Source organism: Falco biarmicus, chromosome 3 (genome assembly GCF_023638135.1).
Source record: "Falco biarmicus isolate bFalBia1 chromosome 3, bFalBia1.pri, whole genome shotgun sequence".
Taxonomy (NCBI): Eukaryota; Metazoa; Chordata; class Aves; order Falconiformes; family Falconidae; genus Falco; species Falco biarmicus.
This window is the reverse complement of record NC_079290.1, coordinates 45,750,922-45,895,100: the sequence shown is the minus strand read 5'-3', so window position 1 is coordinate 45,895,100 and position 144,179 is coordinate 45,750,922. Positions and strand designations below refer to the sequence as shown.

Genomic DNA, 144,179 nt, shown 5'->3' with positions numbered 1-144,179 from the left:
GTTGAAAGTGGAGAGGGAAGAAACCCCACTCTTGCCCATCAGGCAGCATTCTGCTATGCTAAAGCCTTTTGCAGAGGTTCACAGAGCGCTCGGGCATGGCAGCAGCATCCTGCTGTTTCAGTAACTTCTGTGTTTCTAAGGGGAAAGGTGAATAGAGCTAGTGGCCTTTGGTCTTGTGTAACAAAGCACAACTCGTGTTGGAGAGAGCTGCTAATGTTTTTGAGCTGCCCCTGCTTCCTGCCCCACCTCTCATTAGTTTTCCATCATCTAACATTCTTTGTAATACACTGAGATCATACTTAAACTACAATCCAGCACAGTGCTGGGATCCAAATCCTAGTACCAGAATGAGCTATTTCCAATACTGGAAAAAGTATAGCAGCAGCACCATGACAGAAAGGTTAGGCTAAATGGAACCTTTAATAGGACAGACTAAGTGCCTCGCTGTGATGCTATGGTACCTTACATGCATACTGTGGTTCAGCAGTACCCTTTTACTTCCCCAGCTATCCAGGCCATATTACACTGTGCTTCCCATGGTATTACAGAGACCTGATCCCTCTTCCTAGCCAAATGGGAGAGTCTGGGCTTCACCACCTCACCCTACAGCGACAGAGCATCCGAAGCAGGAGCCTCACATGGGAAGCAGGCTTTCAGCCAGAATCACTTTGGCTTCAGTGGCCTGCGCTTCCAGCTGTCTGTAGGATGTTTGCAGCAATATTTATGCTTGCTCTGAAAAGGTTCCCCTAAGTTATTTTGGTTTACCTTCCAACCTGGAGACAATTGGTGCAGTCTCATTTGGCCCTTGAAAAAAACTCAGTGCATCTTTGGTTTTCCTCCTGAGCTGTTTTTTTACAATGTTTGCTCAGGAATTGCCTTTCACGTGTTTTATCGTATGTTTTATCCTGAGATAAGAGATCACAAACTTCATTTAGAGAACTCATGTATGATACGATATACGTTTGTTGCCAGCATCCCCAGCAATGAAAAACTGCAGTGGGGGTGCAAAGTTAAATACACCATAGGAGCATTACCTGGTTCCTCTGTAGATTTCCTGTTAAAAAATATGTTTCTTGGAAATAAAGATCATTACATTCTTTTCCAGTATGAGCTCTCAGGCTAACAGAAGTGTCCTTTCCAAAAATAAGCATACCCAAGTACGGTTCAACAGTTGGATAGCCCAGACCATAGCTTGATGCTGTGATGGTTTAGAGAGGCAAATTTCTGCTGACTGTCTGAGGATCACTCAACTCTTTTTATTCCTCTTTAAAATTTTCTGCTGCACCCAGCCAGCTGTACCACACATACCTTTCCTCTTAATTTTCTCGGTCTACTGTACTTTCGTTTCCTAGATTTTGCCCTGAAAAATTTTCTGACAGAGTACTTCTACCTAATCAGTTTCCACTAGAGGTAACCTATGGGCCAGTCCGCAGAAAAAGGCTGCTGCATGCCCAGCGTCATGGTACCCGCTCTCAGGATCACTGCTGTAACCCAGGCTGTGGCTGGAAAAGCAAGGTATTGACATTGCTGCTGGAACTGGCATCAGGATAAAAAAAATGCCTTTGGGGAGTACTGCTATTTTACTGCTTTACTGCGCCTTTTCCAGTGCAGAGGGAAAGGGCAAATTTTGTAGTGGCAAAGTGAATGAAATTCATAATTTCTGTCTTGCAAACAATACATAATATCAGTCCAGCACTGCAGCAGAGGTAACAGAAAAACCATACCTGTCTGCTACGCTGAAAGAATCACTCTAAGTGCTTTTGCTTCCTATATTGCTTTCACCAAACATGCTCTTTGCTCTGATTTGGGGCTGCAGGCAGGCACATCGTCAAACAAACAAATTAATAAACTCTTCCTCATGAGGACAGATGGACTTCAAGTGTGACTTCAAGTGGCTACACTGAAGCAATTTTAAATGATGCATACTTATCTGAATAAAAAGTAAATAAAAATAGGGCAGCATGAGACAGTAGTGGAATTATCCCAGTACTAAGTCAAAATAAAATTGCAAACTAAAGGTGTAATGCTGCAATGAAACAGAGAGAAGGAAAAAAAAAACAAAAAAAAAACAAAAAAAAACCCAACTCACCTCAGGATTAAACACTGAAGTCAGAAATTGAAATGGCAACACTCAAACAAGGTGGGAAAAGTGAAACAAAAGGCAAAAATCTCTTTGAGCTCATAGGGCCATAACAAAATGGAGAGTTGGAAATTTGTCTATTTTTAATCATGCCAAAGACTTTTTAGCCAAAGGTTTTCCAAGTGTATCCTTTTCAGATACATTTCTGAAGTTTTTTTCAAACACAAATTGAAAAGGCCAATTTAATGGTAATTGGGAAACAGACTGCAGAATAGGACATGAGAAAGCAAAAAGTTAAAGATGGGATGAAGGAACAAGAGAGGAATCTTTAAAAGGAAACTGTAAGAAATGTGGACATTTCAAGGGATGTAGATAACACAGTGGCAGGCAGATATTTGGACTGTGTTGAAAGAGCTGTTGCGGAGACCAGATTCAGCATGGAAACAGCCCTACATCTAAAGTAAAAGCCCTTACTTCTGTTATTTGGACATAATGACCGGGACACAATGTGGCTATGTGATGCAGGGCACTGCCTGGCTATGATGCCTGAGTCAAGAGTAGCTAAGAAAAGGTTTTTTCTGCGTGACTAGTAATACACACAGGTGGTTATAAAGCCTGAAATACAGCAAACTGTGTTATAGGCAAGGCAGAATGGAGAAGCTTCTAGTATTCAAAGATTTTAGCAACAGTCATGGTAAAGGAAATAAAGGTATTAGAAATGTTATACAAACAACCATGGCTTTGTTGTAGCATATTATGCTGCCTGCAATCCATCACTTTAATACAGACATTTGCTTTTCACTCTAGAAACAGAGAGCCATTAGTATTTGTTATATGCATTCAGTATCCTGAAGAAATAATTTTTTTTGTGTGTGATACAGCACTCATTCTCTTTGCTATTAAAGTATATGTGCATGGGTGAAAAGAGAGGAGTCAAATATGACACTGGTTTCACAGGAGGTATGGTAGCTTTGTCTCTGCTTGTGGAGAGGTAGACAGATTTTATTCTACACTTTTCACACAGATTAGCAAACAGTTTGTGACAATACTTATAAAACAACCATTTAAAATAATTGTATATCAAGTCTACCAGAGTTATACTCTGAATTATGTTACAGTTTTGAGCTGTTGTTGTATATTAAAATCTCAGTGAAGATTTAAATAACTCTTTAAAATCTTTTCAGAGCCCCAGTTTTTGTTTGTCATAGATTTAGATATTATAATGTAGATGGAAAACTTTTATCTTTAAAATGTGCTTATGCAAATCCCGCTGAATCGGGAAATGAGTACACAGAGATATGGAGTATAAGCACAGGGATGTGGCGGAGGGTGGACATGAAAATGTTGTAAATGCCACATCTAAAAACCTGGAACAACCATCTGCTGGTTTCAGACGCAGGGAAAAACCTTGCTTCATATCTCTAATTCAGTGTATTATTTCTGCCCTATTAAAAAATGGCTGACTCTAATCGTGAGTATGGTTAGTAGCAGCAAGCTGTTCTTTTTTTTTTTTCTTCTTCCCCTCTTTCCTTTCATTCATTGCTTCAAGCAAACCTGAAATGCATTTCATGGTAGGTCTTCCTCAGTATAAAAAACCTGTCCATATAGCTTTCCAAATATAGTGCACCCTGGCACAATTGTTTGTAACAAAACTACACACCATTTATATAGAAACCGGGGCTGGCTGGAGGAAGGGTTCAATGAAAGAGAGAAGGAGAAGTCGGGTACCCATGATGTTTGCTGGAGATGTTATTACCCGCCACAGGCACATGCTGATGGGCCTGCCTTCACGATTTCTGACTCCAGTGCTCTGCCAGCCGAGGGAGTGCAGGGCATGGGGCAGGCAGTGATGGCATCACTACTCGCTGTGGGAAAACCCTCTGTGCTACAGCAACTGGAAGGTATAGGGGTAGCTCTGCCCCAGGGCAACCCAGCCCTCCCCTTTGCCTCAGCCTCTCCCCCTGCATTTCCTCCTGCTTTATTATTTTCCAGTTATGACTACACACATGACACAGGATCTTTAAGGCAGTTGAGACATTTAATTCTCCAACTGTTTTATTTTCTTTTTAATCTTTTAATTTCCTTCATGTCTCTCTTCATCTCTCCATTGCTTTGGTGCTACAGCACTGCTGAACTTTAATAAAGCAATGCTGGATCTAAGTCTAGACAGTTATATTCAGATTATGAACACCCAGTCAAAATTTTTGCTAGGAATTGATAGGTTGGTTAACCCAAAAATTGAGATAATCTTTAGTACCTCTAAAAGCAGATATTTGAACTCTGTTTCTACCCAATCTACTGCATAATGGAATGGGCTGAACTGGTACCTTTTTCTTTCTGTACCTATTCTCATTGCAATTGTTCTCTCAGAAAGTGATTTGTTTTGTGCTGCTTTCCATTCACATCACGACCCAATCAAACCGCAGAATATAGGAAAGATCAAAGTAGTACAGCATACTCGCCTACAGTAATTCACAGAATATATGAGGCATTAAAATTTTCATTCCTCATTCTCATAAGAAAGACTATAAAGGTAACAGAAAATGATGCAGAATATGAATCTGTTCTTGAGACAATGATTGTATCAAGAATGGGAAACAGTATAAACCAACAGACCCTTTCTTGTTACTACCTTTATCACACAGAATGCAGCCCTTGCTTGTGTCGTTCACACTTTTATTTCCTTTTCATATTCTCCTGGTATATTTTTCTTAAACAGAAAGCACAATTGAAGAAAAAATCTAACACCTTTGCAGAGGGTAATAATTTCCCCTCTTGAAATGTCTGGTTTTACTTAGAAAAATTCTGCCTAGTACATTATAGAAAAGAGGTGGACAGGAAGGATAAAACTTGTAATGAAAATGGTTTAACACACAATCCTGATCCAAAATACATCTACAGACCTAATCTTAAAATGCAAAAGGAGTCTGGAATTGGAAATAAATGGAAATAATCAACAAAAATTAAAGTCTGGTAACACTACACAAAGATGTGTTCTGCAAGATCTAAATGGCATGTTGGAACATATGTACAAATATGAAGGCAAACCTAAGAAAGTGTTTACAAAATTGTTTCATAATTGATTTTTTAATTGTGTCATTTCTTCTCCCCACTCCTCCCCCCACATCTGAATGTGAAAAGCAGGTGTCATCTTCCAGGGATTTGTTCCAAGGCCCGTTTGAGTTCCTGGAAGTTTTTCATCATTGTAGGGGATTCTGGTTTACAGAGGAATTATACAGAACTGTGGCAAAACAACAGCAGACCACTGGATCATGAGCTGGCTATGAGATTTCAGCTCCATGTCACTAGCACTTGAAGTGCAACACCACACATTAAGACTGTACTTTAGAGATTGCTCTTGTAAAGCACGGAACAATTTGGCTCTCATTATATCAAATCAATTTAACACATTATTTTATCTGCAAGGTCCCATTCAGTCATGACTGACGTTTTAAAATCATTCATATGATTGACGTTCATGTCAACCTCCACTGTGAGATCTGGTCACCAGTGTTGTGGTCTATCTGTCCCTGAGAGTGCTCAGGTATGTCACACTTTTAACACCCTATTGACTCATTTTTATTTGGCTACTACAATTCATCATCATTCATATCATCTCTGACTTTAGAAGCTGTACTTCAAAATAAAATTATCTCACTCTGGAGTTTTGTAACTGTTAGTACAGATTCAGTTCAGGTACATGGGTATTTGGGGCACTTAAAGTGCACTTAATATTATTTTTATTTCATATTTTATAACTATTACCTGGTCACAATCAAGCAAGCATTTATTCCACTATGTAATTTAGCGCACTCTGCATTAAATTGAAGACTCATATTTATTTGGTGAGCAGTATTACCATTCCCCTCTTTCTCATATTACACATTTGCTAATTTAAAAATACCATCTTTAGCAGAAAGAAAAGTTCATGGCATACATTCATCTTTGCAGGGCAATAGACTCGCTTGCTCAAATAAGTCTGTAATCAGATGTCCTACAAAGACATAATATAACTTATTATGGATGCTAAATCTTAAAAATTATTTTATCAGAGGTTAAATAGGTGAATCTTTTTTAATAATCAAAGAAAGACAGCTATATTTGAATGTCCATAATATGTCCACCATGCTTAAATGTCTCATATGGTTAGGTATCACGCCACCAAAAATTTATTTTGTTAGACTTGACTGAGAAGGCAGTCTCGACTGATTGTGAAAGGAACATCTGCTTACCTTGAGAATCTACATATACACCAAAAGTATAAAAAATCAATAGGAAATATTAATATTGTCTGCATAGTTTTCCAGTGCTCATTTTCTGGATATCAGTCCTACAGAAAGTGTGTTGATAGAGATATTAACCCACCTATCTACATGGGCTTTTATCTTCTAATCATCATCTTAAGATACAGAAGAGAATCTTGATGATGGTGTTGCAGGTATTTTCCATCTACTTTGGATCTGGTCTTAAGGTTTAGGATATTTGCTTCCCTTATGAGTGCTCAGGCACAGAAACATGTAAAAGAGGACTCCATGATCACCAGCTGAACTTACACATGTAGTGCAGACATCTAATTTGCTTTGGTTTATCATGAGGATTCAGGCAGAGTTCAGGTTTCTGTCAACCTTGTCTGGGCTGCAACAGAGATTTAGGAGAGAGATAACGTCTGTCTCTTCAGAACACGGACTCTGTGAGTAAAGCTAGTGGTATAGCAAGAGTAAAATGCAGAGGAATTCAACTAGTAGCCAAGTACCTTATGGAGATAGGTGACAAGCAAGTTAGTTGTTCCTGGGAAGGAAAGAGATTTCATTGGTTAGAAATTCAAGCAAGTAACTCATCCCCGTTGTAATAGATGTTCATGTCAGATAGGGACTAATTAGCAAAAAATACTTGCTAGTATCTAACAACTAATAGATAATATGTAACTTATTACACACTTGTTAAACATCAACAGAGTAGTTTAAATAATGTATTGGCATTTCATTCACATAAAGCTGTCTTACTAAACCTAAACTAAATTCTTGTTTGAGAAAATTTAAAGTGTGACTGTTTTATCTAATGAACTACCAATTTGTTTCTCCACATTTCACGTTCTAATTTGTGCTTATGATGATGTCTAAAAACATATGGGCACCAAATGCGGTTATGCCTGTCTTCTTTGAGGCACCCTAAAGGTCCCTTAAGCCTTTGCAGTTTTCCTCTCTAGAGATGTTAGTTTACATCACATGACCCAAACCCCCAACACTTTCTCAGATTAATTTATTGTGATGAGCACAGTGGATAGCTCTAGTTAATCTGTCTGGAGACACTCTACTCTTCAGATAAGATCAACCCCTGTTCTCATAACTTACAAATTGTTCCCAGATATCAGACATCATCAGCCTTGTTATTTTCATACCGCAGTAAATACTAAAGGAGAAGGAGACATAAAAGGTAAAAGGCTTTTTGCAACATAAAAGAGAATGCAAGGTTGATGTATCCTTTGCTCATGGTATTTTTTTGGCAAAAGATACAATAATGCAAGTATCTTTCTGATTGATTAAAGTATTGAAGCGTATTCTTTGCTTCATAAATAATGCTCTATTACTTTTCTTCAAAGACAAGTAAACCTTGACAGACTGACCTTTTTCAGGGCAGAGAGTTGTTTCAGTGCCATAAATTATACTGTAAAACGAGTGGAAATGCTACTGAGAAGTGTGTGACAAAATAAGATTAAAGATTACTACACACAAAATATTGTTGTTTTATTAATGGAGTCCTGTCAGTAGGATGAAAAATTCTCAGCTTTTTACTGGATGCTGAGATCACGTCAAACAGAAAATTATGAATGCATTTTCTAAAAGGCAACCGAATGTGTCAAAATAACAATATACTGATTAGTTGCCCTCCCCCTACTTTTATGTATTCACTTAAAACAATTTCAGTGTTTTTCGAATAAAGTTTAAGTGCTGTGGTTCAGCTTGTAATTCTAAAGGATCATACAGCCTGTTGGCCTGTGATGTTACAGGCAGGTATATGAACATTGCAGGAAGGCACTTTCCTAGAACAGAAGCCTAGACATCTCCTTTGTCAGGATATATTATACCAAGAGGAAAAGTATATAGTATTTTTGTGTCTATTACTGTAACCAATAAGCACTCAGTCTGAGAAAGATAGCAAGAATTTGGGAAAGCAAGACAGCTATCCATGGAAAAATGATCCTAGCTTAAATAAGTAACATTAGGCCTTTTTTAAATATTATTTGATAACTTGACAAATGACTTTGTCATTCCAACATGTAAAACCTTGTTAACATGAAAAGAAGCAGCACAGAAGCTCATTTAAAGTGGAGGAGTTTGATGTGTTTATTTATAGGAAGTCTGTGGATTTGTTTTGCTTTATGGTTTTTTCTCCCTCTCAATCAATTTACCTGAATGTTCTGATCAATGGCTTTTGGATCAGTGACATTTATTGAAATGATAAATAATGTTGGGAAGTCAAGGAAAATGCAATACAGCACGGAGCTTCAATGAACAGTATAGAAATCAAAGGTTTTCTTGATGTCTGAATCAGTACAGTTCACTCAAATAATAAAAATAATTTAAAAAATAGTAATAGTGCCATGGAATAAGTCCCTGTTACACAAGGCCATTATAAATCACTACCCAGTACAGACCATCATCTAGATGACTGGATAAGATGGTGTCCTGGTTTCAGCTGGGATAGAGTTAATTTTCTTCTCAGTAGCTGATACAATGCTATGTTTTAGATTTGGTATGAGAATAATGTTGATAACACACTGATGGTTTAGTTTTTGCTAAGTAGTGCTTGCCCTCAATCAAGGATTTTTCAAGTTTCCCATGCTCTGCCAGGGAGCACAGCCAGGACAGCTGGCCCAAAGTGGCCAAAGGGATATTCCATACCATAGAACATCATACTCAGCATATTATGCCAGGGGAAGAAGAAGGAAGGGGAGATGTTCATAGTTACAGTGTGAGTTTTCCCAAGTAACCACTACTGTGATGGAGCCTTGCCTTCCTGAAGATGGCTGAGCACCTGCCTGCTGATGGGAAGTGGTGAATGAGTTCCTTGTTTTGTTTTGCTTGCGTGCTCAGCTTTTGCTTTACTCATTAAGCCGTCTTTATCTCAACCCGTGAATTTTCTCACTTTTACTCTTTCAGTTCTCTCCGCCATCCCACTGTGGGGGGAGTGACTGAGCAGCTGTGTGGGTCTTAGTTGCTGGCCAGGGTTAAACCACAACAGATACCCACGTATTGGCTTTCATCATCATTAGCAACAAAGGCCTGGAACAGAATTGTCCCTATTACTGTAAGCCCTACAACAACGACAGGATGTGTCAGAAGCTGTAAACATTTTTCAAAAGACATGACAGTTCCTGACTACAAGAGCCAAAGGCTAAAATAATGATGGGTTTGCTCACAACTCACCATCTAATGCAAATGCTGCTTTGTACCTGGGGCCAGCCTTGGGCAGCGCACTGCCCTGAGCAAACTGCAGGAGATGGCCCCTGTCCTCTAAGCCCACTAGTCTTTCTCCTCACATTTCTTTTTCTTCTCTTTTTGCCTCCAGATTTCTTATTTAGCTTAACATACTGAGATCAAGTGACTTCTAAGAAATATTTATATAAAGCTTGCTATTGTACATGACCTTTCTGTTGAATCTTCTTTCTCTTTATATTTCCTACAGTCCTTTTCCTTTCTGATGATACCATATCTTTTCGTACATTTTCCATCCTGCTTCTCAGTATTTCCCTTCAGGTTTATTCTTATGAAGAATAAAATATGTCCATCTTTCTGAATTTCACAAGCTATCTCCACCTTCTGACTCTCTCTGTTCGGTGCCCTCCACACAAAAATCCCCACAGTCTTGGCTCTCCTGTTGTTGGCTGTCCTTCCGTATTCCTCTTTGCAGATCTGCATGTGAGCACAAACCTGGTGTTTTCCAGCTCTGCCATCTCTATAACTCACAGTCTTCATTTTCTGAGCAACACGCAAACACAGCTACTGCTCCCTTCATTCCATTGCTCATCATGTCTGTTCATTCTCCTCCCTAGGAAACTCCTAGATAAATTAATAAAGAATTGCATCTGAGTTTGGGAAACCTACAGACTGGTTTATATATATATTAAAAGATCTCATTTTTTATTGTAAGATTTTACTGGTTCTGCAGATTTCCATATGGCTCTGTTGAATGTTAAATAATTTATCAGGCACCCATACTTGATGGGATACTTATTTTATATGCATAAATCCCAGGTATGCCGCCACACTATGTCTTCATTCACAAGCACCCCGCATGACAGGTGATCCTCACAGACAGCCATGATCTCACTCACAGATCACCTGCACTCCCACGGACTGTATACTCTACAAGGAAGGCTTTCCCATGTGCCAGGGCATTACTTGGAGGAAATACTATCCTTCATCCTCCACCAAATGAAGAGTGTTAATCTGGCCTTCCTAAATGTCATGGCTTGAATGAATCCCGACTGATTTGCTGGATAATTTAAATGAGCAGATATGAATTTTAGATCCCAGGCCTCTTGCCTTAGTACACGAAGCCACTGAGGACTGGGTGGTTAATCAGATGATTTCTGAGGGTAAAAGAATGAGGACAAGAGGACAGTGGGATGGGAGGAGGTCTCATGTTCTAGTACAGAGCTGGAGAAGGTGTGTTTTAGGTGTAATTGACTTAACAGTGTAACTTTGAAAACGCCTTCGGGGAGAAGGCAAGCTCATAGTCTTTCAGCTGGTTTGAAAACGCCTTCGGGGAGAATGCAAGCTCATAGTCTTTCAGCTGGTTTATAAATTGGATAAATAGTGTGTGTTTATTTGAAATCAGATACGAATTTTGCAACATTTGGAATAACACATTGTGGAGTGCTTTTTTTCAGTGTTCAACTGGCTCTGGTTTATTTTACTTGGCCATGTGGTTTATTTTCCCTCATCTTCTCTGTTCTGCAGCCACATGGTCTGTCTGTAGGATGGAGTCAGCTCTCTTTACTCCAGATGTTTAGAAAAAGACACAGACGACTAAGACGTTTCAAAATAAAGGAAGCTTAAAAAGGCTGGTGGTGCAGGATCTTCACCATTGCTATTTCAAAGCTTCTGTCATTCCCTACAGTTACACATAATTCCAGCAGCTATTTGAAAACCATGAGTTCTCCTACAAGGAAAGACTCCTTTCTATGCCAATCAGAAGCAATGTGTTCATCCACATTAACTATGAGCTATTCGGATATTCAATTATAACTTTTAAATTCTTACCATTTTGCAGTATTTATGACTCAGGAATTTGAAGTACGTCTTTGATGATAAGTTTTGTTAAATTCATAGCCACAGCAATGACTCAAAGTGAAGCTGGAAAAAGAACATTGCAGTAACTAGGTATACAAAATGTGGTTGAATGAAAAATATGAGATGTTACTTTTATAATGTCAAACATTGGAACTCTGTTCATTCTGGTTTTGCATGCAATAAACATCAGCATCTTCCAGAATCATACATATATATATTTTGAATGGTTTTGAATTCATAATCATTTTAATGGCATTTTAATTCACAGACACATGCTGTCTTTCTCCTAACATTTCTCAGATTTTACAAAGTTGTCATTTTTTCTCTAAACTTAATTGCAGATACGTAATTAATGTACAGAAATCTTTTATGTGTGCACTTAATAGTCACTTGTACTCCTTAAATTTATAAACTCTTCACATGCTTGACTCTAGTACATTAAAGGCATAGAAACAAATGTCCTTTCATGCTGTGTCTTTCCTTAGTCAATGCTGACCTACTTCAACAGAAGGAATGATATATGCATAAAAGCCATTCTGCTCCCTATAACCTATACAGAGAATGCAAGAAAATTTCCATACCACCATATACTTAGTCATACAGAAAAATCACAGCTGTTCTGTTTACACAGTAGATGAACAATATTCAGCTAAATTGATCCCAGCCACAGTGGAGAGAAAGCACAAATGAATTTGCCCCACTGAATTTTAAAATCAGTGTGTTAAGTTATTTCTAAGTTACATAGTATTTATGATTCCAAGAATTACATTCTGACTTGGATTTGTTTTGAAATATTATGCTAGACATCAGAGCCAAAACGTTTTAAAAAGAGATGGGGATGCAGTAAAACTCAACTTCATTTTATTATTCTATCAGCTTAGCTTGACCTACAGCAACCATGCAAAGGGTTTCTATTAGACAGTTCCTCACTTGCTAAATAAATTGGACCAAAGATGATTTTCTTGACTGAGAAAATTCTTTAACGTTGACTAAAGAATTTCAGCTCTTTCTATAAATATTAATGTAGTTAGTAATAAATTACACACATGAATGGCACTTTATTACTTGAAACTAAACTATTAAAAGCCTTATTTAGATTGCACAGGGGGGGGAAAATGTAGTTGAGGTCAGCTAAGCAAGGCCAGCCCCACACATACTGACGGTCCTGAGCAAAATCTGGACTTGACCCATGTTTCTCTAATCACAACCAAGTGTTTTTCCCACACCAAACTGCCTCAGCTATCAACCTAGTATTCCAGCTGTGTCTTTTCCTCTTGTAAAGCATTTATTTCTGCTCACTCACCTGGACCTTTCATTTTTGCTTCTGATTTACAGTTTGTGAAAGGACTGTAGGAGGTAGTGCTGAAATAAGTGTGCTGAAGAGGATTCTGGGATCTGTGTGAAATCCAGAGATATCCACACTCAGTGGCAGAGAACAACCCCTGAGAATCTCTGTTCAGAAGAATGGAAGAGCTGGAGGACTGACAGAGAGAAATCTTAAAAAAACTCTGAAAATATAAGTTCAGTGCTGAGTTTACTCTGAACAGGGAAAGCATTTTCAGCATCATTTCAATGCCTGCATGGAAATGTGGCACCCTAAAATCTACCAGCGCAGACAGTTCTTAAAGGTCTTTCTTCAAGTAATTAACAGAGAGGAAATGCATCTTATAAAAAAGATTTACATTGCTTTAAGCAAACATCCTTACTTTTCACTATTAAAGTATGTTTCAGAGTAATAGTTACTAAGTCAACATGTCACCATCTGAATAGACTTGTGCTCCTGTGTTCTTTTCTGGTTTTACCCGGGTGAACATCACAGATGAAACATGATTTGGATTCTCTTATTTCTTAAGCAGCATTGTAAAAAGCGTTCTCTCTGTTCCAAAACTAGGCCCAAGGGCATTGCTGGGCTTGTAAAAACTGTATTGTTAGTAATGGACAGAAAGAAAAAATCCAAACTCACTCTCAGACATGCAGCTGAATTTCAAAGGGTAAAACAGAGACTTAGAAGAAGAAAATGTGTTTTCACTGAGCAAAATTTGCTCGAAAGTAATGAAGAACAAGAGATACAGTGCAGGCAGATGCCTAGCTGAGTTTAAAAAAAGACTCTTAACCATTTCAGCTAGCAGGAACCCAGTCATTTCTTTAAATACTGTTAAGTACCTAAGTGCATCTTTGAACGTCAAGGCACCTAACAATGCTGTCCCCAAGACTATTACCATGAAGCACATTCCTTCAGGCTGTCTTCATTTACCATCCTTCAGGCCATAAAACCCCCTTAGTGTGAACTGGACTTTCAAGGAATGGCTGAAATGAGAGTGTTAAAAAAAGTTATCTTATGCTTCAGCACAAAACAATTACCAATGGCCAAATACTCTGTAAATACTTATTTTGATTGGTGACAAATTATGAAGATTAGCTGTTATAAATCCCTAAAATAATGAATCCACTCGAGAAAATAGTAAGTAATGCACAGATTTACATAATTTTGAGAATAACAACAACTTCTTACTTTTCTGTACTATAACATCTAATTTCATTTTAGTAAGAATATAAGATTTCTTGTGTGTCAAGAAATGTGTATATACCAGGCAACAACCTTTTACATAAAGTGTTTCAATAAAGGGCAGTACAATATATCATTACTGAAAATAGAACATCACTGGGGCTTACTTGCCGTTCATTGGAAATACTGCATTTTCATTTGTTCCTAAATTTTCACTTTTAAAGTTTCTAGAACTTCTTGAAACTGCAATTAGATAGTACAAATGTGGCCATTGAAATACAATAAATAGTTATACTTAAGATGATGTTATATCTGTCAATATTCAGAAACTGGAATACTCGCTGAGCCTGATAGTCTTAGATCACTGACTCAGCTTCCCTGTAGTAGATAAACTGTGAAATGCAAAAGAAATCGCATATTTTCTTCCTTCTTTCTGGCAGTTACTTCTGTTGAATAGGTGACTTCATCTTTCCCTTACTCTGTTTGTAATTCTAGGACAATTGCCAGTGACACGTTTTCACAACTATTCAAAGGTATCATTCAAGACTTGTTTACACAAAAATTGCCAGAAAAAATATTCACCTGAAATACAGTTCCCCTTTCTCTGTGGTCAGTGCTACCCATCAGAAGTGCTAGGACCTTTTTTTTTTTCCTGTAGCAATTAATAGGAAATTGCCACCATCCATCATTTTTTTATACAACTGATATTCATATCCACTAGGGAAATATATGAAAGACAAATACCCGAATTGCTTAAGGTTGATCTCAAGGTCAGTCAAAATGATCCACAGGAAACATTTACAGGCAGCTGAAATTGCTTATAATTTGTCAGTAATCTTTTGGAGCAGTCTATTGTAGATAAGTTGTGTCTTGATAATTTGGAGTGGCCAACATGAGTTTTGATTCAAAGAGACAGGCTTTGAGTAGGTTAAATGAAAGAGAACGCGTTTATGTAATCTTAAGCCTTCCAAGGCAGGGAGATCAGTGGTAGACATCTCCCAGTGGTGCTCTCTTACGCTGTGTGGGTTGATGCACTAGTTTGATTTAATACCAGATTATAGAGCCATAACCTTGTACTTCGTTTTTGTTTACCGAAAAAAAAAAAGCACAGTGATTTGAAAAGATGTCATTTGTGTGTGTTTATAGAAGACCTGTCAATAGAGCATGTTTGAAACAAATCTCAGAATCACTGCAAATCTGTAAATTGGATGTTCAACTGTTTTTAATATACATTTTGCAAATGTCTCTATTTTCCCCATATGAAAGGATGACCCACCACTGTAGAAGTTTTTCATGCAAGAAATAAGGCACTAAGTAAAACAGAACCATTGTATCACTATAGCAGGAAAACACATTGAAAATTCAGGAACATAAACTCCTGGCAGAAAAATAAATATGTAATTTTGTTGGGCTCCAGAGAGGAGCGATTTATGGATCAAATCACCAAGGGAGTCAAAAGAACAGTCAGAGCAAGTATTAATGTAGTGGAGCAGTCATCCAGTGTTAAGATTAAGGGAAGAGAACTAGAGGGCATTTTCATTTTTTTAATGTTAACATTTGTCAGCTATAAAGAAGGATAATATCAGATACAGTCAAAAAGATTCTATGATTTTGGACACTACACCCTCAGCACTCAGAATTAACCTTTCAAAATTCAGTCCTTTGGGGATTTTTTTTCTCCCACATGCTTTCTTTCACCTTTATATTTAAATGAAAACACCATGCCTAAATATTAGAGTACCGGGCACATCCAAAAAGCTGAAGATGGGTACATAGGGGCAGTTATGAATTAACAGCTGTTTTTTTAAAGTCAGGAGAAATCTCTGAAAAAATACTAGAATTCATTCAGGTACTTCTGCATGAGAGAGGCTGCATATGTTGAAGGAAGTCATCCCTGTGCAGTTTTCCTATAGACACTTCGCAGTCTGTATCTGAGTGAATTCAATCTGGAGATGAAAGAATGTGCTAAACTGCTCCATTTTCTCAATACTTTAATTTTTTGTTCATCTTGCTTAAAATTCCAGATTCTTTCTTCATATGATTTTTAAAGAATTACAGCCTCCTAGGAAAAACCTATACAGTTCACTTCTGAGGAGAAACGTCTGTTCCTCTCATTGCCCTGGTAGCTGTCCTCTGCACCTCTTCTAGCTCTTACTGCCTTTTCTGGGAAATGGAAAATAAAAATTATATACTAGATCTGGGGCCACCAGTGTCTTGTACAGCATCATTCACAGATTTTTGTTTCTACTGGAAATACCTCCAGTACTACATGTTACAATTGCATCTGTTCTATTTATGTGAATTGTTGGTTTGTATTACACGATTTTGGCAACTGAGAAGCAGCCTATGGTAAAGTAATTCATTCAGTCCTTCCCTCAGCCATTTCCACATGCTGACTCCCAGTTCTTAGTGCCTGAAGTCTGTAAGTCCATAAACTTCCACTTCATATTAATGAGTTTTATGTCATTGCTATTACTCAAATACTGGGGATCCTCTGATTCTTTCTAACCATTCTTACCTTTGCCAGCAGATTTCATCAGCCACCTCCTAGTATTTGTGCCAAAATCATTCATGAAATTTTATATAACATTGCTCCCAGCACTGAGCTGGTGAGGTTCCCATTGCTAGTTTCCCTTCGGCCAGTGTTTCTTTTCACCAGCAGACTGTTGTCATCCTTCCTTTAGATAGCTGCTTAGCCATCCTAGGATTTTTCCACTCTCACTGCTGCAATGTAATTTTCCATATTGTACCACATCAAATACTTTGCTGCATTGATACCACTAAGATCTCTCTGTTGGAAAAATCTGCTATCTAAATAAGGGAAAGATGCCAGTTTAGTCTGACAGAATATATCTTTGGCAAATTTGTGTTTCATTATAAACAGATGTCTACTTACTACCACGGTACTAAATGAGTCTCTTCTTCAAAACTTATTTCCACAGCTGGAATAAAGTAAATGTTGAGCTGAGAAATGTATGGTAAGTCTGGTCATTTTCCTTTCACTTTTAAGTACAGAATGTGTGTTTTCTGTTTTCCAATCATAGGAAGCATGATATACACATAAGGATAAAGACTGTAATAAAAAAATGAAGTTTGGGGTTTTTTTTACTTTTGAAATTAAGTTTGTAAAGACTGAGTTGGCTATTGTCTCACAAGTATAAGTGAAATTTCACCTTGGTGGGAGGCAGCAAATTTAATAGATACTCATACACTTCAATGGGAAAGCAAGTAGTACTTAAATGACATCTAGGCCTTCCCTCATTAATGGTATGATTAATTTTTTTTTTTTTTTTTTTGCTACTGAAGTGTTGGAAATCTGGCGTGAAGATTAACAGATGTCCCCTAAACCTGGTTACTCAACGTATGGAACATCATTTTTTTTCTTGTATTGCTACTGATTTAATTTTTTAATTTCATTATTATTTCGATGCTGAATTGCACTTTATGATTACGCTTATTCTTCATTAGTATTAGATATTTCTTGATCAATTGTTTCAAAGTATGTTATCTTGTGTCAAACCAGTAATGACAAAAATTCCCTTTCCCTCTGAAAGCTACAACAAAGCCTACACATAATTTATGTACTGCTTGTTAGTACATAACAGAGGTGAGGCTGCCACAGCTCCATCCCCCCAGGTCTAACCAGCAGCGAGGCTGAGCATGTGTTCCCCGCAGGTACATGTGCATGTATCACACATATATACCACATATATCTATATATACATGACCAGCCACACAGACCAACACCAAAAGATACACAGAACACACACATGAACACAGACAGACAGCACCAGTGGCCTTATCCTGCACCCTTCTCTGGCTGAGTGCCATGGAGGTTTATTAGTGGCAAATATGTTTGTGGGTGTGTATTGCTAGCGACCATGCCCTAACCTATGACTGCTCATGGACACAGGGGCCCCCTGAGCCTTGGTCTGACTCCATTTGCTGGCACTCACATACCCATACACACACACACACACTGAGTAGGAAGTCCCTCGCCCAGGCAAATGCTTAGACCTGGAGCTTAATAAGAAGACAGGATGGAAGTGCTGATCAAGTGCAGGGCATGGCCAGGCAAGCGTACTGACCAGGAGCCTGCCCACACAGGTTCCTTATGCCTGTATTTTCCCATGCTTATTTCTGCCCAAACCACCTAGATCCCTCCCTTTCCCTGCCTTTGTTTCCTTCCCTAATCAACCTACAGCATATCTTGTGCTATCCCAAAGTGCCCTTTCCCTGCTTCCCCTAGTGAGCCCCATACCCCTAGGTGTCACCCCCTCATTCAGTAAGGTGCTCCAGAGAGCTGCTCACCTTGACTGACCATGATGGGTGCCATCCCTGGGCCATGGGGTGACACTTTCCATGATAGTTCTGTTAAGTGCTGTCCCCACCATAGAGTAGAATTTTCACCTGAGCTTCTGCAGCAATATTCATCTTTTTTGCTTACAGACATAGTGTTGGGAACAAAAAAACCCCACTATTCCTAAGGCTGTGGTAGTTTTAGAAGTAAGCAAAGGTTTCACCTTACTTCTTCATGTGCCAAGAATGAACATAGTCATGAGGGACTGATCCCTGGGCCTGTAAAAGAGCAGCCCAAACTGGAAATGTCAGAGTAAATCAGAAACCAGTCTGAGGATTTTCTCCATTCCAGGTATAGAAGAGCCCCGATAACCTGTTTTGATAACCTGTGCCCTTGCTTGCTGTGTCCCCCTTCAGTAGCCTTCCTTTGTCAGCTTACCACATGTCTTCTCTTTTACAAGGCGTTATTTCCATTATGAAGATCAGCAGATCTGACTTACTAGCTTAAAGAAAGTAATGTCCTCTGAACAGACCATCTCTGCAGCTTCAAACAGCATCTTAGTAGTAGTAGTTCAATATCTAGGGCAAAGCCATGTGAGCCCAATTTACATACTAACTTGTAGAATTTCCAGCTGACTTCTGTGCCTATTCCCATGATAAGTTTGCACTGAGTTACATGCAGTTGGTCTCACACATTTTTGCAGAGACTGAGTCAAATTATTAGTTATGGCAGGACCAGGGCTGAGTAAAAGGCTGAACAATGGGTGAACAGATCAGGAGGGAGTGAGAGGGATTCAAAAGACTTTTAAAAAGCTCAGAAAATCTGTCGAGAAAGGTATCAGCCACTTTTTTTTAACCTACTTTTACATTTTATTTCAATCCATTTTAACTAGGAATTCTATTTCTTGGCAGAACAATCGGACAAAAGTAGGTCTTAGCGTAAGTCTCCAGTGGTGTTATAGTGAGTTATTGCACATCTGATTCTAACTTGGATAAAACTCAATGAAGTGCTAAATAAATCAATGGTTTCTACTTCTTCCTAATAATATTGTCATGAAATCATTTTATAATTATGATAAGGCTTCAGCAGTGCCTGTCAATGATCAAATGGCAATTTTTTCTGGTGAATGCAGCCAGCCATCAATGTTCAGCCTGATCCACAGCAACACAGAAAAGGAGCAAGAATACTTTAGCAAATCTCACCTTGTAAGGTTTTACCATCTGCGTGAAGTACCTTCAGGTACTTAATTTCTGAATTCAAACCAGGAAAACAAAGAAAAGAAAGGTGGAGATTTGGCCCAGCAATTTTCAGATGAGATTTCTAAGATGAGAGATAGTGTACTTCTGGCATTTACCTTTAGCAAGCATCTAAACTTAAGATTGTGCATGAGCATCTCTTTCCACCACTGCCACAGTTGCCAAGTATTCAAAACCACACAGAAACTCCTGGGTAATTTTGAAGGCAGAAGGTACATTTCAGTAATGAGAGAGAACAGGATAAGGGGTGTCTCCTGAAGATATTTCACGGTTTCATCTTGACTGTCATCTCTAACGTGAAGTCTATGCAACTGCAGGCACAGGATGAGAGAACATTCACATGAGACACTGAGCTTGAAATTCATAATTAATATCCACAATGAAGTTTAGCATTTATCTAAGAATGATCACCTGTAACACCAAATAATCCAACAATTTTGGTAGAGCAGACAGCTCCTGAAAAATTCTTAACACAATTAAGAAAATTTTGTAATAAATAAAAGCTATACCAGCCATGACATATGAAAACATCAGGACTGTGTAAAGCTTACAAAATTAAAATAAAATTAAAATATTACCATACTTTTTTCCATTTTTAAGAAGTTCTTCAGTTAAATGCAGGTACTATATTATTGTTCATGAGCTACAGAAAAATAATAATGTTTCCTAAAAACCCACAACTGTTTGATATCAGCAAAATAGAAGTTGCACATGTAGGGCATGAGTACAGTCTGAATGGAGTGCTAGTAGAGATAAGTAATTAAATCACTAAATTTAGGTCATTGTTTACCCTTGGATGAAAAGCCCAAAACCCCAGATATCTGCAGGAAGATTGTCAAATTGTACTGAGAAAAAGAGAATCCAAATTAGTTTCGTCAGCCTGACACTTATTACACTCAAATTATTTGTTCCTATAAAATACTGTCTTCTTGCCTGGCCTTCTGGATGTGACTTCTGGATGTTTGCTGTAGGTCTGAGACATCCCTTCAGATCCCAAAAACTCTTTTTCACCACTAAAAAATTAAGATCACTAGGGAAATAAGCTAAACATAGGAGATCGATCCATTGCCTTTTAGACATAAATGCTGTTGTGCCTTGTGATTCTAAAGGACTCCATAAAAGGATTACTGAAGATATGTCGTAAAGTGCAAGGAGAAAGTATAGTTAAACAGAATTATTCAAAAAAGAAAGAAAATACTCTGACTACAGTGTGAATTTGGGTATTTGTATGTAGTGCAGTGAAATCCAGTTTCAAAGCTTCAACCTTTGCAAAGGTGAAACTATCAGATACAAAATATTCAAGAAGACATATTGAAGATATTCAAGGCCTGAGGGCCAGGGCTGGTTCTCATGCACCTTTACAATGCTGCCTTCCTGGCCCGCTTCCCACCTGTTAAATCTAGTCCTCTCATCATCACGTCGGCAGCTCTGTATCCCAGTTTGAAGAAAAAATTAAAAGAAAACACTTTCACAACCCGGTAAGCAGAATTATTAGGTGAGATATACTTAAGGTTCACTTCTAACACATTCACTTGGAACTATCTTTGGTCAAAAATATGGGGTTTTTTAAACTTCCATGACAAAACTTTGCATGGTGGCATGGTAACCAGACACAACCATCCATTCCTGAAAGACCTAAAGGGTATTCATATCTTCCTGGTGATCAGTCCTTAGGATTTCGATCTGACGATGATTTCAGTGTTAGTGTACTTGAGCATACTTTTACATATTGTGCTAGATATGGTCCTTTCTGTGTAACCTCGGGCAAGTATCTCAGCCTCTCTATGAATCGGGATTTTGAGGTAAAATGAGATTAAGAATGACTTTCCATCTTTCAAAAGGCTTGCAAAAGTAGTCTCTCAACATATTAGAAAGTTAAGTAGTATTAATATTCATTACAACGGTTAAAATGAAACGCTGACACAAAAGAAAATTAAGGTAAAATTTCCCTTCTTTACTTATCTAATGCTGTTTTGCTGAATATTGAATATATTGTTGGAATTAAAGTATATAACATTGGAAAGTTGAGAAAGAGACTGCACCATGAATTAGGATTATAAATTTTACCGTGATATTTTTATCTTTTCCCCTGTGACCACAAAATACTTATGATTCGTCGTTAAACTACATCTCACATTTCTCTGCTGCTGTCACAAAAATAAAATTATTCTAAATGCTTCAGTTCCAGTTCAGATGAGGTTAAAAAGAACAGAATTATGTAAAAGAATCTTTTTTGGGGGGAACAAAAATTAGAAGGCATACCATGTCAATAAAATTGTCCTGGTACTCTCTTTTGCTATACAAATGACAACCCTGTCCGTTTAATCTCTTCCGACTCACTATTGTCAATTATTTTGTATATATCAATCTTGACAAAACATGGCAGACTTTAACATTTTATTTCTTATGTGCTATCTGTATTTTGAGTTTTAATTGTTGCTGCATTAGCCAGCATTTCTTCATGTATTCGAGTTAAGGCATTAATATTTCAAATCATGAAATGACAGGGCTCTGTTTCTGTCTATTATAATTGGTACAGTGTTATTTCCAAACAGTATCTTTTATATGAAGCACTCTTTCATACAAACTGACAACTTGATCACTGTGATGCTGCAATATTAACTTATATTTTGGCAGGATGACATTTCTTGTAACATCCATACATTTTATTTATTTTGATTTTATTCCTTATCCAAGAGAAGTGCAGTGCTGTTCTCGTACCGAAGGAACAAATAAGGCATTTATTGGAAGTATTCTTCCTAAAGATGCTATTTCAGAAATAATACACTAGAAGGGCTCATTAACTCAGAGCATAAAGATTGGGCTTAGGAAAATAATTTATAAAATGGCTAGAACTCTTGCCTTCAAGAAAAAAAATGCTTATTACAATAATTATATAATACCATTATTTAAATGCAAACAAAATAAAATTTACTGCTGCCTATAATTACAGACAACATTGGTTCTTTTAGCTAAACCTTACTAGAGGTAAGGTGATCATACAGCTCAATATTGATGCTATTTTCTTTGCTGCAGGTGAATACGTTTCTTAGCTGGCACTTGTGCAAAATTCTCCTATGCTGTTAATTCTGACAATCATATCTGGAGATCTGATTGCCCTTGATTGTAGATACATTAAAACCCCACAGAGTAATTGTAACTATTGCAGTCTACCTTTCCAAAATCAATGCAATCATCTCCTTGAGTCTTTCTGTTGAGTACCTTCTGAGATGAGTATTAATAGAGGACTGTAAAGTAAGGCAAAACCCCATAGATTTTAGCTTTCTAAAGAAAATGCCTTTGCCTTAAATGAAGAGATTACTATAAAAGTTTCACATGGACCTTACACAAAGCTACACAGGATATAGATTTTATGTTGTCTTGAGGGTCTTAGTAGCAAGCAAAAAAATTAACTTGACTAAGGTAAATGTGACTCCAGAGTAATTTTGTAGGCTAACAAGCCACAATCCTGACAGCACACAACTTCCAGTACTGCCGCCCAAACCAGGACAATATTGGAAACCAGGCTACTCAATTGGATGAATAGATGGGACTATATAAGAAAAAGCAGTTTCTGCCCTTTTAGCTTACAATTTGGGTAATAACATTCACAATTAACCATGAAGCTCTCCTGGGCTGACTGAAAAAAAATGGAGATACACTTCCCAGCTCTTAACACCAAACCCTTATCAACTGTGGCTCAGTAAATGAGAAAAATCTCCACTTTCCTCTGATGCTTTGACCATTCATAAAAAAAGAACATGTTTGAATTACTAAGATGAACCCTGAAACTCTCGGTATTCGCTATTAGCTGTTTTGTAAATCTTGTACAATTCCATCATCATTACTTTCCCTTGTCTTTAAAAGAGTAGAGAAATAATTTTCTGATACAATATTTAACTTAAAAAAATCTTATGAAACACAGCCAATGCTTAGTTCCTCCAAAAGGTGCGTGGCTTGTCTGTATCTGCTGAGACAGAAAGCGAGGTCCCCCTTGTGCCGCAGCTTGCTTCCAGCCACCTACAACTGCAAATTCCCTAAAAAAAAGATGCAAACACTCTAGTCCCACTGAGTGTTATGCTGTCTAATAGCAGGTGCAGACAAAATAGGTTCCACTTAAACACTGCAGTGGATTACACTCCCCATCTCTTCATGAAAATCTGTTGGAAAATATGCCTCAGACCCTAATAATTGTTCATTAAGCTGTCAGCTACTCCTCCTATGTAGCTATCAATTTTGTCTCCCTGCAGAAGAATTGAGAATGGAAAAAAAGGAGGCAGTGTTAAAGGTAACAACAACAGGAAAAAGTGAAGCTGTATTATTGCTGTGCAAATAATTTACAATGAATTATTTAACTAACCTGCTTAACCTCAGATGCTGTTTGTGCAGTATCTGTAAGCAAACAAAAGGGTTTTTCTCAGTCAACTACATTTGTTGCTCAGAATTAACCAACCACATTTCTGGCTACATTTTGTTTAACTGCAGATCAAACAGAAAATCTTCTGTAATTATTCTCTGTTTAATAACCTCTATTTGGTCAATGTTAGCCAGTCATCACTTATTAAATAAATCACATGTCATTGTCTGTTTCCCTATTACCCACAACCATATTTGGTGCAAATATTTGCATATGGAAATTTCAAAATTTTTTCTATTATTACATTTTGTCAATGTTTTCTCATTAGCAACAGAGCTAATGGAAAATCAATGCAGAAGAGGTTCAAGCATGGCCAGAGCAAATCCCATTTAAAATGTGAAGGAAAAATTGTGAGCAAAGGTAGTAGTCTACTTCCACCTTCTATATTAGCCTGGCTGAATTTTTAAAAAATGTAACAGCAAAACAGTCAGCAAGCACCTATAATTTAATGGACAATATGTTTTAGACACACAGCAGCAAATGCCAGTCCATACTATGTTCATGATCCTTCATGAAGAAAGCAAAAATAATGAACTTCATCCATCCATGGAGGTACACCAAGGGAGTTAAAAAATCTGAGTATGATGGGGAAAACTCATGGGAGGGGACTCCCTACCTAAGGAACATGGTAAAACAAGACTCCATTTATGTTATAAGAACTCAGGCTTAGGAAATTCTTTCTGGTTTGGGGCACAATACATATGTAGTTCAAATCCATGAAACCAGTGTGCTAACAGAACCAGACTACAGGCTGGAAGCCATGGCTGGATACAGTAAGAGAGAAAGTTCTTCCATCAGCAGCAAGCAGAAACCAGGAGGATCTTAAGAGACATTAAAAGGCATGTGAAATCAAGGCACAACACAGCAACAATGAAAAGTCTGTAACACAGACAGATGGCAGAATGCCACAAGGCCTTGTGAAGGTCAGCACTGACAGGCAGATGAGCTGGTGAGGTACCACATGCAGGAACACAGCCAGATGGGCTTGAATCAGGAGAGAGCCAAAACCAGGACAGTGGTGACCCAACATTGCTTTCTAATTCTGGTTCCTTTGGAAAAGTATTTCACACACAACACGTACACTCAAAATTATTGCCAACCTGTTAGGGGACTTGTCTACTGCATGGTGTACATTATTTATTAGGAATGATTTATCTCTCTTTAGTAATTATTTAAAACCCAACATTTGCTACCAGAGGCTATACATTTGTCATATTTATATTTATTCATGCTTTATAGGGGAAGTGTAATATCTTACATAGCATTTGAGTCTTTAATGGCAATGGTTATCATACAATTATTAACATTTCCAAAGTATCTAAAAAAGACAAGTCAAGCTGTCTCATTCTTTAAAAAAAAAAAAAGCCAAACAAACAAACAAAAAAAAACCCCACACACAAAACAATCAATCAAACAAACAAACAAAACACACACCATAGTTAAAATACATCGTAGGTGAATTTCTGTGGAATACCAAAAGCAAAATGTGTATAAGTCTTACAAGAGACAGAATTTGCCTAGAAATCAAACTAATGGCATGAATATGCCTGTATGAAGAGGAGCAACTTACTTTGTTTTTTTGCAGTATTGCACATAGATCTGAGCCATCCTACTTAGAATGGTTGCAAAATGTATTACCTAAAGATATTCAAGGGGTTGGAGATACTTGAGATGCCGAATCCCAGTGTAAGAAAAGGCTTTCATGGAAAAATCAGTCTGGGTGACATGGAGTGACCTCATCTGACACAGACACTGCATTTTCCATTCTGCTGAGAACTGATCATAAAGCCAGGCTAACTGAAATAGTGAAAATATTAGCAGAGCTGAATATCATACCAGTCTTGCTGATGCCTTCCACAGGTCAGCTCAAAACAAAAGCAAGTCATGCAACCACAAGCATTTATTCTAAAGGTTCAGCCAAGCCGCAGATGATTTTCTGTGGATGATCCTATGAAATACCCTTTTATATTTCCTTAGAACTTCATTTCACTCAACACAGTCTACCTGATTGTCTTGCACAGAACATAAATTGACCTTTCTGCAATACAAGAAGAACTCAAGGAAAAGAAAAGCACGTGGAAATGTTGTATAATTCACCCAACAAAGCACCTGGAGTAGCTGAAAGCTGTATATTGTGCTGAAGAACAGGTATGACATAGACAAGGTGGATGCTGTCATCAATTCCTTTCACTGAAGTGCTGCTGCCTCCGTTGCCCTCCTTCATCTCTCCCACACAAGGTTTATGCAATGATTACTCAGCATCGCAACTCAACCTGACCAATGGTTAGTGAGAATATGCATACTGTGTGAGTGCTGTGATGCTTACATTTACAGAGCCTGGTGAGTCAGCTGGCCCTCAGCTGGAGTTGCTGTTGGTTTAACATTATTTAGATGTATGCTTAGCAGCTTCTCCTAATGTTTCTCATAATGTATGTTTTAGCAGTTTCTAATCTGTTTCTCATAATGTGAACTAATGTGTCTGACTAAACTAATAAGGGAATGTGGAGGATGCTGAACACAATCTGCCAGCCTCAAGTCTCCTCCCACACATCGCCATCCTTTCATTCAGCTTCCTTTTAAGTGGTTGGGGGGGGGCGAATTATGGGAATATTAAAAAAGCAATTAAGAACATAAATTAAAACATTAGAATGAATGAGTGTGATCCTGTGTTCTCTAACAACCTTGCATATGTCTGATACCTGGTTATACACTTACTTGGACTCACCACCTTATGAATTTGCTACATTTTGTGACACACATCCACTATATTTTCCATTTACAGTTTGTCTTCTCTATGTCATATGCTGAAATCAAATATCTGTGCTCAGTAGGGAGCACAGCTGGCACCAGGAGACTCTGCATGGCTTAGAGACTTCCTCAAACAGCTCTAATCACACAAGTGGTCTGCAGATTCCAAATCCTTTGGTTCATGTAGTTTCTCCCCTGTCTGCCTGACATACACCATGCACATTTACTTTCCCACATCAGTAAACCACTTCATGGAAAGAAAAGATTAAACAATGGATTATAACACCTTCATTTTGATTTTTTTCTACTCAGATGCGTGTCAATGGTGGAGACTTGGAACTAGCACTTCATCTTTTTCTTAAAGAGATACAGCCTGAACACAACAGTTTTTACAACACTGTGCTTTAAGCATTCTGGTTTCAGTCACTTGTGTTGCCTGTTCTTTCAACTTGTAAGGTGGTCAAATGGTATATGATGGGGAGTTGTTCAGTTGTGCAATTTTACCCAGTCTTCAGAGACCTCTTCCACTGGCTGACCAAGAGCAGGAGACTGCCAAACCAACAGATGGGCTGAGTAAGATTGCCTAAGTCCAAATGTGATTGTACATGGTGAGTATGAAACAACCTCATGCTTTGTAGCATTCACTTTCTGCTTAAAATTGGGGGAAAAAAATGGAAAGTCAAAGTGATAGAAAAGGGAAAACAACAGGAAAAAATGGGAATGGGACAAAACAAAATTTGGATGCTATAAGAAAGAAAAGCAGAGAAAGGAAAGAACAAACCTTCTAACAGGAATAAACATAATGATACCTGCTCTCAGAGCAGCTAAGCCTTTTGGTGAGTGACCCATACCTAATACATAATATAAACATCCCTTTAGCTAAAAAATAATATAAATATGTTAGTATTTCCCTTTTAGAAATTGAATCACCCCTGGGTTACAATTAAAAGGAGAAAAAAATTAGTGAACCCACACCACACAGAAACCTGCCTCAAGCAGCAGCATGAGCTGCTGGCAAACCTGTTTACACAAAGCTCCTCCAGCAGCTGTACTGCGCATCTCTAGAATAGCTGCCACTGACTCCAGAGGACTTTGGATCAAGACTTTCCAAAATTTACAAAAGACCAAGTGTCTCTTATGCAAACTCTACTCGCTGGTCAGGTACACACATGCCTAACCCTGCTTGCCATATGACAGCTAACAGCTTATTTATGTGGATTAAGACTCACTTAATGTCAGAAAGTACCGTGGGAAAGGTTTGTCCAGACGTTGCTGCTGCAGCCACAGGACCATCAACATCACCTTACTGAGTATTTGCTCAGAGTCCATGGTCTGGGCCAGTAGTGACACGAATGCATTTCCAGTGATGTGTTGTCTGTACCTAGGCTAGTTTAGAGTTATGTCTGCCTTGGTCAAAAGCTGCAGTCATCTCTCTGGTCAAGGAAAAGCCTCAGAGGACCTGGAAACCAGGGTATGACCAGGCAGAGGGTCATACCTTAGGGATGGAGCTTCCTGACTCTCAAACTGCTGCTCGAAACACCAAAACATTATTCCCTGAGTGGGTGAGGGGTTTAGGACTTTCTATATCCACATTTGCTGTTCACAGTTGGGTAAATAAAGACTATGAAGCTTTCTCACATTTATTAGTAAACAAACATTTTTATCAAATTTTGGGGGTTTTTATGAGTATTTCTTGGTCTTTTCTTTTCATCAGCTGTGAGCTTTATTACTCTGGATCTGCTGATAAATTTTGATCAGTTTCACAGGACATATGGTTTGTTTCCTGATGGGCTCATAGTAGCTGTTTGGATAGTTAAAATTATAAAACTCATGCAGTGTTCTGAAATATATCCTTTGTTCTAAACAGAATAAAAGTGTAGAAATTCAGGGCAAGAGGCTAGTTTGCAGTAATTTCAGCTGGAAAGAGAAGCACCTTAAATCTCATCAGAAAGCATGCTCTTGTATTATTTCCAGCTCAGTTTCGCAGACTTGAGGATTGGATAAGCTTTGGATAAGCTTATCTGAATAAAACCAGAACTCTGAACCTTTTGAAGACTGCCCATCACTAATTCAGGACAGATTTGTTTTTCAATGACCACAACTTCAAGCAATGCCAACAGCTGTTTGACTAGGCAAAGGTAGTGATATAAACTAGTATTGACTTTTATTTTTTTCACCTGTTAGAGGAGTTGCCAGGTATATGGTTGTAAGCATTCATGTTAAAGGCACATCTTCCTTGTGGTAGTGTGATTATAGTGCAGTAGAGTCTTACATTTTTACCTTTATTCCTCTAGCCTTTTGTACATCTCTGTAGAAATCTCCACAGAGATTTTAAGGACCGTTTGGTAGGGAAGAACCCTAACTCTAGTATCCACCTAAACTTGTGTAAAAATGCCTGAACTGCTGTGTAATGTGTGATTTGCCAAGTTTAAAACCCAGTGGGAACCATTGTTCTCTCTCTAAAGAAAAGTGTTAATACTCAAGATAAGTCTATAGTTAACATAGCCTTATTGTTAATACTCAAGCTAAGGCACCTGCCAACCGGAATGTTAGTCACGGTCACCACTGTCATCATCATTACCAAAGGCAAATACATTTGTAGTTCCTAAAGTCTGAAAGGCGATGTGCAAAACTAAATTTGGTTCTATATCAATGTCATTATTATTATCATTAAGGAGTTTTTTAAATGACCTGCTGGGGAAATGGCATACATTTAGTGTAAGGTTAAAAATTATTTTCTGGCTGATTAAATATGATGCAGGGTTAGAATCTGGTAATGCAAATACAAAGATGAGTCTCATCAATTGAAGTAATCAAGTCCTAAATTTCTATAAAGACTGACAGAGTTAGCGTCATGAACAGAAACTATAAAAAGTAGATCAAAATAATAGTTACAGTAGGAAAAAAAAAAAGTTTTCTCTTCCTGCATTGGCTCATCCCTACTGTGACTTCCTCACTTTATATAACATAGATTTTTATAGCTAAGTAATCAAATGCCATTATAGTGGTAGTAGCATACTATGGGCCCACAAAGTATTATAATGTTGTGGCAATATCAAAGCACACTTTTACCTTGTCAAAGGAAACATTTTGACTTTTCAAAACAGAATTTCTATTTTCAGAATGACTTTCTACTGAGACATTTTAAATTTCCACAGTCTATCACAATTTGAATTGAAGTCAAGTTCTGAAATGATGCTCTTCTGGTGGAAAGGAATTCTTTTTTTTCTGTGAAAGGGAAAATCCTTAATCACCACAAGCCACCAAGCAGCTGCTGTTGCTCTGCTTAGCTTATCTTAGTTCAACAGCTCAAAAAACCATCTGCAGTCCAACTCTTTCTTACACCAAGGAGTGAGCTGTGAAAGATCACCATAATGATGAATTTCCTGACCTGATACTTATCCTGCCTCTGTCACTGACTCCCATGTGGTACCCTAGCCCTTCACCTTACACTTAAAAGGACTGTAGTACTACAGCAGGAAGTCTGTCAAGGACTGTAGTAAGTGACAATTTGGTGCGTATTTCGTATTAGCTACCCTAGTAGTCAAATAGACCTTGTCTGTGCAATCACATTCGCAGTCTTGCATAATACAGTTTCCCTTGTAATTGTCAGGTTATTAGCACAGTGTTTTAATTTTGCTTTCTCCCAATTATTTCCATGTTTCTTAATTGGAAGTCATTAGCATATGTAAATACTCCATTTCCAGGGCGTTTTGCAGCATGAGCTCATTGTGTTGAATTAATTTGTTAGCTAAATAACCCTAAGTGTTAAAAGAAAATCAGTGTGTACATACAGTGTATGAATATATAGCTAAATATACAGGAAAATTGTATACAATATCTTTTGTGCATAGTTTAAAATGAGTTAAATCAAGCCTGTCTGTTTTCAGTAGTTTCTAAATATATTTACTTTATCACATAATTGATTATAAGAATCCTGATCACACATACAGAAAATAGTATCTAAATTGCTTGCTTTTTGAGAGAATTAAATTACTTTCATATCGTAACATAAATTATTGTTTGGCAGCTGAGGAAGATACTTAACAAGTCAACATGAGGAAATGAGTGGAAAGCTACTGTAAAAGTATCAATATTTCATGGAAATTGGAATTTCTAAAGGAAACCACAACAGACAAGTTTAGCCAATGCCTCTTAGAGCTGATAGGTTAGGTTTATATCCTTTTACAAGAATGTGTTACTCACTTTGACAATTCAAAGTGAAGAAAAACTGGCTAAAATAACCAGGTGTTTTAGCTAGACTTGTTGCTCATCATTAGCACTACATGCAGGCACTTTACACTGACACACTGTTGGAGAAGCTGGGATACAGAGTGCTCTGCTGGTGCATGAGCTTGACATGTGGCACTAGAATGCAGCACTGGATTGACCTGTAGAATGGGCATGAAAATGTTAACTGGAATGCTCAAGAAATTCACTGGTTGATCTTTGCATGAGGAAGCGCTTTAAGATCTGTAGTTGAAGAGCGTTCTGTAAATGCAAAGGATTAAGACTTGCCAGCAAAGTGTAGCTCCTGGACATCTGCACATACAAATACTACAGTAGATCAAGGGGTGTGAGATAGCGTTCTTACTGAAGTAAAACAGTTTTCCATGAGATTCAACAAAAAGAAAAGCAAATTGACTCTGTTAGTATTTATCAATTTGCCTTTGTGAAAAATACTGCTTTCTGAGGAGGCTTTCCTCTAATCCTGCCCTCTGAGATTGCTTAGCTGTTAACAGTACCAGTGATCTAGAAGTAGTCTCTCTGTAATTTGTATACTCTGATGGAAGTTAACTGCTCTTGGTTGAGGTTTTCATCCATCTAAATTTGTTTAGCTAGAATAGAAACTGACCACATCATTTTTTTCATGTAATACAGCAGTACTATGATTGCATTTACAGCTCATCCAGCTCTCCACGTATGTGTTGAGGAGAGCAAGACAAGCTATTAGTTCCTGCCACACGTATCTCTAATGTGCTGGGGAATGTTACTCAACAGTTTAATACATGATTTTTTTTTTCATTATATGCTTGCTGTAGGAAGTATTCCTATGCCATAACTGTATAAAGAGCAATGGTATTTAAAAGGTCTAGCTCATAAAGCTTCTACATATATTTTGCATTAACCTTTAAAGATTTCCCCCTCCCCGCCTCAGTTATTCATCCTTGCTGTATTTGCCATGCAGCCCAGCTGTTTGTCAGATCTAGTCAGACGAAAGCATTGCACAATCTAATAGACTCTAAGAAACATAAAGCAATTCAAAAAGGAAAGAAAAAAAAAATTTTTTTATGATTGCCTAACAAAACTATCCAGCATCAGGATAGTGCTGGTCTGAGCTAGAAGTTTCACAGCAATTGTTTTGTAACAAATAGCACTGGAAATTTGCCATACCGTGATATTTCAAGGTACCAGAACCATCTACTCCCTACTTGCCAGCTTTACAACCATAAGGCATGGGGGGAAAGAATCATTTATTTATTTATTTTTAAGCAGGTAAATAGCGCATTTTTCTTTTTATTCTTGAGAAGGGGAAAGAAAAATTTCCACAGGGTTTATTATTATTATTATTGTTGTTGTTGTTGTTATTATTATTATTTCCTTCTTTTGCTACTTCACAAGGCTACTTTTTAGGTTTTACGTTTCTTAACTTAAGCATTTCCCTCTCATACATTCGACTGTCTTCATTTAGAGAAGATCAGATTTTCAGAGCTTCTTCAAAGCTCTTTATAGTTGGCCTTCTCTGTAGTGCCCCTTTCTAACCTGACCAGTAACAAGGCTTGACTACCAGTTCTGTAGTTCTCTGCTGATGAATTACCACGTTATTTGTCTGTGCCACATCAGATCTCTAGTCACTCACTTGAGCCTGTTTGGCTATCTCCCCAGGCTTTCCACCTGGATATCCCAACATTATCTCAAACAGACCATAGTAAAATGAAATTCCTTTCCTTGCTTCACCAAAACCCAGCCTGCCCTTTCCTCCTACTTCAAATATGTATATGATCTTGCTACTCATCCTGCTTCATAGTTTTATGCTTGATATTTCTTTCATGCTTGGTTTCAAACCTCACTTCTTCTTCTACCCAATATCTCAAAAATCTCTTTTCTCTCTCTTTGCCTGGATGTAGAGTTGAAGTCATTGTCCAAAACTTGTGTTAATCAACATAAGAAATTATTAATCTCTTTTTTCTTTGGCATGTACTCTACATTCTGCATAAGAAAGGTTTTTCTTACATTTCTTCAGGTAAGGAAAGACTTTTTAAGGTATCCTTACCACAGGAGAGCTTCTCCCACTTCCCTTTTCTGCATGTTTGGGCCCTGCAATGGCCTGTCTATCTCATCAACCTTTCTCCTTTGCATTTGTCCAGAGAAACCCACTCCATCACTCCACATTAACTTCTTGTCTTTTCATTTTCGACACATCCTGATAATATCCATTCCTGCACAGGTTTAGTCTCACTTCTCTCTTTTCATACCTATTTTAAAAGTGTTCCAAAGTAGGGACACATGCAATCTTATCTCAGCTCTTAGGAGGGGCCTGATTTGCACTTTCCAGTTTATATTGAATGTTTTTGGAAAGAGTTGAGATACTGTATGTCTTTTAAAACATTTAAGACATTGCTATATCTTGACAAGCAATTTGTTATTTTTCATCTTTCATTTTGGAAGCATATAAATAGCATAATATAGTTTAAACTGATGATATAGTATCACATATGTAGTAGTAATATTTTAAAATTAGAAGATAAATTAGAGACTTTGTTTTTTAGATAAGCCACAAAGCAGTAAAGTAATAACGCTATGACATAGCTGTTTTTTAGGGGGAAAAAAAGGTTAATTCTTAGTCGTTATCAGCACCGTCTTTCACTTAAACAACGCCCTTCAAAATCTGTAAAACTACCTTCATTTCTAAGGAGAGTTTTCTTTTTATTCCTGGATATAGTTGCATTTTGAAGATGATTTTTCTTGCATCTGCTAGTCAACTTTCTTTTGATCATTGCAAAAGTGTGACCTTGATCAAAATCTGGAGATTGGGCAATTGTTCCAGGAATGCGTATTTTGAACAGTTAATAATATATTCATCTCTGTAAAAAATCCCAAATCTTTCACACAAGTGAGGTTGCATAAGCCAAGAAATACATATCCCACTACTTTCACTTTTATGATTTTGGAAACCATTAAATAGCAAAAAAAAAAAAAAGGGGGGAAAAAAGAACATTTGAAATGCAGCCAAGTAGTCAAGAAAAGAGGACTCTGTGTCTTTAAGCTGGGGAGAAAAATAAAACCCAATCATTCCAAATGTATTGCTTTAGTCATCTGGTTTCATTCTATTAATGACCTTTAACATCTGCAAAAATATTGTGAGAAGCTAATTTTGTTTGTACTGAGGTGGTGCAGAACAGTTTCTGGCTGTCAGTCTAGGATGTGCTATAAAATAAAATTGTCTTTCTGGGAGTCTGACAAAAACCTACTGTACAGATTCAGTTTATTTACAACAGCATGAAATGAAAAGAAAACAGAATTTTACAACACGCCGACATTCAAAAAATGAATAGTACTTACACATTTATATATATTTTAGTAATAAGTTTTCAAGATAGCTACTGAGATTAAGGGATCTATTTTGTATTATGTGGTATTCCACAAAAATTTTAACCAGGGCAAAATATTCCTCTGCAAATTTTCTTCTGTGTAATTGTAATAACCCATTACCCTGATTTTAAACAGAGCCCTCTTTAAAAAACAGAGTTAGCTCAGGCACAATAGGCCTTTAATTAAACAGAAAGCCTTGCAGAGAAGAAATGTCTGTCTCCTGTCTTTGTATCATGGTCATAAAAATAGTGCAGCCTTGTAGAAGGGGAATGGTGCGAAGCTGTTCCAGCAGACGGAGAGCATTTACCACTCCTACCTCCTTACAGTCCAGGTAAGACTCAGGGAGGAGGCAGAGGAGGGGATGGAGATAAATCAAAAGTATCTTAATACCTGTACTGTATGCAAAGAGAGCAAATTGTGACAGGGACCACTGCAGATGGAAGGCTGTAGCTTTGCTGGTGCCTGGTCCCCCGTAAGCCAGCTGCAGTACCCAGTCCATGGTACTGCCTTGTCCCCCCCTCCACCCGCCATGCGGTGAGGACTGGGGGTTCCCAGGCAGGCTGGGCTCCTGGGCCATGGGGCCTGCTGAAAGAGAAGTGTGAACACTCTGTTGAGTGCAGAAAACTACACTTTAGCTGGCCTGGAAGTGAAACAAATTCACCCTAGAGTGAAACTCCTTCTATCTGTCCTAAAAAAGTTAAAACTTGGGCCGGTGTCTTCAAGGTGAAAAGCATTGCATCCCATTAATAGTCTCTAGGTCTACCCCACAACAAGCATTTTATCTGAGCTAATATGCTAAAACTATTTCTCTTTGTTAGGGGAAGGAAGTTCATTAAGAAAGACACTTGGATGACTATAGAAATCTTTTTTCTTACTGTTTAAAGTTGACCATGAGGTGACATCTTGATCCATTACTTACTGCAGGGTTGACTGCGGTCTCAGGACATTTATGAACAACATATACCTGCTTTGTCTCTAGACTGACCCAGTTCTATTCATATATCCTAGAGTTATCCAGAAGTAACAAATTTTCTTCTGGATTCAGAGACTGACCAGAATATTAAATACTAATAAAGACAAACAGGCATAGTAAATTGCATTGCTTGGTAAATTACAATGACTTGGAGTGTGGTACAGCCAGAAACAGCACTATGCAAGGTCTCTGTTTATCAGCTGAATTATATTCATCATTTGAATTCCATGCAAAATGTGAAGTTAAGAACAAGTTACTGTATTTCTCAGTGCATAATCTGGGGATGCATGCCTAGGACTGTGGAGATGCTTCCTCTACACGTGTTTTGGTAAAACTTATACCGGAATAGGCCTGTGTTGTCCATAAGTTTTAAAGAATACTGAAAAACTTGGTGAGGAAGCAGAAAATAACTATAAAAATAATTTGAAGCCTAGAGAAATTGTCTTCTAGTCAATTTTTTAAAAAGTCTGATTAAAAAAAACAGTAATGATGTTGCAGTGGCCTTATTATGGTATGTTACATGTTTTCTGGAGAAGAAAGCAATAAGCATGAACTTCTTAATACAGAGATAAAGGATTAACAAGAACTAACCATTAAAATTTCCTGACAAAGAAATTCATATTGCAATTTTTTTTAAAAATTGTTGTGTATAGATGCCCGCAACAAGAGAAATGGTAACTTCACCATTTTTTATGTCATCTACTCATTATCACAGCACTCTGAGAATGCTATTTTTTAACTATTCTTGTAAATAACTTCACCAAAAGCATTTGCATGTGGATTATCTCTTTATGACTATATTCTGCAGATTCATATGGCCTGTATATGATATAAATCTTTGGGGCGAAGTAAATATGGTGTCTTATACTTTGTAAAGTAAAAAGGCCAGATTCTATGGAATACTAGTTGAGGCATCTTATTTTTGACCTTCATAGATCAAAATGTCACTACTCTTTGGTGTAGCAAAATACTTTGACACATTAACACTTTGAATAAAAATGGAAGATAAGCCCCTTGTCTACTAATTAGTGAAGCAGATGCTTTCAATATCCTTGTGTTAGCCTGGCATCATTTTTCTAGGATATTGAAAATAGCAGCATCTCTAATTAGTACACAGAGCTGATTATGTAAATTGCATGCATCCCATCTTGTTCAGAACAAGTTGTATGGACACATATAATCAACAGCTTCAGGGAAAATCATGCTGATCCAAAAGGATAAATGGCTAGCATGTAGAATCTAACATACACTTTTACTATCCAAAGCAACAAAAGCACAAAAACCTGTTACATAAAAGTGTTTACAAAAATCATCAGAAGTTAAAGACAGAAACATGGAGTTAAACAAAGCAAACAGGAATGTTCCTGGTGCAGTCTAAGGACTGCACTGAAATTATATATGGTAAACAAAAGAGCCTAATATGGGGAAGTTATGGACCAAAATTGTTGTGGTGGTTTAACCCCGGCTGGCACCCAAGCCCCACGCAGCCGCTCACTCACTTCCCCTCACCCAGAGGGATGGGGAGGAGAATCAAAAGGGAATCTAAAACTTGAGGGTTGAGATAAGAACGATTTAATAGATAAAGCAAAAGCTGCACATGCAATCAAAGCAAAACAAGGAATTCATCACCCATGGGCAGGCAGGTGTTCAGCCATCCCCCAGGTAAGCCGGGCTCCATCATGCTTAACCATTACCCCGGAAGACAAACGCCATAATGCCAGATGTCCCCCCCTTCCTCCTTCTTCCCCCAGCTTATATACTCAGCATGACACTCTATGGTATGGAATACCTCTTTGGCCAGTTTGGGTCACCTGTCCTGGCTGTGTCCCCTCCCAGTTTCCCGTGCCCCTCCAGCCCTCTGGCTGGCAGGGCCCAAGGAACCTAAAAGTCCTTGATTTAGTATAAACATCACCCAGCAACAACTGAAAACATCCGTGTGTTACCAACAATGTTCTCACACCAAATCCAGAACACAGCACTGTAACAGCCACTCAGAGGAAAATTAACCCTATCCCAGCTGAAACCAGGGCAATAGTTATTCAGAAATTAAGCATAATTAGTGGACAAAATAAGAGAGAGAGAGTGTAGCATATTATATTAATTGCCTTTTTGCAGAGTCCTTGGTTTGTCAGTAATATCTAGGGAATGGGTGAAGTAACAAGTGAAGTCTAGCATCCTTCTTATAGATGTTAAACTCCATTATGACTTTCTCAGGCCTCCATCATACTGTTTTAACATAATTAAGTCTGTCCATACTGAGCTACAGAGAACAATTCAGACAACATCAGCTTCAGTATCTTCAGTCTTGAAAGGCCTCTACAACTTGGAACTGGGTTCTTAGTATTTTTTTTTTCTTTTGGCTATGGTTTTGTGTAAATCTGACTTAGCCAGCTAGTACATGTTGGCAGTATACGTAAATCTATGAATAAAAAGACACAGTAATAATGAATTCTTTAAATAGCCCCATGTCGGTACGGATTGTGCCAGGTATAAGAGCAGTTATCAAAAATCTATGCTATTCCAATTATATTTTCAGGAAGTCAGACTGAAAAGTTAAACTGTGAACCAGAAACAAATGTTTTAGCTACATTATAAGTTATTCTTGTCTACCCATTTTGCATTTGTTGTTCTCACTCTGCCTTCAGGACTCTAACATCAATAAAGTAGAAAACTGTGGATTACATTTCTTTTTTCCATAAACCATCTGAAATGCTGTCAATTAAAGGATTTTCCTTCAAAAATTCTCTGCTGTTGAAGTGAATGAGAATAAGTAATGCTATAAAAAAAAAAAATTCTAGATTACCTAACTATATTACAAATGCTTTGTCTCTTGTTCCTTCTTTCGTATATTTAACTTTGCCTAAGATACTTATAATGGTAATTGTATACCATGGAACTAAACAGGTGAAGTCCTCTATAATTAACATTTTAACCTTATTTGATTATTTAGTGTTGGTCCTGTTAACATCTTTGAAGCCTATTTAATCCATCAAAATCAGTACAACAAAACACTGTAAGTACAATACAGAAATCTCATCTGCTTCCTATACATTTCAAAGCTTGGTCTTTTCTCTTTCCATCTTGCCTTAGCATGGTAGATGTTCCTCCCTTTGTGAAACTTTCATGGCTGCCAACTCTTTTTTTCCCCAGAAATTATTTTCCAGTTCAAAAGCATGCTTTTTATTTTATAGCATTCTAGTCCAGTATTGTTTCTTGAATTGTGTATTTTATATGCAACCTTAGCAATTAGTAAGAAACTGTTCTACAGTTTCTGCCAGTCTGCCAAATACGTCCTTGCTTTGCACATTTTCTCAGTGGTTATCTCCAGTAATTTCCTTTTTGAAGATTCCTTCACACACTTCTTGACAGAGCTCCCAGGACTTCAAAAAGCATGTTAATGAGTCAGCGTGTAGGCTGAGGAAGCCTGCACGACTATCCATTCTTCATGTAACCTTGCTGGTGGTTTAGGCAGCTGAGATCCATCCAGTTTCAGACAGTCATACTGAAACACTATATGATGGGAGAGAACTGGCTACAAAAGAGACAAAGGTCAGTGAGTTTGTCTTTTAGTCATTTCCTTTGCATTAGAAGTGACATACCTATGGTAGCCTGTTTAATGCACAGATGCTGTTTGCACGCTTATCAAAAAGCAAAGCTGCTGATTGCATTGAACTTTCTCACTTCTCTAAGTGCTAAATGAAGATCATTCTTTACATAAATTATGCATCACCTGCTTCAGTAATATTAGATATTAGGATAAAGATAAACATATTAAAAAAAGATGAAGGAAGGCATTCTAAATAAAAACAAAAAACAAATGGGATCAAATATTACATCATCTGAATGCTCAAGGAAAAAATATCTTTTGAAAATATAGATCTTCTGTCCTCAAAATAGTGATCTAAACCCATGCTCATAGCCATTAATGTAACTTCATTGGCTTAGCCAATTATTTATTGCATCTCTAGTATTTTGTATACTAGTGTTGAATGTGATCACATTTTTAATAAAGACATAAGCTGAAATCACTACTATTCCTATAGGACCTCTCATCTCATCTTTCTAGTCATATCTCCAGAGAGGCAGCATAAATGTACAAACATCTATTATCAATCAAAAATGCTTCCTATATGAACCATAACGTTCCTGTTCTTAACACTGCCACTTAGTATCAAGCCAAGATATGTGGCTGTTCAACCAGGCTGCTCTGTAGCTCTGTAGGCAGAGATGTTGTAACCCTTGTACCTGACATCTCCACCCACTGCCTCTGGGAAGACCTCACAGCCGCAGCAGTCACGGAGCTGTTGGCTGCCAGCCTGGCTCAGGCTGCGATCCCTGCACAGGCTTGCCTCCCTTTGGGTCTTGGTTGTGGAGAACATGCCCATCCCTCTCATTCTGTCTGAGGAGCCACTGTCACCATGAACCACCCCAAATGCCCTCATCCATTGTGTGGTAGACACATACAATATAAAGAGCAAATCCCCCAGAATATCCACAGGATCTTCTACGCCAGCTTTCATTTCACTTGCACGGGGGGAAAGGAGAGAAATTAGTCCTTGCTCTCAGCAAAAACAGGGGATAGTTCCTGGGACTAACCAGGAAAAGTAGACCAATTTTTAATAAATAAATAAATAAATGGATGGATGGATGAATAAATAAATAAATAGATAAGAAAGCTTAACTACCTGCTGCTTGCAAAAGGAGAAGCATAAGGTTTTGCAGAGGATTGAGAAATGTAAAATAGAAACATGCGTTAGGGTTCAATAAACTCACTTGTGATCTCTGCTGGCACTTTAGCTCTTTTGTTTGGAGACACCTTTTCATTAAAGCTGCAGTCTGTAGCATGGGTAAAGCCATAGCCCCTGATGTATATGGTGGAGGGAAAATGGAAGATGGTATGTCCTTACTCATCTTTAATGGGGATTCAAAGGAGGCTTAGTCATCATTTGTGCATATACTTTTTATTAGGCCAGGAATTACATTTTTATGCATGGCCCTGGGAAAAAAAAACCCCACTTTTTTTTCTCCATTTGTTGTATAATCTGCTCCATTACATGGCTTTATACCCTCCTCAGAGTCACTGGGAGTAAGTCCCTGACAGAGACAGAGTACACAATGGATAGTACCTGTAAACCAATCTAGCCAGATCTGGCAAATGCTGACTGGAGCAACTCTCCCACCCACCTATGGCTAAACCAGTTGCCAGCTTTAACAAGAGGAGGTGATTTTCCCAGATTCAGATGGAATTGACCATGGGCTTATCTTTGCTTTCATCTGTAGGGGGTGCTCCTAGTATCCTTGGGGAAATTTAGTAAAGACACGTGTCTTTGTGCAGACATGTAGCCTTTCTTCTGCTTTCTTCCTGAGGTACAGTAATAATTCCAGCTTTAGGTTTTACATTTCAGTCTTAAACTTGTTATAGTGTGGTTGCAAAATGGTTTGTAACCATTCCTATGTATCCTTTTTGACTATGTATTTACTGCTCAGTCACATGATACAGAATCTGCATCCAGCATCTCTGACAGTTTCTCTAAAGCTAACAGATCAAACAATCCTGACTTCTTTAGAAAGCACAAAAGTGAGATCAGTGTGGTATGACCTTTTGGGGAGGAAAAAACTAGCACTGATGTACAGCTATGCAGTCCACATCAGCAGTAACATTTTAGATATATTAATGATTCTATAAGGGAAGCCTTTGCTTTCAGTCTGGTACAGAAACTAACATTTTCAGGCAGATCCAGTAAGAGGTAGAGTATTTATTTTTTTTCTTTCTGGGCAGTCACGCAGTTACACAGGCCAAAAGAAAAGAACTTGCTACATTTACAGGTAAACCTTGCTGGGGAGTCTGATGTTTAGATGTCAGTTGCAAAGGGTTTTCCACCTTCCTCTAGAGCAGCTTATATGGAATGGAGACATTCAAGATAAGTGGAAAAATTAAATGGACCAACTCTACAATGCCAATGAATTTTATACTAAAAACTAGGTTAAGTGAAAAAACCCACTGTTTAAACCTGACACAAAATTTTATGCCTTTAACAACTGCTGAAGGGGAGAGGTGGGAAAGAGATGAAAACTTTCAACAGTCTGAGAACAGATGAGCCTGACCACAAGACCCCTGTAGACCTTCATAATCTTTCACAGATGAGATCTTTCTTCCAGTCCCACCTCCACTCTGTAAAGAATATCACTATAAATCCACTTAGCTCGGTACAAGCCTCATACACTTTCAGCTACAACTCCTTTAAAACTCCAGAGAAGCACATGAAGAGGTTTCATTTGTAGCTATGTGATCTCATGTGACTTGCTGTGGTCTGACATATGGATAGGATGCTAGGGGTGGTGGACCATGATTCAGGATAATAATTCTAAGTTAAGAAATTGTGGCCATTATTACAATGTCCAAATAACCCACTGTCACGATTTATTTACTATTGGAAAAGAACTAGAAACTTACAAGAGCAAATTTATAACAAATGTTGAGATTTATCAATTAAACTTTGATCCCCTTCACTGTTAAATTATCTGAAAAGGGGGGGGGGGGGGGGGAAGCTGGGGCCTGTAAATAGTCAAAGCATCTGTCATTGCAGCTGGAGTAGTACACAAAATGAATGAGTGAAAGCATTTTCCTGTTAAATGGTATTGGGAAAGGCAAAACTAATGGGTTTTAACTAAAGGGACATGTGACGAACAAGACAGGATGGGCAAAGGGATTGTTCATGTCCTGTTGATAATGTATGTGATAGGAAGGTTTTGTATGTATCATTTAAATTTGTATGTATACATTTAAATCTGTATCTACTTTGCCTATCTATATGGTTCGCCAATGTCCAATCCAAAATGTTTATAAATCAATGGAATAACTGCTGCAGACTTCATAGATAAGAGGTCCACCTCCGAGGCTCATAAAGCAACCCATAGCAACATTCATGTGATAAAAAAGAAGAGACACTTGGGTACACAGATAATTGCTGGTACATAGCTGAAAAAGAAAAGTAGAGGCTGAGCTGAGCAATGTTTTGATCAGTGATCCTAAGGATCAAACTCTTGTGAGGTTAGTCACTCCTGTGTCACAGGAGCTGAGTGCTCTTCTGTTTGAATAGAGGGTTAAGTTTATGATAATCTTTTCACAAAACCTCTTCCCAGTCTTTCTCCCCATATTTTTAAAGAAAATTTCTTCTATTTTTCCCACACCAAAAGAAAAACAAAAATGTTGTTTATTTTAATTTTCAGTTTATCACATCTACATTGTTTCCAACAGGCAACTGAGTGTTCAACATTGTAACATTGATAGTTTCTGACTTTTTAATTGTACATTATATTAAGTTTAGTTATAATGCTCTGATGATGAATATCGTGCTGCTTCATTGAGGAGAGGGAAGAAAGAGCCATCTTATAAAAATCCAGTCGTTAACACATTTTCTTTGAAACTTTATTCAATTCCCAGTAGAAAATCAGTGAAAGGAGGGATCTGAAAGAAATATATTGGACATTTCCTTTTGCTGTGTGTTCTTCAAAGGTAAAGACACCTTTCCTGTCATCAGCATGATGAGCATAGCTCTGAGTGACAGAAACGTAGTGGATTTTATAGCCAGGAATATTGGTGCCTATGGACTTGAGGCAGCTCCTCAAGGCTTCCGAGGATCTAAGTTTAGACTTACTGGTAGTTAGGCGTCTAAGCACCTTGATGGATCTAGCCCTTAATCATGGAGATAATGTTTGCCTGGCACAATGCAGTGTCGTACAAGGATATCCAAATGAACTCCAAGACAGATTAGGAACTAGAGGCAGAACAGCACCCTATACATGGTCCTCCTGTATCTCCTCCAGGTATGAGTCTACAGATAGTAGTGTTAGTCTAGTAACCCTAGTCAGCTGTCTGAAATCCTAAATCTACCACAGATTCAACCCTGAAGCTGTGAAATTTGGGACATATGGAAGAGGTACAACTGGTTCAGAATCAATTCTCTGTGAACCTGGATCAATTCTGTGCCACTGTAGGCAGGTGCACCCCTGAGGGAAGGATGTGGGAAATGTCCTTTTTTAGTATGAAGAAACATTTTTGTGTCCATGTAGTTTTATTGTTTTAAATGGTAGCTGTTTCTCTGGTGGGTTGCAATATTAGAAAAAAGCTGGGCACGTAAGTCGCTAGGTAAAGAGCAAGCAAGGTACTAAAATAATCATAAGGGTGTTTAAATGTCTTCAAAATCCAGCTCCACACTAACTATGGAATATAGTACATGTAAATACATGGCCCTCATTTATTAAAATCTTACACCTGTAAAGTGGAAGCTGCTTCCACGTCCAGTAGAGTTCCTGGGACTGTACCCTGGGTGGCCTCTAGCAGGACACATGCTCAGACTCCGAGACAAATAGTAGTCCTTCCCAGTACCACTTTTCTTGCACCATCTTGCTTTTCTTAAAGGCTGTTACATTTCGGTTTGGTTGATGTTCTTCTACAGTGTATGTCAGAGTAAGGCCAATGATGTTTTTGCAAATGTTGAAATTTGGATTTTTCCCTTTATTTCAGGAATATATGTTTCCCCAGCTCTAGTTCCATTGTCCAGTATGCAATTCATATGATCTTTTCAACCACGGAATTTTTCCAGGTAAATACTAGTTGAAGGCAGACATCCTGTAAATTTTTGTTACAATACAGTTCTTTCCTATGTTGTCTAATTTTTCATATTCTGAAAATAGTCTGATAGTCTAATGCTAAACAAATTAATCACTTGCATTTCTATTGTGCTGCCTCTGAGGCTATCTCAGAATCAATATCAAATCAACACATACAATTTAATATTAAAAACAAAATACTGCTTTTCTATGCATTTGGAAACTCAACAGTGAAAAAAAGGGTAGGCAAGTTTGCTCCTAATTTAGGTGTTACAAATATGCAAAATGTATAGATTAACTAGTTAATCTAGTTTATACACCTCAAAACCCAGGGTGAAACCATTACACAGAAAAGAATCAAGTAACTTGCTGTTGAAGACCTACATCAGGACATGGAATAAATCCCAGCCAACCCAACTGCTAGTTCTATGGTTTAAATTAGGAGACATTTCCTTCGGATGTGCAGTGAGCACAAATGGACTTAGGGTTTTTGATATTCAGTGCTATAGTTGAACCTGGATTTGGGTTTCCAGTACACATAACAGGCCAAGAGATTTCCCATCTGGGACTACATTTGACCTGTCTTTGATGGCAGCCAAAAGTGATGGTTGTAAAAGGACCTGCATGATGGTTGTAAAAGGACCTGCATGATAGAAGTTCACAGTGCTATACAAATTTCCCATGGTCAAATATCTTTTTCACAGTTATGACAGGTGGTGCTGGTAGTCTTGACAGATGCATCAAAGATTTAATGATATGGAAGCTATACCATTGTGGTGTTCTGATGCATTGGCTAATGAGAAATCTCTGTTGGAGCTTGAAACTAAGTGAGTCTTTAACAGGCAAAGCAACAAACAGAGAGTTTGAAAGGCAGAGTGAAGGAAACATGTCAGCTCTCTTTTTCTTGCTAATAAAAGCTCTGACTCACTAGCAAAACTGTTCTAATAAAGCACTGTACAGGAATGTCACATCTATGCAGAAAGCCCTGAAAACCGGATCTCCTTACAGTTAATCTCTTCTCTAGAGTGATGGCATAATAAATTTTGGGTAGTCCTTGGATATTTTGTCCTGTGAATAAGTTCACTCCCGACATTTTCTAATGCCAGTTTGGATCATCCTAATGGAACTGCTTTGTTAGAAATTGCCTAATGATGTAGCCATGAAAATGAAAACTTCTCTACATGCATGAAAATGGAAAACCAAAATTTTAGGATTCCCACAATATTTGTTCTTTTAAAAATCCTTTATATTTAGTTTTATGAACAATTTAGAAGAAAATATTTAACAGTATTTTTAAAGATTCTTAATGCATTACATTTTTCTTGAAAAATTAACTGCAGCATAGTATTAAACAATCAAATTTTATCAGTTAATGATAAAGCAGGTAACAACTGGAGTGTACTGTCTTCTTTTTTGTTTGTGTGTTTGGTTTGTAAGTATTCTGTTCTGGAATAAAACCAGAAAAAGTGGTTCTCAGAAGAGAAGCTGAAGTACTTTATCCCATAAACACAGAAAGATGAACTAATGACTTAAAATCTTTGGTCTCTGTTCATTTCATGAATGAACTCTTAAACTTAACAGATGCAAAGTTATGTCTCACCACTTTTCACTGAAGAGAGCACATCCAAGAAAAGCCCAAAGGCTGACGAGCCAAAATATAAAATTACAGATCTCTGAGATGACTACAGCAGAGCTGGACTTGCCAATATTAAACTAATGCGTCACAGGTCTATAAGCACTTTTCTGCTTTCCAAAGGGTGCTTTACCACCTAGCTCAATAACGGAGTGGATGGCTGGAAAATGGGCTGTGCTCAGTTATATATATATAAGCTCATTGTCTACAAGGAACTTGGTCATAAACTCAAATGGCTTTATAGCTCCAATGGTTATGCCTCCTGCCCTACCTTGCCTTTAGCATCAACAAGACCAAGTCATATATTCAGGTCACCTTATGCTATCTGCCTTAAAAAAAATAAAAAATGTCAAAGACGGATCCAAAAACAAAGGCTGATCCTGAACTAAAAAGCAACAAGCAAAAGCAAAAAAGAAAACCAGAGGAAAAAGCTAACAGACCTTTGAAGAAGTGTTAGTTAATAATGTTAGTCTATTTTAAAAATAAACATTTGAAAATAAATTGAAAGCATTTAAATTTAGAGGAAATAAAATACAAAATCTAGTCATTGGCCAGAGCAGAAACTGCAAAGAACATTTTACCTCTCCTTGTTAAAACTGGCCACAATTCAAGGCTAGGGTTAGTGTAAAAAACAAATAGGCTAAGGTTTAGAAATAATTGGCACAGAGGTTGACTGACAAATCAGGTCCACATGGCAGACATCTCTGTATTAAAGCTGCTTCATACTAAGAATTAGGTGACAAAAGAAGGGTTCTGCACTGAAGATGTACTTGCCTAGCATCGAACTCCATTATCTTCAGGTGTACTGGGATTTCTTTACAACTTTGTATCTGAGGCTTGGGTCAGAGTTATCCCTAGCAGGTTAATGTAAAATTAACTTGTTTTCTGTATTATGATTACTTTTCTGATAATTTTACCTGAACTTGGCTTTGTCATTGATTTCAATAATAATTAAGATGCAAGATTTCCCCTCTCTCCCACAGACATTGTCTTCTAGTCTTTTCCCACAGACCCACCTGTGTCCTGACCCTGAGTTCCACCTTTGTCCAGGAAATATTGCAGACCCTTATGCTGGCTAGAAGTAGCAGAATGTTTTCAACACGATGACTCAACAGAAACTGCCTTATGCATATTTTATGCTCTGGATAGGAGGATAACACAACAAAGCAGCTCAGCTTCTATAAAAAGAGTTTGAGGACCCAATTTTCCTGTTTGTTAATTCAGTTTTATGCCAATAGAATTTCAGTAGCATGCAATGTGAATAACACCGCAGTGAATCAGTCTCTGAGATTATACCCACTGTGTGCAGATACATTAACTAGGAGCTCTTCTATTTTTAAATCTTTTTATAATCAGGTTGCCTAAGACTGTAAGACACAAGATTTGTAGTATTTCAAATAGCCTACACACAGAGAAATAGAGGGAAAAAAAGCTACAAAGCACTCACAACACTGATGCACTGCTTTAACCTTTTGAATATGTGGTTTAGCTTCGTGGTTATGTTTTCCAGAGTCTTAAACTATGCAAAAGAACTAAGCATCCAGTAAAATCAGAGAACTAGCTCTTCAATTAATGGAAATTATATGTAAGAGGCAAAGCAGATAGTTCCCCTCCTTTTTCAGCTGAAGAATAGCTTAAGTATTTAGGGAAAATATTAATAGACTATCTTTCATCCCAATCCTGATGGTAATGGGGCAGAAGAAGGTAGATAACATGCTTAGCTTTGTAAGCAGAAGTAACAGGCCCTTTTCTTTCAAGATATTAATTCCACTCTTACAAATATTTCCTAGTAAAAGTACTTATAATTACATAAACATTAAGAGCATTAAATGTATACTATGATAACAAATTAATCAGTAAGGAAGGCATTTCTGCCTGCAGGCAGGCACTGATAGGAATCAGTGGCTGGCTCCTACATCTGCCTTTCAGCTGACACCCGATACAGTAAGAGCTAGCCTAAATGTTAAATGTTTGTCTCTTGTTTCTGTTTTCCTCCATTCAACTTGCCTGTTTTCTTTATTGCATGGAAGGCAATGTGTACAATATGTACAAATGTAGTATTTTTGTTTGTTTGTTTTAATTTGCAATATTTTCATTCTGAATGCCTGTCAGGCACAAGTGACTTACAGGGCAAGAAGTGAGCAATAGTGAACTAGAGAAGACTAAGCAGCTAAAGGGAATGAGTCCTAGTTCTTTTTTGAAATGCATGAGTGCTGAAATTCTGATATCTCATTCTTGTGATAGAGTACAATAGTCACCAGGAATGGTACATGTATGGTAGAGCAATCAAGTGAAGTCAAAAAGTGACAACCTTCTTCCCCGGAGTGAATCAGGGATAACAATTAGAAATTATAAAGAGTTTCTGATGCCAGCTGTGGAATTTCCAGATATCACCTGGAAAGAAAACCCAGCACAGAGAAGCAGGCAGGAGGACAGAAGGAAGGCAAGCATAGCTTAAGTTCTTGTTAAACTGAATTGGCTTGTAGAGACTTGTAGTCTATCCATCAGCCAAACACTCAGTCGTGCATATGAATGAGGCAAAATTCTGTAGCCAAACATTTTACTGAAATGCCAAAACCAGCACTTAGCTGAAATGTATATGCAGAGCTTTTTGTTTTTCTAGTTGCATTCCAGAGTTGCAGTCCAGCTGTTCTTAAGTATACTGGGTGTATTGCCACAGAGAAGTGGTTATAAGGTAATATTTTTGAGGCAATCGGAAGAATGGTACCTCTATGAAATTTCAAATGTGAAATTTAAGATACAGCAATTTTTAGCTGGCCTGAAAATGACAAGAAATTGAAATACTTTCATCATTCAGGCTTAAATGCATGTAAAAATTATTTATGATATGCTTACCAACAGATAAATTATCCTGTGGTGAAACAGCAGATTTTGTTTAATAGGTAAACCTTGCTTTATCATCAGAGTGGAAATATATTTTAGACTGCATCTGGTCCTTGAATTGATTCAATCATGGTAAAAAAAATAACTGGTTTTGGAAAAGCAATCAATTACCTGTTCTGTGACAGAAAAGAAAATACTGCCACAATGTTTAACATGAGCTTGCATTAAGAAGCCTTTAATTGTAACACGGCGCAATAATTGCCATTAAACACAGGAGTTTATGTCACTAAGTAATTCTGCCATAAATTGTAAAAACACATGCATTTGGGAAACATAGGGTCAAAAAACCCTGTCTGCTTGAATTCTCATTACAGCCCATTGCTCCCCCTTACCGCTATTAGCCTTTCATAATGTAAAACACTTCTTCATTTCCAACAGATAATACTTTCAGTCGAAAGGTAATTTTTGAAGTCTATTACTTGCATTCTTAGTGAAGAGTACAATGTAGCATTTTGTTCTAATATGCCATTGAAATTGTTTGAGTAGACACACCATGGAATCAAATACAAAATGTCAAAATGGTTTCCATTAACTATGCACATTTGCACTGCTTCAGTTAATGGGCATGTTTTTGTTCTTCATCTTTGCATCTATAAGATGAAATGATTCAGCTAATGTAACTGAAAAGTATATTGAAAAGGTAGAGCAAATTACAAAAGCATCAAACCACAATTCCACCCACGTACTTTATTTTATAATGAAGTTTAATAATGACTAAAATTGTTTTCAGATTTAAACATCAGTCATTTCTGCAATTGTGGTTAATGTGAAAAATCTCACCCACAGTAATGTTTTAGGAAAACATGCTAGATATTGTACATTATATTTTATACTAAGATGTCATAATGAAATCTTAACTAGATATCATTGAAATATATAGTATGTTAAAAGTAATTTGCCACTACTTCAGGCAGGACTGAAATGAGGACTGTGTCCCCATCAGCACAATAACAAGGTAGGGAAAGTTCTTTTTATATTTTAAAACCTCTATTGTGCTTCACCACCATTAGGGTGAGAGAGTCTTTGATACTTGGTATCATCTAAAATACTGTTATAATATCTAAATTACTTGGTTTGTACTGATAGTGTCATAAAATAGAGAGTGTTTCATGAGAGTGATGATCAATGAGAATATTATTTTCTCAGAAGGACACAAAATGGATTCATCTTCATTTTGAACACAGAGGTCTCTTATAGCAATAAGATATTTTTGAATGGTTGCCTCTCCTACTCTTGCCTTGTGAGGCTGTGATGTGCTACCAGATCCTTAGCCACTCAGTGGGCCACGTTCAGGAGCAGGATCCCTCGGAAGGTCACTGGGCTGCTTCCTGCACCCAGGCAAGTGTTTCAGCAGCACCAGCTGGCTTCGGGATTATATAGGTTTCTGCTGCAAGGACCAAAACAGGGGAGGAGAAATGTTCTCACACAGCTCTGTGCCTGGTTCAGAAAGGGCTAAACATTGTCCTTCTCTGGCTGAATGAATTTTTAGATGTTGAAATTTAATTTGGGTCAAAGTTGGATTAACTGCCATGGAAACTGTATTTAAGCCACTCTTAAAAGGAAAAAAAAAAAAAAAAAGAAAAAAAAGAAAAAAAGGGAAAAAAAGAAACCCTATGTTCTGCGTATTCAGGTTCTCAGTGCCTGAATGAATGAGCTCTCGATAATTAAATTTAAAGCCAGCCCTGAAGAGCACTTCTCTCTAAGGACCTGTGCAGCAAGGAGAGGCAGCCCAGGCACAGGGCTGGGAAGGAGAGAGGGCTGCCAACAGTGCCCTTGCCCTGGCAGCTGCCTGCCCCTGCTTTCTCACCCCCTCCTCACCCACTGACAAGTTAAATCCTGTATTTAGTACGGTTTTGTTTTTTCTCCTCGGGATTAAATTTTCTGGCAGTGGTCACCAGATGGCAGCATTATATCATCAACCCCTTTCCCCCACGGACCCCCTTAAATCGCAGAGCGAAAAAAAATGGGTTCAAACGGCCTATGGCTGGTGCCACTGAGCCACGGTTCAGGCTGACCCCAAAGCACAGTGCGTGTGGCTCGCGAGGACCAGGCTTGGAAACAGCACCCTGTGTCCTTCTGTCTGTGGCTTAGCTTTCAATTCCTAAATTCAGAATTTTCCACTGAAGATGCTTCTTACATACAGTGTAGGCTATTTCTTTGGGGAAGAAAAAAAAAAAAAGTTATGTGTTTGTGGTGTTATATATATAAATTCAGATACAGCTAGCCTCGCAGCTGAGCTACGGAAGTCAGGTTTTTTTCCAGATTGAGCAATTGCCTCTTCCACTAAATTTGATGGGCAATATGTTGCTAAATATCAGAAAGAGGCTAAATAATTTATTCTAGCTTGATTTATTTACAGTATATGTTACTTCTGCAGAACATAACTTTCTATAGGCCCCTGTACACCTGAATTGTGGATGACCTAAGGAACCAAACACTTGATTATCTTGCCAGCTGTCTGCTCAGACTCAGTCCCAATGCTCTTCAAGTCTAAGTCTCTTGTAATGGACTTTTTTTTTTCTTTCCAGTAGGCTGTATGGTTAACTTCCTCAATAAATTAAAACGTGCATAGCTTAGGTGTCCATAAACACTGGCTGAGTCACACACAGTGTCTGGGATGATGTTGCGGTATCCTCTGGGGCCACGTTGCAACACAAAATATGTGCTCTCCACTGTTAGACACCTGGCCACAACCTGCAGGTAGCTTGTAAACTTTCCCTTTCTGCTTCTGCTTCAGTGCAGTTGCAAAAACATGTAAGCAGAAATAACACCAAGCTTCTTCCTATATTTGACAAATACTCATCAGATTTAGAATCCTCTCTTCTTTACTCCTATGTCAGTTTTAATAGAAATGATTAGGACTGAAAAAGCAATGTAAAAGGCAAGCGGTCAGGTAGCCTGCAACCCTCATAATCTGATTCCTGCAACACCGTCACTATGCAGATAAAGAAGATCATCTGCTTCCAGCAATACCGGACCGTAGCACGGTATCATCAATACTGACATTGATGCTTCTTTTTTGCAGGTCTGTGTCTTCTTCAGACAATCATCAAAAAATGTCAAGCCATCATTTCCAACACGTCATGCATCATATACTTCCTAAAGCTGGTGGACATACTGCTGCAAAGATGGCTGGGCATTACCTAAATTTTCTGCAATACTTTGGCATGTGAATCCTCTTCTCACAGGTAGTCCCTTAAAATACCATTTTTCCCTCTGCACAGAGGAGTGTGACATGGCAGAAAGTACCGTGCTCTCTAATTATCTGGATTAATTCTCCAAGCTAGGGACTAGTTCTGTTAAGTCACACCCACAAGGTTTTATGTGTGCCCGCAGGCACAGCAAATAAGACACTTCTAGTTACTTAGTTTTCACTGCATCCTGGAAAAATTCCTTGCCACTGCAATCTATGGGTCACAGCTATTGCTCTCAGGTCATTGATTTTGTATACTGCTATAATAACTAAAGATACCCTATTCAGGGCTCAGCACCACATGATGAAAACTGGCCTGGGTTGCTATCAGGTCTCCCTTCTGCCCCCAGGGAGCTTGTGTCAGTTAGAAAGGTGTTACTCCATAAAATAAAGGGAAGCAATTTGTTTTTCTAAGAAGTTCAAAGGTCAGAAGGGAAAATTCAAATGCAAACCCTCTTATCAGTCTCCTCACTAGATGTAAACTACTGTTAGGTACAGGTGAGAAGAAATAATAATGAATGAAAGTAACCCTCTGCGGGGGGAATCAGCACATCAGGTGCCAGATACTGAACTACTCGGCAGAACAAGATTCAGATATGCCATACCCTCTACACAAAGAAATTAGGTCTCCTTTTTCACAGATATGTCTTGAGCAAAGTCTAATCTGTCAGATATTACTAACGAGAGACTCTAGCATTTGCCCATATCTGACTCAGTATCACAACATAGCTGATATCATCGTATTAAAAGTAAGGTAGCATTGATTGCCATTAATGCCCCTGGGTCAAACCATTTATTATTTACTTATTGAGCAGATCTATACAGAACAAGAAACTTGGTTTTGCCCCAAGGAGCCTAGTATATCTTCCACTGGAAAAGCAAGTAGTAGATCTAGATATTATTAAAACCTATTCCCTCCTACAAAATGAAAAAATTAAATGCTGGATTCAAACTGTAGTTACTGCTGGCTTTTTCTTTTAATGCAGTGATGCACAGGAACCTTTGTGGGAGTTTTTTCAGGTATACTTATTGGAGCTTTACCTTCTCGTCTTCAAAGTAGAACAAGGAAGACATGGAAAAAGACAGACAAGCGTAGTGGTATTTCTCTGTGATGCTGACCAACAGTTGAAGCTGAGAGGCAGCTGTGCCAGTGCACCTTTCCACTGGAACTGTCTGAATTGTTATAATGGGTGAATGACAGCTCTGCTAGATAGTGCAGGAGATGGGTGTTTTAAGAGTGCATGAGCATAGGAAAGGTAATATTCTCATGCATAAGGCTGAGAAGGAACCCCGTTATTACTGATCATCATGAAAACAAATGCACAACAGGAAAAAGAATAAAAATGTGTGCAGATGGAGACTGGGAGAAGCAGAGAAACTGGTGGCACAGGGACACAGCACTGCAGTAGTGGAAGAGATCTAGTTTCTGCAATGAATAGGAGCCAGTGGGAAGACCTGAAGAGGAGAGTGGCTTTACGATAGAGGATGGGTAAATCAGAAGAGAATTTCACTTCTTGCCTTTTGTTAAATCTGTTTGGCTAAGTAAGGTTTTTGTGCCTTCAGTTGTGCTATCAGTCTGTGGAACCTCTGTCCCCCCACATGCTCACAGAAGATTCACAGAGCCTTCTTACGTTTTTGGAAGCTACTTGCCAACATAAATTTTTGCAGTGGTTTGTAAATGCAGGTTATTATATGGAGCAAGGATCCTTCTGTATCTAAATGTAGTCCGTTGCAAAGGTGAGAAGGAAGTTCTCATCTAACACAGCACACATGCAAGCACAGTCCTCCTTTTGGAGCCCAGACAGAATTTACAGTCATGGGTGCTCCTTAGACTTCAAAGATTGGGCATGGAAACCAGTTACACTGCAGAAAGGGATCTATTTTAAATGTATGTCAATCAATCCCACTTGCTGTTTGGAGTCTGTATGTGGATTTTCATGTTATTTCCTGGCTGTTAAAGTTGGTGCCAGCGTGAAGGCATTTGTTTTTCTAACACAATGTTCCACATGCATGAAAGAGGACTTCAAAAGTGGAACAAAGTTCCTGTTGTCAGAATAAAATCATAACTTTGCTGAGGACATGGCTAAGGATGACAGACATCAGTTGCTGAAATGTACCTTTGTAACTCCCCTATATCAAATTAAAATCAAATTTGGAGAGTTGAAAACTTTTAAACCACCCCATTAAGCTATTTTTAAATGGAAATTACATGATAACCACAAAGGTGTTTTTTTCCTGGGTTTTTCCCTTACCCTTTCAGCAAAAATGAAGCACACACACGCACACAAAAAAATCCACCCAAAAATCCACGGTGTGGAAAGTGACTCTTCATTTCTGCTTAGATGGTTATGTGACATACCCAATACCTGGTGACATCCAACACGCTAAGCAAACATTTTTCTTCCAGGTTGTGGTGCTGATGATTGTCAAAATGATATTTGAATAGTGACAAATGTGACAGGATGTGTAACGTGCCAAATGAATGTTAAAGAAAGATTAATAAACCAGGAAATAGTACTCCAGTCTTTTTTAATGCAATCTAATTAAATTGCTATAATATCCCATGTGACATCTAGAAGAACTGTAAATCTAGAGGATGCTGATACTTTGTTTGTATTTCTCCTTTTTTGCTTTTCCTAAACTCTTTAAAACATATATATTGTCCTCTACAACTAGCCTTTGCTTCTCATGTCTCTGGAACAATCTTCCTATCAGACTGGTTTTCCTCACAATTGGCCAGAAAAGTTTTTTTCTCATGTTACTTTAAAGTGCCACTAATGATATATTAGAGAAATGTTTTTCCCAAGTAAGAAATATGACTGGAGATCGTAAGACATGTCATTGTCAAATGGCTACAGCTGCATTCTTATCCATTCCTGGGCAGACTTGGTAGGTATTTAATGAAGTATATCTGATAAGAGGACTCCTACATCAACTTCTAAGGATCATGGGGAAAAAAATATACAGAGCAGTACAGCTGTCTAAGAGTTTGCAAGCCTGGTTGGCTGAAGAGAGGAATATTTTTTTTTTTTTTTGTCTATAAATGACTACTGGAATAGTTCTGTTCCTTGCTGTACTACTGTTAGCCATCCAATGCATGAATCCAGCTGCACATGAAGTAGAGAGAAAGCCTTGAAGCAATGGGTGAGGGTGGAGGGACAAAAAGCAAACTACACCAGTGCAGTGTAGTCGGAAATAAACTCAAATGGGCACCCTTCTTACAATACAGTTTTGTGAAATGGTGGAAATACTCTTATCATTTATGATTTCCTGAAAAATGGACAACTATTTATAAATGAATGGCTCTGTAATAACTCTGTGACACCTTCATAAATCTCACCAATGTAGAGCAGTGTGTGACACATCTGATGAGAAATGTGTTTACTCCTTTTGGATTAAAAATAGAAAAACACAATAGAACAAGTTCATTGGCAGGTTCAGGTGGCCACTTAGTATATAATGGAATCAGGAAATGAAAGTGCCCTGTGGCACAGAGAGAAGCACCACTAGCACCCCTGTTTTAGAGGACATGAGCAAGCGTGTCACTGTAGCTTGGGGGTTCTTGTATTTTCAGCATTTAAATACCAGCAACTGTACCTCTTTACAACCAACTAAATATTTATTCACTTCTTCTGCTTGTTATTTCTTCATTAACAAGGTTTTCCCTGCTGCGCAGCGGAATGTGTGAGCAACTTTGCAAATGTCAGAAGCACTCAATTTGGATCAACTGGAGGAAGTGATAACAAGACTCATAATCAAGTGGAAGTACAATAGCGGCACATTTCAAGCTGCAAAATAATAGATCAATTCAGAAGACTTTCTCATGGGATAATACCTCCATTTGCTCTTATTTTGAGATTTGTGTTTATTCACTATCTCAGTGGAATGGTGTATTTTTCTTTTAGCACCCTCTTGGAGGCAGTAATTTAAATTATATTGGACCACTAATTGTTGTGTTATAAAAGAAATGTTGTATTTTTAATGAAGATAAACACAAGCTAATACAAGGACAATGTAAAAAGCTTTGGATTAAGTTCTAAGGGTCTCACACTTCTTACGTGTCTGTGTTCTAGTGGCAGGGAGTTGTAACAGTGTAGTGAAAAGTATTAAGTGTCCTGTTTGACAAGAGCACTGCTGAAATTTATTCTGGCAGCAAGGAAGGATTGCACAACCAAGTTAAAGAGGGCTTTTATGAAAATTGAGCTTTTAAATTTGAAAAGACACAATTTTTACCTCATACTATAATCTATAAAATGTTGCAACTGCATCATTTAGTTAGTAAATCTAGAATATTTTCCTTTCGTCTGCTGAATCTCTGGATTTCTAGTCTGTGGCAACAGTAAAATGTCATTCGATTAATTTCATTGATACTGCTTACTGTTCTTTTTAGATGCTTTTTCAGTGCAATGACAGGTTAATATTAAAGTCTGGTTCCATTATTTTTCAAAGAGATTAACTGTAGAATATTGTCTCAAAATTACAACACAGAGACCTTTCTCCATTTCCTGTTTGCTAATCAGTCTGTGGCTTCTGAGTCATTCCTTCATTTCAGAACTGAAATGAATTAGATGCGTTCTATTGTTCTTTCTCAATGGGAAAAAAAATGTATATCAAATTTATTAAACATGATGGTCTTTATCCAGCAGGCCATTTTGCAGGACTCTGTAGGTTTCAGCATGATTATTCATGTGATTAGAGGCTACGAGGTTGGGTCTCTCTTTGGCTGATGTATGTTTTTAGCTTCTTTGACCAAGGAGATCCTCTACATAATTGTCAGCTAAAAACCTTTCCTATGGGATAAATCAACCCTCTCAGCTTTAGGTACCTACTGTATACCGCACAGTTGACTGGATTCCCTGAGATCTGATGAAGGGACGGGAACAGGCTCCTTTAGGCAGCTGTTTGGCACAGCAAAGTCTGGTTCCACATTCGGAGTCACCCTTTAAGAGAAAGACTCTTTTCTCCCCCTTTGGTAGCTGCTTTAGGCACCTGAGGGATGGGGGGAAAACTCCCTTCATTTCAATATATCACTAGATATTGATTCCTTAGCTAATGTAAATTGACTTTGTTTTCTTGAAGACATTGGTGCCATGCTGATTTAAACCAGTGAAGAGCTGGCCTTCCAGAGTTTGTTTCACTGTGCACCTACACCTCCCTGTGGCTGAGCTTTCCAGCCTCCACTTCCCTTTTAGAGAAAAGGATGTTCATGGATGTCCTGTCATATAGGGTTGTTGAGCTAAAGGAAAATTGGTTTTTGAGCTGAAGGAAAATTGGTTTACTTGTCTGGAATTGGGCCATTCAGGGCAAAATATCTGTCCATAGAGATCTCAACAGATAGATCTTAGACAACTAGCTATACCTAAATCTCTTCCCTTGTACCACCCTGGAACACGACCATTCCCAAATCAGACAGGGAGAGGAGCTGGACCTTTTAACACACTCCTGTCTCAGTTGCCTGGTCCCTGAGATCATTCTTTCACAGTCAGGGATCCACATCCTAATCCACACTGAGCTTCCCTTGGCTCTTCCCATGCCAGCAAAATCACTGAAACCAGTGATTTAGTAGGATTTGAGAAGGATCATGCATTTATACTGGCAGTAAGTGTGCTTTAAATTCAGTTAAACAGGATTTGGTATAAGTTAGAAAGGGATATAAACCTTACTGCTTCTGAGACCAGCAAATCTGTAGCTGCTGGAGCTAGAAAAAGTTGTTTTCCTCTGGACAGGGACACTGTGCTGCTGCCATGTGGGATGCTCTGTGCCTCCCTGCTGGTGCTGGTATCTGCTGGTGCTGATATCTGCTGAAGACAATGCCAGCAGCTCAGTGAAGGGACTTGGTTCAGATTTTGTCTCAAGGAAAGACAGCTATATAGCCCAAGAGCACATCGTATCAGATTTGGGTAGTGATCAGTGTGACTCAGAAGAGCCAAGAATCATGGGACCAAATCTCAGTGCCCATCATGTACAGGTGAAGTGCTTAACCATACAAAAATTTCAAGGAAAATTGCACATATTAGTTCCTGACCTGAAAGTAGTTCCTTCTGATGGCTTCCCTGAGTCTACCTACAGATTATTTTGTTAACATTAACCTGGATGTATGATCTGCAGCATGGATAGGGGATGAAGGTAATATTTCACGCACTGAACATTTATCTTCCGGATGCTTGTGATACAAAATAGCTAGCAACTATATAAAAGGTGGCTAAAAAAGAGAGGATAAATTGCAGTTATTAATTTAAGTAAAAAAACCCTATACACAATACATAAAAATTCATGTTCACTGCCCCTCCATCAAGTTCATTAACAATCTCCTACAGGGATAAGCCAATTTTCTCCAGGGCTGACATCTGAAGGACAGAAGAATATGGATTATTTTTTTTTTTTTCCTGTGCTGCCTGAGAGACTTTACAAGTGTTAGGAACTCATGTTCCTTCAGATCAACATGACGTGAAAGCAGCAAAAGCAGGGGATGACCGCTCTTCTTATTGCATCTTAGAGCTGTAATTTTTTTTAATCTTTCTATTCTAATCACTTCTTGAAAGTTTGGGCCAGAGTCTTCTAGGATGTCAGAGAAGGAAGCCAATTTCTTGTGTAGAATGGTGAATTATAAGCAGATTTTGTGGTTTCTGCTCTGGAATATTGTGATTGTTTTGCCAGCTATTATTTTTTTCTTAAAATTACAAATAATATTATTCAGAATCTACCTGTTGAAACACAGTATGTGCTCGTGCTGCCCAAGAGACTGGAAATGGAAGTATAGTCTAGAAATATTAAAAATCCCTAGACAACATTATTCCCACCACTTTGGTATAATAAAAAGTAAATTATTTTTAAGGTAAGTAGCCTGGATGTAGACCCTTGCTTTTATCATTTTTTTCTGTATGGTGTGATGGCATGATCATACTCACTAAATATAGACATTATATGAAGGGGAAAACCAATCTCTCTTTTCACTGATCTGCAATAACCCATCCACCATCAAACTTTCTATTTCCTTTGAATGTAATGACATTATTATGCAGAAATCTAGCACTACTCTGGACTGGCTAAACCATAAAATGTGAATGTTTCTAAAATTGCCTTAGAATGCGTTTATTTTCAATTTGTACAAAAATGTTACAGTGAAAGTGTGGGATGGATATATATGCAATTCCTAACAATCAATGCTAATATAAACCTCATGGTTTGTATTACACACACACAAATCATACATTCAAAAAGCAGGCTTTCAAAGCAAGCCCTAAGTACTTAGGAAATGTTAGAATTAAGGTTGCCATTGTAAGGTTGTGTCCAGGTTTTCCTATTATTGTCTTTAATTATACAATTACAAAATAATTCTGCAAACACTAGCTACCACATTTAGCATGCAAAACAGTCTAAAGAATAATCTAATCAATATGCTATTTTTTTCCTATTCAGTATGCAACCTCAGGTCATATGTTTCTAAAATGTAGATTTAAAGTTGGAAAAAAGTTTTTCTTTTCAGTGGCACTCATCACTTCCACAACTGAGTGACATATAAATATTAATTCATATTAATTGATTTATTTTCACAACATTTGAGCTGAAGAGTGGTGTGAATATTATTTTGTAGCCAGAGTGCCTGAACACATATGTGAAAACAAGTAATTCCACTGTTTATCAGGCAGAATTTGAGACACAAGAAGATCAGATGCCTCAGAGCATTTAATGTCCTATAGCAGCTCTACATAATCCTATTGACTTCAGATGAAGTTGTGAGTTCCTAGTACTTTTCTAAATCAGATTTTTACTGCAGCAAAAATTAGTGATGAGCTGTGAAGACTCTAATTTGATGTGATTTCCTGCCATTTAATGGCTATATGTCCTCTTGGTCGGGAGCTTAAATTTGTCTAAATGGTCTGGATTTAAGTCCCTCTTTAAGAAAGACGTTTGACCCCACAAACAGGGAGCAGGCAGGGTTCAGAAACTGTGCTGCCATCGAACAGTCAATGGTTGGCTGCAATTACACAGCTGGTGCTACACAGCCCAAAGGCAGGAGGAGGTTTGTAGATACCGGCCTGCCTGGAGCATGAACACACAAGCTAAGAAACTATAGGAAAGTGTTCTCCAGGCTGTATTCAAGGGACTTTGGCCTTACTTGATTCAGTATTGTCTTCCAGTTCCCTGTGTTGGTCACAGGACAACTGCAACTGGTGAAAATCAGTTCTGCCAGAGCTGCCTTTGTACACAGCGCTGCTCTGTTCCCAAACTGTTTCTGGACTTGTACTGGGAATGGGAGGGCACTGCAGGAGGTGAAAAGGGCAAAACAGCATGTAATAGATGTCACAATACTTATTCAAAACAGAATTTTTAATTAAAGTTTCACAGAGAACCTTGATTTCCCAGTTTCCTCCTTTCTGAACACTGAATGCTAATGTTGTCAGAAGAGGTGACAACAAAGGTGAGCCTGGCTCCATATCTCCATCAGGCAGCGTGCGCAGAGAGTGAACCAACCTCCAGCAATAGCTGACTGACTCCGTATTCTAGAGGTTACAGTTCATCAAGTGTATTAACCAACAGTGGATCTAGCCTGCATGATTTTCTCTGATCCTCTTCTAAACTCATTTAGAAAAGTATACCCTTTGTGCTTGAAAAGTATGTATTTTGTACTGTGAGAAGAGTTGTTTGCTATCGATTTTCTCCATTCTACAAATCTCTCTGGTGCTGACACCTTTTTTTCCAGATTCAGATACTTTTTTTTAATTTGCTCTGTAGCTGTGTGAAAGACAATCCACATTTCTCTATATTTTTGTGGGTTTTGTCTGGATCCTTGGCAATTCTATTAAACCTTTTTCTTTTGTTATGGCATGCCCAGGACCACATGCTTCATTTTTTAAACTTAGAATAATGAAATCTTGAATTATTAATAGATGATTAATATACACTGGGACATGATTATGCATTCAGTTAGGCTCCTAATTATTTTCCTAATTATTCATCAAAATCTAGTTACATTTGTAGACACCATTGAACTCTAAGCTGTTGTTCTGAAGAACAGTTTGCAGTTGCTTCAAGATCTCTGTCCTGAATGGTGGTAACTAAACTGATGACCATCATTTATTAATAATTGTAGGTTATTTCTTTTCCTTTATATTACACTTACTAACATTTCTTTTCATCTACCTTTTTATCATCCATTTATAAGTTTGTTTCTTGACAACTTCTCACAATCAGCTTTAGATTGTTCCAAATAAGTCTGTATCTTTTTCATAATTTGTCTCCTTATCATTCAAGTGCTATCCATTTATGAATATGTTGAATGGCACATTTTTCATATGTAGAATATGTCAGAGCTCCCTTCTTTCTGAAAACCAACTACCCACCCCTACCATCTGTTTCTTATACTTTAACCAATTGTTAATCCACCACAGGACATTCTCTTTCATCCCATGACAGCTTAGTGTTTCACAGAGATTTTGCAATGAGACCTTCTCAAAAAATTTTTAAAACACGTTTGTTACATCACCTAAACCATATGTTCAGTGGCCCCTCTAAAGATGTCTGACTGATACACAAGTCATGACTTCTCTATGCAAAGGCTACATTGGCTTTTCCCTAATATATCATATTTTTGTATTTTATTACTCAGTCTGTTCTTACAGAATGGAATCTTCCTACAGATTTCCTCTTACACAAATATAATTTATTGGTTTGTAATTGTCTGAGTTAATCTAGGAAATCTTATAAAATATTAGTGTCGTGTTTGCCACTTTCCATTCTTCAGGTAACACAACCTGTTTAAATGACAGATTATTATTTACAGTTAATAGTTGAGCAGTTCCTTATTTCAGTTGCTTAAGAATTCCTGAGGGAAAGAATCCTGTAGGTTTATCCCCTGGAAAAGAATAGCTCTGCAGTAAGGATCTCTCTGGCCTCTTCTACAATAAACGTCAGCATAGATTTAATTTTTAGATTCTTATTTTCTCCAATAACATCACCTTAGTAAATGCTCCTTTTACAGCTTGATCAACTATTGGACATGTATTTTCTTGAAAGCTTTTTGTTCCCATTTTAGGGGGGAAAATGGTTTAATTTTGTTATCTTATTAGCTTTCCTCCTGTGTGTTCTCATGTGTGACCTCTTGGGCTTTTTTAAAAGAAGAAACTGGAGGGAATTCTGTCCTGTGGCAACATGGTTGATGGCAGAGCTGGAGAAGAAATTTGGAGATTTTAGCAGATAGAAAACAGCAGCAATGCAGTTCTTCCAGGTCACCTATGGAACTCTGAGACAACAGTTTGCCATTGCACTGTCAGTTTTATCAGCACCAGAACAATAGAGAGACTCGCACCCTTGTGTTCACCCAACAGTGTGCACATTGGGTAAAGACTTTTTTTCCCACTCCTTCCTTCTTTGACCCCTTCTTTGACCTTGACCTTTGATCCTTATGTCAGCTCATTTGAACTCTTTTGTCAGTTTTTTCTAACTGCAACCTGACATCAACATTCAATACGGAAAATATCAGCCCAGACAAGTTGGCAAATTTAGAAGTCACTGAAAACAGACCTTGGAAAGTGTGAAACTGGCATCATAAGAGACAATACTACCAGTTCTGCCTAAAATTACTACTGTTAAAGAAATTCCCTTCTAGCTATGTGCTTTCAGGAGCATTAATAAGGGGGAACCGCAGGATGTCAATGATGTTACGGGCTTACAGCTTCCAAATTGTAACCGAATCTAAATATAAATTATTTCATCCAGGCAAAAACATGTCATCATTGAACATCTTTGTATCATCACTCCACAAGTATTTTCTTCAAAAGTTGTTCCGTTACAAAAGGCTCATATAACTTCCTTTCTACCACTCTCTTCTTCTCCCTTGAGCCTTACAGGGGTTTCACACTGGAAATCACTCCCCCACTACTTAGTCACACAAATGCTATGCTGCATGCTACAAATCCTTGCCAGGGATCTCTGGGAAAGGATTGGTGCTTTCAGAGTCCTAACTTTCAGGGAGGTCCTCTGCAAAACTGTGAAACTAATCTGAACCTTACACTTAGTTCAGGTTTCGTTCTCTGACCTTGCACTGCAGATCCTATGAATAGAACATTGTCCTTTCTGTGCAGTCTCAATAACTGGACATTTTCTGGGTCTGTGGATATGTACAATGAGATATCTACTCCAATCTGTGTACATAATGCTCCAATGCCTGCCAGGAATGGCTGCAATATTGACGCCTTTCAATGTAGATCACATCATTCACAGAGCAGAGTTCAATAAAATGATACTGTAGTTAACAAGTTTTATAACACAAAGTTACTTTAAAACATGGAACTAATCAGGAGGAAGCCCATTTATGCATGTCACAGTTACATTGAATTGTCAATAAATAAACAAAAATTTGCTTCACCTATTGTCATGTATATCAAGTAAGTCATTAATCTAAACTAATGAAGCCTAAGATATATGACAGGCCGTTTTTATGGAGCTCTTTCTTAATGATATGTTTGCTTCTCATTATAATGCCAAGAGAGCCCATTATCTAGAAAACAGCATATCATAGCCAAAAAGCCTTGAATCCACTGCTTCTCTCTTTGTTCCTCGCTCACAATAAGTAGCACTTAAACTTACATTTTCATAGAGCTTTCCTGAAAGAATAGCATTACTCAGAAATTAATTAAAAAATCCAAAGAATTGCAACAAGAAAATAACGTGTCCATTGCTTGATCTTCAGTCAGTTATTTTGTTAGATAGCTAGTTAGTTAAGGATTTTTGATCTGGCCTGGAAAACAAAAATGAAGGGTAGATTCAAAGTTTCATATGCGTGTCCATTTTAAATTTATGAGAGTATCGATTCTACACAGCTTAAAGTGATTGCTTGCTATTGACATTAGAACAGTTATAAGGCAGAACAAAATAAACCCATTAAAAATGATTCAGAGAAAGCAAACAAACTCATATGCTTTCCTGCAAATTTCCAAGAAAAAGATTACTTGCTCCTCTCCATGGATTTGCCAGTTTGATATTACAGAACAGAAAAATGAAGTGGCAATGTGGTTTTCATTTTCTTCTGAAAATTGTTGGAATTAATACAGGAAGACCAACTATTAACAGATCAGATTCATTTCCTATTGTACAAGGTGCTCAAACACAAGCATCTAGTGCCAGTTCAGATGCCCCAGAGTAGAGACACACACCCAGGACAAGAAGCTGTGAAGAGAAACCTGTACTCGCACAGCACATGGAGACTAGATCGCATCTTCTAGAGCATCTCAGATGGCATTAGGCACTCCTGGTTTGGCTCCTGAATCAGGCACAGGATGATTGCCACATTCCTATGTTTGAGTGAGGGTGTTTCCAGAGGTAGATACTAAATCTTGATTGGAAAGGAGCCAAATCTTCCTTCAAAATCTTCATATTCTTCATGGTAATCTCTACCAGAAAGTAATGATCTCATTGTTAAAAATGATTGCTCTGTTTCTAATTTCACTTGTTTTAACTCCTAGTCATTATATTCTGCAGTGTCTTGCCAGAGTAAGGACCCAGAATGTCTTTCGGTTCTCCTGAAAGTACTGAAATGCTTGAGTATTTAGTACTCACATCACTTTGGGACCACTGAATGTCATTTCATACAAAAGAAAATCTTGTAAAGTGTTGGAGAAAATGTTCTTCTCAAATAAAACATAAGTTTGCATTGATGTTACAAATTCCATTGATCCAAGTTGCACAAAGGTGGTGTGACCATTTGGGGAATACATATGCATCAGTATATATATCCCATTTTTATGTTGTGAGTCTCTTTCTAGTTGTAGCCTTTCACTCGGCTTTGAGTCTTCATTTTATGGCAAGAATTTGACAACCTTCTGGAGTCACTGTTCCTGGTGAGCTCTGAAATAACTATGCCCAGCTGATGGTTGCCGACTTTGAAGAGGACTGTTCTCAGATGATAACAGAAAACTGAAGTATGAAATTCCTCGGTGGAATTTCATGAAAGCATAAAAAAAAAAAAATACAATGCAAACCTCTCACATGGAAACTTTCCAAGTCAGTGGAAACTGCCACATGCAAGCTGATGAGGCTAAAAAGAGTGAGAGCTGAAGTCACCAATCTAACTCAGATCAAAACCAAGACTTTTGTAGGTAACAAAATTCTGCATTAATGACTGTGTTTGGGAGTTTGATGTCTTTCTATGTGTGTAACTTTCCTGTTCTTGTTCACCTGCGTACTTTGTGTGTGTGCACATCCATATAAGAAGTTATTTAGCTGAGCTTAGCTCCTTGCTTTGCTGACGCAATCAGAGTTACCAGAAAAATTGATTCCCACAGCCAAGTGAATGGGGGAGGTAAAGGCAGGACAGAAGCTAAGCACCTGGTCTAATAGCTAGGGTAATTCTTTCAACATCTACGCAGCTGGACTATGGAATTCCAAAATGCCTCCAAATAGTATCAGGCATGGTATTAACATCTGAGATACAGAATTTAAAATAATCATCACATAGACCAAAGAGACTTAGATGATCACAAACTCTGTTTTGAATTCATCATAGGAGACTCTCATCACCATGGAGGCCAGGAGGAAACAAAAAGCAAGAAAAATTAAGTTAAAAAATTGAAATAAGTTGTTTGACTCCTAGCTTTCAAAAGAATACTCAATGATTTTGTGTGGTTTTGGAACTTTCAGGACAGCACAACAAACAAGGAATTGGTTGTCCAGAACCTGCTCATTTTATATCTATACAATATATATGAACAGTTGCTAATAGTACCAACCTATTCCCTTGACATCAATGTCATTCTGATTTAAGATATCAATACTTTCCTGGAAGAAAGTATCTTGCATATCACCTGAAGTAAAGTTTTATACAGACCTCCACAATTTTTTTCCATCAGAAAAATTTTCTGATGGAATATGCAGGTTTTGTAAATTAATGTATTTAATGGTGATATTTGAATTAGATTGTGTCTTCTCCACAGAGGATTGTTTCTTATTGCTTTACCAGGTCAAAATATTTCATTCAACTGAGAAACCTAAAACATTTCATTTGAAAAACTTCTTAAAATTGGCTTGATTTCTCTGGAACATTGAAAGCCTATTGTTCCTAAGGACTGGCTTCCGCAGAACTATTTTTTCCATAAGACAGTATGGCAAAGCTTACAAAAATGGGCAATATCTCAGTGACATAATGCTGAGTGCATCATGCAAAATCTAGTATCTCTAAAAACCTTGAGATTTTCTGGCCAACTTGAATTTTTGACAATTGATGACTTTTATGGACTTAGGACACTGTCTGACAAAGAGTGAAGTATGCAGTTAACGTCAAGTGTGGATGCATCCCATTATATTCATTTGCATATGTGTTACACAGATGCAGCAGAATGGATACGTATGTTGGGACGTTAAGGCTTTAGTACCTTGAGTAATAGAACTCTTCCAGCAACCTCTTTCAGTCTAATGTGAATATGATGGCAATCAAACAATAAGAATGTCATCAAATTTCAGGCCTGAAGCAAGAATTCAAAAGAAGCTGTCCTATACACTGAAAATAAGTTATTATAGTAATTAGATGATATCCAAGGATCATTGTTCAGTACTTATTTTTCAAGAAATATCACTTTCCAGATGCTAAGCCTGCACAGGCACTTACCATTGTTATGAAACCTTCCATTATGAAATTGCCTTGCCCTTCAAACTATCCTCTAAAATACCTCATATTTTCTTTTCCTGTTTCAGACCATAAAGATTTTCACTGGATCCTTAGCTCCTACAAAAAGAAATAAAATGTTATTTATCAGGTCTCTTTCACTAAGTAGAGAATCTAGTCTTCAGAACTGCTGTAGGACTAATTCAAAGTAACTGATATTCTCATTTAGTATAAGCCATCTGAACACACCATCCTAGCACAAAATGGTTCTGTGAATCACTATAGCCAATCTGTTTGAGGTTTGTTCTCATTCGTAAATACTTTGCCACTGATGTATGCCGTTGTCAAATTCTCTTATGTATAAAGTTTAAATATTGGTAGTTGTTCAGTAAAAGGTACCAAAGAAAGCAAGCTCTGGAGAGAAAGCAGTTTTTTTCAAAGCTCTGCTATAACTTTGGAATAATAAGCATTTTTTACTTTTTTTCTTTATTTTCTGGGATTGAAAAAGAATCTATTCTGTTTACTACATAGCCATTTACATTCTGGCTTTGGATTTTCAAGAAGCCGAAAAGTCTGTTTCCATTAGCACTAAAACCAAAAAGAGGCTTTCACCCCAGAAATGTCAGGCACCATTACTTTCTGTAGAGTCTGAAAGCTCTGCATCTGTCGATGTCAGAAATGGGCAATATGTCTATCCATAGAAGAGCAACGAGGCCTGTGAAAAGAATTTGTAAAGAGGCAGGCAAAATTGTTTTCATAGATGGCAATTATCAGCACTGGTAAGAAACGGCAAATTTCCCTTCCTTAAGGAAGAAATACGTGACTAAGAGAAGCCACTTGAGCTGAGTTACTTACTTTGGAGGAAGGAAAAGTAAATGCTTTGTATGGTTGAGGCGATGTGATTTCCAAAGTTTGTGACACACTTCAGATGCAATAGATGAATAGAATATTGGCATGTGATAGTCCACCTCAAGCAGCACTTCAAATAACTAGTGTTGTTTAACTTGAGCTAATTTTTTTTTGTTTTCTACTCCAAAATGCATTTTTTCAGAAAGGTATTATGCCTAAGAGACAAATGTTAAATTTAAACATTTATGAGGAAGTACCAAATGAATACCAAAATTGTTAGCATGTGAACTTAACCATAAACAATTTTTACAATTTAAACAATTCTCATTCACATAACAGACTCACCTTAGCTTGGATACAAGTATTAATGTATCTAAAGCTTTGCAAAAGTGTTCTACATGCGTTTTCAACCTGAATTCAATCAAAAAAAAAAAATCTATGCATGCATCCTTGTGTTCTCTTTCATCTGGCCTGGACTCTCAGGAATAACTGTTATGTATTTCACTTCTTCATTGATACCATATTCTTCTCAATAGTCAGATGCCTTATATGCATGAGTTCTTACAGATTCCGTGTCTGAAAATAGGCCAGTGTGGACTAATCCGGTCAAAAATTATGTGGTCCAGAAACATATACCCTTAGATCTGCCCTGCTATTTAAACACATTTTAAAACATAGTCTATATCAGCATAATAGCATTTTCATGTATTTGGTTTAAAAACATTAAAACCCCACAAATGTACATGGGAAGGGAGGTACTTTTCACATATATTAATTATTATAAATTTATTTTGTACAGCAAACTAAATTGACAGTGGTTTTAGGTATATACCCATATCTGTTGCAAGTACATGTGATGACTGTTATTGCCGCCATTGTCACAGCACTCTCTAAACTAGCCGGCTGCAACATGGTCTTTCACCATCTCATACCAACACACTCTTCACATTAGTCTCTCTCTGCTGCCTTCTCCTAGTCTCTCCTCATCCAGGGCACACATTCTCCCTTCCCTTCTCTCTGCTTCTTCCTCCTCTCTCTGCTTCTTCCTCCTCTCTCTGCTTCTTCCTCCTCTCTCTGCTTCTTCCTCCTCTCTCTTCCTCAGCTGCACTCTTTTCCTCGGCTGCCCAACCTCTTAACAGAACCAGCCACAGCTGCACCTCATCTATGTCAGCCAACCCACCGCCCCTGAAGCCAGCCCACAGTTGTATATTATCAATGTTAGTTAATTAACCCAGCTTCATTTCTCTACAATTCCCCCTTCTTTTTTTTTTTTTTTTAACATTTCATACCTTATGTTTTTAACAATCATTACAACCTCTTTACAAATAAACTTTTCACACAGTCCTCTATAATTCCTCTACAGGCCATAAGTCATGGCAAAAAGGGATTTTTTTTTTCAAAGCTGTGAAATTCATTCTCTTCAACTGAATTAAAGATACTTCATTTTAAATATAAGCTTTACTCGGAAAATTCTTGTAACACAGCTCTGACCACCCACTCAATAGTTTTTATTAGTTTTGAGCTTAAAATAAACACAGTGAAATGAAATTCAGAAATTAGTAAAATGAAAATGTAATGCTCAAAGACAAGATGCCCCCAAGAGTTCAAGTAAAAACGTTACCTAATCTTTTTTTTTTTTTTTGCAGTCATTAAATATAATATGATATGGGACACGAGACCACAGCCCTGGTGATCAGATTCTTGAGACAAAGAACTAAAATACCATTATCAACTGTGTAAAGGACTGTGGATGGTGCCAGGAAAAATCCTTGAATGTCCCATAAGCTCTTAGCATCTCTCTTTGTAGTCTATTGGAGAGACAAAATAAGAATATGGAATCATAGAATCATTTAGGGTGGAAAAGACTTTTAAGATCATTGAGTCCAACCACTAACCTAGCAGTGCCAAGTCCACCAATAAACCATGTCACTAAGCTCCGCATCTTTTAAATATCCCCAGGGATGGTGACTCCACCACTTTCCTGGGCATCCTGTTCCAATGCTTAACAACCCTTTTGGTAAAGAAATTTTTCCTAATTTCCAATCTAAACCTCCCCTGGTGCAACTTGGAGGCCATTTCCTCTTGCCCTGTTGCTTGCTACTTGGGAGAAGAGACCAACGCCCACCTCACTATAACCTCCTTCCAGGTAGTTGTGAATAGTGGTAAGGTCTCCTCTGAGCCCCCTTTTCTCCAGGCTAAACACCCTCAGTTCCTTCAGCCGCTCCTCATAACACTTGTGCTCCAGACCCTTCACCAGCTTCGCTGCCCGTCTCTGGACACGCTCCAGCCCCTCAAAGTCCCTCCTGCAGTGAGGGGCCCAAACCTGAACACGGCATTCGAGGGGCAGCCTCACCAGTGCTGAGTACAGGGAGATGATCGCTGCCCTTGTGGCACTCAGAATGACCTGCTCCGTAACCTTCCCTGGCACTGAGGTCAGACTAACAGGCCTGTAGTTCCCTGCATCTTCCTTCCAGCCCTTCCTGTAGATGAGCGTTACACTGGCTAGCTTCCAGTCACCCGGGACCTCCTTGGTTAGCCAGGACTGCTGATAAATGATGCAAAGTTACTCAGTAAGCACTTCTGCCGGCTGCCTCAGATCTGTCCCTTGGATACCCAGGCCCCATAGGTGCGGGTGTGTCTGAGTGGTGTAGCTGGTCACTGGCCATTTCCCCTTGGATTGTGGGGGCTTCATTCTGGTCCCCATCCCCATCTCCCAGCTCAGGGGTCTGGGTACCCAGAGAACAATGGGGCTTACTATTAAAGACTGAGGAAAGAAGGCAATTAAGCACCTGAGCCTTTTCCTCATCCCTTGTCACTGTGTTTCCCCCTGCATCCAATAATGGATGGAGATTCTCCTTAGCCATCCTTTTGTTGCTAATGTATTTATAGAAACATTATTGTCTTTTATGGCAGTAGGGATGTGAAGTCCTAGCTGGGCTTCGGCCCTTTTGATTCTTTCCCAGCATAACCTCACAACACCCTTGCACTCCTCCCGAGCTGCCTGCCCCTTCCTCCAAAGGTCATAACCTCTCCTTTTTTCCTGAGTTCCAGCCAAAGCTCTCTGTTCAGCCAGGCCAGTCTTCTTCCCCGCTGGCTCGTCTTTTGGCACGTGGGGATGGTCTGCTCCTGTGCCTGTAAGGTGTCTTTCTTGAAGAATGCCCAGCCTTCCTGGACTCCTCAGCCCTCCAGAACTGCTTCCCATGGGACCCTGTCAGCCAGGCTCCTGACCAGGCCAAAGTCTGCCCTCCAGAAGCCTGAGGTGGCAGTGCTGCTGACCCCCCTCCTTATTTCTCTGAGAATCAAAAACTCATTATTTCATGATCGCTATGCCCAAGACAGCCTCCAGCCATTACATCCCCCGTAAGTCCTCCTCCGCTCACAAACAACAGGTCCAGCATGGTGCCGTCCCCAGCTGGCTCCCGCACCAGCGGTGTCAGGAAGTTATCTTCTGCATGCTCCGGGAACCTCCTGGACTGTTTGCTCTCTGCTGTACTGTGTTTCCAGCAGATGTCTCATAATTTGAATGTGTAGATATTGGATTCGCTACATATATATTAAAAATTACATTTAATTCACAAGGCCTGGACTTCACTCACAATGTCTAAAAACACTAGTAAAAGTTATTCAGGACCTTGGGTAAACATTGCTTAAAATTACGGCACCTTTCAGTAGGAACATTTAAAAAAAACATGTCACAAATTCACAACATTCTGTGAAATTGAACTGTCATCATAGTGTTGTCAGCGTGCATGGGTGTCTAATTGAAAATATATTTTGTTGCAGTTTTAGCCATAAACAGCATGTGAAAAGCCTTTCTTGGAGGACTGGGAAATGGGTTCTGCAGCTTTTGGTACTTTTTTGGGTTTGGTGTGAGCTGTAACCAGGAATACCAGAATGAAAAACCAGAAGAATTAAATGAATACAATTAGTCATGTATTTATGAATTTCAAGAAACTGGATTTAGTTGAACCTTAAATTGATTTTCCTGTCACTAATACTAGCATTGATTCGAGCAGGAAAAATTTATTAACAGTCTTCCATTGTAGATCATTTTAAAAGAGTTATGTACTTTAGGCCTGAATACCACATGCAATAATTCATAGCAGAGCAATCCATATGCTACACATCTCTGTTAATCTGTCAAGTGAAAATGCTAAACCAGGAGCAGATCAGAAGAACAGATCCAACATATTTTGGATTTCTTCTTTGTTTTTCTCACCTAAAAACTTCTACATGCTGGATATTGTTCTTAGGTAAATACTTATCCATAACTTCATGCTCTTTCCTGGTGAAAATTTCTCTGCTCTCACCAAGACTCTCAGCAGACACTGCCCAAATCACCATTCAATATTCATTACAGGTCATCCTATAAGTAATGCAATAGTTATTGCTAGCTCTAAAGAAACAGAAATTAATTGAGTAGATAAATATAAACATAAATCTGCAGGGGAATAGATCAGAAAGTATTGTGGGTATTGCTTTAAACTCTGGTTGTTTCTTGTTATGTCAGAAAGCTGACATACTACCATACGAAATTTTTGTCACTCAGACAGCCAGAATTACTTAACTTTTAAATCTGAATAGAATCATAAGTATTGATGGATTTATATCAGTGGTTGTAGCTGGAAGCAGTCAGAAGGGCACACACATAGGTGAGTCACAACCTTCTAGCTGGGTTGTTGACAGTCTTTGTGCCCTTGTCTCCATCTTTGCTGACTTAGCTGAATTTAAGACAGTCCAGGTTCACACATTTGTCCAAGAGCCTGCAAGCAAACCATGGGAATGTCAAACCCTCAGTCATGATCACAAAGATATAGCCAGGGTAGTTAAAATTCCTGTTTTATGAAGCCCATTTATGGTTGTACTATGAAAAAAAAAAGAAAAAAAAAACCAACACAACCAACCCACACTATTATTTTATCATCAAGCAGCTTCCAGCTTCATGCAAAGTTAACCTTGTTGTAGCTGATGTGAAACAAAAAGGGGGTGTGACCCTCCTTGCAGCGGTTAGCCAAGAAGTCTTCTCTTGCCTATTCAAAACCTGCTGAACCCTGCACTTTTTTCTGTCATGTTACCAATGTTCAGCTTATTCATGTCTGTTAAAAAAACAGTTTTTCTTATTTTCAGCTTAGTGTCTCATTAAGGAGATAGCAACATCCAAACTGGAAAGATAGACAGGATCTTCAGTACCGGTCTTTCTCAATTGCATGTAGCTGAGCAATGAAATGCACAAGGCATGTTGACCATTTTGATTCATCACTCAGTATTTCACTAAGCCACTCTCTTATCGTGTACTGATATGCCTGATTAAGACTGATTGCAGTTGCTGTGATGACTTTTAGACATACCTTTACTCTTCCATCCATCCAGAGAGTGAAACTATACTTCTGCAATCACCACTTACTTCTTTATCATACAGTCATGACTGTGGGCTTTATCGATGCAAAATAATTCTCTCATCCTCTTGTCCCCTGACATCACTTTCCCCTCAGGTTTAATGGTGGAAAGCAATGAAGGAGTGGTACACATACAGCATGTGTCAGATAATCATGGTAGCTACCAGGCAGCCAGATCATCAGACCTTTCACAGAAGGAAATAGAATTACTGATATGAGAAGGCCAATATCAGATGAAGATGCTTTGGCTGGGAGAATCAAAATGAGCTTTTACAGGTTAAGAAAAAAGACAGCTGATGAAAATATACACTACAGAACATCCATAATCCTGCTGAGGAATATAAATAAAAAATAAACAAATAATGAAACCAAATGTCAAGATTTATACATAAATTGCTAGCAGCTCTATGAAGCCTACATATGTGATGATACTGGAATACTGCTGTATTTCCATCCTGCCATCTATTTCCTTGATATTTTTTTCAGATAGATAAAACCCTTTTTCTAACTCTTAGCACCAAAGGTATAGTTAAATATTGGTTGTTATTAGAGATATTTCTGGATAAAAATAAGACAACAGAATACTAAATTCCATATTTAAGCACTCAGAAATTAGAAAATTCTGAAATGAAGACTACTACTTAGCTAGTGATCCTAAATCCTTTTATTACAATTAACAATTTAAGTACATAATATTTGATTTTAAAACACTGTTTTTAATGTGCATGATGTACACATACATTATAAGCAAAATATTTTTTCAGTTATCCAATCAAATTTTAAGATTCCAAATGAGTTTGATATAGAAAACAACCCTATTTTTATAAATATTACAACTTGGATATTTTTATGGATATTTCAGAATCAAGGTCCTTTAGTAAGTATGTTATATCCTGAACTACTTTATTCAACCTCCATTTTTATGATGTGCAGCTTTAAGTACTATTATGATACAAAGTACATGGTGCAGAATGGTGCAAAATTATTTTAGTGTGGCTAAGATTTTTACTTAGCATAAAAATGTAATAGGGTCTACCAGACAGGTTTTTCTCCATAAGTTCTTTGGAGGCGTATTACTGAATAGACTCACCAATAATCTAATAGTTGCTAAAGTTTCTTAAGAAAAGGTTGGTACCTGTGCAGAAAAGAATATAACCAACAACTACAGAGTTAATACAGATAAACTGCATGCACACTTAAGTTTTGCTTGTGGTAAAGTGTAGAAGAATGAAGCTGGGTTAATTAACATTGATAACATACAGCTCTGGGCTGGCTTCAGTGGTGGTGGGTTGGCCGATGTAGATAAGGTGCAGCTGTGGCTGGTTCTGTTAAGAGGTTGAGAGCCAATGAAGAGGGAGCAGCTGAGGAAGAAGGGAGAGAACACATGCCCTGGAGGAGGCGAGATGAGGAGAAGGCAGCAGAGGGACTGGTGTGAAGAGTATACTGGTATGAGATTGTGAAAGACCTTGTTGCAGCTTGGTAGTCTGCAGAGTGCTGTGAGTAACACTGTATTTCAGTAAGTCAGAGCTATCCTTTTATATAGCAATTGTCATGAAAATGTAATGGAGTAGTTCTGGGTAAGGGATTCATGGAGGGACTGCTGCTCTGGTACCTCATCTATGGTGTACATACTCTAACAGGTGTGTAAAGCTGTAGCAGAACATCACTGAGTAGCTCAGGATGATATAGTGAGTATTTCTGGAAGAGCCTATAGCTATACAAAGACAGTACCACTGACTGCTGATTACTGACTATGCAGAAAGTTAAACCAATGCCTGTGTTAAACTGCACAGAGGATGACAGATTTCAGGCTAATTCAATGCAGAAGGAATGCTGAAAACATGAAAGTGAGTGAAACAAAAAATTAAAGAGGCAATGAAAATAACAATGCTAATTGATATTTAACTTCTTAATTGTGCAGCAGCTGGAAACAAGGTGACAACTTTCCATCTTGTACTGAAAGTACTAGGTATTGCATGTGGCAAGGTTTTGGTAGCAGGGGGTCTGCAGGGTCGGCTTCCAGGGGAAGATGCCAGGAGCTACCCCCATGTCAGAGTCAGTTCCCATCAGGTCCAAGACTGACCCATCACTGCTCAAAGCTGAGCCTGTCAAGAGATGCTCATGGCACCTCTGTGATATTTAACAAATGGTAAAAATACTGTACCACAGATGTGAGAGAGTGAGAAAACATCAGGGGAAAAAACTATGCAGACACAAAGATTGGTGAAGAAGGAGAGGGAGGAAGTACTCCAGGTACTGGAGCAGAGATTCCCCTGCAGCCCTTGATGAAGACTGTGGTGAGGCAGGTTGTCTTCTGTAGCTCATGGAGGATCAAACATCCACCTCTTCAGCCTGTGGTGAAGACCATGGTGACATCCATGGAGAACCCCACAATGGAGCAGGTGGATGTGCCCTAAAGGAAGCTGCATACCATGCTAGAGCAGGCTCCTGGCAGAAGTTGCAGCCTGTGAAGAGATGCCCACACAGGAGAAGGTTTTTCTGACTCCATGGGGGACCCATGCTGTAGCAGTCCATTCCTGAAAGACTGTACCCTGTGGAAAGAACTCCTGCTAGAGCAGTTCTTGAAGGACATCAGACCATGGGATGGACCCACATTGGAACAGCTGGTGAAGGACTGTATCCCATGAGAGGGACCTACACTGGAGCATAGGAAGAGCCAAGGAGGAAGGAGCAGCAGAGAAGAATAATTATGAACCGACTGCAACTCACGTTCCCCATCCTCCTGTTACACTCAAAGGGGGAGGAAGAGGTAGAAGAGTTGGGAGTGAAGTTGAGTCTGAGAAGATGGTGGGGGAAGGAGGGGGACATGGGTGGAAGGTGACTTTAATTATGTTTGTATTTCTCACTATCCTGCTCTGTTATTAATTGGCAATAAATCAAATTATTTCCCCAAGTCAAGTATGTTTTGCCCAAGAAAGTAAATGTGGAGTCATCTCCCCATCTTTACCTCTACCCGTGGGCTTTTTCATTGTAGTTTCTCCCCCTGTCCTGCTGAGGAGACAGAAGTGATTGAGCAGCTTGGTTGGCACCTGATGGCCAGCCAAGGTCAGCCCACAGGTATATACAAAATATTAATTAGCTCTCACTCTGTAGAAACCCTTTTTATTACACTCTAAGAGAAATACGGATATGAATTGAGAGTAAGAAGATTCTAAAAAAAACTAGCTCAGCTTTTATGCATGAGTAAAATGACAGGAGTATTCAGAGGAAAATGTGCGGTGGTATTAGCAAAGTATCCATGCCACTAAATGTTACTATGAAATAAAACTTGATAAACTGCTTGTGTTTGCTCAGTAAATCAAACTAGGAGACTACTATTTAAGTGAAAAGGGAACACATAAGAAAAATGTATAAACTTGCAGATCTGATGAATAAACAAATTATCAGTTATGACGCCAGTTAGGTATTGTTAATGTAATTGAGACAAAATTGGAAATATATTTTGGAATACCTTCACTTGAAGGGAATTATTAACTAGTTTGCTTAGGAATGCTTTGCTTTAATTTGCTGGGAAGAAATTTTAACCAAACTTTTCTATTTACTTTTTGCAAGAAACTATTTGTCCAACAAAAAATCAAGAAAACCCACAGGTGTCTATTTTCTTTTACACAGTAGCTGTCACATATGTAAGAAGATAATAAACAGGTAAGGAACTGGTCAGGTTATACACCTGAGCACAAACAGACAACTCAGAAAGAATGACACATTGTCTAGAAATTATCTTGGTGGAAGCAAAAAAATCTGAAATCTTCTGTAAGATTGTACAAATGACGCAAATAAGATTCAGTAAATAAACTACCTCCTACATTCAGATTGGATCTGTTCTTGCTTCTGAGGAGGTCAGGAAATATCCATGCTTTTAGAGCCCAAGGGAAGCTATTTTCTCAAATGAAGAAGCAGAACTCTTGGATCACACCTGTGTACAAGCAGGCATCCACATGTTTCAGTAAATCAAAGATGTGAGAAGTCTTAGTTATTCGTGCTCTCACAGAAGACCCTCTGTCTCCTGCCACCCAAGCTCCACAGATACTGAATGCAGACAATGATACCCATCCTCACACCTCACTACTAGGAGGGCAGATGCATAAGCAGTAACTAAAAGCTTTGTAGCTGCAATGAATCAGGCCAAAAATACCAGGCTGTTATTCCCAGTTCCTAATTTTCAGCTTTATTTCTCACTTGACAGGTAGCAAAATATCTAACCCCAGACTCTGCAGCGATGCTAAGGTGCGTTGGGTGCCAGGGCTCATCTCCAGCAAGGAACACCTGCAGGTGCTCTACCTGCTGAGGTGATAAGCAGCACTGCACAAATGCCATCAGCTCCACATGCTCTTTCAAAGTACACAAACATGTGCCAGCTCCTCGGAGAGCCACAATCCCAGGGGTCAGTAGATTGCTGCCCAAAATGAAACAGCAACAGGCTGCCACTAAAAGCAAAACAGGTTGATAGATCTAACTGACCGTGATAATCCTCCTTCTAATTTGGTGAGTTTCACTAACAGATGTCCTTTACCTTTTTTCCTGATGATATCACACATAATAAAAACTTTTGTGCACTTGAATTAATGAGATCACCTAAAGAGATCACCTCTAGTGCCCACTTGGAGGGATCAGCTGAAGAGATCTGTGTTGGTTCGCAGCATCTCAGGCTGCATTAGACAAATGACAGCAGGCTGGATAAACTTCTCTTAGGAAAGGCTCAGGTACGTCTGCTACTAGTGGGGAGTTGGGCAGGTGATCTCTGGTTGATATTTTCAGCCATGTATTCTAAGATTTTGGGAAATCTACTGATAACATCCTTTTCTCTGTAACAAAGGATATGTGGGCTCCAGAAGGGCAGTGAACAGTCTAAAAGTGAAAATATTATCACTGGTGAATGATCTGCCTACTGAAAAGCCTAGATGTAGACAGCCTGTAACTCTCTTAACTCTTCTTAGTGAAAATTTTTATTTAATTTTAGCTACCTTTTCTTTTTAAAGCTCAATTCACTCACAGTTAAGTGGCTCACATTCCAGATTCGTAAATAGCTCGTCTGGTAAATACGGGAGAGATGCTGGCAGCAAGCACCCACCTTCAATGTTTTGATTAGTTCTGCTTGGCTTGTATTGTCAGTTGACTGAATGTACGATTGTGCACATTAGATAGACTAATGTCTTTATGGTGACTGGGCAATTATTTAACCACTACATTGTACCCCAAACTCCATCTTTCCCAGATAAATAAAATGAATCTGTTATTATCCATCCAAAGTAAGGCAGAATTATTATCACATACATATAACTCATAGGAAGACATAATAACACACTTTTAATATGCTTCAAGTTGAACTTGCAAATGCACACCCTGCTGTGGAAAGAACTCCACACAGACATTTTACACTGGGTTTCAGGAGGTGTCGTTCAAAAGTACTCAGAGTCTGTTGGATCTGTAGATACTCTTGAGTCTCTAAATCAGGCCCTGCTTACTTGAGATATCAGTAAAGGAAAGAAGAGGAGGAATTCTGTAAGTCTCCCAGCAAAGGGTGCAGAGCTGTTCAATTATTTGTAAAATGTTGGGGGTTTTTTCAAGTGGTGGATAGACTAGTTCCTCAAGATTGTGGGGCCGAGGGAGACAGACCACAACCTGCGGTATGTCACAGCAATCAGAATGCAATTTTAGTGTTCCTCTGTGCTGAAATAATGTACAAAAAAGAAAACATGGGTAAAATCCATCATAACCACTGTGAGGATTAAAAGTAACTTGAGCGAATGGCCCCAACTCCTTGTAATTATCTTTTGAAAGCATTTGAAGACAAAAGAAAAAAAAAAAACCAAAAAAACCCCAAACTAGCTCCAGAACATCAGTGCTTGTTTTTTATGACATGTACCAATCCACAGCGTGGGGTGGGGGAGGTGGGGCGTAGACCAGGTGATCTTTAAAGGTCCTTTCCAACCCAAACTGTCCTGTGATTCTATGATTTCTGAAGTATCTTCACCATTTTTCTGAACTCCTCTGCAGATAAAACCTCAGCTTGAGCCTTGTAGGTGTGATGGTTCTAGGAAACCAGGCACAACAGGGATAGCGATGCTGTGTCACTGAGGCACCTGATCTGTACCTGAGCTGCACCGCTCGTCTCTGAGCACTAAATGAAGAGAGAGAGGGAGTCTCTCCAAAAGCAGGAGGTTAATTTGGTGTCTGAGACTGACATCTTAAATTTGATGAATAAGTAAGGTAGTGTGTGTGGTCTCATCTCTCTCTTGCTTTCCTTCGTGTTTGCTTGCATTCTCAGGCCATGATTAAAGCATTGGTTGAAATAACTTGGGGTTTCATAAAGTGCTGGTTTAAATGCAGAAACTATTTTCTATGAGCTATGCTGACTGTTCATTCAAAAGAATGGAATGCTGAAAAGATTCATTCTTTACATCAAGTTAAACTTATCTGGTCCATCTTTCATCTGCCTACTGAGTTTATCAGGATTTCATAATAACAGAAAAAAAAATTGTTAAATTAATTTGATTAGAATTGGTAACAAAAGTGTTCAAAACTTTCTTACCCCTCCTTTTGAACCATGCTGTCAAAATAAAAAAGATCAGTACTACAAAAATGTATCCTTATTTTTTTAATAATCTGTTAAAAGATTATGTTAAAAAAAATATATCTTTGAAGTAGCTATAGCAGCTACTGCTACTGAGTTACTTTATGTAGGTGGGCTCCCAGGATGTGCACAAGCTTGTTGAAGACAAACAGACGGTACCTGTGCTTTGCAATTCTCCTTGCGTGTATTTGCCTGCAGGATTGGCACTGTGTCTCATGTCTCTGAGAAATGCAACTGTTCCAGGAAAAAAAAAGAAAAAGGTGTATTTCCCATTTATCACTGTTGCTTTAAAACTTCAGAATCTGGCAGCAGTATGAAAAAAATATTTCACTTTTTGTCAGTGTTCGTTTTACTGCTTTTTTGGAGATGTGGCAGCAATTTGCAATCAGACAGCTCAGTGCAGTTGGAAATATTTAATTTCCAGAAAGTGCAAGTTCTGGGCTCCTGTGGAGTCCTAAAGCCTGAAGCTAATATATAGGGCCCAACTTTACTTTCATTTAAGTTATTGGCAAAATTCCCGTTGACTTCAAGTGAAGCATGATTGGACCAGTTTCAAAAAAGGAGTATTATTAGGTTTAACATTTTAAACCCACAAACATAAGGACCAGACTTAACATTATTGTGATTGAGCATTTTATTTTCAAATGCATTTGACAGTATACTCAAACAAAGAAATGTGGCTTATCATTTAAACTTTCACATTGCTAGGTTGAGCAAAATGGGAGCTGCTTTCAATTAAATAATGCAATGAAAAGTATCAGGACCGAATTGCATTTGGCAGAAGAAAATACTGTATTTATCTCATTGTAATCCATTCATTGGTTTATGGCTCCAGAGTCCTCAAGCAAATATCATAAATCCACATGACATCCTTGCATGTTCTAGCAGATATTGCATTTGGGTCTCGGAGTTAGCTGAAAGATGTGTTAAAACTCATGTAACCTGGCAGCTTCTTGTCAGCCACCCATCTGAGAAGCCTCAGAAGTGCTACTGATTACAGTGAGGTTTTGGATGAAGCTACGTACCAGAAATTGGCTCCAGATATGTCCATTACAGAGGAGTACACACGAAGTACAACTGAAATCCACAAGCTAACTGAAAACACTTTGGAGGTTTCTGGCATCACCATTGTGAGAGAAATGCTGTTTTAGGGACATGTATGTAAAGTCCAGAGCTAAAAGCATTTCCAGAACTAAAGACTGCTCTAACCAGCTCTGTCTGGCACCATTTACCTGACTGATGGAGTTTCTTAGGCGTTATCCTACCCTATCGTATCCTGGGAGCAGGGTGTGCCTACGCTTCAGTTGCACAAGTGACAATGCCTAGTGGCAGACACTGTGCCAATAATGAAAGGGTGAAAGAGATGTGCACCAGGTGCTCCTGAGGACAATTAATTGGATCCTGGTTTGACTATAGGTACAGTTCAGCAGGGAAGAGGAGGGAGCTGCAGGCTTTCCAAGCCCTGTGTAAAGGCTTCTCTGGAGGATGCTCTGCTTTAAGGCCCAGGCTCAGGAGGTGTGGGACTGCACGGCTGGGTCCATGATGGCAGCAAACAGCAATTACTTCATTGCAAGGAATGGCTGGACTAGTCCAGTTGTGCCTGGCTTTCCAGTCTCTTCATAAACAAGGACCTCAGAAGCAATCTCTTCATCAAGCTGCCATGTGGATCCTCTGGTGTCTGCTTACCTAGTGTTTCTGGCTGTAATCACAGAATCACAGAACAGCCAGGGTTGGAAAGGACCTCTGGAGATCATCTAGTCCAGCCCGCTGCTACAGCAGGTTCACTGTGTCCAGGTGTGTCCAGGTGTGTTTTGAATGTCTCCAGAGAAGGAGATTCCACAGCCTCTCTGGGCAGCCTGTTCCAGTGCTCTGTAAAATACTTGCTTGGTGTACAGCTGGGCACAGAGGGTCCTGTATCCAGAGGATACCTCCCCCTACCACACCAGTGTACTGGGATCTGTGCATGAATGGGCTTCTGAAAGGACAGATACTGTCAGGCTCTAATCACAAAAAAATACTAATATTTGACCTGTGCTCTTCCACTATGCCTTAGATGTTGACTGGGGTTTGCTTGCGTAGTTGTGTATAGATATGTATAAGACTTCTATGATGTGTTTTATCTCCTTTTATATTACTCAGATAAGGGAAACAGAAGATTCAAAGGCAGTCTAAGTAGGGATGTTATATCCTAACTTCTTAGAGTTAAGGGATTTCCAACAAAGTACCATGAGAAGTTTCTGATGCCAGCTTGTAAACAGCATGGGCCAAAGGATTTGTGCTGCCAAGGGCTCCAAATTCCCTCTCTATCTGCTTTCACAGATACAGAGGGTGAAGAATGACTTCACATTTTCAAAGGAAGTGATCAAGGCACCTGATGTGTTACAGGTCTGCCAGGGGCTCCCACAGTCATGGGCAGATACTTAACACTGGCCCTGAGAAGACAAGTATGAAAAAGTGCTCAGGATTTGCTTATTTGCCATTAGGAAGAAGTAAGAAAATACTTGTTTTATAATTGGCTACTCAATAAACAAATTTACTGCAACATTCAAGCTTCCTACTGCTTGCATGGTGATTTCAAATTGACAGGATTAAGTGGCTAGTGATAGTACCAGTAACTGAAAAATTGTATGAGTAAAAAATGAACCCTAGCACACTTCCAGCTGAAAGAACCTGATTGTGCTTTGGAAGATGAATCTGTTCATCCACTGCTTTCTACTACAGCAATTGCAGATGTTGTAAGCACTGTAACTGAAGGAAAATTATTCTGCTAATTTTTATACTGACAAGCCCATTCAAATAAACAATAACTGCAATTTACTATATATCCAGAGTAACTCTTCTCTGCAGACTTCAGCATAGACCAGTGAGTCTTTCCTTAATCCATTTGATTTCATGTTTGTTTATCATAATATGGAGAGGTCATGTACTGGGTGAAAAGGTTGGTTTAGAAAGTTAATAACTCCCACATCATTAGATGAGACTTTGTGCCTAAACAAACAGAGTCATAAATGAGTTAACAAGTCAAAGTCCATTCTAGGAAGGGATAACAACCACATAGCTCAGTTTATCCATGTAAGATGAAACTCATTTTCATTTCAGGGTGCGATGGCAAATAATTAATTTTAAAATATATTTTTAAAGGCTTGATCCCATCCCACTGAATGGGGTAGTTTGCCACTGAACCAGACACTGAATCATCAGAGCCAGACCATTAATAAGTCTGAAAATAATGAATGCAGAATGCTTATTCCTGAATGTTTCGCTACATTATACGCTTTCAGAATGTACATATTGAAGTACACCTGTGGCTTCCTAGAAATATTCAGTGCCTGTATAAGGGGCAAAAATGCTGGAGGGAGATTGATTAGTTTTTTCAGTTAAAAGTGTACACTTTTTCTTGATACAGGATGTAAATGCTAAGTAACCTTTGACATTTCTCTTTGAAAAGATTATAGCTCTTTCTCTAAAACACCAGTTTTAAATGCTGTCTTGTTATCTATAGTTGATGCTTTTACCATTCCTTTTTATAGCAACCATTTTTCAAATGGCTTTTGAGTCAGTGCCTCAGTCTAGTAGCCATTGTCTCTTTGAACAATCTTTATTCTGCCCAGTGCCTAAATCGCTGACTAGCCCAGATCTAGAAGATGAATTACTGCAATGAAACATATTCAACCATCAAAATGGCTGCTGCCTGTGCAAGAAACTGCATTAAAGACTGGAAGTGGCCTAGCCTAGATATTCCCGGTATTATGATGTATTCAAGAAATCAGAAACGCATTTACCATTTAATATGTTAATGATTCAAGAGCTGGTGGGATAAATGCATCAGAAAATACAGTGTGCAACTTCTTTGCCTGTCCCCCTATATTCTCTTTTTCATGAACTGTAGTTTACACTGAAATTTTCTGTATCTATACAGAAGTTATGCTACCTCTGCCGGTAAATCCCGCTATTCTAATCTGTTTATGTGTTGATCCAGCAAAAATGTGCTTGGTACATCCTCTGGTGGCAACACTTGGAAACATCAGTTGGGTGTGCAAAGAACCAACTCTATATTCTGTCTTCGTGTATTAGAGCTGCCTTTTCCCTACTTAGGCAGAGGAGACCTGGTGGGCAAGAGGGTCCAGAAGGAGCCATTAGGGAGCAAAAGACCACCTCCATTCCAAACGGGGCTGCCCTAGCACAGGCTGCCAGCCACAGGGCTGTCTACCACACAAGTTCAGAGAGCCACGGCACGACCACACCACAGCTCTCTGTTTGCAGCTCTGTGCCATCCTGCTGCCTCAAACTATTACACTTTCAGGGAACAGAAGCAAAGTTGTGTGAGTCTTGGTTGTGGTTCATTTTCCCTGAAGTGCCCCTCATGCCCAAGGAAACCGCAGTGCCAGTTTTTGCCTGGTGCTCAGGCCAGGCACAGGTGGCAAAACCCCATGCCAGGGAGACAGGTAATACAGAATCATAATATCATAGAATGGTTTGGGTTGGAAGGGACCTTAAATATTATTTAGTTCCAACTCCTCTGTCATGGGCAGGGACATGATATATATAGATGAGAACACATTCCCAGCTCTCTGTATTTAATGCAAACAGGACAAAGCAAGGATTATTGAAGCAGTTTTCCACTAGGATGGACAAGCTTGACTGAGCAGAAGGTGACAGCCTGGCTGTTGAGAACCACCACGTGAGGTCACCTCACCTCTCCCTGCTTCTTCTTTCCAGGCAATGCTCCTCCTCACTGCTGAAAGCCAGTAAGCAGGACAGTGTCACAGATTAGTAATGTGCACAAGGAATGAAGAAAGAGCTATGAAATAGGTGTGAAGTGATACTAATTTCAAATTGGCTAGCCCATGATTGCCTGAAGAGCATGTGTAAATAGCTCCTTTTCTGGTCAGGAGGTTTTCTGCTTTACTCAAAACATAATTATTTGCTTTTCCTCTCTCTTACTCTTTTTAACTTCAGGAGATGGGTGACATACAAAATGTTTTATTGTACTAGTTTTCACTCTAGCAGTGAAGGGGGGTGTTACTGCTTAATCAGCTGCTTTTCTCCCCAAGACACATTGATGAGGCCCATGAAATCAAGCTGTGCACGTATTTCAGTCCTGGAGAGTAGATTGTTCTGAGGGCTTCTTCTGTCCCCTGGGCTGAGCCCCGCGAGGGAAGCAGAGAGGACGGGAAAGAGGGGCATCGGGAACCACCAGGAGGTGGTGCCACATGGGACTGGTAGCACCTGGTCATCACTTGCACCGCAGTTCTCAGGTGGGATGGTGGCTTCTCTGTACCACAGAGATTACAGATTAAACCAAAGTGCCTGGTGCAGAAAATAGCAGAAGTGGGCACAGATTTTCTTCAGAGGACAGGGCTGTTGGCAGACGAGCTCACAGCCTTGAGGTGGGTCACAGGCTGTTAGGCACAGGAGAAATTTCTGTGTCCCTGCCTGAGGGTGCTGTCAGGCCTGCCCCTGTCCCCAGGGAGGGGCCTGATGCTGGGACAGGGGCTGTCCCAGCACCCCTGGCTGTTCCTGTCTGAGGTGGTGGCACATGACAGGCTGCCAGGCTCTGCCCTGCCACCCCAGGGAGCCCCCAGTCCTCATGGTGCCCTGCTGCACTACCATGTGCCTACCCTGAAGGACCCAAGAAGGATGGGGAAAGGTAGGGGAACATGGTCACTGAAGCTGAGCATGGCTAGCCCAGAGGAAAAACCTTCTAAGGAGACAGGGAAGGCTCACATGGGAAGCTCCCTAAATCAAGTTATACAAATACCCATCAGCCACACTTTCCTCAGTGCTCATAGGACTAGTCAGTGCAGCTCAACATCCTTGCAGTTTTACAGCAGCAGCAGTCTTCGTGTACAGCAAGGGGAGAGCTCTTCTGGGAACAAATGTTCTTGTCAAGCCTGCTTGAAGGCACCCCATCAGACATCACCCAAGTAAGGCCCATAGAAGAGAGGATGAATCATTATTTTGACTACCCCACATTTCAGTGACCCAGGAAGGATCAAGCACTTCCAGCTCAAGAACTGGGCACCTGGATCCAGCAGTGAAACTTCAGACCTCCATAAGGTCCATCAGGGACACTGGGGCGGCTCTGCCTTTCTCTCCCAAAGCACAAGCAATCCGGCTGCAGGTAACAGTGAGTTCATCCATTTCCAGCCATGCCAGCAATCCCTTTTTCAAGAGACTGACTACATGGATAGGCAGAACCAATGCTGTTTTGTTGTAACATACTGTGAACAATCAGTAGGTAGTGCCTGAAACTCTAATATTTAATTATTTATTTGAGCATTTAACTATTTGGACAAATATTCATTCAAACTGCATTATTAGAAGGACAAACTATTAGATACTCTGGGTACCAGAAAGTCTTACTGCAGCTCTGGCAAACCTGTGCAAGTATATAACAAGCATGACAAGCAGACAATAAATAGCTTCCAGGCCATATCCTACTGCTCAGAGATGACTTGCCTGAGGTACTATGTAAGAGACAGATCCTGAACAGAGCTTTGAAAAAGTTAAACATTTGAACTACCCCTACTGATTCTGTAGTACCTGGAAAACAGGAAACAAAGAGAGATTTCCTGTTTAAAAACAAGAGATTTGTGAGTCAGAAGAAGAGAACAGACCCATTTGTCCTGCAGCTCCAGCTGCAGGACTAACAGGAGTGAGAAAGAGTGGAAACTTATATCCAGCAGGTGATCCCTGAATATGCACAGAGGTAGTAGACATTTTTGCTACATTACAAAGGTGACTTGTCATTTTCAGAGAAAAGTATTACACTTTGGCTAAATCCAATCCTTATACCATCAGATCAAGAGGTTTTATGCACTGAAGTGGGTAGAAAGAGATAAATATTTTTCCCAAGAAGTGCATAAACACTTTTATGTGTCATTAATCACCCATTTTATCAAAAGCTTCTAAAAGTAAAAAGATCTTTGTCACTCTTGGTGCATCCACAGAGATTCCTGTGTCCCTGTTGGAATTGGTCAGCGCCCCTTTTTGGGTCTTTGCTTAAGACCCATCACCTGGTTGCAGTGACAGGAAAGATACTGGATTTGTTTTGACTGATTTATGTCCTATTTTCCTTCTTATCTTCTCACTCAGCTGCCCCCTTAATAGTATACCTAATCTGCAGGCATACAAATGGGCAAGGACAACTTTTATCTCATAAAGTTCAAGCTTCAGCGTCAGTTGTGGCTTTCCCATGGTAGGGCTGGAGGAGCTTTTCTTTAGGTTACTCTTTTTTGCAGTCTCCGGTGCTGGTGGTAGTCTCTTAGACTGCATGTCCATCTTGTACCTGGCTGAGGCACAAGCCCTGGATGTGCCAAGCCTGCTAACCCCTTGCAAGAGTGGACTGCCTCCCATGGCCAGATGCAGATTTCAGCTGGCAAGCATCAGGCAATGGAATTACCCTGTGTGGCGACCATCTCTCTTATCCACGGCTGGTGCCTTACCCTAAGCTACAGACATCAGCCAGATGTGGGAGGCAGCACTGGCAGCCCCCACCTCCCAGCCAGGCTGACGCTGGCAGCCACACCACTCAGCCTGTAGCACAGCAATGGCAGAGGAGCACTCTCGCAGATGGGTTGTACACAGGCAGCTGTGGATGCCTGCCTCTCCCTGATAAGACCGGTGCTTGCCTAAGCTCCTCTTTCTGTTCTGCTGGTGGCTATCTGACTGCCAGCATTGGGGGAGCAGAGGGCTGCTGAGCCAAGCCGAGCAGCACACTCGCTTTCTGCCCCATCTCTGCTGGCAGAAGGGAACAGGCAGTACTGTCTCCTGGTGAGGTCCAGATGAGTGACTTCTCCTCCTCAGTCCATAGGAGAGTGCCCATACCCCCGCCTCCTACAAAGCGGTTTTCCAGAAGGGAAAGAGCAGCAGAGCCCTCTCATAGAATGCTCCAGGGGTGAGTTGCAAATATCAAATGAAATGCAGCTGGGAGCGGTGTCCTGGGGCAAGTGTCTCACCAGCCTCTCCCTACAGCACAGTATAGATCAGCGTGCTGAGCTAAATATCCTCGGAAAGAAGGGTCTCAGGGAGTGCCAAGACTCAGGTTGAGGATGGCTGTTTCTAATCTAAAAGGTCTGCCAAGGTTCAGAGTGAAAGGGTGACTCAAGGTACAAACCCTAGACATGCTACCTAAACGATGTGTTGACTGTATTGGCCACACAACATTGTATTGCTGGATGCTTCACGTATTTTCTATGACGGGGCCTTAATATTAAAGAACAATGGGAGGTTATTGAACATAATGTGGATTAATGAAGGAATTTCTACCGTCTGGGTTGTTCAGGGATTGGGGGAAATTACCTGAAGGATTCTTTCTGGTCTTAATATCAGAAAGTTTATTACATTCTTGACACTGGCGTTACTGAGGCTGTAGTTAGACAAGATGGTAAACCTGTTTTAAGATGCTTATTACAAGATCAAAAACCCTGTGGCCATATGACACAAAACACTAAAACAACTTCAGTCTGTCAGTTCAAATTTGTTCCAAATATTCTGAATTCTTAGTACTACTTCAATCTGTCTTGACAGATCAGTTTTTAGCTCATCCTGCCCACTCTAATTTTATGCTGAATACACATCATCTGTTTACCCATAGCTGGGATAAAGCCTGGCATATATCCATACCCTATACCCTGGCTAATTCATCAGAAATATGCCTGTGCCTCATTCAGATCAGATTTGTACCATGGGGTGATCCAGGAGCACACAGATCTTATGCTGTGGAAACACAGCCTGTGTGTGCCCTGTTGACAGAAATGGTATGTGACAGAAAGAATCTAGGAAGAAAGTGAAAAGTATAAAAGCTGGAGGAAAGCTGATGAGCAAAAATTAATGAGATCTGACTTAAAAAATGAAAAAAAAATTTAAAAAGCACATGACACAGAAGATGCGAAACAAAACAGTTACACCTAGTACCAGAGGTAAAGCATTGAGAATATGGATTAAAGGAAACGCAGGACTAGGCAGAAGGTCAATGCAAGGTTCTCAACTTGATGAAGGAATTAACTGGGTGAAAATCTGCAGTCTATTGTATGAAGACCAGGCCAAATGGAGTGAATCTTTCCGCTTTAATGTTGTTGATCGTAAGTAATTACAAGTCACCGGTGAAGCAGTCTGGATTGCGCATATGGACTTGAATATATTTTTACTACAGCTCTGAATGTAAGTCTGTACAGCTGGAAACAAACAGGAAGAATGCTCCGATAAAATGGGAGGACTCTATCTGGAGGAGATGAAGAAAATCTCATTAAAATATAACGAACGACAATTTAAGAGACTAAGCAGATAAAAAATACCACATGATCTCATTAAATTAGTAATTGAAAAACTCTTGAGAGCAGTTTTAGACTTGACAGATTTCTAACTCCTTTCTTTCCTCTAGCCAAAAGTCCTCCTCTTGACAGGTGCCACTGCTTTGTTTTGGGTGAAAACAGCTCTACCCCTGCATGTGGACATCCATCACAGCTAAAATGTCAGCTGGAATTCATTGATGGGAAGAAGACAATGTTTTGATGGGTTTTTTTCTCTCCTTCTGGCTGCTAGGGACATGCATAAGGAAAGTGAGGGGAACAGGGGTATCTCATCACCTGGTCTCTTGCTGCCTAATGAGCCTGCCAAAATTGAAGATATTTGGGTTCTTCCTTAGAAATTGGTGGGAAAGCAGCATAATTAAGAAAACTGTAAAAGCAATCTCATCTATCTGTAGCTAGATGTCTTCCTATATGAAAAGATTACCAAAGTAATACCAGATTGCTCTTTTTTTAAGTGGCTAATTAGCAAGAGGAGGTGTGTATTCAAGATCACAAAGTCTCTCCTATTTAGAGACAGTAATGTCACATTATCACCCTCTTCATTTACGGAACAACTGTCAGATACTTTCTCAAAGAGCATCAATATCTTGCCTCTCTGTCTTTGAAAAATAATAAAAAAAAAAATCAACTAAACAAGGGCAGAATGCACATTGGTCTAGAAAGGAGCTGGATACTAAACAAAAAGAGAAATTTAGCTGACAAAGGTGCTATAGAACATGAATAAAACTGGTTGAAATTTTAAATCTTGGTAATTTAGGGTATTCTGACATAATTCAAAATTCATTCTGGTTCAGAAAAATACTAGAAATGTCAAAAAGGACATTTTTTTTCCTTGCAGGTCAAACAAAGACCAATCATTCAAGCGCTTCACTGATTCCTTACTTTTGAGACCCCAAGATTATGCACACTGTAGGCTCTTCTCTCAACACCAATCATCTGCTCAAAATAATTTCAGGGGGGTTTTGAATTAAAAAGAGTAGGTGTTACTGTAGAGGAATGCAGTGAACACCACAGTTTATCATTCACAATTCAAAAAAAAGTGGCAATGGCAACCTATCATTTGCACCTCCACTTCTTGAAAACAGAAAAATCTCCTTGTCACTCTGTCCCTCAGCTTCATGAATTTGACACTCACTGTTATGGACAGTGAAAGAAAGTTTCTGCAGCTCATAATGACAAGACACCAATCAGATCTTCCTTCTCTGCATTTACCAAATGAAAAGGGTGTGAAATGAGCTTGTTAGCCTTTTAGTGATTAAAAACAAAGTTAATTGTGATGGAACACTAACCACAATTATGGTAATCAACTCCAAAATGAGAATGAATCCTTAATATTAGATTCAATTTTGTTAATGAGAAACTGGATTTAAGAACTGTTACTTGATTAACTAACCAAGAGATGTAAAGAAGCAGGGAAAGCCTGAACATAATACACCACACAAATCCTTTTGGGAAAGGGTAAATACTATAATACCAAGTAGCACGCAAAAAGCAGCTGTGCTCTTCAGCCATCCACTACTAAATGCGTTTTGGAAAGAACGCACACCAGCAACGGAAAGTGTCCCATCAGGAGAAGCAAGAGGAGGTTGTATCTTGGAGCAAGCAAACAAAAGCAACATGATACAGGTGTCAAGAGGCTTTGGCAGGAGGAGGCAGAGTTCAAATTTAAGGGCTATAGGGCATGGTTAATCTGCCTCTATATTGGTGCTTATTTGAGGCACTGCAGGTACTGCCTTGCATAAACCAGTAATTTTCACAAAATTTCTTCACAAACTCCATTTGTTCTTAACCTATGAACACACACAACAGGGACCTCTCAAGCTGGGTGTCTAAACTCAAGCAATACTTGTTTTCCAGGCACTAGCAAAGGCCCTGAAAGCATAAGATACTTTTTCTCCCCATCCCATTCTTGGCATTTCAGCCCAGCTAGCACCTAGGAAGGGCTGCCGATCACTGAGCCTTGGGGAAATCCTGTGAGAGGACCATTTATGCCAGACAGATATGTAAACATCTGCCCATGCAGCCCACACTTAGGCTGGGCTTTCCTATTGTTAGGAAAGATGTGTGTGTTGCTTTAGCGTATTAAATTATTACCTTGTCTTTATTACTACAAAGGAAGTCCTTGGGGACCTGGGCTCACAGCTCTCAGTTTTGCATTTCCTAACAGCACCAACTGCATTAAAATCTAACAGATGAGCTCCATTTTGCGAGTAAGAAGCAGCAAAAACCAGTGGGACTCCCTGAAGAGTTGGAAGCAAACCAGCACCGGGACTCACAGTGCTCCTCAAAGCCACTGACGGCTCTGCTGCCGCTGGCCCCAACACCACAGACATTTCTGATGCAACCATGGCGATGCTGGAAGGGCAGTGTCCGGAGCCACAGTGCTGAGCTGGGGCCTGCTGGGGCTGCAGCACTGACTTGTAACCACCCTTGCTCCTGGGGACAGTGCCACCACAGCTTGACTTGCCACTGTCTTTGTGGCAGGTTACTGCTGTTTCGTGGTGCCACTTGACCATGCTTAATTGGAATTTGATGACTTAGGTAGCAGCAATTTGGATTTGATTTCTGACGTTTATTAGTGAATTTTATCTGAGTAGATGTGATCTCAACAAATGGCTTAATCTACAGTTTTCTTTCCGGTTGTAGTAGAAAACAGCCTCAATTTTCACGTATGTAATTTTTCTTGCAGATTATGTCTTTGCTCAAAGGCCTCTCCTTGAACAAGGGGCATAGGTCACAAAAAACAGATACCAAATTATAATAGAGAGACATCTGCAGATACAAATATTCTTTGTTTGCTCTTTATGCTGGGGATCAAACCCTGCCTGAAGCTCTATAGTATGCAGACATCTAGTGGTTGGATAATATAGTGCAATTAAACATCTTTACAGGACACCTGTAATAATTTTGCGCAGTCACATCATCATCTGAAGGCCAGATACCTTGGGTCCTGTTGAAAACAGGCTCTTTGGCTCTGGAAGTCCTATATTCATTCATTACAGCCCTAGTCACAGATATTTTGAGATGCTCTGGCCTCGTGTGTTTCTAGGATTTCATTTTAAATTGTGTGGAACTGGGGTGGTCACAACATAAAATGCCAGGAAATCAGTAAGGTTCAAGATGCTGCAACACATCTGCTAAATCGCAGCCTATATTTCACACTGAGACTCATGCACTTGGTAATCATTACTGGCTTCCCTGCCAAGAGCACACAGCTCTCAGGGTTTTTTGTGTTTGTTTTTTATTTGTCTCTTGAGTAAACATCTCCTTATCTATGTGAATTACTACATGTTTCTAGGCCATGAATAAATCTTTCCCCTACCTTTGGTTTGCTTTTTTTTTTTCTTTTTGCTTAGCCACACATATGATTACCCCACTGAAGAGACCAAGCCTTTTTCTAATTATGATTCAAGACAATGAAATTCACTTCCAACTGACCTATAGTGCATCCAAAAAAAAAAAAATCTGGTATCTTCACAACATGAGGTTAAACACATGTTTTCCAGAACTGCTTTACACCTGCTATTTAAAACACAGCTGACATATTGTATCATATGCAGTTGTATGTGTTTCACTGACATCACAGCTTTCATCTGTTTCACGCTCACCCCTGTCAGATGTTTACATGGGAGGCACTTCAGAAAGCACTGTTTGTAGTGCGTTTTTATATTAAAGCCTAAGGGAGGCAAAGAGTTTACGTCTATGTCAGATCAAGATGTTTTTATCTCCATGTCACAAACATCGCCTTACATTTTAAGCACAAGAGTTGCTTATGTGCTTGAAGGTCCAGTCTTCTCAAGTGCTGAAGAGTCAGTGTTTGAGATAAGGATTAGTGCCCGAGGATGAGCAGCCAATTCCCTGGCACTGGTGGGAGAGGGGCAGGAAAGCAGCAGTCTCGAGGAACAAGGCTTGCTAGATGTGATCTCTAATCATCGATTTGGGAGCCAGCAGTAAATCAGTCAAGCTGGGTTTACCCAACCCAGAACAGAGGGCTTCCAACACAAGTGAGTTGAGATACAAGCACAGCAGGAGTATTTCCAGCCACACCCCTGCTAGAGAAAATGACACTTCAGGAGGTTTCTTTATGCTGTTTTTGCAGTATGCTATCTTTACGCTTTCTTTTTCCTTAAACAGCTCATTGTGTACTTTATAGGGCAAGTTCTTTTCAAGTTTATCTAACATTTCCCCTTCTCATACCCCATGTTCAGCTGTTTGCCTGATATCTGGGGAGGAGAAGGGCCTCTCTGGATCAAGATGGGGTCAGGCTCTGAGGAAGGGCAAGCAGAAATAAAGAGCTGCACTGCCACTGTACACAGCATGGTAAGAACACTGGTGAGAAGGACTTGAAGATACTTAACAGAAGGGAGACAAAAAATGACCCAGCACTGAAAAACAAACCTTGAAGTAGCAGTCATCATCTCAGCAAACTGATCAGGGAGAAGACTGAACAGGTGACCTGACTGCTGAGTCAATGCTGGGTTTTTAACTTTGCAGGTAAGGTCATAGCAAGTTCTCCTGGACGACGTGTTGCAGATCAATACAAAGAGTATCTCTCTAACACGGCTGACTGCTGGGTCTTTTTCTTATGCCTGGCATCATATGGATAGACAGTCTGTGATCAGAGAGCAGTCCTCACAGGATACAGGGCAGAAGGCATTCGCAACGTGAGTGTAAAGGTAAGTTCATTAATACCTCCGAAGCATTCAAACAATCTCCTTCCCCACAAGAAAACAAATTATTATGTCTTCAGAGCAAGTTCTAACAACATTCAGTGTAAAGGATCTGGGACTGAATAATGAATAATGGGGGAAAAGAGAAGGGAACAGGACTTATCTGTTCATTAAGCAAAGGGGAAATATCCAATTATACAAACACCAACAATATACGTACAGTACTGGTGAACTGATGTTAGGAACACAGTCTTCATACTAGAATTTACAAACTTCAATTAGAAGTCCTAAAGCTCATTTTAAATCGGCCTTGTTTAAAAAATAAGTTTTTCTATGTATAGCATGCTACAAGTATGTGCTTACAATGACAGGTTTCATAAATAGATGTCCACATAAACACTGGCAAACACATCCTGTATGGTTCAGACTCAGGAGATGCAGTAGATGGTTTTCCAAATGCCTGATATTTCAGCAGGCAGCACTCATGTACAAAGGAAGAACACACCTCAAAGCCAACTCCATGCTGGTGTTAAATCCAGCCAAGGAGGAAAAGGCAAGACAAAATTTGTCCTCTTTCCACAATCCTCAACCCAGAGAGGGTTTTCCCCTTTTCCTCTGCAGCCATCATTCACCATGGGGTTCCTCCATTTCTACAAGGAAAGAAACTTCTCTTCATTCTCACTGGAGTTGATGTGACAGCCATGAAAGGAGGAATTTGCACAAGACCATTACTGCGCCATTGGTGTGCCCACCAGTCAAACTCAATGAAGGCAAGTCTGAGCTTATGGCAGCTGCACGCTGGCAGGTTCTGGAGAACGCCAATGTGTATGACTTCTTGTGGAGCTGCCTGTGCATGGATCTCCCCATCCTCGTTGCTTCTGCAGTCTCAGCAAAAGTCAGCTGAAAATTCTCAGTAAAATTATTTTTTCTTTACATTGCCCTGTTATTAAGCACTTTTAACTCTTCAGCAACAGTAGCCTCCAGTTACCCTCAGGGGTGAATGAATCAACCTTTTGAAGACAGACAAGGAGAATGGCCAGGGACACTGGCCAAGGACCACTCTTATTTCCTTTTAGACTCAGTATCCTAGTTCACGCGTGTTCCTATACACAGCTACCATACCATGTTTGCCACTGTAATGTTTGGGATCAAGCCTGTCCCTTAACCCACACCAATTTGTGCCTGGTGACCTCCCAGGTGTATTTTTGGAACAAGCCTAGTGTTCATTATTGCTCCACCTATGCCTTGATTTTTGCATAAGGGAAGGGAAATGTGGGAGCCAGGGCAGAAAGCAAACGTAAGGAGGCACAGTGCTCTCTAAGAGGCTCCTCTAACCCGAACAAGGAGGAGCCCAGGATCACATCCCAGGGTGCAAAGTCCATCTGTAGCCAAGCTAAGAGCTTGAAGCCTCTAAGTTTTCCCAGGAGCTCCAGAAAACTAGAGGAACCCAAAGAACACATCACCTGGAGAGGGAAGACCATTAACAGCAGATGTCCTGCCCCACCTCACCTGCCTTCTCCCAAGAGCTGGATTTCTTCCTATCCCCAATACCCACCTTCCTAAAATTCACCAGCAGGCTGCAGAGCCAGCTTTTGCCTCATGAGGTACACAGCTGCTTTAAAGTATTATGCCATTAATTTTTGATCAACAAGTGTGTAACTGCTCCACACCTCTTGAAAACTTATAATTCACATTTTTCATCAATCTTTAAAATTACGTCAAGCATTACACACATTAACATTATCTTTAAAAATAATTCCAGTGCAGATAGCAATCTGATTCTAAAGAATTTTAGTGGCTGTAGGCTTGAAGAGGAAATTACCAATTTAGGGCCTTACACTATCCTCAGAATACTTTTATCAGTTTTTATGATTTCTTAAAAATGTTAATAGAAAGGCAGGCACATGGAATTCTAACTGGAGAGTAGCAAAGGCTCGCCACACTCAATAAAACCTCTCATGGGTACAGTACAACTGAAGCAATACACAGAGAGCCCTTCCTGCAAACTCTTCCCTGCAGATTCCTACCAAAACGAAAAAAGACTAATTTAACTTTTCCCAACACACCACGAATGTGGGCTGACCAATCTGTAACTAGAATGGGTGTGTTTTGTGAATTAATTTGTTGTTATAATTAGATGCAGGTCTACAGAAAAAACAGTTACAAGTATTTTTACCAGTGGAGCCTTTTTTTCTCTTTCAAAGCCAAGCCTAGAAAAAGAAAGTCTGACAAATGTTGACACAAATTTACTAACCTCAATTCCTCTGTAGCAGCATTTACACAACTAGAAGTTCACTTTACAAGGTAATGCAGGAAAGAACAGCAAACACAGGAAAGGAGCACAGGAAAAGGAAATAATGGACTTTTTGGTGGAGACATTACATCATTTGCTTTGCAATGTATCTGTATTTCACAGCCAGAATAATATCAACCAGCTCCAAGATAAGGAACATGTTTATTTAGAGAATAAATCTATTTCAGATTTCATCATAATGTCAATATTTGCCATATTAATACTACAGTTCCTTTCAGTTAATACTCAGTAGTTAATAATGTGTTGTGTGCAAAGGGAGATCTTCTAAATGAGCTATTGCAGAGGCAACCTGGGAATTGCCTGGTTCAGAATGGGGTTCACTCCACTTTTGGGTGGCTCTGTCGCTGCTGGGTGCAAGGAGATAGGAATACATCTTGAACTGGCAGAAAGCAGTTGACTTCCACCTCGTAAGGCTTTGTTTCGAGGGGGTTTTTTTCAAGATTTTAGTACCAAGCCTGACAACTAGGACAAACTATCAGGCTCCTGTCAAAAACCAGGGACAGTCTGGCCCAGCCACTGCAGGCCATTGCAGCAGACTTTATGCAGAGACTCCTCCCTGCCCCATGGCAAGATGTGGACCAGCAGGAGGCCAGGCTCTGGTGACCAGTGTGTTGGGGTTGGGCTCCAGGTTCTAGCTGCAGCTGCGTGGGGAATCATTGCTGAAGGAAGAGGGGCAGGAGCCGGTGAAGCTGCTACATGGACATTACAGAAGGGCTAGGGACCTTGTAGATGCAAGACGTGGTTTTGGCCAGCACTGAAACCTTGAACCCCTGGACTAGATAATGGGGTTATACTTCATTAAATTTGGGTGGAAGGTGGAGAGGGACTCCCTTAAACGTAACCCTAAGAAATACAAGTTTATATAGGCCCACGGAGCAATGTGCCAATTGCTACACTGCTAAGCCCAAAAAAAACCAGATGACTTCATGGTGTTGCTGTACATCCTTTAGCATTTATTGCAATGCATGCTGTCAAGGGCAGCTGCATGTCTCTCCATAGGAAGCACGGTTTCTGCAGTACGCACAGTTATGAACAAGGGAAATAGTCAGCCCTACCCACTCCCCCTCACGCAGCTCACGTGGTGTGTGGGGTTGTCCTATTGTTTCTGCTGTCCCTAATATACACATAAATAACTCAGAGAATTCGTAACTCATTATTCAGCAGCAGCTCTCCCCATAACCCTTGACAAGGTAATTAAGCATGCCTTCTGACACTGCATTTACCATTGCCTGGTGATGACTCTGTGATTGATGACTCACCAATCTGCTCCAAGGGAGTAACGTCCCCTTTGTGAACCCTTGGTTTGCATCTCCATTGTGCCCTGGCCTGGAGCTTGCCATCTGTGCCTCCAGCGTTCTTCCACTCCTGTAGGTCTCTGCCTAAACCTGCCCTTCTCATGTTGGTAAAGTGGACCTCACTGACAGCTATGGTGATCAAAGCTATTGCCCACACATTGTTGACTCTGTTCTGCAGATCTTGGTATTTTGCAGGAATCAGAAGCTATGAGCTTCACTAGCTGCCTTGGACTGCCATTCCCTTATCTGTTCTGTCAGATGTGTGGCCCAAACATGGCAATCCCCATGCTGTGCAGTGAGCTCAGGGCATGCAGAGCAGGTCCCCAGACCACCCTCCACAGCAATGTACAGAACAAACAGAACAATCATAATTCACAGGAGAACAAAGGCTGATCATTTTCTGCCTGAACTGAACATTTCTTTGCAAAGTCCAACAACTCGTCAAGTAGAAAATAATCCAGATGATTTTGTTTATTGTTATACCAGTTAATTTTCCTTGCTTCAAAATTGTCCTTTATTTCAGTAAGGTTCCTAGTAATGCAAATGTCATCCAGCTTTATTCAGATAAATCGTGTTAAGGGCATAGGTTTGGCAGAAAAGTGCTCCTTTCTGCCCAAAAATTAATTTTGAATTTGTATAATACTCACTGTGAACAAACAATGTTTTTATTAGTTTTACAGAACGCACCTCCCCTCTACAGAAAAGATGGTTACTGACAGCACAAGAGATGATATGGAATAAAATTAAATCTAACATTCAAAATAATAATGAGTATTTCTACATATTAACATTCATACCAAGCTTAAAATTAATACTACTTGGATCACAAACCACTATTGAATGCTATGGCAAAGTAACTATATATAAGCAATGATAATTACCATTTTAAAATAGTTAACTGTGAATTGGAAGATTTAATGTGATTTCTTCTCTTAATGTACAGCCCCATTCCCAGAATTTCACTGGGCTGTGTGGACAGACCAACTGTCACAGCTGTCTATCAAGGCTGAATTAGATGATGACAAACAATACAGGCTTTGTGGTTCAACTGAAGCAGCAGCCTCAAAAGTTTCCATTTCTCATCTGAGGGCACTGTGGGAGCATTGTCTTCCCACTTTCTGAAAAGAGAATGGAACAATTATGTTACTGAAATTCCTCCACAGTGGGTCTGAAAGACTGTTTATGTCCAGCCAGGGAGACAGGGAAAACTAAAAGCTGGGATTTCATGACAGCAGGTGGGGGCAGTTTCAGAGTGTATACTTCAGTGGCATAATGGTCCCGATTCTTCTCTTTTAGGGTAAAGCCAGAACTGGAAGATTTACTAGCAATGGAGGAAATGGCAATAAAAATTCAAAGTTAAACACAGTGATAAAATTATAAACTTGAAACAAAACTTTACAATTGGCTTTCTGAATTAGTCAGGTAACTGATTCTAATGTGGAGACCATGGTGGTAAATTAGGAAGGAAAATTTACTAGTCACAGAGGATTTTTTACTGTTTACTACTTTAGGGGCCCTACCAAGTAAAGTGCTGAGTACACAGCTCTCATGGGACTCAGGTGGGCTCAGGAGACAGAAAGCAATCACCCAATTTGTCCTTCCTAACACCAGTAATATTCTTATTAATTAACAGCAGAGAAAACTCAATTCTTTGTTTCATGCAAACACATATTCTTGTGCTTCAGCATAACCTTAGGAAATCAGCTGCTCAGGTTACTCCAGTGCTCTCGGTTCAGAAGTGGTAGGTATAACTGTGCCAAACCATTTCATTCTGTTGTACTAATAATCTCATTTTTTCCCGAGGTTATTTTAGTGCTAACTATAGCTCAGCACATACACACAAAAAATCAAAAAATGCATGGATGCAAATGGTCACCTGGGGCCACGATTGCTTGCAGGAAGAGTCAATGCATCTCTAGAGAGTTCCCACACTTTTCTTAAAGAGGAAGGGAATGTAGAGGCTGTCAGTCACCAGCAGTGCTGTTAAGAAATCAGTGTCTACCCACAAGACAATCGGTGCCAGGATTTCTATGTGCTTCCTGGTTACTATCCAATATCCCCAAAAGTCATGATGTCTGTCAGCAGGACTATTTGATGGTCAACTTGAAGAACTTTCTACCAGTTGCCTTCTAAGCGGAGGCTGTAAGCCCTTCACGGAGCAGCTACTTTTAGCCACAGTTACACTCCACGTAATAGCACAGAGCATTCCCAGTTCTTCCTGGGGTTTGGTATAAAGGTGTAACATCAAAAAAAACATGTAATAATAAGATTGCCATCTCTGGGAAAACTCTTGGCATGTTTTTCAGTGGGCTACTAACACAAGGATGCAAGAACCAACCCCCTCCCTGAAGTGAACAAAACAGTTCCTCTTGCTTGGACTGATGATACTGGATCAGGGAATTAAGGCTGAAAAAGCTGAGTGAGGAAGCTCAAAAGAAGCCACAAACTTTGTGTTCTTAAGGTTCCACGTAGGCAAACTAATGCTGTGACACAGTGACACGTTCTCAATCTCAATTAGTGCTAAACTAATTACGAAAACTGTTTTATACACTGCAGTAAGTAGTATCTCTCTTCTTTCTTGGATAATCCCTAGTGTGATGTAAGGGTGATTGAGTATCTAATTACTCCTTAATTGAATGCACATTTTGTACATTTTTCACTACTTCAAGCTTAATGCTTTTGGTCCAAAAATCAAAGTCAGTGAAATTAAGTTGAACTGGGACTTGCGCAGCTATTGTATTAATGGATTACTTTTGGAAAGGAGCCTAATTATATGAGCCAGTCTGAAGTTTTCAGTTGGGTTTGTTACAGAAATACTTAACATATTGTCTGGTAAGACTGATTGTATATACTGTTAGTGTTGTTATTCATGTTTACCCTTTGTTCTTGTTTAAGAGTAATTTTTCTACCACGGTAAATTAATAGCACTGTTCCCTAATATATGTGGTCAAGTAACACTATCAAGTTAAAGGTTTAAGTAGATATGAAGATACCTGCTTCTCTTACTCTTCTGAAAAGTTTTTGGAAATGCAATATTTGAGCTACAATTGTACAAATGGGCATGTGTATTATAATCAGAAAATTGTCTAGATGTCTTGCTTGTTGTTTATAGATTATATTTCTGCCTCTGAAATTTCCTTTGCTTGGGTTGAGTCCTACATATATTAGAGTCCCATTGCTTCTGGTGGAGTCCTCTACAGATCAGACAACCGTCACCAAAGAAAAGCTTTCAGGATCAGTGCCATGAAGTGTAAATACCTGGGAAATCTGAGAGCTATTATCACAATACCCAAGGTTTAAAAAAAAGAAATATTAACAAGATCAATCACATTTCATAAATCATCCTCAGAATGTAAAAAAAATCATTATGTTTCCAAAAATACCTATTTCTAATTCTTTCATATGGTAGTTTTATGTACTTAGATTCCTCACAGAGAATAAATTTTCTTGGACAAAACTGGAATAAATGCAGGACTGTAACTTTATCCCAGAAACATGAAGCAGCCGCAGGAGCAAAGACAGGGCGCAGCTGACATATTTTTAAGAACCAAAAGTCCCAATGTTCCCATAGTAATAGACAGAGCACACTTCAAAAAGAAGATATAAGAAAATGTCAGTGAAAAAGATTATTTTTTAAAGTCCTCCAAACATGTTGAGAAAATGCAAATAAATGGACTATAGAGAAATTAAATAGGACGGCCATGATAATGTGCCTTTCCATTTGATAAGGAGAAAATAAGATTCCTCATTGTAGCAGCCTTAGGTCAAGATCACTACACAAGATCAAAAACTTTCTTCTGCTACTTAAAAGTAGTCAATCTGCCTTCTGGAAAGCTTTTCCACCTCTCTTGTCTTACCATATTCCTTACCATTATCATCTCACATAATGTCTCTGTATTTTTCCTTACAGAAGCATCTTGCCTTCTCCTCTCTAACACTAGGATAAACCACAAAGTTTAACAGTTAAAAAAAAAAAAAATCAAAGAACATGGGTGGCAAAACTAGTTTAACACTGACTACACATTACCATTATCCTACACCTTCCTAAAAACAGCACCTGAAAGTATGGTCAGGCATAGATTCCAAATGTCTCAGAAAAGAGAACTGACTATCTTCTGAATCCTTATCTTCCCTGAAACACTTTCCATTCCTTCCATGAAAAGGCCACCATTTATTGAGTCTACATCTAGTTCTGTGGGCATTTAACAACATCTAGCTAACTAAAGTGTACCTTTGTTTCTCTTGAGCTCTAGGGATGCATAAAAATCTTTGAGAAAATTACAGTAAGTTTTGATTTGTAACACTGCTTTGTCATAAACTGTAGTGTTAGTCATAAAATGTTGTTAACAAATGTCACTACTGGTATTCTCTATCTTGAGTGACAATTACCAGTTGCAAAAACATTTTCAGTAACCCAAAACAGTTCTGTTTTTTATTTTCAAAACATTGCTATCTGCTTAGCAAGAGTCTGTTTGCATAGTTTCATTGCATTGTTTTCATCCATATGAAATAACTAGAATCACAAATTCCAGTAAGAATTCCAATTAGCTACTCACTAATTTGAACCCTCAGCAGTGGGAAAACAAGTTAGGCTGACATGACAGCATTCACTTACAATCTCAGTGCATGCCTCATTCCATGCTATTACAATGAAACAGTGGGAGGCAACCTGAAAAGGTACCATCTTTCAGCCACTCCTGATGCTCTTGGTCTCCTGAATGCTCCAGAAGTTTTGGTATGTTTTCAGTAGGTCTCCAATTATGGTGTGTGGCTCACAAGCCAAAGGTGTTTGGCTGTCTGTCCTACGGTCACACATTCAAATACAAGCACATTCTCAAGTATTCTGAAGTGGCAGCAGAGTGTTGGGCACTTTACATAAGCTCTTAAAAAACAGGAGAACAATACTCAGTTTTGTTGATAATGTGAAGTTGAGTTTCTTTCAAAGATTAAAACTTAACAGTTAAACCAACCACCTTATAAGCACAAACCCAGAACACATGGAGACAAACAATGACTGATGAAAAATCACTTCCTAAGAAGTAATATAAATACTCATATTTCATCAAATCTAGGAAATCAGTGTTTGCATTTCTAAAGAACTAGTGTTGATAAACTTTGTGTTGGCTTTTTTTAAAAACAGGAAAAAGAGAATGGTCATAGTAGCCTAATGATGCATGGCTGCTGAAAGCTCACTCCAGCTCCGGAATCTACACAACAGGAATGGATAAAATTCCCAAGTGCTGGAACTTCTGCAGAGCAACTTCTTTGTGAACTTTAGGAACTACAAAGGCTACCAGTAAACTGAGAATAGGGAGACATATTGATCGTACCGTAAACCTCCATTCAAATGCCAAGTTCACTGAGATCTGCTTAGGCAAAGAAATACAGACCATAGCATGTGCCTCTCCTATCTCTGTTTCTCAAAGACAAGGCCGAGTTCCACAGCTCACACTGTATTTGAATGTCCCTTCATATTCTATAATCTAGTTACCATACAGTGTGCAATGCCACAAAGAGGGGAGTCCACCACTACCTGTTTAGCACTAGCTCATTCCCACAGGCAACACTCATCCCCCGTTCAATGTCCTGTGGAAAAGGCAGCATAGTTTTGCTGCCACAAGAGCAGCTCAGCAGCTTCAAACGCAAGTTACGTGTGTGCTATCCACTCACTAAACACACCAGATGCAGTCAATACACTGCCCTCTCTCCTTACTGTGAAACTAACGCTGTGCTCAGACCTTTCAATGTCATGCAGACAGTCTCTGCAGTATCAGGCATACAGCCTCTGTTCCTCCCACCGTATATTACTCCTTCCTGTCCTTCAGGCCTAGCACAACCTTGATATTTTGTCTTCTTTTTTTTTTCCCCTCTAATCTTGAAACTACAAGTAGAAAAATGGTAATTACATCAAGAATGGGTTTTAATCCCAATTAATTTTTGCTATCATAATTTACAGGACATTGGATAAACTTGCAGCTGCTTACAATCTAAGGTCTACCAAATGTGTATGTGAATGTGTACATGCATTTATGTATATAAAAATCAATGCTTTTTCAGGAGTTTCTGAACGAGTCACACAAAAAATGTTCAAGAGAACTGGAGTAATGTATATAGGTACATGGAGTAGGTATAAGCCATCATCACACTTGGAGGACAATTCTTTATTTATGGATACAAAATAAATTGTGTCTGGGATATGCACTTCGGAGACAACACACTGGCAATCAAATTCTTTAGTTTATTAATTATGCCCAAGTGTAAAGTAAATTAAAGTTTATCACTTTCAAAAGAAAATACTCTTTCATTATTATTTTAGCAAGTTATTTTTTAGAACTACCTCTTACTGCCTTCTATTAAAAGAATCTTATTGATTTCAATAATTTTTCTACCAGGCATTTATTTGACCTCCTCTTATTAAATGGGAGCAATGCTGTTTAACTATCCTATGCATGGAATCATGCTTATACACCCTGATTTATAAAGAGATGAAGATGTGTCGACATGCCATACTGAACTCAGTATCATCAGTTCAAGGTGATACTCAAGTGTTTGAAATCAGACATCCTGCCCATTCACAGATTAGGCTGTTCCACTGATGTAATAGAGGAGAAAGGCATGTCTATCAATTCAGTTACATGTAAAGCAACAAGGATTAAAAAGAGGGTAATAAATCCATTGGAAACCACAAATTATGCTGTCTTCAGTGAAGAATACATGACTGAAAAAAAGTACTTATCCATTAGGTAAGGTGGCAAGCCCCAGAATAAAATAACCTGCTGGAATACTCCCAATTCACATGTTTAAAAACAGTCAGGGCTCAAATTTCCAAAAATCTAGCTTTTCATAAAGTGGAAGATTTAAGATTTTTATTATTTGATTTCTGAGTGGTAGCATTTATTGTCCCCCCTTGTGAAGCTTTGCTTCATATAACAATATGACTTAAAAATCTTTTCCCAAGATCACTTGAGATTGTCAAGAAATAGCCTGATGCCCATAGTAAGGGCTCTCAGTCAAGTATGAAGTATCAAAAAAAAAAAATAGTGGTAACACTGAGGAAGTTACAATGTTATCCTTTCTCTGTTTTCTTTCAGAAAAGGATCTGGAGTCCTGGTAAACAAAAAGTTGAACATGAGTCGGTAATGACCCCACTTATACAAGGGTGGCCAACAGCCTCCTGGGCTGCACTAGGACAGGAGTTCCAGCAGCCTTGGCAGAGGGCCATTGTGTCAGAAAAGTCCACCTGTGTGTTTGTAATTGTAATATTCAAGACATACCAGAACTTTAAAAGAAAAGGTAATCTCTTTGAAAGGAAAAAACGCTCCCTCTTGGATCACTATGTAGATGCCACCCTGCGAACTATTACCTTCCCATCTGCTACTGAGCCTTCACAGTCACAGCTTAAGGACCATTACCCATTCCTATGAATGAGGGAAGGTGTCGTTTCTGAGGATGTCTGAGATCTGTATGAGGAGCTACTGTTCCTAAACACCTTCCTCCTGGAAAGAATTGTGTGAGGAAATCAGTACAAAGTAGGTAAGACTGTTTCCCTCCCATTCTGCCTCTTTGCATAGAAGAAAGGTGGTCAAAGCCACACAATTTCTTTTTACACTTCATTTTTCCAGCTCCCCAAAGACAAACTCAACAACAAGAATATATTGTGAACCTTTGATTGTTTCAGTGCTATTTGGACTGATGCATCCAAAACTTAAAAGAAGACCTGGCCAAATGACTTTCTGATAAATAATTCAATCTGGTGTAGAGCCAAGTGCCATTTCTTCTTGGGCTACACAATGCCAGGAGTCACAGTTCCCTTCTCAGTGCTTGAGAGTCCATAATTAGCATAGCCCTACAGTGAGGACCATCATTTTACATTAAAAATGCCATCATTTGGGAATTAAAACTGCAGATTATTTTGTGAAGCATGCCCAAGATAAATCTTATTATTTAAAACAAATCTTTATAAGTATTGACAAAAGTAATAAAATTTCAAACATGAAAGCAAAAGGGAAATTTTTACATTTCAATTCCAGCATTGTAAAGGAAACTCTTTCATGCTTAAAATTCAAACTCAGTGTGTCAAGTAATTTCACTGTTACAGACTCGAATTACCTGCACTGGCCTGAGGGCAATATTCACTCTCTGAGAAAAATCGTACTTTAATATTGCTATGATTTTCCCAAGTAATTTTTATGCAGAAGCCAGGATGAATTTGAAACATCCATTTCAAGATTAAAGTGACGACATTTGGTGACTGCAGAGAACCATGTAATTGAGAACTGGGCTCAGGGATGTGCCCAAAATTAAATAAGGGGTAAGAAAACAATTTTAATAAAAGGAATAATGTTTTGCTTTCTTTTCTTAATTTCTGGGATGCAGATATTAAATAGGGTTATAAAATACAAATAAATCCTTAACTTCAAAAAAAAACCTGAATGCTTATGCTATATGGAAAGACCATTAAATTGTTGGCCACTGTCTCAGCCCATTTAATAATTTGTGTCATGTGCAGGAGGAAAGATAATCTTCCCACTCAGTTTTAATGGATCCATTTTTGGAAGCACTGAATTATCAATCTCTTTTATGGGTTATCTGCTGCCTGATCATTTGTTAACTTGATATGAAGTTGGGGGATGGACTCACAGCATGCTCTGAAGAGGTTTAACCACAACAGAGCCTGATATGAACTAAGGAGTTCCATCATTGGCCTAGACAGGGCAAGAATTTTACATACAAATAAATGTCCTTTCCCAAAAATGTTTAGCAAAAACTTTCAGCAGCATGCTTCCAGGTGAAACTCTGGATGAACTGGTTCTCCTGTGAACATATGGGTTTGAAGAAATGTGCAGAGAGAAAACCTGAAGCTTTTATATAATGGATTCTACCAGTAAAATAGGGTAATGGGAGTACCCAAGGTTGTTATTATTTAAATAAAGTTTATTGTAAGACAGTAGATGAAAAATGCTACGATATTAAAAAGTAGTAGGACTTACTAAACAAGGCAAGTGAACAGATTCATTCTTTTCTTGAAGATTTCCCAGATTAGCTGTCTTACTATTTCTGACAAGGTGGAGCCACCTCATCACAAAATCAGCCATAAATGTAGATGTCTTGACTCACTATTTTCAAGGTAACTAGTTGTCTTAAAATCATAGAATCATTTAGGTTGGATTAAGACCTTTAAGTTCAGCTCCCACTGTTAGCCTAGCACTGCCAATTCTTCCACTAAACCATCTCCCTAAGTATCACATCTACATGTCTTTTAAATACCTCTGGGGAAGGTGATTCAACCACCTTCCTGGGCTTTAACTCTCATTACCAGGTTTTTTCATTCCAGTAAAACATTGATTCACTAAGTATAATGAGATTTAAAAGTAACTGTTGAGTATTGAGGGAATTTATCTTGTAACTGATAGGGGCTAGGGGAACATGACATAGCAGGTTTTAATAACTGAAGCTGGGATAATGCAGGTTCACATGTGTATTAGCTCTTAAGCACTGAATCCAATGACATCCTTAAATTCTTGCTCTGTGAGCCAATGAAGGCTGAAAACATCACTGAGGACAAGAAGCAGCAACTATTTCAATGAATGAAATATGAAAAATTAGCCATGACAGAAGTTAATTAGTTTCCTCTTGTATCTGCACTGGTTTTTCCCGAGATTCAGTCTTGCTGGGAACGAACAGCATTGTAAAGCAGGGAGAAAGGATCCAAAAAAAAAAAGATCAACAGGCCTGCTTTGAGAATTATAGGCCTCCTTCCAGAACTACTACCCTTTTTTTTAACAGATAACACTATAAAGATTCAGCAATGACTGGTGTTCTAAAAACATGGAAAGAAATCAACCAGTGAAGAAAATCTACCATGTAGCCTAGACATACTGTGCTGTTTCTCACTGCATTAGCTGAAATTTAAAGCTGTAAGTAATTGTGCAAGATCCACTGCCTACTGACACCAATACGAATATTTCAATTCAGTAAATCGTATATTAGATTCCAGCCAGTAAAGAACCTAATAGTAACCAAACTATTCCAGCCACTAAAGAACCAATAGTAACCAAACTATTTTACTACAGGATAAAATAAAACAGTAATGTCAAAATTCACAATTGTTGATACTATACAATAACATTAGCTGAAATGAACTCAATGAGTTTTCTCCTTTAACAAAAACTCCCCTATGAAAATTATTTCAATATTTTGAATTTTCTGCTAAGCTTTTACTTACTTGAATAAAGGATTATTTTTGCTGTTCTTCCTCTTCTGCTACTGAAATGCAGCCCTGATGATTCTATCGCTAAGTGGCTGAGTTGGTCTGAAGTTATCTCCTAGGATTCCATCACAGCCCTCTAAAAGTTCAGCACCTTTAACATGTGTCCTCAGTCTACGAAACTCCTCTATCTGAAAGGCAGAAAAACAGACATGAAGAAGCTGAGACACATACTTCTCTATGGAGTTATGGTCAAAATCAGCCTTGTCCAGCCACTTCTGCAGCTTTGAAACTTGAGACTGTCAGGTATCATATACTAAGGTCAATATATATCATTAATAATGTTTCTAAATAGCTGTCAGCACTGTCAAAGCATTTAACATATAGAAAAATGTAAGAACTTTTATGCACATGGTTTGGCAAACAACCTTTGCTTTTTCGTAACTTCTTTTTGGATCTGTAACCTTCTTAGCCATTGCAGATTAAACCCTATGAATCACCTTTACAGTTGTGACATGAGAGTAATCACTCTGGTCTTCAAAGAAGTGCATTTCAGGAATAACTTGGTCGACAATAAATTATTTTGACTTTCATCCAGTGATTTATTTATTGCCTGAAATTTTTGCTTCATTTAAATAGAAATTATTTTCTAAACCAGGAGAATTCTGAACAGACTCAGCTTTAGAGGAAGTCTGTCGACATTTTATATGGAAAAATATGTTTTTTTCCAATCAAAACAAAATACCGCTTCAGAAGTTCTGTAGATGTAGGTGCTAAGTATACTTAGAAAACCGAATACAGTCAAAAATTAACACAAAACATTTAAATTAGTCCAAAACAAATGTATTTCTGGTTTATAGACTCTTTTTCAATTTTTTCTAAATCTAATCTGGTCTAGGGAAGAATGTGAGCAGCTTCCATCTCCATTGCTGGTATCAGCATCAAGCTCTGAGCGACAAAAAAACTAAGAAAATCAATGCATATCTCTGCAATATTACATCTTATCACTCAACAATGCCATTTTTAAGAGTCTGGTATATAAAATAAGTAGTTACAACTACTGAAAAAATTGTGTTTGCTTTTGCTTTGGCATATTGACAAGCTACCTTAGCTGAATACAGCAAACCTACTAGAAGGCTGATCCCCTAGCCTGAGCCTTTGTACTTGTGCTGACCCTCTGATGCCTCACTACCCAGTTCAGCTGTAACATGAAACTGAAGCTACACAGAAAGCAAAACGGACCCTTAAGTATTTAATCATTTTATCATCCAAGAGATTATAGAGTTAATTTCTTCATGAAAAACACCCTATGAAGGATTATAGAGAGAATGCAAGTGTGATTGCAGAATTAAAAGAAGTGAGGTACTAAACAGCACGTAATGGCATTTTTATTCTTATACTGCCTGCAGAGAATACTTTCTTACTGCAACCTGGAAGACTACTGCCTTCACTGTTGTTTTCCACTCTACAGCAGAATTGATACAGACTTATTTATTTGATTTAGAGGCTAGCTCTGCTTTGCTTTCTTTTCCTCAAAAAAACTGTGCTTAGAAATCAACACTCAGCTTCTTGCAGCTAAGATATAAGGCAACAGCTTAAGACTCCAAAAATGAAAAGCAGAATGAACTGTAAAGATCCTTGAAGGTGCTTTTAGAAGAAGAATCCTGTTTTGGAAGATTTTGTTTGTTTAAAGCAAACTGAAAACAAACCCACTACAGGCTTGGAACTGAAAAAGTCTTCAGGAGTCAAGTGCTGGTAAATCACCGAATGGGTTTTGTAAAGGTAGCTTCTTTCACCATCTGCATCAACCCTGTAAAGTCTGAAATAATTGTAGTTTAGGAAGGAGCATTTTACAAGAACATGGGTTTTGTTTGATCTTTTGAGAGTAAGAGACTTCAAACAAACATAGATGAAGGAAAGGGAGAGCAGACTCTCTGCAAAGCTGACATTTGTGAGCTGTCTCCTGCTATAACTACAAATGCTCTGCCCCAATCCCACAGTGAAATCTTTCTCCAGGAGGTACTCCTCTCAAAGCAGCTTCCAGTTTCTTCAGTCAGAAAAGCAGGACTGACCTGATCCCCATGTCTGCTCTTTGCTCTTCAGGGAAGTCAAGAATTGTAGCCCTGCTCCAAGGGGGAATCTCTTCTGAGATCACCAGGCTCCTTTTTTAGTCCTTCATACCATGGTTCAGACCACCATGACAAAGACCCTTTATACACATTGTGGTCTGCTTCACTCTTGAGAAATGCTTCTGTCAGAACAGCACACTAGCTGTGCTGACACTACTTCCCCTATTATATTTCTATGTGATAAGGCAATACTCATCATCTTTCATCTCATACGGAACCACTTACTATCTCTTCCCAACACCTCACAAGTGTGAAGTCTACCATGTGGGACTGCTGAGGAAACAGATATTTCAGTGGCACACAGCTAAGCACCCTTTGAATACTCACATGCTTTCAATGGGGATAGCCACTTATAAAAGTTCTTCTCACGCCCAGAAGACACTAAGAATGACCTAGGCCGGCACACACCGAAATTCCAGATCAAATTCTAACCAGTGAAGGGGTAAATCTGCAATGTTATCGGCCACATTTCCACTGAATGAAAGAACCGAGTTTATATTTTGTAGAATTTCGCAAGAATGCTTTTACCACTTCCTTGTACTCAGATCCTAAACACTGCTTTCTTCTGTTTCACTTAAATATTTGCTGAATAGAACACACAAAACAAAGACTTTTGTGTTTTCTACAAACACTTCTTCTATATGAGGCATAGAAGCATTATCCTCCTGCTTGAAAATTTCACAAGCTTCCATGACACCTTCCAAGAACACAGACCTGCTTCCCAGAGAACAGAATACCGTGAACCTCTCAGAGTGCTTTATTTCACAGATGACATAATTTTTGCACAATTCCCACTCCAGCTCCATACGCTAGTTACTATTTCTGTCCTTTAGGAGGTCTTGATTTTGAATGAGGTAGACAAAAGGACTAGAGACCTTGCCATTCAATACAAAACTAGTTAACTATGACAATGAGTATAGCAGAACAACAGCTCCTTGCTGCATCATTGTTTAAAATCCCTGCTCTGAGTGGCCTAGACAATGTACTTGTTGTGGGCTTCAGTGAACCACAAAACACATTATTCACAGATCTCAGTTTTTTTCAAAAGAAAGTAGAGGGAAGCACGAGGAAGTCTTTTTCAATTATTTTCTGCTCTTTGCTGGCCTAATAGGAGGGAGTTTCCTGTTTTCTCCCATTGCATTTCAGCAGTGTATGTGCATGAGTGAGATGTCTCACAAAGCAGTCAACATAGTTCTTTCTGGGCTGTATATTTCAACATAAGACAAGTGTGGATGGTAAAAAAAAAAAAAAAAGTGGGGGGGGGCAGGAATATGCAAAAAGAGCACTGCAGGGTGCATCTTTCCAGACAAGCTCCTTTCCACAGAGGTCAGTAATAAAACTCCAAGAACCAGATTTGCAAAGCCTTTATTCTCCAGGGGAGAAGAGTCACCTGCACGCTTTATCCAGACTGCACAGAAAGACTCGTGAAGGAACTAGCTCTCTGATGGAATTGAAGCCTCACGTCAAAGAAAATTACTTCCATTGAGGAAAGAGCACTGGACTCCAGGAAAGCACATCCTGGTGCTGCAGTCCTGGCGTGTTCTTTTGCTACTCGTATAACCAACACACTCAGATCCCAGCTGCTTAAGTGAGATGCATATGGAGACGAAATCTCCTCTCACTTAACACTGACTTAGATCAGTAGCAAATCAACTCATCAGTTGAACTTTACTGGCTATAAATGACTTCAGGAGAAACAGAAAAAGGTGTTCTACTTAGAAATGGCCAGCCTGTTATGCCTACGACAAATTAGTTGCTTCTCCATTGTTTCAAAATAAGCAAATCTAAAAATATATAGATGTAACCACAAACTAGAATTGCAATTTTATTCATTTTTCCCCTTATGATTCACAGTTTGTTAATCAATATTGCTATGTTAATTACAGAAAATGAGAACGTGAATAAGCATCTTGTCTCAAATATATTAACTAGCTTCATCAGAGGAAGGCAATAAAACCTATTGTATATCAGACTTGTTGTAACTTATTGTTACTTGTTGACTACTTACTGACACTCAGAAGTTGATTATTTTATGGCCTGAAAAATGAAAATAGAAAGCCTTGAATTTGTCTCTTACAGGCTATAACCACAGATGCTACTAGTTTATCACTTGAAGTTCCATATGCTGTGTTCATTAGTATCCCACAGAAGAAAATTCTGTGAGTTAATGACACATGTTAAAATAATGTATTTAAATCCATCAGAAATGAATTTGCACTGAAATCTACGCTTTAACACTACAAGCAGGCTTAATAAAATTAAATGCCTTTACCAGCCTTCCATGGATGATTCAGAATGGCCTATGCTATACCACATCCTCTTATTTTCCAAAGACAAATCATTTCTCTCCACATTTCTCTCCTTAAACAGAATCTCATAGGCACTCATGCCCACATGCACAAAGAGGCCAGATACTTAATTGCAGCCAAAATGCCAATTACACGTTAAAATCTTGGATGTCTAGGCTATAGCAAAATATTCTGGCACCTCCAAAATCTTATCTGGGGCATTCTGGAAAACTCCCTGTCCTTTTGAGTTCAGAATCTCAGATTCACCATCTCTCATTTACCTCTCCCCGTATTTATTCCCAACTGACACCTGAAAGCAGTATGTGATGCAAGTAAAATAGTTATCCCACCTTGGCAAAAGTCCTTCATGTTCTTCGTAAGTCTTTTATGCACAACCTTGCCTTTAATGCTGCTGCATTCGTAACTACCAGTGAGGACTTTTTTTCTAATTGATGCTGATCTACAACAAGTACCAAGTATCATACCTGGCCTAAGTCCATTCCAGTCTCTCACTCTGCTGCAGTGCCGCATCTCACCTGCATACTGTGTCAAAGGCAGGGAAAAAGCCCCTCCATGTCCTGTGCATGTCCTTCATCACTGCAATGTTCTTGTTGGATTTGGTTTATACCAATCAAAGTAACGCAGCAACTCAAACCAGCTACCCTTCACCTATAGAAGGCCATGGTGATGAATCACACTCTTATCCCTAGGCACTATGGGTCACATTTTTCCCCAGGCACACTATTCTCTTCCGGAGACTTATCCCTGTCACATCACATTCCAACATCTTGTTTGCTTATGGTAAATGAGTTTTAATGTTAACTAAAGTTGCATTTCTCTGCTTTTTCTTCTTCTTTCATTCACCCTCTCACTGTCTCCCACCGCATACGGATGGCTTTGTACATTGACTGGATTAAAAGGGAATAGACACTATGAAATCTGCAACTAGCACAAAATAACATATCCTACAATGTCTCAGTGTAATAGCTATGGTCTTTATACTGCTGATTAAGTCCTCTTACCTATCTATATCACATCTGGACAATTAGCTGCCAAGTTACAAAATGCACTCTGTCTTTAAAAGTTATTCTGAAACTAATAATGCCAGCAGAGATCTGTTTCCATTTACTCAGCAGTAAGCAGCCATGAGATCTGTCATTTCGTAAGTAAATACCAGATTCATGATGGGATACATTTAAGTTGCAGCTACCATAGAAATAACTTTATTGGGAGTTATTGCTTTTAAAATATGATTAGAACTAGAATTCAGTTTTCATATGAAAAGAAATACTGCCAACTTCAAATTGTTAAAACTGTTCAAATACTGTGCTGGGATTACTAGAAAAATGTTAGATTATTAAAGCTGAAATAATTTAAACCTGAATTTATCACCTTTTATACTTTTTTCCCTTCTGTCTGCACGTGCTTCAGAGCAGGCAATGAAAATTAACACATTCACCTTCAAGGATTCTAGATAGTTTCACTTAAATTAAACCCGTATTCCTCCAGCTGGGTTTTACAGACTGTGGGAGGATACTCATCAGGAGTTTTCATTGTTTTCACAGATTTGCAATGTTTTCCATGGAAACGCTCACATGACTGTTAGATATAATTAAAAAAAAAAAAAATCACCTTACAATAGATAGCTGTGAAATCAAATTTAAATAGGTAGTTTCTATTTGACATTATAAAATACTTAAAAAAGAGCAAGGTAAGTTAAATATAGTTCAATGCAATCTAGGTAGTCTGTATTATGTTAACATTTTTCATTCTCCAGGACATAGTGTCTCCCTGTGCTTTTTTGTTCCTTTAACATCAAAAAGCAGTGATATTTGAAAGCTTACAATTACAAAGAAATGAATTTCTTTTGCCCATTGACTTCTTTCTTTCTTTTTCTTTCACTTAAATAAAGAATTATTTTAAATGCAGATGATAAATGATAACAAGGTTTTTCATCTCTGACCTTTGCATTGCTTTCAGTGACTCAAAAGGCTTAACCTTTACTTGAAAAGCCATGTACTGATCTAATGGGATCTTCAAGGAGAACAGATATAATGTCCTGATATATGTATTTGCACGCTATAACCTTTAGCTCATAACCATATTCCAAGGTCACTTTAAGCACAGCTGTTACCTGCACTTGGGACACAGTCAAAGGATAACGGAATAATATCCAGGTGACACCTTCACTGCAGGGTGGAATGGTTAGAGAGCCCTCATACACCCAGTAGTCACGCAACAGAGGATCTGAAATGAAAAGGAATGTGGAATTTTAATGGCATTAAGGAAAATAATTGTGGTCTTCAATTAAGACAGCTTATGATAGCCACGGGCTTGCTGATATGATGAAGTTAGTATGCAGTAAGCTAAGGTGTGAATTTATAACCTGCCAAGCACTGGTCACGACTTTCTTATGGGAACATACACGAGCTTCTGGTCATTATATTACAGTAACTTCCCCCTGTAGATGAGTCTTTTAAAGTCGAAAATACCACTTTATAGCTGTGAAAAATAACATATGCACAACTCCTTAAACTAACACAGAAAATAAGTAATATGGTGGGAGAGAACTCCTGTTAGTATCAGAAGCTACAAGAGACATCCCATATTGAAGGCAGAGGAGCTGCTGTAATCAAATTTTAACCAACTTTTAGATTTAGGGTACGTCTCAAGGATTAATTTATTTTCATTTTTTAGAAAAATTCATTGAAAACAGCTCAAGCCAAACTCTTCAGTTCTCAATTCTGGTGACGTGTTTTTTGAGATGCACTGGTGCCTCCTAGCTTTGGAAAAGTGGGTTGAATTTCACAGGAGAAAAAAAATCAAAGTTTATTTAAAAGTAAACTTCTTCGTAAGTTTATAAACTAATAGGTTTATGAATAACTGTTAGAATAAACAGTTGTCTCTCAAGAAAATGTACAATGGTTTGTCCAAGCAGAGTTTTTTTAACTCTACATACAACACACTTTATTTTAATTATTTTAATTCCTCAAAGATTCCAGTCACACCACACTTCATAAAGTGAGACTACACAGGGCTTTCATTTACTGCTGTAGGCCATACTCACAAACGACTTCCTGACACAGCTTGAGAAGTACAGAGAGGAAACTGCCTGACTATAAAAGAGGGAACAAGAAACAAACCTAGAGAGGAACTGGAGACAATGAGTGGTTAATCATGGCAGGGAGAACTAGGGGGAAAGTTGTGACTAGCATGACAAGGACAGAATGGGAGACTGGAAACAAGTAAACTTGCTTGGCTGACCTAACCTGTTACTTCTATTTCACTACTAGCTCAGAGGAATATCAGTAGAATTAAATCTTGCTAATAAAGCCTGTGATTGTCAGTGAATGGATTTTGTCTTGTTGGTGTAACTTTCTTTCTCAGTTAGGGAATTACGTAGCAAATCCATTGAAAGCAAGTTGCATTATCAAACACTCAAAAGTTAAGAACTGCAAGAATTAATTCAGCCTGTCCTGTGCATGCATGCATTGTGATCCTGTCTTGTTACATGATTATGTATGTCTTTTCTAGAGAACTTCTCATCATTTACTTGCAAAGTAATGATTTCATTTTGAAAAGCATCCAATAACATTTGGATTTCTCAGCACAATGTGTGGCCCTTGGTCTTCTTTTTCCCATGCTATTCAAATCCTTCTTGTTAGGAAGGACCACTTTTTCTCATTTTTTCCTGTTTCTAATGCACTCATTCCTTCAGTGTCAGAGTGCTTCACAGACATGAATTAAGTTCTCCTTCCAGCAACCCAGTGTGGTGAGGAAGGATACATTAACCCCACATTTTAAAGCTGGGGAGCTGAGGCACAGAGAAGTTAAGGTCAAATGCATCTATTCATTTGAGGTGTTTGATACGAGATGCTTAGAACCTGATTTCTCAGAGTGGTTAACTTTCTATAGCACTTAATGCAGTCAGAGCACTGCTCCCATTGACTTCAGTTGGAGGTGTAAGCACTCAGCACTTCTGCAAATCAGACCCCATGATCTCAAGTCGGGCACCTAGAAAATGAGGAACACACAGTTAGAGATGACTTATGAAAATTTTGGGTTTTGTGACTTGATCAGCATCAAACAGGAACTGTGAGGCAGGGGTCCTGTAAAAAATAACTTATGGTCACAAAGTTAAAAGATGTTTAATAATGCATATGCATGAAGGGGCACAGGCGGCCTTAATTCCTGCAATTCCTAATTGTTGAGCACTTGACTTTGCAACCTAAACAATATTCTTTTGATGTAACTAATATAGTTTAATGTAGACCTGGATTACTTTGGAAAATTAGAGCTCTTGCCACTATGAAATGGAATTTAGCTCAGCAGGATTCCTTGCAGAAACATCTGTCTTGCAGAAATGCATTTTTTTAAGTCACATTTTTTTTCAAGACAAGGTAGAGGAAGTGGTTGTTCTTTTAGCTATATGAATTTGAATCTGCCTCCCTTTGTCACTACTCCTATGTATGCTATACATATAACTGTCATTGCATTATGGTATTGTCTTTTGATGCTGCCAAAATGCTACCGTGGTATGTGGGTAACCTTATGCTTCGTATTTTATGCCAAAGTAGAGAAAGGAGTACACACAGCTCCCTCTCTAAGTAGGATGATAAATAATCAAGAAAACTAGCCACAGCGCTGCCAGCAGTGCATGGACCACAGTATCACATCCCACTCACAGGACGAAGGTAAGTTCCAAAGAGACTTCTTCATCCCTACCCCTGTTAGCACCACTAGGTGCAAAAATGCATTAACACCTTACAGGACTCGCTCTCCGGCTTGCAATTAGGCTATGCTTTAGATCAAGATTGTCTCAGCCTCTGCAATTAGCTAGTAATCCACACACACAAAAGAAAGCAAAGGCACCTACCTGGTAATAAAGAGTTGGGATTAAAACAGGGTATTGTTTTGGACTTTCCCTGAAAAAATGAATACAAATCAATCTCATCTCTAGTTTCTTATTAAAATGCTGATGAATGGAGAGGTAAAATACACTGTGTGTTCTTGTAACACTAAGCCTTGAATTTCTGCACAAATCAACCTCATTAATAGCCCCCATTTAATGATCATTGCATTTGTTCTTGCAGCTACACAAACATGTTTTTTTATTGTATTTTATATTTTACTTCTCAGGTTATCTCAGCAATTTGTCAACTTTCTGCCTTTAGTACCTGGGCTCCTTCCAGGTCCCAGCCTTGAAATTCTCTACATGAAATTCACAGGTTCCATACAAAAGGAGTTTGAAAAACAAGGGCCAAAGTGAGCTTTTCCTTGGCTGACATGGATAACAGTTAATAAATAAAGCCAGTTCCACACATTTAATGCAATAAAATTTCATGAATGCCAAAAGTATGTTCGATGCTGACCCTGTGAAAGTCATTGGCATAACATACATACTGACAAGGCCTTTCATGACCTTCCTCTACTTGGCTGTCCTTTCAGTAATGAAACTGTATACAGAGTTCCATACGCTATTTTTTCTCTGACACCTTCATAAACAATGAGTATTGGTAATATTAAAACATCATGACTGAAGTTTACCATATATTATTTGACTAAAAGGATATTTTCAGTTCCCTTCTAATAACAGCTTCTAATTTTTCTATACTTCAGCATCCACTGAAGTGAATGGCTAATCTCTCCAGACCAAGACAGAACATCCCATTAATACATCTCAAAATCCTTTAAAATCAAAAGTAAGTATGATTATTTCTATGTTACAGACGGAGACCATGAAGCAGAGAGATGGAAGTAACTTGCCCAAGGTCACTTAAGATAGTATCAACATTCTGGAGAGCACTCCTATCTCCTCAGTCCTACTAGGTTATTATCCACCCTTCAGGATCCCCACACATAATCCACCCGACAAGACAGCATTATGGATTTGCCAGTTTCTCACTGCAAGTTACTATGGGAACTCAGTTCACCTCTTTTTTTCCTCTACAAATTAAAACCAGATAAGTCTGGAGATACTGCGGCCAGTGTTCACTAAGCATACTGCAGTACTTGCATTCACACTGACTTAATGATAATCACTGAAAACGTAGTATTTGCAATCAGCTATCGGTACAGGAGATCAGATTTTGCGGCCACCAGAAAAGGAAGTAACTACAGCAACTGTATATTATCTGAATACTGTAAAATGTTGAGGTTCTGGTGCAAGGCCACCAAATGATGGTTTTCACATATGGTTTACTACAGACATATCCAAAACCCTTCTCTTGGCTTCATACAGACCCATCTCTCACTTCCTCTCTCTGGTCAGTGAAAGAAGCATTTCTTCAGGCAATGCCTTACCTTGTACTGGATGTCCTGGAGAATTTCAGTTACAGCCTTTAGGCCTACATGCTCTTTTCCTATCTGAAATACAGCAAGCAAAGGCGAGTTTCAGTATTTTTCTATTTCAGAAACTGTGAGGCAAGATAGAGGGCAACCAGAACAGTAAGTTCCGTAGCCGTTTTTAATTAATCTACACAACCTTATGTTAACCAAATACAAACATGGCAATTCTAAACAATTAAATCACTAGAAAGCCATCAGTCAAAAGTAAAAAAGGTGCAAATAACTTTAAAACAGAGATAGACACTCACAGAACAAGAGTCACAGTTAAGTCTGGTAAGTTTTTACTAACCCCGTTTTGCAGCATATACTGCATATGGAGTCCAAATCATGCAGCACAATGACATAAAAAAGCCAAGGATACAGTTTGTCCTTACCAGTTGTTGTCAGAAAATTACACAGAAAGGAACAGAGTAAACAAGCACAACAGACACTTTTTGAATTTGTTCCCACAATGCTACAAATCTGGCTCAAGGTATCTCTGAAGCTCAGAAGAGTTTTTCCCTGCCTGCAGAAAGCAGAATGGCAGTTCCCCTCCCTCACGGTGTCTCTGGAAGCAAAAGTCAGGCTTCCAGCAGCCTGCTGCAACACTGCCCTTACTGAACACTTTTGAGGCACAGAAGATGGGGCTTCCAAAAGAAATTCACTGTTTACATAACAGATTCATATTTTCTATGAACATTGTTCACTCTGCACGCTGATTTCAGCTGCTCCTGATCTGAATCACCCATTCTAGGACCCTACCTTTTACCTTCAGAACACCACTGTCAAAACAGGAAGACTCAGAACAGCCTTCCACTTGATTTCTTTGCCAACGTGCACACGTACAATGTGAGGAACGAAGTGGACATGAGTGAGAATGGGAGAGCTAGACCATGAAAAATTTGTTTACTTTTTGTTTCTCTTGGAATGGAATGGCACAGTTGTCACTGGAAGGAAACAACCAAATGTCAGCAAAAGGTACTTTGTTATTTCTAGAAATTTAAGATGATTTCCTTTTGTTTCAAAATGGGATTTCAATTTAAAACTTTCAAAGCGCATAAAAGATAGAGAAATAACTTCAAATATGCTGTCTCTAAATTAATAATCACCAAGGGTTTTCGCTTAAACCAGTGAAAATATTTTCACTGATCTTAAAAATGTGTTTGAGAACTGTGGTGCAAAACTTTTTTATTTCCATGCCTTTAATGGGGCGGGGGGAGCAAATTCCTCTCCCTCTTCCTTTAATAAACAGCATAAATACTACTTTTCCTTGGTCAGTTGTAACTATATGATGCCTTTCTCAGCTAATGAAAAAGCCCTTTGGTATGCTTAAGAGCTCTGATGAAGGTGAGAGACCAGAAATGGAAAACTTATAAGAACTTATATATAACTTTCTAACTAACTCGAAGGTTACCTCTGCTGGAATTAGAAGGTGACTTACATAAGCAATTATCACACAGCCCTCTAGGATACAAAACTGAAGACTTTCTAACTTCCATTTTTAGCAGTTCTATCTGAGTGCTGGAGCTGTAACCAATGTACCTTTAAATTCAAACAGAGGTAAAGCTCAAAGGCACTCATAAACTCGTTATGAAATATGACAAATTAATAATACCACTGTGAAAGAAAAACCATTTGATCTAAGCATGAACTCTAAACCTCTTCCTCCAAACCCATTTAAATAAAACAGCTTGCCATTTCTCATGAGGAGGATGAGAATTTCGTGTTTGAGGACTAAAACTGAAAATCTTTTTTATAGAGTGTAGCCCTTGGAAAACCTTCAACAGCAATTAGATTATGGGGCTAACTTCCCAGCTTGCATTACACCTTGCCAGGAAGCTTTAAGCCTCTTCATTGCAGGCTTTTCTGAGGGTCTATGGCAAGACTTGTAACACTCAGTCTGGCATCTCTGAAAAAGCTAATATGACCCCACCTCACATTTGTCCTGTATGAAGAAACACACTTATCCCTGTGTTCAGAAAAGTACAATTCTACTACCAGTTTTTGGCTGTGCCAATGGGATAGTAGGCTTTTATTTTTCCTCTTTCCTCCTCTCCTCTGTATATTTCCTCAACCCCTGAAGAGCAGGCCTGGCCAGGAATGGAGAAAAACACCGTACAGAGATAGTGAAGTGCTTGGACCTCCTGACAGCCCTCATGAGAAATGGAGATTGGATGTCTGCTTATAGCCAGAGTCACAGAGAGATGGCCAACTATCCCCTTCTTTAACTAACATACCTCAAATATCCTGTTTGAACAAAAATTACTTAACACATACACAGAAAAGATGACTGAGAAGTATGTTTTGAATAGAATACCAGCAGTCATACGTTGTTTTATTTAATGAAATCATCAAAAAATAAAGAAAATGGAAAGGAACTCATTTCCTCAGACAAATGATAGAGCATGGTAATAAGTGCAACACAGGAAACTTACCTGCACAAACAAAGCAATAATAGCTATGCCGTGCTTCTTCCCTACTGCCTCATCAATGCTGCTGTACAGTGTGGAGTTCCAGTGCATTAGATGAAGCTAAAACAAAGCAGTGCAAACAGACCAATAGAGAAATACGTTTTGTAATAAAAAACCACCAGCAGTTAATGTCAATTAATAAAGCCTCAGCGCGTGTGTGTGTGTGAGCGCGCGCGCGCGCATAAGAGAATATATGTATGTGCATGCCTATGGGTGTGCATGTAAGTGCATTCCTATTGTAAACATCAGGAAACTCAAGAGAAAAAAAAATCAGCTGTAGAGGAAGTGATGCATAGCCAGTTCCCAAGCATCTACAATCAAGGTGTGAATAACCGTGCTAGTAATGCTAAGGATGATTTACCAAATCCCTCACTTTGAAACTGCAATAATATCAGCTAATGAAACCCACCAACACTGCCTCTCAACCAGCCACCTCTCTTCCAAGGCAGGAGTATGATTATGGGCATAGGCTGTCCAAACACACGTCTGACTGGCTGACTGTACTATCTTAATGTCACTTGTCTCACATATCACCTCCCAAGATGAGTCACTCAAATGTCAGTAGTAAGAGTAGAAATTATTTCAGGAAAGGTTAAACATAGAGAAAGTCCAGCAGAGAAAAGTGGCTGGAGGATCACCTTAGGGACAGCAGCGAAAGGGATGCTAAAGAGTAAAATATGAGCCCCCAGTTGCCTTCTTCCAGAAGGTAGCAGGGCCCGTAGGAGTTAATGCGTGGATATACATCAGGCAGCAGACACTGGATAGTAAACACAAAGTCTGTTCTGGTGAGGTGTCATAGCATGATTTCAGCAGTGGCGTTTGAGAAAAGTACTGGAAGAAAGACCAGCAGGTTGCTGGAAAGGAAGGAAGGAAGGGAGGGGAGGGAGGGGAAGGAGGAGGGTGGGAAGGGAGATGGGGGCAAGAGGGGAAAGAGAAAAGTGTTGGAAAACAGACTGAGGGAAAGAGAGAGAGAAAGGGAGGGAGGGACAGCACTATCTCCTGAGAGGTAATATGCATTTCAAACATGCGTTTTTCCAGCACTAATGCTAAAATGTAATCTCTGTGGCTGGGTCTGATAACATTGCAGAGCTTCAACATCCTAAGCACAGCTGCTTTGAAGTTTATCTGCCAACAACTTTTTCACATTCCACATAGATAAACCAGCTAAAAAATACAAACTCTTAGATTTAATTCCTGTTGTAAAATAATGATCAACGTTTTGCTCCATCATGTGCCTAAGAAGTTAAAATGTCACCCTGTTATCTAATATTGTTTCCACCTTCAGCAAAATCAGTTTTTAAAACAGATAGTGTGTCTTCCTATTTTGTGTTTTATTTCTGCACAGTAACAGCCTCTGTGAAATGCTTACTGCCCCTTAGACAATAGGACTTCACTTGGGCATCTCAGCATTTCAGAATACCAGTTCCTCAAGCACTCACTCTCCCCTTATTTACTCTCCAATGGGAATTTTGGGCACCCTTCTTGATGACTGTCACTGCAAAATTCAATACAAAATTTTAAATGAACACATTTAAAATTTAATTAAATTCCAAACTATCATACAAATAATTCCATTCATAATGATCAAAGGCATCTGCTGATGAACACGAAACATTTTTCTTAAAAAATATAATAATTCATTTACACATGAGAACACTAATACAAACATATTTGCCCACGGCTACAAAACTTCTAGACATACAAATGCTCTCTGTTAGAACTAAGCTATTTATTGCCCATGGATTTACTTGGTGTCATGTATTTTTTTCATCTATACAAAGCTTCATTACACATTTCATTTGCCTTCGGCTTTTAAAGGAACAAACCCACAGGATCAAATAATGAGATTTCATTCTCCAACACTCACATTAGCAGACACAGAACTACCATCACCCAAGAAGATGAAGCCAAAGCACTGCATTTTCCGACAGGAGCCTGGCTTTTGCATCAGCTACCCACTAGAGGGGGCGCATGCAATCCCACGAGCCTCACCAAAATCCTAACGTTAAGAAGGAAACACGAAAGAAAAAGGGTGGGCTGAATGCAGTCGGGACGGCAACGTCCCTGGTGCAGCGAGAACAGTGCTGCATGCCACTGCAGCTTGGCTGAAGTGTCAAAGCAAGCTTGTCCTTTGGTGCTTGGACGAATAACGCTGAGGGCAATTGCCGAATGTAAAGAGACCATGCCTTTGACTGTGTCAACAGGCAGGTCTTGGCTAAAGCTGCCATGGCATTCAGTCTGTTACTTTCCCTTGGAGGTGAAGTCTAATCTGAGATTTGTCTGCATTCTGAAAACAGTGGGGTTTTTTCTGAAGATTTGAAAGGGAAATGCTGAGCCTCAGCAAGAGGAAAATGAGCAAGCGCTTCAGACTGTACCAGCAATGACCCCAGTTTATCCAGAAACAGACTGTTGTCCTGTCTTAGGCAGCAGGCTTATCAGGGCACAGACTTTCTTATGATAAGGCTATATGTACCAGTTAGAAAAATTACATCAAAACCTATGTGTAATACTATAAAACATTAAGAGGTCTAGAATTAGTCTGTGCAGCAGCATAAACAGCCTGACGGGAAAATGTGCTGCGAAATACACATAGTTGCTGCAGAAAAGTGGGGGACCACAGTGCAAGAAGCCCTGCAGCTGGAACTGCTTTCCAAGGAACATACCTACTGGCCAGCACCTCTTCCCACATCTCCAGAGGACATGGGAAGAGTAAGTTAAGTATTAGCTAAGCATTTTAAGAGTATCTTTAGGTTCCAGAACTTCTTCCTTTCCACCAGCTCAGCAGAGGTCAGGATAGTCTACTAAAAAAACAAACCATAACACAAAGACAAAAAAGGGATGTACTTAAAGCTAAGGTTGACACCGCTATGCTAGGTTCAGGTTTAGTAATCAACAGTACTGAAAAAAGGTACTGAAAGAGGCAGTCAGCACTTTCTGGTCCAAAGGTTTCTGTAACTTTGAGTTTCTGCTCAAGGATGCTTAAAATACATAGTAGGCTTCTTGAAACAAGAATCATCATTTTGTACTGGGCTGTTAAAGCCCAAGGTAGACCGAACTTCTGGTCTGTCTTTAAGATGCTACTGTGTTACTTTCTTAGAGGTGGTGATAATTACAGTGCATTAGTAATCTACTTTTTACACAGCAGGTTGTAAACCTGCCGTCATAAACACTGTCATGCCAAGTAATATCAGCAGGTTCATAAATGGATTGTACAAATTATGGAAAAGTCCAAAAACAAACACTAAAGAGAAAAGGTAGAGATGCTGCCTCTAGCACTCCTACTCCCATGACGGTAGATGACTGGGGAGCTCAACAAAAAGTGGTCAGGCTTATGCACTCTCCCTATAAAGCATCCTTTACTGACACTGCTAAAGACAGCATACGGGATGGCCGCTGGCTTGATCCAGCAACATATCTATTATGTTCCCATGTTCTGAATCAAGACGGTATTCAGAATAGCTATTCATAGAAAAGGCTCTGTCATTAGGTATTCACACACTGAAATTAGACATGCAGCTTAATGGAAAATAATGATTAATAATGTAGTATTTCCTAACAACAGGCCAGCAGGCCTCACATCTTTTGCCCTAACTCTTATAAGCCTGTGCATGCACAGTGAAACATATAAAGAGATGTCAACATGCACTTAAATAAATGGAAGTCAAATCAAATCAATTCTTCTAGAGCAGGAAAAATGTAGGTCACATGGGAGCTGGGTAAGTACATGAAAAAGTGATTCAGGAAGGGAAATACTAACAAGGAAGTAGTAAGGCCTGAGTACAGAAAATTGTTGCTTTCAAATTGTGTCTTATCCTGTGTATTTGTGTGGTTCTCTGGAGCTGTTCTGCCTTCTGTTGGCTCTTTTTCTGTTTGTAATGTGACATCAGATGAAAACATCAGATAACAGTTTTTTTAAAAAAAAAGATGGCAAAAGTCTACAAACATTATGGAATTTGAACTCTAGAGAGTACATTCCACAGCATGGCCTGTAGCTCTTGTCAATATTTATGGCAATGACATACGCACAGAGGAAAGACCCCAGTGCTTTTACAAATCTTGAAACTGTCAACATAATGTCATGCCCATGCACACTGACAACTTCATAGCCATGCGTCTGTACCTTACAAGCAGCAATAGCCAGACAGGCTTATTAGATTAATGCTCTGTATTTTGCTAACCTTCAGTTTTATGTTATTTTGAGACAGCAATATAAAAAGTGCATACTCACAAGGGGTGCCAGTTTCCAGTATGAACATAACCATGTGGGGTTCTTTAAATAATCAGCTGCAACCTATTGGCAGCTTACCATTGTGTGGTTTTCATCCAGAGTACACACAAGCTGCACCTGCCTGTATGGCAGGAGAGGCTCTGCTCAACTTGATAGCTAATGTTTTGGTACTCGGCAGTTATGACAGTTCTAATACAACCAAAATGAGTCAGCTATGTTGTTACCGATTATCAGTGCCTGGCTCAGCACTCCAGAGAGTCTGTTTTTACAAAATAATCAGAAAGCTATGAGAAACTCCTTAGCACTCAAAAAATACATTTTTCTCTTGTATAAAAAAATAATTTGGGGCCTTTTAACACTCCATCTGTAAAACAAAGAATTGTAGCAGTGAATTCCTTAAAATCAGATAAACTGAAAACTCATGAAGGCAAATGATAATAAAGGCTGATAAAGTTGATTCGTACTCTGAACAGCTGGAAAGACTCTCCTTCACAGGAAAGCTTAAGAAATTACTCCAGGTAGCAGAGCAAACCCCACAGATGGAACAAATTCTGAGAATCTTCTCAATTTTCATACAGTCCCCGCTCAACCAGGAGACTACCTATCCCCGTCCTAATTTCCTTGCTTATGAAAAGCTAATGCTGACACTTTCAAGGGGCCTGCCTCAAATCAAGACTTTCTCAAAACTGAGCAAGGACCTGAGATTCTGGCTTTAAAATCAATAAACAAATGAAAACCCTACACTTAAATCCATTCCTTTCTCTACCACAGATATATCTTTTATGTTAATGTGAAAAGAAAAGGCCTGGGACAACAGACTTTTACACAGAATCAGAGTGCCTGGGATGACAGATTCTGGCAGGAATCAAAGTTGCTGTATATGACCCAGCACATTTATCTGTTCTGGAAGCCAGCTTCTCTCAATGAAAAACAGAGTTACAAAAACACATACATTTTTCCCCTGTCTGGGGCACTGGCTACTCTATGTAAATCTGCAGGACCCTAAGCTCACAAGAACAAAAATGATCTTTTAAGCTCTGTTGCTGACCTTACTTCATTCCCCGCTCACACGTAAAAACATATAATGACAGGATAATTTATGTTGGAAGTGGCCTCTGAAGTTCAACCGTCTCCTTCCCCCATTCACAGCAATACCAACTTCAAAGTTAGCTACTAATTCGAAGTCAAATCAGGTTGCTCAGGCTCTTGTCTGACTAAGCTCTGCATATCTCCAGCGATGGAGATCCCACAACCTCCCCGGGTAACCTGTTCTGTGTTGGACCTCCCCCACAGTGGAGATTTTTTTGTCCTTGTATCAAATCAGAATCTCTCTTGTGTGACCAGCATCCCTCGCCTCCTGCCCATCCACACTCCCCAGGAGTCTCTGTTCTGAAGCCCACATACGAATTGCCTGTGTCTGCCACAGTGATGCCTTCTGATTGACTCCGGACCGATGACTCTTTCTCAGACCTTCTCAGCCATCCACCTATGTGAATGACCATGTTTCACCTAAGCTTACCGACTCTTGCAGTGTCAGGAAAGTTGCTACTAGCTCTGTCCCTTACTGCGACAATGTTGTTGTGCATCTGTCACCCAAGTGCCAGACCAAACATGGGACAGGCTCATTCCTTACAGGAAAATACACTCTGTAATAAATCACAGCTCATCTTTTGTTATGACGTATCTGATTAATGGGAAGGGGAGAAGGACTCCGCTCCAACATTTCTGTACACTTATATGATCTTAACGTTACAAATTTGCTATAAACCTGCACAATCTAGAATGACTTGCTGCCACAAGGAGTCCATATACTGTAACTGCTTTCTTCATGAATATTTACTGCAAAACTACTGAAACCCTAACTCGTTACAGGGGTCCCTATAAAACACTTTGCAATGTGCAGTGTTTCCACTGGCTAAGCCAGGCAGTCTGGAAGAAAGCACCAAGCCTACACCTCGCTGGAGTCAAGGAAAAATGAGCCAACAGTAAAACCCCTCCTGACCTCCCTGGCACCAGAACCAGGCCCTGAAAGGGACTTACGTCTGATAAAACCACCAGCAGCTGAGGCAGCAGAAGACAAAGTGAAACAGCTGCCCAGCCTGGGTGTTGGTCCTGCCTCAACCTAACTCGCAACCATAGCCCATATTGCAAGAGCTTGTGACACTGGGGATCCTTCTGTTCAACAGGCTCCTGCTTGTGCTCTACATACAGTAGAAGACCGTCATTCTTAAATAATTCCTTCAGATCTGCATGTTAAACTATTAGAACATCGGACTGTGACACTATGTCACTAGGCTTGCTTGAATCTATGCTGCTGTTGCAATCTCCCATTCTACTTTTTCCACTCTCTACACCCTTACTCTTTTACCAAGGAGCTCATTATTACAAAAGCTTCTTTCTACAACACATGCTGCACCATGTGTAAGTTAATCTTCTGGGAAGCTTTTTTCCTTCATCAGAACTAGGTTATACAGCTACTTATTGCTACCTGAGCAACTAGAAAATACAAGGTCCAGAAAAGGCTGCTTAGTCTAGTAACATTACAGGACAAGAAGGCATCTAAGGATGAGAGATAGGTTACTGCTCTTATATCTTCCCAACTCTTATTTCAATTCATACGGGCTGTACCTCAAAAGACTAACAGGTGAATACTACATCACCACATCTTAACCAGAGTTGCATCTAAAACATGTGAATCTAGAAATTTCTAGCATATTGCTTTTTGTCATATTTCTGTCACATCCAAGAGATTGGAGCTGAAACTCTGGTTTGATTCCACTTAAATATCATCCCATAGATTAAACTGCAACCCTAAAGTAAATTAAAGCAGATTTAGAGCTGCTCTGCTAAAGACTGTAGAACTAAGAACTGTTCTGGACTCACCCAAGTTTGTTAGAGTTCAGTGTAATCCAGTTTCATTCACAACATGCCTTAAAAGCTGAGAAGGGAACAGCACAGGTGGGAAACTGGTTACCTAACTAGGCCACCATAAAGTCTTTTTCCTGGTTTGACAGAGATGAAACGAAGCTGAGTATTTTAGCTAGTAATAATGGAAGGAAACACAGCCTAGTCATACAATAATGACATGTAATTTCAACAACACAAATACAGCACATCACAGGAGGACAAAATGTGGAAAAATTGTGTCTTGCTATTATTGATGTACACAAGAATTTATGAGTTGATACTTGACTTGGCACTGAATTGTTTCAGGAAGCAATTGAGTAAGCTGTTGGCAGTGACCACAATATACAGTAATTAAGATCCAAATCCTCACAAGGGGACAGAACCAAGGATATGACCAGGGCACACAGCTTCAAAAAAAGTGATTAAAAAAATAGAAAGTTAGTTATTAACAGCCTGAAGGAGAGGTTTAGGAAATTAAAGTTAATGGAATTGATACAGAGGCTGTTTGAAAATAACTTGGGAGAACCAGGAGTACGTATACATACTCCTGGCCACAGAAAAAAGAAACAAAACCCCATAAAGTAACAAACTCTGCACAGTTAAACATTACAGTTCAGTCAAGGTAAATATGCTTCCTTGGAAAATGCAACTGCAAATAAAAGCAAATGACTAGAGCATGAAATCTGGGCAAAATCTAGAGAAGGATGAGGAAGTAGCCAAGCGAGTTAGGTTATTAATCAGTGTACTTGGTTTATGCTTGTAGATTTGAATTTTTTAAGTCTTCTAATGTGGATAGGTGCCAAGATGCCACTGAATTTCAGTAGAAATTAACATTTCATACATAGATCACTGTCATTAAAAAAATGACATCAAAGGAACTCTATGCCTATCTTTGAAAGCAATGTTAATTTCAGCACTGAGACAAGCTGAAAGCAGCACCAAGAAACACAGATGACAACAGTGTTAGCATTAAAAATCTCCTGATTAATATAATGTCAGAGAAGGGGCAACACTGCTTCTGCTGAACTTCTGCTTGTTACAGTTTATTGAAAGTGTTATGGATCTAACAGGTCTAGTCTGTGAGTTAACCACCAGTCTCCAAGAACGTACAGAACAAGATGACATTCACTGAATAAAGACTGCAATCTAAAATCAAGAGGAATTAGGTCCGAACAAATCAAGTTGGAACAGAGTACAAGGTATTCTGGAGATACTGTTTAAACAACTTCACTGTCATAGTGTGAGCTATTGTATGTCTCAGGTCAAAAGCTAAATTCACGACTAAAACATGCAGAATAAATGCCTGACTGGGACATCAGAGTAGTACAGAACCTTTGTGGACTGGTGCTCTACTTTCCAAGAACATCTTTGAAAGAGTGTGGAACTATAACATGTCTGTAAATAAAATTATTCCAGTTGAATCATAAAAGGAACGGTTGAAAAGACACCTTCCAAAATGAATTCTCTTTCCAAAAAGCCAGCTAAGCGACAGCAAAAGTAGTCTAGGCAACTGTGCAGCATACCTTCAGGTGTGCCACTGAAAAGGTCAGGAATAGTGGGACTATTGAATTATTTGCAGCACCTCAGGAAACACTGTTGCAGTTGCTGTGGCAAATCGCTTGTGCTAAAGAATTATCCAAACTGGTAAGCCATACTTAAAAAGAACAATAAAAACATCGCAACATCTAATATTAAGCAGGAATCTGTGTTCCCTTTGAACAACCTAATCACAGGCAGTAGGCTCATTTCATGTAAGACAAAGAACTGCTGGTCTGTTGAAAAAATGAAATTAAGAGCAGGAAGTACTAACGTGTATGGAAAGACTCAAAAGACTACAGCTTATGCACGTAAAGGCAAAAGGTTAAAAAAAAAAAAAAAAAAGACAATTAATTTAAACTTCCCACAAAATGGGAAAACAGGTCAAATCTTGTGTCCTTCTAACCAGAGATGGACTAACTCTTCAGAAAGAGGCTTCATTTCTACCGTATAAAAGGTTGGGAAACAGGAAAGGGACACAAGGAGGATGGCACAAAGCCAAACACAGCAGTTCTCTCAGCACTCACAGGGAGGCAAGATATGGGCATAAACTATCTTCATGGTTAATGCAAACACGATGCCAATGTCTTCACCTATCTTGAGTTTCTGTCAAGGACACTAAAGGCAGAAAGCTTCACAAACCCCATCTAGACCCTTTTTGTTCAGGCCTTGAACAGAAAATCAAAATATCTCCTCATCTGCCCACAGAAGCTGCTGACATGTAACATTAGCTTGCCTGTTTCTTAGGAAAATCACTGGCAAAACATTGATGGGTATTGGGGAAACTGTGGATGCTGCAATTTGTAATTTGTGTGTATTTATTTTTTCTTCCCATTTGAAAGCACAAGCAGTGCTTATTTCTACCGGCACACATAGGAGATGAAAAGAGATCAGGAATTAATCAAAAAATAATATTTTTTGAACTCTAATAAAAGTATACAGGCTAAGAAAAATAATGAAAAAGTCAAAATACCCTTGTTTCAAGATGGCTGACTTTCAGTATCAACCTAATCAGTAAGAAAATGAAAAGCTACACAGTTATTACTGTCAGATTCATAGGTCAGGCTCTTCACTATGCCAAGTTTCTGCTCAGTGCGTGAAGCAAGGAGCACCATAGAGCAAGTCATTGTTCCCTGACACTACATCTGGCCCCAGCAAACACGTAGGCTGAGGTGCCCTGGACCTACCCTTACCTGCGCTAACAGTAACAAATACACATTCAAGCCCTTCTTTTTCCTTCCCTTGAACTATGAAGGCCAGGAAGGAAAAAGCAAGGATCCTAGTGTAGGACTCCCCAGCCTGCTTTTACTCTGGATTCTTGCCAGCCTGAGTGGGTGCATGTGTGTGTCTGCATGTGCTTTTATAGCTCCACAGTTAGAAAGTGCAAAGCTTGGAAAAAGGACTGGCTCTTGATGAATTGTTGATGATATTACAGACTAGCAATGCCATCAAGAAGACAGAAAACACAAAGTGTTATGGGTTAAGTGTTTAATTCTGGAAGTGTTATTTATATGACTAAGCCTTTAATACAAGCATGTCCAATTCCACAAAGTGTTGGATGCAATCTGTTGTCTTGGATTTAAAACTAGACTGTTTGTATGTAGAACACTAAATCACTGATTTAATTTTCAACAATGGATTCTCTAATGAAGGCAGAATAAAAAACACTCCTTCCCTCATAATTTACTACGTTTTATTAATAACTGATTTGTATCCCACAGTCCTCTGTGTTTCAAATTTCTCTGAAGAGATGAGAATCTGCAGCTGCATATTATCTTAAACCATAACCTTGACTGTTCTCCAGTCACTCCACTACTCTAGGAAACTCAGGTTTTTTTCTATAACGTTCGCTAAGCTTCTACTGAAATAATAAACTTCATCATGCACCTCCAACAGTCTTCTCCTGAATTGCAAGTCTGCAGATAGCATAACGGTGTTAAACTTCCCTCCTCTCCCATAGTTCCATAAACTCCTCAAATTCTGTTAAACTTTAAGTGTTTTCCAATCCAGTTCATTATGCGGCTTAATGCTGGCACAGCAAAATGGCAGTAATGACCAGTGAGGTTATCTCATTGGCATCAGTGTGGTCTACAGACTAGGCCCACCAGATAACCCTGTGGTTAAATCACTGAACTTGGATTTACAACCTAAGTTAGTTATTTCTCACTACAGCACCAGAAAGTCTTACTAGAATTTAAGTACCCAGGAATCATGAGTCATTTCTGAAAATGGCATCATGTGTGACCATGGCCAAACAATTTAATCCCTTTGAACTTGTTTTCTACCAGTTTGTTGGCAACAGCAGAACTTGTCTCCCTTGCACTGATGTTTTAAGGATTACATTATTTGTGCTCGTGAAGCACTCAGGCTTGACAACAAATACTTGTGGAACCTTTCAAAGGTTTTCTGCTCTTATGATGATCGACAAGTTTCATCCTTTAACTCTTAAGAGCCATGAGTGCACTATTAGCACAAATAATACAAAATTTGTGGGGTTTAGCATCAGAAAGCTATGCTCTTTCTCAGAGTATTCACTCTGCACTGGGGCCAACCTAGGAACCGGTCCTGACTCAAGCATGCAGCATGGAAAATAACAAAATAAGGAATCTCTTTCCCAGCTTCTTCCACAAGTGACAGATCTTGGATAGAGAACAGTTCTGCCTAGTGGTTAGGGCAAACTGCTAAGGAAAACAGAACAGAAAACTGAGGCACCAAGAAACTAAAGTAAGATGTGAGCAAAGTGCCAGCAATGATTATGGCAGAAAGTAGAAAATTATGTACAGCTGAAGCAAATCACGCCAAGGACACACAGCCAAGAAAAATGGCAAGAAAAAGACTTGAGCAGCCATCTTGTTGTGCTCAAACCTGGATCTAAATCCTCTACAGAAGTTCCATCCTCTAAGTGACTACACAAGCTCTTCTCCCACAGCAGAGAGAAAACATAAGTAGCCATCTTGTTAGATTTGGGAATGGGGTTTGCAATAAGGGATGTCACCATAGCAGCCTCTATACCCATGAGTACGAGCACTGTCACCACAACACTTGGGTGAGAAAGTAGAGTAAGGAGCAGGCAAACCTGTAATCCTGCTCAAGGAGTTGAGAAGATTCACATCTTTCTAAAAGGTATCAGAGGCTATATTGTTTCAACCGCAGACAGGGATTGCTAAGAGCTATTTCTTTCAAGGTTACTTGCCTGCCTCCACTAGGATGCAGTGCCACCAAACCTCCTGCTACAAGTTGCAACTGAACATTGCAACTTAGCCCAGCACAACTGCAAGAAAATTTGGTGCAAAATGTCTTCACCTGTAGGTGAAGTGCAAAGACTGCAATTTCTGGCAGAACAAAACCTATAAACTGAGATAAGATGGAAGACAGAGCAGAGGATTCCCCTCTTGAGTCACTCACCATTTTCTTCTCATTCTCCTTTCCTTCACCCAACTTCTCTCCACCTGCAGTATTTCTCCTTAGAAGAGTTTTTCCTAATCTGCTCAGTCATTTCTAGTTTGTACCACTTATCTCTCAAAAGAATACCAAAATTCTCCATCCTGGTAGAAGTTACAAATCACAGACTATGGCAACTGCTACCTCAGAAGTTTTAGGTACATATGAGCCACAAAGCCTTTCCACACACAACTTACTGTAAATAAGATAACTCTTAAAAGAGAAACAAAAGGATAAAGAAACTTCAGTATAGACTGCTGATGCCACTCTTCTTTGACCTGGTGTCTGGCAGCTTGTACATCCTCCACAACTGCAGAGTTTGCACAGAAAGGAAATCACATTTGCTACCTCTGAAGACGTGTACAGTTCTTTCACAGAGCTTAACTGAGCATTACTTAGGTGCTAGCCAAGCTAAAAGCATGTTTGTGCTAGCACATCAGCCCATTTTTGCACCTGCTTTCACAAATCCACGATACAAAGCACACAGATACATACCTTCAAAAACTCAAAACTATATGTGACTGAACAAAACAAGGGCCAACCTAAGCTCATACTGACAAATTACCTAGAAACAAAGTATACTTCAGAGACTGCATGTGCCTATTTAGGTCAAACTAACCCTCAATCACAATAAAAATATAATAATGAAAGAGCTTAGCAACTAACGATCTCAAAAGTCATAGGCCACTCATGTGTGCTTTCACAATGATGGTAATTTGGGGTTTATGTTGTTGCTGGTTTTCCGTTTCCCAGTATACTGAGAGGGGGTGGAGACCTCCCAGCTTTGTACCACTACAAGAAAACCAAACAGAAGTCATATCAATTAGGGGACCACAGAGTGTACAACAGATAGATAAATGCATAAAGATACTTAAACACCTGCATATATGAGGCTACGATCCCATGTCATCATTCACTGACAGCCTTGGAACCAGTGCTAGGACTAATTTTGCCCATGGAGTGCTGTGTAAAGCTAAGTCTTATTGTTAGATTCATAAACGGCATCTACATAATGTGTAAAAAATTGTTTTTGTATAAATCATTGTAGATTTGGAAAACAAAACTGAAAACATCTGCTTAGATATTGACCTGATTTTCCTGTGGTTTTCCACAATTCTCCAAAATCTCCAAAATTACACAATGTCCAATGGGCATATCTACTTTAAATGACTATTAAACTGTTATTGATAACCTGTCAATGATATAGCTATTACATGAATTTTGTAATTTTGTTATAAGACACACTGTTTTAATCACAGGTTGTAGTATTCATATGCAATGATTCCCAAATTTAGAAAATCATCCAAGTCTTTGAGTAACAAGTTAATTTTCCACCAGAAAACAGCTAATTTCTGAGCAGAGTTCCAGACCACAGCACAAAGCTATGTAAACCTTTCTGGAATCTGTTTTTTTTTGCCTCTTGTTAGATTCATGACTGCCTAAGCAAGATATTCTCCATTCATAGGTCCTATGCTGCCAAAGTAATGCATAATGATTTTTTTATTTTTTTTTTCCCCCGCAAGCAGGTAATCAATGCAATCAGCTAAGGCAACAGAATTTACTCCTTGGTTTAACACCTTTTCTTTTAGGGTTTATGACTAGGATCATAGTCCCATTAAAGCTACTGGCAAAAATCCACAAATATCAGAACTGAGCTCACATATTAGAAACTACTGTCATTACAGATTAAATCCTGCTTGCCATTCACACCTACCCAGTCCCACTGCAGTTTGCAAGTCTCTGCATAAAGCGGGAGAGACACACTTGCTTGCACACTATCTCACAGGCCTTCATTACAATTACAAATACTCTGTTTTATTTTTAACCCAAACAATTTGCTAACAAGCTAATAAGGAACTGATTAAAACAGACAGCAAGATTAAATAATGTTGGCAAAGAATATTAAAAATTGGCAAAGAATAGATTTGCATGTTTAAAGCATGACACGCCCTTCAAGAAATGCTGGAAAGGGGATGCACCATGTGCAGGTATCTGATTTCAGAGCCAGGCACAGAGAAAACCCCACATCAAAGAGTGTAAAGACTTGAGTAGATAAGCATAACCTTAACAGCCTAACCTGAAACCCTACAGCTGTAATACTGTTTGATGAGATCCTTAGGCAAGCACCATTTCACATCAACAAAGGAACACTTAATGGTTTTAATCGGACTGAGCGTAGGATATGTTTTTTGCATTACATTTAACTTCATTGCAGCATGTGTTTCTGTAACTCTGAAAGAGTCTACAGGATGAATTAGCGTGCTCCTCATTACACAACAGAAAGGAACACTTTTCTTTCCTGTACAGAACTGATTCTAGTCCTTCGGGCAACTGGATTTTCTTCAGTTCTACTCAAAAACTGTAGAACAGACAACCAATACAGTTTCTAATCTTCCTCCACATCTTGGAAGTATTTTTTAAATTATTTTCTGCCAACAGTCTTCCACTGAGCGCTTTCACATGGTTTACAGCTAATATAATCCTACGTTTTAAAGAGGATGGATTACAGCGAATTATCCTCCCGGTTATACTACAAATGGTGAAAGGAACCTTTTCATTTTCTCAGATACAGTTTTATTTCAGAGCGGCAGCCTGGAAACAACTGTTCCCTTATGGTCAGGCTGTGTTGGTCACACCACAACTTGAGTAACTAAGAGGAAGAGACACCTTTAAGGCAAAATTTTCCCTGCTTCCCTTCACTTCAGAAGCAATGAAAAAACATATTTTCTTTCCATAAAACAGCACTGATGCAATCATACAGTTCACTTTCTTCTGCTGCCTTTCCTGTCCTTTTTTGACTGTAAGCTGATTTGACCTGGCACGACAGCTTATACAGAGATGCTCTTATACAGAGATGGGGTACAATGGGACTCCATTTTTAGCTGCCCCTGTTTTACCTTTGTTAGCAACAAAAATAAACAGCAGTAATTTGCTATTCCTGTCCCTCTCCATCTCCCTGTTATACACCAAAGGTAAGGGAAACGGTCAGAGTTTCGTTAGATCTTCATTTGTTCTTCCTCCTTCTCCAATCCTTACTCTTGGCATGAAGCAGAGGAATAAAGATGTCAAGTAGTTCCTCTTTCTTACACCTAAATCAGGTTCAGGTAAGTCACATGTATAAGTGTGGATTTTACTGCTCTGTGGAGCTATGTACTGTAAAGCACAATCTAATCTTTGGTACCTTGTTCCATTTGCTGGCAAGAAACAGTCTCTCAAGGTTAAGACCATTACTAAGTATGGTCTTAACACAAGCAGTGGCCAGAGTAACTTTGGCCAAAAGGCATACACTGTTTACATGCAGTTGAAGTACTTAGCGAGAAAGATTTCCAGAGAAAGTTGCACAAACGTCCCTTTCCAATTTCTGGCCAAAAGCATCCTTCATGCTCTTGTTTTCATGGAACAGAGAGAGGAGTATTGTACTGATACTTAACAGCCCTCTGCTTTTCCTTTGTTTAAAAAGACATGTTACAGTATTTACCTTTGATAACTATTTATTCTTTTGTCCTGCTTTCCTGACGGATTGCAAACACAGATGTTTCAGTGAAAATGATAACACTGTTGTATTACTGTCAACATTTTGGATTCTTCAGTCAAGGAAGGTGGAAAACCCACCTTTGCTGAACTTCACAGAATAGTAAAAATAACAGTGAACTCAGCACCCAAGCCACATGAACAATGTTTTTTGACAGTGTGAATTGTTTCAAAAAACTGTTCCAGATGTTACATAAACTTAGTAGTCTAACTCATTTCACCATGAACCTATATATCCTAACCACATGCAAAGGCCCCAGCTAATAAGTCTAATAAGAAATAATAGATTTTTGCACTAAAAGACACAGAATATTACCCAGCTAATACAGGATACTGCCTAATAAAAACAGTTATGGTACCACAGGTGAAGAGACTAAGGAAGTAACCGAAGAGTGCTCTTCCAAACTTTGAAAAATAACACTCTTTAATTTTAAAGTCATCCTTTACAAAGATCATTACACTGACAATCTGAAGCTGTTCCACAACTATTTGGTCCAATGTAATAAAATAAAGCCTTACAGTCTTCAGTCCAAAAAAAGCAAGACTGCTGCTCCAGTCAATAAATAGTCTTAGATATCTCAGTTCTCTTCAAACTCAAAGTTGTTTTTTGTAGAACTGCTTGGGGTTTACAACTGTGTAATGGAGTATATAATCCCGGCTTAGTTTGTTGCATTGTTAATGTACCCACTTAAAACAAGCACTTGTTTTCAAACTACTGCTTATCCCCTTGACTTGTCTTCCTCCCACAAAGAGAGGAAAAATCCCTATCATTTGCTTTGTAATTCATTTCTAATTTCTCAGGAAAATGTCCTACCAGATTTACTCCACTGGCAGAAGACCCAAATTTATGCACTTGATGCTCAACATAAGCATGCCTCTGTGCACAAACAACTGCCAACTTATTTTGTGTTTAGTACAGGACAAAAGTATAAACTATACCAGACTGCTTGTATACAGCCAAAATAGGCACCCATCACTGTGAAAACCAAGCCCAGTATGTGCTCTGAATATGGTGACTCCCAACAACTGTATAAACCAATGCTAATGGTAAAAGTTAAGAAAATTGGATTTCCTGGTCCCTTCATCAAAATGATTGTTCTCCACAAAAAGAATTAAATGGGGCAACCCCTGGAATGGAAACGGAAAATCTTCCATTCTGGAGTCTCAGTTGCACTACTTCATAAACATTTATAGTGATCACAAGCACCTGTTTTATTATTACTCAAGTATAATTTTTTATTTGGACAGTTTGAGATGGATTTTGTACAGCAACTCTCTGTGCATATAGCAGAAGGAAATGCAGCTCAACTGATGAACAAACTGCCCTGCACTTTCTTGCAACATGGGGCAGATGATGATGAACTGGCTCAGCCAATACACCTGTGTGCAACTGGCCTTGGAGACAACAAGCTTTGCTGTCGTTTTCTGTGAGAATTAATCTGCATAAGGATCTGCTGGCAAAATTAAACATTCACACTGTATTTCAAGTGCATTATGAGTCAATTTTTTCTGCTACACAATTTTTGCATCAGTAATTATTTCTTGGAAATTAGAGTCTAGCTGAAAGCTGCTTAGACGCAAGAGACAGGGTAACACTGGCTTGCTCACCTCCAGGTGATGTTCTTCCACTGTGCCAGAATTCTGTTTGGGCAGCAGGTGTGCTGCTTTTAAAGTAGGTAAAGAATGATATCCCTTCATGACTGATTAAGTTTGTTGCTTTGCATCTCTGGGTCAAGTACATTTTTCTCTGGACTGATTCAGAGTAGAGAATTCTGGGGTTTCTGCAGATTATCAATAGACTGTTCCCACATACCACCAAGACTGTCTGCGAAGTGATCCTTAATAAACAAGGAGACAGAAGACTCTGATAGACTCCCAAGTTCAGTTCTCAACATAATTCACATCAATATTTCTTTATCGCCACATGCTGGATCAGCCTTGAGGAAAAGCACTAAGCAGAGCTGTTTCATAATGAACAAGCTGCTTCCTGCCTCAGGGGAACACTGCAGTATCTTGAAGGCCTTAACTGCCCATGTAAATCATGTTGTATATATTATGCCGGGTAACCAGGATGCAGAGATGATTCTTCTGCTTTCCCTTTGGTTAACGAGTCTTCCCCATTCAAGTAATTCTCCTGCGTTGCCAGAACCTGCCTGAAATCAACGCACAAAGAGGATCTACGTGTAGATGTGGCACTTAGGGACATGGTTTAGTGGTGGGCTTGGCAGTGTTAGGTTTACCGTCAGACTCAATGATCTTAAAGGACTTTTCCAACCTAAATCAGTCTATGATCTGCCTCAACTCAGCCTGCAAAACCCCTACGAGTGACTTCATATATGTAGGGTTTTTTTCATGGACCAGTGCAAAACAGCAAACAGCACGGACCAAAATCTGACCTACAACTCTTAAAGAGAGGACCTGAACAACCCCAAGAATTAGATAGATGGTGTAAGTCCACAAGCTTTTTACATTTAGCTCTGCAGTATTTGCTCTAATACTTTTTATATCCTTTTCCGTAAGGCAGTTCTATTCCAGTAGTCTGGAACTCATGAATATAACGCTACAGTAACAAAATTCCCAGCACTGAACAACACACAGAAAACAGAAACAGAATTTCAGGCCAGTGAGGGATTATAATAGATAAATAAGGCAAAAATAACTCAAAGAAAGTCAAGATTTTTTTCAGAGGTCTTAAAAACCAATAGTGCACAACAAATGAAATAAAAGATGCAAAGCTGCAGTCACCAAACGTCAGGGTTGGTATCTGTTAAAACTAGTCTTGCAGCCCAGGGTCTAAGGGATACTCCAAGACACTCCTTGACAAGTGTAAGCAACGGGACAGTGGGAAGTGCAGTAACATGACGGACGGCTGCTGGAGAGCAGAAGAGTTAGGTCCCAGCATTTTGGGTTGCCTAGGAGCCCAAACTGACATCCCATGAACAGCTGAATTTTTTCCAGGCTGCATTATAATTTTGCTTATGTTTCAAAATTTGGTAATTCATTGAGACATTGTGGAACATACCCAAGAATATCACCGTAATCTTCAATTTTCAGGTACGTAAAGCTATTTCATTAAAATTCACTCTACACTTACTCCAAATTTACCTAAGTTGTTATTCACCATGGAAATACTCCCAGTAGCTAGTTCTCCCACCTATAGCTATTAGTCAAGGTGACAAAGGAAGTGTTGAAATGGCAGATCTTGTTAGAACACTAACATTATTAAGACACAAGTTAATAATTCTGCAGCTTAACTTTATGACCACTTAATCATACAATGTGATGAGTGCTGGAGGCATTTTATTCCAGAGGCATATCCTAATTTACCTGCACTAAAGCACACCTCAGCAAGATAGCTTTCTGGTTGAAATATAGAGCAATAAATGTTGAACTAAAACTCGCTTTTGAACTATCAGGAATTCAGGCTATGAAAGAAAATCTTTTGCATTTAGCAGGTGTTATGCAATGCAGTGTCACTCTTACCTCCATGGGAAAGGCCTTAAAATTAACTGTGTGTTCAGAACCACGCTGATTTTCTCTCCCCCAGTGAAACCGAACATCATGTAGTTCAAACTCATGTCCTCGAGGCAATGGCCCCCCTATTAACACTGGGAAAGAAGACAAATGGTAAGGAACTTGGCTTTCGAAGCAGACAGGCTACTGAATATATCCTCCAAATACAATGGGGAAATTGTTGCAAGCTTCTTTACTATCAGCGGTACTAGAGAGGAGACGAGTAAAGTTGACAGACTCGACACCTTGACTTTTGAAGTACCGTGCAGGTACAGAACACGAATCCAGGCAGTTACAAACAACAGTGAAATTGCTGTCATGCTGCGCTCTGTTTTATGAGGCAGAACAGCTGGTCAAAACACCTAACAGAAAAATTGTACCTTTATCAGTCAGAAGAATGAATACATTTATTGCTCTTATCAAGACAGTAGCTGAGTGCTCCAAACAGATGGTGGGGGTTCTGGACTGAACTGGTAACTACTTTCAACTTGTCCAAATGCTTAATCTCCATCACCTATATTTGCTATGAGTAACAGAAACGGATAGAAAACTTTTGATTGCCAATATTTTGCTAGGTAAAGGTGTTCAGTCATATACCACCTGTCAGGCTTCTGAGATACAGAATGCCTCCATATCCAAACATAATCAAACTTACACACAGCAACCACAACATACCTAGTTTACTTAAAAACAGCTTCTAGGCAGCCATGGCTTGGTTTTTTACTCCAGTTTTTTAAACATCCGGGACTTCTTAAAAGCATCTGTCCACAATTGCAACATACACAAACAAAAAACTTATACAGTAGCTCAATACGTTTTTAATGGAGACTTCCACCACAAGGAGTAAAAGCAAACAACTGTACCTTGTGAGGCCCAATCTACTTCGGAATTAATCAATGGAAGCATTTTGCCCAGGGATTTCTGAATCTGCTTCATATCCAATGTTACTCCACAAGCTGTAGGTAACTTCCCACTGAAATCACTGATTGTTAGCTTCTCGGCAGGGCTGGATTTTACTTAAGGGCATTCACCATCTTCCCCAGAATACATTAAATTCTAGCTTACTTTTCACAGACTTTGAATGAATCTTTTACAATCTCTGACCAGTGATAAGGATTATTTAATCACATCACCTACAGCTTTAGGGAATTAGTGTTCCATGATATGAAGTTATTTTGACACACAAAGTAAACAGCCTTAGTCTGAAACACTAGACATGGTGTAGTACTAAAAAATAATTCAGCAACTGAAGCATATTGCAACTGTACAAACACAAAAAAAATAAAGGTACAGAACTATAAAAAGTCTGAAAGATAAATGATCAGTCATGGTTTCCATCAGCAATTACATTAGAGAAAAAAAGCGAAATGTTCCAACTAATCCTCCTTTAATAATTCTTCATAACTAATCTAATAGCTACTAGGGTTTCTAAAATGAAATATCCTAAATGTAGCTACTGATTCAGATTTGCTCCTTGAGCTTGCTTTATCTGTATTCTATCTATACCTATATCCTATATAGAAAACCTAAAAATGCGGTGAACATTGGGGGAAACAACCAAATGAAGTCTTTAGGAAAATTTGGACAAATAAAAAGAAACACGATATTCAATTAGTGCTGTTTCTTAGGGAAATGGAGCATTTTCTCTGTTTTAAAATATTGCTCCTTGAGAAAGTGTAACTAGCACAAATGTTCGCTGTATGATGTAGTTCTCGATCTCCAGGAACTTCAAAGAGTTTATTTCTGAGGCTTAAGTTATAACATTGATCCCATGATACAAGCATTTCAATTCATGAAGCATGTTTATCTTTCCTCCACCTTTCACCAAATCTTGATCCTTGTCAATGCATGAAACATGTTTAATTTGCTTTGCCTTACAGCAATTTTTGATCCTCATTAGAAAATGATTCTGAAACCATCATCCACTGTGCAATCTACTGCTAGCTTAAGAGAAGCCTCTCTGTTAGAAGGATATCCTCTACAGCATTTTTTAATATACACTTCCATTACACAGTTGGTCATGCTTCTTCCACCTAATACATAACACATGTACAATGATCATACTGGAAGCAGCCTCTGAAAATGTTTGCAATTAAATAATGAGAGGGATCTGGGAATTCCAGATGGACTGTTTGTCCCGAATTAAAGGATAAAATCAATCCCAGTAATGACAAATAGATTTTTAATATGTATCTTAATCAGTTTACTTTTTTCCACAAAGAAGTTTTTCTTTGACTGTTAACTTTACAGTAGATGAGGATCTCTTGCACATTAATTGGACAGAGTTTCAAAAGCATTTACTGCTCAACAGTTCCCATTAAAATAATCTGGCTAAATGGATTTGTCATCAGACATCCCCTGTGAGCAAAAGAAGCTGCAGGAGTTTCCGCAATCCCTGAAAATTGGCCAGAATACTAGGTCAAACACAGCTTATCAACTCTTTTCTCCTCTTGGTAGGGATAATAAATGTTGCCTTCCCCCTCTTAAAAATGGAAACATTATCCCCAGTTTACAAATGGAGAATCAGAAATTAGGGAACATGAATATTAAGGAAATGCTGAAACTAAAACAAGATTTCCTAAATCATAATTCCATACCACAGTCACAAACTTTTATTCTAATTTCACATTTTCTTCTATTTCATGACTCATCAATCTGGCATCACCCTGCATTTGAGTTTAAAAAGAAGTCTTTCCTTCTCCTAACACTCCAACAGTTTTGCACATGAATTTAGGTGCGTTGGTCCCATCTTATTAATTATTGTAACTAAGTTACAAGCTGCCCTTGGGAAAGGTAGGGTTGAAGGAGTTGCATTTTGGCCTGCAAGCGGTGGTGTGGTTTGCACTCACCATCACTTCCTCCACAGGAGAATTCAAGAACTTCCCTGATTCTGCAGAGAGAACCTTACTCCTTGGGAAAAAGAGTTCTGCTTCTGACGAAGGCAGTAAAACTGACTGGAAGTACAAAATTTATATTCTATTGGAAATCTGCAAAATTCTGCAGAAATAAATGTTCTGTGTTGCAATAATACATGGAGTTTATCATGGAAAGGAAATTATAAAGGAAAGCATCCTTATTAAAGTAACAAACCCTTCTCAAAAATTCAGTGTAAAACTGAACTGACTCCTTCACTGTCAGAACAGCTCTAGCTCCCAGTACAACTGGGATTTCAGAAGGCAACAAAAGCTGGAATGTCTCATAGTTTCACAATGTTCAGCTGTTTAAATGCCCCCAAAAGGCTGTTACTAGCTAAGACTGGTTAGAGTAACTTGCATGCTTCTCCAAACACATGGGAAGAACCACCACTGCATTGGACAGCACAATGTACTTTTTTTTCCCCCTGCTTTCTGGCCAGTTGTCTCCTTCAGACAGAATAGTCCACCCAGATGCAAGGTCTGAATGAGATACTTCACTTTCATTTAAGGCATGCGATTTTCACTTAAGTTGGAACGGTTTCTTTTATTATTTGTTTCTAATTCTTATTTGATAAATGACACCAAAAAAAAAAAAGAAATAAGGACTGCTTTGCTACCTGCTCTTCTTCATTATACATGTAAGCACATGTAACAGAACTATCTCTCTCAAGCTGCCCCGTTCTGCTGTTAGCGTTCAGAACCCACTCAAATTAATGGACAAAGCTCTTTTAACTTACATGGTCTTTGGACCAAGGACAAATTTTGCCGGCTATACAACCTAGTTTGGCATCACACTTTCTTAGCGATTGTCTCGGGCTGCTTCTGAACGCGGTTAATGCCAGCGAATTAGACGACACCACCGCACGAGGCAATTCTGGAGGCGCTCTGAAGCAGCCCGACCGACCACCCAACCCAGGTGCTGCGCTGGAACCCGCAGCTCCCACGGCAAAGCTCGCTCCTTTCCCTACCGGAGCCAGCAGCCAGGCGCCGGCCGGGACCGCCCGTGTCCCCGCGCCGGGGGTGCCCGTGTCCCCGTCTCCCCGCGCCGGGGGTCCCCGCGCCGCGCCTAGGCGGGGAGGGCAGGGGCCGCACTCCAGCCTACCTGACTTAGACTTCAGGGCAATCTGAATGGAGTGCCCGTCGTTGATCACTTCGCAGTCACGACACACCACGTAGTTCGGCGACAAACGCACTTCCAGGAGCGAGGGGTCGTATTTAGCTTCTCTCGAGTTCAGGTTAATCGGTGACTGGTACTCCCCGTTAGCATCGGGAAAAATCAGCCCCCACTCCACGCCTGAGGCACAACGGAGAGCTGTTACGGCACCCGCGGGCGCGGCGGCTCCCGGGGCCAGCCGGCCCCCCGCCCCCCCGCGCTGCTGCCCACCGGCGCGGCCGGGGGTGCTGCCCCGCCGGCCCCAGCTCCGCGGCCGCCGCCGCCCCGCTGCCCTCCCGCCGGCAGTGGCGGAGCTGCCGCCCGCTGCGGGCCGCCGCGTCGCCGCCCCGGGCGCCCGGAGGGCGACGCTCCCACCGCCCCGCTGCGCCACCGAAACCCTCCCGCCGCCACCTCCTCCTCCTCCTCCCCCGGCCGCGGCGAAAGTTTCTCCCCGCCGCAGCCGCCGCCCGCTCTCACCCTCCTCGTAGCCCCACTCCGGAGCCTCCTCCCGGCGCGGGCAGGGCTCGGCGCCCTCGACGAGGCTCCTGTCAGCCATGGGCGGGCGCCCTGCGAGCGGCGCGGCGCGGCGGCCGGGCGGGGTGCCTGTGTGCGGGGGCGCGGCGGGATGGCGGCGCCGCGCCTCGGCCCTCCCCCGCCCTCCCGCCCCCCGCGGTGCCGGCCTGCGGCGGGGCAGGGGCGCGGGGCGGCCGCCGGGCGGGCCCGGGAGCCCATCGCTGTCCCAGCGGCGCGGCGGGGCGGGCGAGGTGGGTGCGGTGAAGGCGGTGGAGGGGCTGGAGCATCGCTCCGATGGGGAAAGGCTCGGAGAGCGGGCACTGTGCGGCCCGGAGGAGAGCAGGCGCGGGGATCTCACCCGTGGGTACCGATACCTGAAGGGAGGGCGCAGGCAGGAGGGAGCCAGGCTCTTCTCGGTGGTGCCCAGTGCCAATGCCAGAAGCAGCGGGCGCAAACTGGAACACGGTAGGTTTCCT

The 144,179-nt window shown here is 39.3% G+C and overlaps 1 protein-coding gene across 2 annotated transcripts; it reads right to left on the bottom strand.

Moving 5' to 3' along the window:
- Positions 1-97,000: 97,000 nt before the first annotated feature.
- On the bottom strand, positions 97,001-143,825 carry CA8 (carbonic anhydrase 8). Of its 2 annotated transcripts, XM_056332185.1 has the most exons (9): positions 143,668-143,824; positions 143,140-143,331; positions 139,093-139,217; positions 119,931-120,026; positions 117,472-117,534; positions 116,045-116,093; positions 113,303-113,415; positions 106,770-106,942; positions 97,001-97,662 (listed from the first exon to the last, which is right to left on the bottom strand). In XM_056332185.1, exons 1-8 carry the CDS (start codon positions 143,744-143,746, stop codon positions 106,808-106,810), a joined length of 852 nt encoding a protein of 283 aa, XP_056188160.1. In that variant the 5' UTR covers positions 143,747-143,824; the 3' UTR covers positions 97,001-97,662; positions 106,770-106,807. The 2 variants fall into 2 exon arrangements, with proteins under 2 accessions (XP_056188160.1, XP_056188161.1); XM_056332186.1 differs by lacking the exon at positions 119,931-120,026 and having other exon boundaries at positions 143,668-143,825.
- Positions 143,826-144,179: the final 354 nt, after the last annotated feature.

Excerpts from the sequence above, each read along its gene's own strand:
- CA8 (XM_056332185.1), bottom strand. The coding sequence starts at position 143,746 with ATGGCTGACAGGAGCCTCGTCGAGGGCGCCGAGCCCTGCCCGCGCCGG. Across the intron at positions 139,218-143,139 it reads TGCCCTGAAGTCTAAGTCAG|TGTTAATAGGGGGGCCATTG; the intron begins GTAGGCTGGAGT and ends CTTCTTTCCCAG. Across the intron at positions 106,943-113,302 it reads TGACTGTGTCCCAAGTGCAG|ATAGAGGAGTTTCGTAGACT; the intron begins GTAACAGCTGTG and ends TCTGCCTTTCAG.